General features: G+C 38.6%; 3 protein-coding genes across 3 annotated transcripts; 1 reads left to right on the forward strand and 2 right to left on the reverse strand.

Annotated features, from left to right (window-relative positions):
* Positions 1-21,458: 21,458 nt before the first annotated feature.
* On the forward strand, positions 21,459-22,016 carry LOC149830198 (uncharacterized). The gene has a single exon (XM_090015405.1). The coding sequence runs from the start codon at positions 21,459-21,461 to the stop codon at positions 22,014-22,016; it is 558 nt and encodes a 185-aa protein (XP_089871531.1).
* Positions 22,017-53,516: 31,500 nt separating this feature from the next.
* Positions 53,517-83,770, reverse strand: LOC149830199 (TOM1-like protein 9). Its single transcript, XM_090016379.1, has 10 exons — positions 83,479-83,770; positions 79,581-79,659; positions 78,432-78,530; positions 78,214-78,327; positions 77,741-77,901; positions 59,100-59,181; positions 58,835-58,920; positions 58,124-58,309; positions 54,136-54,842; positions 53,517-54,013 (listed from the first exon to the last, which is right to left on the reverse strand). Exons 1-10 carry the CDS (start codon positions 83,577-83,579, stop codon positions 53,679-53,681), a joined length of 1,950 nt encoding a protein of 649 aa, XP_089872505.1. The 5' UTR covers positions 83,580-83,770; the 3' UTR covers positions 53,517-53,678.
* Positions 83,771-89,361: 5,591 nt separating this feature from the next.
* Positions 89,362-106,337, reverse strand: LOC149830200 (D-amino-acid transaminase, chloroplastic-like). The gene is made up of 5 exons (XM_090015737.1): positions 105,913-106,337; positions 105,115-105,170; positions 103,202-103,380; positions 90,410-91,083; positions 89,362-89,764 (listed from the first exon to the last, which is right to left on the reverse strand). Exons 1-5 carry the CDS (start codon positions 106,094-106,096, stop codon positions 89,661-89,663), a joined length of 1,197 nt encoding a protein of 398 aa, XP_089871863.1. The 5' UTR covers positions 106,097-106,337; the 3' UTR covers positions 89,362-89,660.
* Between the last annotated feature and the right edge of the window lie 37,842 nt (positions 106,338-144,179).

Raw genomic sequence — 144,179 nt, forward strand, 5'->3', positions numbered from 1 at the left:
AGCCATCATTGATGAGTTCTGGATGCTAGCCATGACTGAAGAACTGAATCAATTCCAAAGAAATGATGTTTGGGATCTTGTACCTAGACCAAAGGATCATCCAATCATTGGGACAAGATGGATCTTCAGAAACAAGCTAGACGAAACAGGTAATGTTATAAGAAACAAGGCCAGACTAGTAGCTCAAGGATACAACCAGGAGGAAGATATTGACTTTGATGAAACATTTGCTCTTGTTGCTAGACTTGAATCTATTAGAATGCTCTTAGCATATGCAAGCTATATGGATTTCAAATTATTTCAAATGGATGTTAAAAGTGCTTTCTTAAATGGTTTTATAAATGAAGAAGTCTATGTAAAACAACCTCCAGGATTTGAAAATGAACAATACCCAGATCATGTTTTTAAACTCAAACGTGCTTTGTATGATTTAAAACAAGCACCTCGTGCTTGGTACGAAAGACTTAAAACCTTTTTATTCAAAACTGGTTTTTCTGTTGGCAAAGCAGATTCTACACTATTTGTCAAAGTAGTGAATAATCATACCCTAATTGTTCAAATTTATGTCGACGACATCATCTTTGGATCTTCTAATAGCACTCTCTGTGAAGATTTTTCTAAGTCCATGCAGAAGGAATTCGAAATGAGCATGATGGGAGAACTCACCTACTTTCTTGGACTGCATATTAAGCAAACCAAGGATGGAGTTTTCATCAATCAATCTAAGTATGCTCGTGAACTTCTGAAGAGGTTCAACATGAACTCAACTGCTTCAAAATCTACTCCTATGAGCACTACTACTGTGTTGGACAAAGATGAAGATGGTAAGTCTGTTGATACAAAGGTATACCGAGGTATGATAGGATCACTTCTTTATTTAACTGCTAGCCGTCCAGATATAATGTTTAGTGTTTGCTTGTGTGCTAGATTTCAGTCAAATCCAAAAGAATCACATCTTAAAGCTGTAAAAAGAATAATGAGATATTTAAAAGACACAGTTGATTTTGGATTATTCTATTCAAAATCCTCTACATTTGATCTAATCTCATACAGCGATGCTGACTTTGCTGGAAGTAAATCTGACAGAAAAAGCACAAGTGGAACATGTCACATGCTAGGGCACTCACTAGTATCATGGTTCAGTAAGAAACAAAACTGTGTATTCTTATCAACTACTGAAGCCGAATACATTGCTGCTAGCCTAGCCTGTACACAAGTCATCTGGATGAAACAAACTTTAAAAGATTTTTGTTTAAATTTTGAAAATACAACTATTTTCTGTGATAATACGAGTGCTATAAACCTATCTAAGAACCCTATTTTACACTCACGAACTAAGCACATTCAAATAAGACACCACTTCTTAAGAGAACAAGTCTTAAACAACATAATTAAACTAGAATTCATACCCACTAATCAACAGTTAGCAAACATATTCACTAAACCATTAAAACATGAAGACTTCACACGAATTAGAAGAGAACTAGGAATATGCAAACTAAGTGACTTATAAATTAATCACACTTATTATAATACTTCTTATAAGTTTTGTTTAAATCTTATTTTAAATTGCTTTCCTTCTTATCGATTTTAGTTAGTCAAACTAAGTTTCCATATTCACGTATTCTTATAAGACACATTCTTTATGTCTTTCAACTTGTCATCCTTCAAGTACACATCCATTATGACTCTTTGTCCTATCTTCTTTCTCTCATATCCATAAAAACTAATTATATTAAAAAGCTATCATAACAATGTTCACATCACTCAACTCCTTTATTATTTTTGTCCTTTTATGAAAAGTTTTCTTACGATAAAGTGTTTCACCTCTCTACTTAGTTTATGAGAACTCATACTTTTCATTAGTTAGAATCGAATGACTCTTTTTGGTCCTTTTTACCTTTTTCTAAAAGATCTAGTTGCTATATTCTCACGTAAATTGTTTTTACTATATCATTTGTTATATCATAGCCCGACAAACTATCTATTATCATCTCTCTCATATACAAATTGAGCTTCCATTCTTGTCAATTCGTGTTTAAAACTTAACCTTATTATCTAATAACTATAAACTTTCTCAAATCGAGTTTCTTTAAGAATATAAACAATAAATCATATCAATCATAACATTATGTCTTTCATCAATCATTTTTTTATTACTTCTTTCCATATATGTCATCTCATTTCTCTCTATGACAACTCACAATTGTTACTCTTCACTCATAAATATTTCTTTGCCTCCTCATTTCATCTCTCGAATACATTTTTTATATATATATTTTTGAATCCGACTCCTCCATGTCTATTCTTATTTTTAATCTATCATTTATCAATTCTTATATACTTTTGACTCTTTCTCCTTTTTTGTCTCATCATCTCTCTTACCACTAGTCAAAGTCAAATTGTGTCTACATATACTCATAAAAATTACAAATATGAAAACACATTAATCATGAAACTTTTTTTTAAGGCACTCTTTTCTTTAAAATGTCACATATTTCAAAGTACACATCACATGATCACCCTATGACCTTTCTTTCCATCCGTGACCTTGCCTCTCTCTTATTGTATATCTCTCTAAAATCGAGAACCTTTAAAGTTTTGTCTCCAAGCAAACCTTTATTTATTCTAACTCTACTTTATGTCATATCTAAATCAAGTAAATATTGTCCTTTATCATCTTTCTCTCCTCTCTAGATATCAACATCATCTTTTTATGTCTTTAACTCTTCATTCACGAATTTAAAATCCCTCCACATAGAGTAAAAAGTTGTTTGTTTTATTAGGCCATTATTTTCAAGATCAATCATTTTTTTGATTCAACATGACACCCCATACTCTATTAATGGTTTCTCTCACTAGTCGATAAACTCACCCATAGTAAAATCTATATATTTCAATACTATGTCCTCCTCAATCTAATATAATACACTATCCTCAAACATTGATTTGATTTGTCATTCACAAGTCTCTACTCACGGACTTCCTTATTTGACTAAAATCTAAAAATTACTCACTTCCAATGTCATTCATTTCATATCAACAATTATTTTCTTCTTTCTATTTAATCAAATTGGTTCATCTCGTACCATTCCATTCGAACTTTTCTATCCTTATACACACTTTCTCTCGGTTCAAGCTCCCTTCTCTACCAATACACACTTTTCTAGTGCTTTATTTTCAAGACACTCGATAATGGCTTCCTCCTCTACCAACGTGATCACCTCCGCCGATCTAAGGTATCCTGATTTGTTTCACAACTACAACTCACTCTGTTTTCGACCCATTCATGAAGGAAAATTGATCAACTTTGACGACTTCATGTTCTTCGACTTAGACACCTATCTCCATGAACTCAAACCTCTCATAGGATCTTCATCCCCAGTTGCCTATTATCCCGAACTAGTCCGACTGTTTTATACCAACTTCTCTACTGATCATGAACAAACCTCAATCACCAGCAAAGTCCGAGGACAGCTGATGATTTTCGATGCTTCCGACCTAGGTAGAATTCTAAACCTACCTTCCACCGGTACCGACCTTAACACCATAGTACCAATCGACCGATCGGTACTTCGAAAAATACTTCTCTGCACCAACTGCTACCAACTTCCGTGGCACATGAGGAATCTCCAACCTCATGCTCAGCTACTTGCCCAGATTCTTCTCCACAACATCTATCCCAAGCGTCCCCGCCAGGGATTAGTTCCTCGAAAAATCTCTCTTCTTATCTACGCAATCCTTTCTTCTCTTCCGATAAATTGGTCATCCATTCTTTTCGACCTTTTTATTCGTTATCAGAAATTCGAGCCTCTTCTTTTTGGGTGTTTCGTAACTCCCATTCTCAAATACTTCCAAGTACCACTTCACAACGAAGTCATCCTCCGCCCCTCTCAAGTCCTCGATGGTACCACCTTCAATCTAAGGTCCCTGCACATGCCCGACTCTGATGAAGCAGATCCAATATCCTCCTTCAATTACTTTTCTGCTATGATGGATATCGATCAAACTCAGGATCGAATCCTTCGTAATCAAGCCCTGTTGCAGCAGACTCGCAAGCGGAATCGTGCCAACCGACCACATTCACCTTCTCCACCTTCGAGATAAACTCATTTTTTTTATCTGTAATAACTTTTAAATTACTTTTATACTTTCGGTCTGTAATATTTTTTTTTACTCTGATCCCTCCTTTTTGTCCATGACAAAGGGGGAGAAAACCTGTCTCCATTATTGGAGAAATATTCTCTCCTTAAACATTATTTCACTTTTCATCATATTATTATTTCTATGCATAATGTCTTTTTGACAAGGGGAGCATATTTTGTCATCATCAAAAAGGGGGAGAATGTTGAGAAATTCGGTTTTGATGTCACATAATATGATACACTGTCTCATTTGATTTTATATATGATAATATGTTCTCTTGAAATAATGTTATATTATGACTGAATATGTGTTGCCATAAAACTAACGAGTATTTGATGCAAGGATATCTCACCCAATAAGGATGGAGACTTCCTGTTCAAGTACAACTATGGTGCAATCATACTCCTTGAAGAAAAAGCTTGATGGGCCATGCTTTCCTAAAGTTCAAATGAAGAAATCGTCTACCTCAAGATGAAGATTTTTTTCTTCTTTAGAGTCATATGTAACAGAACCTTCAGGAACTTGCATATTGCATATTACATACTCATTCATAAACACTATATCATAAAAGTATACGATAGTTTCAAAAAGCTCCTTTTTGAAAACCAATAAGTGTACCTTCTTACAACCTTTTATGAAAAAGATATTTTGTCATATAATAATTGTACCTTCTTACAACCTTTTATGAAAAAGACATTTTGTCATTGTACCTTACACTATATACAAGACAACATGAAAAAAGGAATGTAGGAAAAAGACAAAAACATAACATCGACTACATGGAGAAAACAAATAAAATATGTTTTTAAAAAGACTCTAGTTTCCCTCTTTAAAGAAATATTTTTTATAAGAAGAAGACAAAAACATAAAATCGACTACAGAAGAAAAACAAATAAAATATGTTTTTGAAAAGACTCTAGTTTCCCTCTTTAAAGAAATATTTTTTAAGAAGAAGACAAAAACATAAAATCGACTACATAAGAAAAACAAATAAAATATGTTTTTGAAAAGACTCTAGTTTCCCTCTTTAAAGAAATATTTTTTATAAGAAGAAGACAAAAAACATAAAATCAACTACATAAGAAAAACAAATAAAATATGTTTTTGAAAAGACTTTAGTTATCTTCTTTAATGAAATGTTTCTTAATACAAGAAGAAGACAAAAACATAAATCGGCTACACATAAGAAAAACAAATAAAATATGTTTTAAAAAGGACTCTAGTTACCTTTTTTCATAACCATAGAATGTCGACTTACTTGAAGTCATCATTCTCTCTAGCTACCTTTTTTTTTCATAACCATAGAATGTCGACTTACTTGAAGTCATCATTCTCTCTACAAAGCATTAAATGCCTTCTGTAACAAATCCTTGTTAATATCCTTCTCAAAGAATGTCGACCTTCTTTTGGTCCTTATTCTCTCTGGAGACTTTGAAAAACACAACATAAAGAAAACACTTGACATGACTATGTACAAATAAATATCTCAAAACACTCATAGTACTTACACTCATTTAAAGCAAAGAAGTACTAATGTACCTCAAATCATTAATTAAAATAAAGACAAAACTACAACCCAACGTTCAATGTACTATTGTAAGAAATAGACTTTTTACATAAAATATGTATTACCTAAAACAATACAACGACTAGTGTACCCTCTATTTTACTCTTATGGAAAAAGGCATTCTCGATCTTCTTTAAAAGATATTTTTGAAATGACATAACATTTCACATCTCAAAAAGTTACAATTCCAAAATGTAATGACTACTTTTTAAAAGCTATATAAACACACTCAAATAAACTATTCAAACATGAAATGGAATAGACGTGTGAGCTTACAAAGAGAAAAATTTCTATTCGTGATTTGAAAAGAGAGCCTTGAAAAAGAAAGAGAAAAAGAAAAAGAAAGAAAAGAGAAAAAGTCAAGTCTAGCTCTTTGACAAAGAGTATCCTCTGAGTGACAAACAGAACATTCTTAGAATCCTTCATTCGTGCATTCATATCATTCTGAAGGTTCTATAGGAAGTATTGTAACTCTGTTATTCACTGTATTCATTCTTTGTTTAAAGAAGTAGACCTCTGTGAAAGAGGGTGTTGTCCTTCTCTGTTGAGAGAAGAAGACCTCTTGGGAAGAGGGTGTGCCCCTTCTCTGTTGAGAGAAGAAGACCTCTTGGGAAGAGGGTGTTGTACTATTTATCTGGTAACTCGGATGTTATAGTGGAATCTCAAGTGGTTTGCTTGGGGACTGGATGTAGGTCTGGATATTGACCGAACCAGTATAACTTCTGTGTTTTATGTGTTGTGCCTTATTGCTTAATTATTTTATATTATCGATCATTATCATATTTCACTATTCACCCCCCCTCTAGTGGAATTTCAAGATACAGTTCCTACCCACACTCAAGATCCAAAATGCTTGGATATAAATAAGAGGAGACCCCTCTTTTTAGAAAAAATGTTCAGCCCACTCTCTTTCTTCTTTCTCTTGGTTTTAGCCTAGGTTAAGCCTAGTTAACTTAGACCAAACCCACTTAAGGTGAGCTTGAGTCTGTTTAACCTAGATCAAGTCCACTTGTGTCAACTACTTGACCTATCAAGATAACTTTTCTCTCATTTTTTTTTTTGGTCTTAGCCTAGGTCATCCCACTTGACCTAAATCGATCCCACTTGAGGTGAGCTTGGATACACTTGACCTATACTGAATTTACTTGAGTCAAGACCCATTGGCCTTGACAGCTTGACCTCATCTATCTTTTTCTTGACTAGGTCAAATCCACCTGACATAGTCTAGCCCACTTGAGGTAGATTCGAACCCAGTTTGACCAAAAATACGTCCAATCTATTTTTGGCCTATACCTTTTTGTTTTGTCATACCGATAAGTTCTACATGAGACACACTTCGTTGTAACCGTACCGGACGTAAGGACGTGCCAACAATGACCTAGGAGCGCCTCTAAGTTGCCCTGAACCACCTCTATTGAATTTTTGGTAGGTTTGCACGTCTTTCTCTCCCTTTCAAGTTATTTATCGAATTAACTATCGTGTACGGTGAATTTTTTCTTACCGTACTCTTGCAACTATCTCTCGATATTTACAGTAAATTATATGTCATAGCATCTTAATCTTTGGTTTACGCCCTCTAGGCCATCGCCAGCTTGCTTTGGTGTTCACGCACGTATACTTGCGACTACTTTTCTATTTACTATATATATATATTGCTTTATGCAATTTAGTTAGTCTGATGGATAGTTTTATTCACCGGGGCCTGCTTTATACACTTTATTTTTCTATTGCGTAATTATGTGTATAGGCTCCTACTTTATGCAATTTACTTAGCTTGATGTGTGGTTTTATTTACTGAGCCTTGCTTACGCATTTTACTTAGCCTGATGTATTGTTTCATTCATTGGGTCATGTTTTACGCACTTTACTTTGTCATTGCATTGTTATGTGCACATGCTCCTACTTTTAATAAATATAATTACACTATAATAAGCATACAAATGGTGATTGATCACTGTCACCCAAAGCAATTCAAAATGCCTTATCTCGTTCAAAATAATGTTTGGTGAAGAAACCTCTAATGAAAAGGTTTTGAATTTGCGCAAAATCGTATTTATGTAAATATATAAGTCACCAGTATATGGCCTAACTAAGACCTATGTTTTCAATAAATTTTGAAAAATATAAAGAACGCACAATAGTGCACATCTATCCAAAAATGAACATAACAATTTTTTTCGTTAATCATGAGAGATGTTGCCAAAATTTCTGATAAAATACTCTATAAGCTAAAAAGGAACATTACATTTTTCTGATTAAACAGGAGATATGCTGCCAAAATTTTTGGCAAAATACTCACTTAAACTTGTATGGATTACACGATAATGCACTCGTCGTTGGAACCCTGCCTGTATGGCTCGTTCTATTTTCTCCTTAAAGGGCATCATACTCGTAAGGGTTGTTGCTCTGAGTAGTTGTTGTGCCTTGTTAGGCATGTATTCGTTGTAGCAAATTAGGCCAATCAGTCGATCCAAAGTGATTCTTGATTATGCATGCCTTTGTAAAATATTGTATAAGAATAATACTCGTTAGCACCGTTGTGCCAGAGTTGGTTATTCACCCGTAAGGGGTGAAGCACTCGTGAAGGTCATAGAGTTCAACAGTAATGTTTGCATGCATATAAACAAAACATAAAGGTAGTCCTTGTACACACAGGAACCGACCCATGCTTTAAAAAACTCATTGGGGTTGGGTTCATATTTTTTTTGTGTAGAATGCATTGGATTGCCTATGTGTCTCTTGACATTCTAATAAGAAAGATTATGTTGTCAAACTCCTTTAGGACTTTATGCTCATCGAGGCAGACGATGATGGTACCACCGCGAGTGACATGCATTATCTTATGAACCAAAAAGTTTAGACAGTTATCCCTAAAATCTAGGAGTAAACTCCACTACTGCAGTAGAATGATGCATCTGAAACAGCCTAGCGGGGTTTATCCCAACATAAAAACTGTCGCTCTGCTATGAGAAGGGTCACTCAATATTTCAGGCATAGAAAAATACATAGCATAATAAACACTCAGAGGACTTCATTTGACGCCGAAGTTAAGTTCTTCTGCATACCAAGGGGTAAACTCATAATTATCGAAATAACGCATTAGCTATAGGTACACCGATGAATGAATGAATGTACGGTAGTGCTACTCATGTATCACTTTGTGTAAGGTATTGATCTTGGTACATTGTTGAACCGATCGACCAAAAGACTCAAATTTTATTTGCATGGCTAAGCTAGGCTTGAGGAGCTCCTGCTTCAATTCATGGGATACTGATACGCTAAGTCATGAAGACTTGAGCTACAATGTTTTTAACTGCAGCTCTCAAGTGACCTTTTGTGTCTTCAATATATTACTTATTAGAATTGAAATATTTTTTTACCAGCTTAGGAATGATTTTGACTCTGTTTTATGTGGAATAAAGGTATTGAACATACGATGCAATATCTTGAGCAAGGTGGCATCAATATTCAGGGTTTCTCTAGTATGTGTTGAATTTTTCATTTACAAACAAAGTTTTATCTAGTACTGCTTTACCAAATAGTACTTTTTGTAATAAATAACTTGTTTTGGTTTGCTTAAATAAAATATTTTGGTGGACAATAAGGGGTTGACCACATACTTCTGCATCTTCTTAAACTGATGACTAACTATTGTCTATTTTTGCTGCTTAAGTCTTTTTCAATTTTGCTGCAAAGAAGAAAAAATCCATAAAATTTGCATAAAGTTTTGTTTTGAAAATCTGGGGCATTACAGCTATGGTTCATGACTTAATATATATAATAACATACACATATTAGACCCGCAAAGCATCAACAAATAACAAAAAAGAGCAACAATCATGCATAAAGATTAATTAACGAAGTATGTGCATCCTCTAAAAAAATATATTTATTTATTTATTTTATTTTCCAACACACATCAGCTATGGCTAAGATTCGTGAATGAATATATGTATTCTCATACATATATTTAAAATCATGTACAACATACATGTGCATCATGGCACCATGCACATGTATAGATATACTATGCACCTTGCCCTCCCCCAAGTTGCAATTCCTACAATATACTTGGTTCAACCCTCCTAAACGCGTGGAAGAAGGAGAAGGAGAAGAAAGCAAGGAGAATAAAAAAAGCAAAAAAAAAGGGGAATAAGGGGCATATGAAGGGTTCTGTTTATAGACCCTCACCCACCAGCTCTTATGGAATTGATAACTCTCAAGGAAAATTTGATTTTTTTTTCTAATTTCCTTTGAGTCATTCCAAAACGTGAAAGCTAGAAAGAAAGGTAAGATTTTCACTTACCAATTTGTTGTGTGCTTTATTTTTTTTCTCTTTTTCTTCCCATTTAATTATATCCCCTTACCTAAATAGGAGCTCTCCAAAATGTTGGATGATAGTTGGTACAATCAGCCTAATTTACATATAGCAACTATCCCTACTAGATTCAGATCCCTAGTTACCTCTTCTTTACTTTAGGAAACCTTAGACAATTAAGATTTTTACCTATTATATATATATATATATATGTATGTATGTATGAAAGTATGGGATAAGGCAAGTTGGTGGGGACATCCCACCCTACTTGGGTCTTTCTTAATTTGAAATAGGATCCAAAACCGTATGAAGGTCTAAATGCCACAGTAGGGCCCACATAGAAGATGTCCCACCAAATGGGTCTAAATTGTCTAATTAAATCCAAATTGGTATCTAAATCTATAGTCTAAATCCAATGCACATTTAACCAATATTTCAAATGTACATTTATTTTAAATCCCATTAAGTCCCATATACAATTGTATATTTAATTTAAACTAAATTTAAACCAAATATAAAACATCGAATTTTATTTTTATTTCCTGAAAATTTCACAAGCGGTGCATCTATAATCTTGAACTTACGCACACGTTAAATTATTATTCAAATATTTGTTTAAATAAAATTAAATTCCCAATTGAGACAAATTTCATATTTATTAATTTTAATAAATGCCAAAATATTATAGGTATTACATCCTTCTCCCCTTAAAAGAATTTTGTTCTCAAAATTTTCTGAAATTCGATACTAACACTATTCAAACAATGGGGTTACTTTTCTCACATAGCAGCCTCAGGTTCTCAAGTATATTCTTCAAGACCATGATGTTGTCATCGCACGTCGACAAGATAAATGATCGTGATCCAGAACACTTGTTCCCTGCAATCTATGATCTCTACCAGCTTTTTCTCTATGGTCAGGTCTTCCCAAATGTTCACATCCTCATACTGAATAACATGTGTTGGGTCGTTAATATATTTTCTTAACATTGACACATGAAAAACATTATAGATTTATGCAAAATGAGGAGGTAACACTACTCGGTATGCTTCTTCGTTGATTCACTCCAATATCACAAAAGAACCAATGTATATGGGGCTCAATTTACCATTCTTTTCGAACTTGAACACACTTTTAGTTGGGGACACCTTCACAAAAATAAAGTCTTTCATATCGAAAGTGAGTTTTCAATGATGTTGATCTACGTAACTTTTTTGTCGGTTTTGTGCAGTGCGTAATCGATCTTGTATCATTTGCATCTGTTGAGTATAATGTTGCAGTACTATCGATGATTCCACTGTTCACTCACTAACCTCATCTCAGTATATCAGTGATTTGTAGGGTCGTCCATATAGGGCTTCAAAAGGAGTCATCCCAATGCTCACGTGGTAGTTGTTATAACAATATATTTTAGTTGTATAAAGTGATGCTAGGTTGATGGAAGGGCCATGTACCACAAAATTTTGACCCGCTTTGTTACCAAAGTTGTAACATCCCAAAAATTTTACCTCAAAAAATATGAGATTTTTTTTTCTTTAGTTAAAATCCGTATTCCTCTGAAAAAAATGCTCTAAGTCTGGCTCATGGAATCACATTCAGTATTGAGCATATACATCATAATACATATACTTGAAAATGAATGGTGTTTATTTGCCACTTAGCACAATCCGCATATACATGCCTAGTGTGTACCTACCTTGTATGCGTCTAATGGATGTGGATCTCCTCAGATACAATACTAGTAGATGCGGATCTGAAATATCCTTGATCCAATGTTAATTGCAAATTTGAAAATAAGAACATATCCATCTAAACAGATGCAGACCTCCGCATGTATAATACTAGTAGATTCAGACCTGAAACATTCTTGATCCAATGTTAACCTCAATTTAAAAAACTATCACATCCGCATCTAAAATAGATATAGACCTCTTTAGCTACAATACTTATTTGTGTGCATTCGAGCAGGACGTGCACCACATATTTGTGTGCATCTCAGTAGATCAGTTAAACATAGTGAGAATCAGCCACACCTTAAGGTTTTTTTTAGATAAGATGTGCACCACATATTTATGCACAATTGAGCAGGTTTGTTCAAAATAGTGTGATGCATATGCACCTTAAATATATGTTTTTGAAACAAGACGTGTGCCACATATATATGTGCATCTAAGCAGGTACATGCATCTACAAGTTTGTTCAAAACAATGCAAAACAAACAAACTGTTACCGACCCTTTTCTACACCAGGTCTGACTAGGAGAATCCATCCAGCTGGGACTACAAAGAGAGAGTCCTCCTTTTGTGCAGGACTCTTCAAAGAAACCCGACTAGCATAGAGTCCTATCTATGTTGGGACTCTGGTGGGACACCCCTTAGAATCCTATCTAGGGTGAAACTGTAATTGTACTTTTATGTTTTTGCACATTTATAATTCTATAAGTAGATGTATCATGATTAGTATATTTTTAATGAAGTTTATTCAAAGATTTCTCTAAGCTTTGTTCTTAGTTATTGTTATTTGAGAGAACATATTTCCTTCTCACACCCCTTACATGCCCGTTATCAACTTAAAGAGAACACATTTTCTCCCTCCCTTGCCATCGACTATTCATCCATCACATGCTTTCTTGTGTAGCTTATCAAGAGAAACAACTCTCTCTCCCCTAACGTTGCATGCTCTTCTCATTTTTTTACCTATTTGTGTTTAAGAAGCACCATCTTGTTGCTCTCTCAATACCCTTTTATAGAAACCATCCATCCCTAGGGGTGATGTTTCTAATAGTGGTATCATAGCACCGTTTTTTAGAACCACATTGATCAGCCAACTGAAAAGGCCTTCAACAACAAGGGTTCAAGCCATTCAGAGCTCTACACTATTGATCTAGTTGTAACCAACAGTGATTTGCATCGATCGAGGCGATATGCACCCTATGATCTCTCCTCTGATCATTTCAAGGAGATCATATCGACATCAGGTTCTTTGATTCATATACTTTCAAATTATTTTTTGAATTGTTAGGATTTGACCTCCGACTTTTGGAAGACATACCTAATTCTATCTGTTCTTAGGAAGGATTGGTACAGGCCTGCATCCCAAACAGATTTTCAAAAATCTCATTTTGATAGTTTGACAACTCAAAAAATTCCTAAAACATCACCATAGTTAGACTTACCTTTCTTAAATCAAACCCAAATTATAAATTAGAAAAATCATGTCTCGATCAGTAGATATCGTCATTTTACCAAAACCTGTCAGATCCAACATTTGGATCATGACTACTAAACATTTTTTAACATTAAAATTTTTTCTAGGTCTGTTCCTAGATCAATAAATCTTAAAAATTTTACCTTATGAACGTACTTCTGTTAGATTTCAAACCCAATTTACAGATCTCAAAAATTCATCTAGACTGCTGAGATTTGGTATGATCTTTGAATCATGACAGAATCCAGAAACTAACTAAACTTGTAACGTTCTAACCTAACCCATAAATAAATTAATTTTGACCTTAGAAAACCATAAAAAAAATCAAAAAAATATTTTTACATACTTGATACCCCATACCAGACAACCAAACTGAGGGCCCTCCTTTATCCCCCTGGAGTGGTTAAGCGAATTGTTATGGTGGTTGGGTTTGCTTCGTACCGCAATCAAGCAACCCTCTTGGGAGCTTCATATAAAAGTGAATGAATGTGCTTGAAAGGCCCATGAGTTACTGCAAGCATGAATCTACGATGAATTCAGAACCACAAAATTAGAGATTCTGCAGGACATACCACAACGTCGAAAATCTTGAAAGATGCTAAGTTGAAACTGAGGACATTGTAAGATAAGCTCAAGAAAGGGCTCAGACGCTGCCCCCAACCAGTGCCACTCAAGGAGGATGACCTTTTAATCGAGCCACCCTGGCCGCCGCCCCCTTTCCCTCCTCGTTCTTCCTCTTAGTTAACCTAGAAAGGAGCTGATCTGACCTCCAACATCGATCATCATGAACCTGCCCCACCATATGCCTGACAACATCGACAACTCCCCCGATGATGTCTATGGATGGATGACATACATCGCCTAGTTCAGAAATGACCCCCATTCTCATAACAACAAGGCACTAAGCCCACAGAGTTTTGGTCGCTCCTCATCGTCTACGTCTTTGACCCACGTGATTGCAAGGAGTCAACTTCCAGCTTTAACAAGACCAACCTTGTCGCCAGACTTTGCGGGAGATCCCTCTCCCTCTCAATAGAGAATAATAGAAGAAGAGAAGGATGGGACAACGCTCGACAATCCACCCACTTGTGATTGACCATCAAACCTTCATCAAGTCTTGCGACACTGATTGAGAGGTGATCCAGTCCAGTTTTGACATGATCCTAGACCTCGAATCAATTGTCACTAGTTTTGGACCTAGATCCACCTCCCCTTACTTAAAGTGGATTCAAAAGTCGTTATAGTTGGATCTTGCTACTCTGGATCATAAATTACAAGTGAGTCCATTTGGGGTTGTTATGAAACCGCCACTCTCTTTATTTGGATCATCAACAAACTGTATCTTTCCACTGCTTGCTTCTCTAGTTAATTGTTTGATTGATCCACAATCTTTGGAGATTGTGTTTCCTTCGTGACTCTTAGAAGTCAAGCAAAATTGAAAGAAACAAGAGTGAACCATAATTGAGGTTGAGTTGTGTACCGGGTTTAAAGGGAAGAAAAAAAGTCCAGCCACTATGCACATCTAGAGGTTGAGGATGAATGGTTATAGTAGTGCTCGGAGTTTCCACCTTGAGGGCAAGGCGTGTTTGAAACAGGGTGAATTGTTACAGACCTTTCTCTGCACCAAGTCTCACTAGGAGAATCCTCTCCAACTCAGGATCCACCCAGTTGTGACTGCACAAAGAGAGTCCCCTTTTTTTCAAGACTCCCTAGAGAAACCCAGCCAGCCTAGTGTCCTATTTAGGACAAGACTATGGTGGGATGCCTCCCTTAGAATCTTATCTAGGGTGAGACTATGCTTGTACTTTTACGTTCTTGCTTATTTGTAATTCTATAAGTAGAGTTTATTTTTAATAAAGTTTATTTAGAGATTTCTTTAAGCTTTATTCTTTGTTCTTGTTCTTTAAGGAAACATATTTCTCTCTCACTTCTCTTTCACACCTATCATCGACTCAAAGAGAACACTTTTTTTCCCTCCCTTATCATTGACCTCCATCCAACTCACGCTTTCTTGTGTAGCCGAATATGAGAGACGACTCGCTCTCCCTCAACACTGCATGATCCATTTTCTTTACCTATTTTTGTTTAAAAAGTGCCCTCTTTAGGCCTTTTTATAGAATTCATTCCTCCCTAAGGTCGGGTTCTAACACAAACCTAAAATTTGTTTTTTTCAGACCGAACATATTTATGTTTATTTGAACTGGTCCATCAAAATTATCGACACCTTAATTTTTTGTATTAAGTTTTTGTAGGATGTTTATGCACATGTCCACACATTAAGCAATATTTTCCATTTTCTTTAATTCACAACATGTAGCAAGTTTGAATTTTTTATTTTAACTTTTAATATTCTCGTAGGTGTTATTTAATCTTTAGGGCAGAGCAAATTTCTTGTGTTACATACAACATCCCTGCTCAGTTTTATCGGAAGCGCCATTCAAAAGTGTGCATCTAAGCAATAACCACCCAAACAATCACTATTTTGAGTGCTTTGTTTTATCTATTCAATTTTATTTTGAAAGTTTGAGGTTCGCAAATTTTCTATGTAGCATACATGTGTGGTTTCATAGTGTTTTGTTGCGCTACTTGTTTAACGTCCAAAAACCATGATTTGATCAGTGACATTCATTTTTTTAGCACTATACCATGTTCTACATATTTTTTTTTGATTTTTTTATTTAAAAACAAACTTACAAAACATTTACAAACAAGAACAACTTCAAAAAATAAACAAAAACATTTAAAAAAAAAATCTTTTTCAAATAAAAGGGTGGCTGGTACCAACTATAAAGACTAACCCGAATTGGAGTTGGGGGATGTGGTGGTGGATCTAGTCTTACCAAACTTATAACATTTGTCCGTTGGAGGGTAATGCGATGCAGTCTTTATCTACATCCATAGACTCCTCCTCCTCCCTGTTCTCCTCCTTATCCTTCTCGTTCTCCTCCTCCCGGCCACAGTGTGTTGGACACTGATTGTTGATGGTTTCTGAATATTGTGTAGGGAGAGGAGGATGTCAGTTTTCGGGGGTGTGCCCCCTTTGATCACTTGTTGGGGGTGACAGTTCTTCCCATTGGTGAACATTGGTCAATCTTTGAAACTCGACCAACAATTCACAACTGGAGAAATAGAGGGGGTTCAAGGTTGCAACATACCCTAGTGCCAATCTTCTTGTCAATGCAATTGGGGTTCGATGACATGTCCAAGTTGCTGAAAGTTGTCATCTTTCCAATATTGGGTCACATGATCGACCTAAATCCACAAAGGGCAGGAAAGCAGGGAAATAAAATTCTTTGCTTGGTCCTTGAAGAGGAAGGTGATTTTTTTCATCAAGAAGATGTTATCCTTCACTTTCTCCATATGGTAACATCCAACCCATAAGGGATGCTAAAAAAGGTAGACCTGTGGCCCATAAAACCTACTAGCGAGTGGCCAACTACACTTAGTTTGTCTCCCCTTCTAAGTAACCTCCATAACTATTTAGACAACAAAGCAATGTTTAATCTTCTCAAATTTTGTATCCTCAAACCCCTTATGTGGAAAGGTTGTGAGATTAATTTTTCGATTTACCCATGCCAAATATGCTTTTGAAATATAGTGTTGAGACACTTTTTGACCTTCTTAGGCATCTTGAAAATGAAGTGCATCACCGAAGGAGAGATATTAAAGTGAAAGTGACTAATCCTTCTTGCACCAGAGAGTAAACGGGAAGAGCATGACTGATTTTATTTACAAATTTTATCCTTCACCATACTTCAATGTAATTTTTCTAGAGACCCTCAAATGAAGTGGGATGCCCAAGTACTTCATTGGTAGTGTAACGCTCCCCCCATCGTGGGGGGGTTACAGAAGGAGAAGGGGGCGACGCCCCTTCCTCTCCCACGAACCAGATCGTGGGAGAGGAAGCAGGTTGCCCCCATTTAATACAGAAGGTGGGAGGGGCTAACCGACCAACCCCCATGGCTATAAAAGCCATGGGGGGGGGGGCTCCTCTCATCTCCCCATTCTGAACGAGCAAAGAGGGAGCGTGAAGGGAGAAGAACTCCCCTTGTCGCCGACCACCAGGTAAGTTTTCACTATCTCTCTCTCTCTTTTGATGTTCAAGAGCATTGGTCGTCAGCAATGGAGGTGACATCGACGAGTTTCAAAGATGCAGGAGCAGGGAGGACCCTCTTTGTCTGGCTCTATTAGGGGGAAAGCAGAGGGGGGTTTTCCTCTACTATTGTCGTCGTCAGTGACTAAATATGAGGAGGGACGGACCGCCTGCCGCGAGAGGGCAGAAGGTTCGACCACTGCCCTCGTCATTGCAGAATATATATATATATATATATATATATATATATATATATATATATATATATAAGAAAAGGGGTTTTCCCCTGCTACCACTATTGGGTCGGCAACCACTGACGATCAGTGAGCACCGGCGACGCTGCCCTGCTTGTAGGAAGCTGCAACAAGTCCGATGACGGTAGAAGTTGACTATTGCTCGTCGTGATGACAAGCTCGGTCTGCAGTTTTTGCAGGCCGAGTCGATCATCAAGCTAGACGTGAACCAGTCCGAGCTAGTCGATCAGACCAAGTAGGCTCAGTCTGGGTGTGTCCAGACCTAGCCAAACAAGAAGAAAAAAATGATGATGTGTGGATATGTGCGTTGTGACAGATCGTATCAGTCTATACAGACCGAGTCGGGTCCGAAGTAGTTAGCAGACCGAGTCGGGTTTGAAATGGTGGACCGTTTCGGCCTAGACCGAAGGTGGACCCAATATGGATCAGACCAACTAAGTCTAGACCGAGACAAATTGGATGTGTGTGCGATTGATTTATCGAGTGAGGTGAAAAAATTGAAGTAGTGAAGACTCGATTTTTTCATTACAAATTGGATTCGGGTTTGGATCTCAGTTTGGACCCAAAAACTCAAGTTGGATTCGATTAGACGACCTAATTTAGATCCGAACAAACCCTTTTGAAGCAGGTTTGAATCAAGAATACTGAATCCATGATCCAAATCATAGTTGAGTTGATGACCTAAGTGGTCAAATTCTATTATGGATGTGGATCTTAATATAACATGATGTAAAGATGACATAGAAGTCATTGAAAGAGCAAAAAAACTATTTTGCCCTTGATACGCCTACACAGCATACAAAGCATAGCTAAGTGCCCCAAAGTCAGATCCATGTGATTCTTGAATACATGGATTCTACTGCTTGGGTAGAATCTATTAGTAGGGGATGTGTGAACAAACTCTGAAAGAATGGAGTTAGAGTTTGACAATTAAGTCTAAGGCTGTTTTAGTAACTTTGATGATACGAAGTATTCGTTGTTTTTAAAGCAGGGGTTGCGTGAAGCTAAGAGTTGAAATTTAAGCGTTCTAGGTAAGTGAACATTTGCAAATTCCTCCTTAGTTGATTAAAACACATGCTAATTAGTTTAGGCATCTTTATATATGATTCTATGTGCTTCAAGTATGTCAGTTTTGTTTATTGTAAAGAGACATTGTTTTGCATGCTTAGGAATCTATAAAGTTCAAGTGTTATGCTTAAACCTGATCATGCATATTTTCTGAGTTATGAAATAAAAGTGGCATGACATGATTGCATGTATGAGATTGATGTGTTATGTGAAAATTTGAGGGTAGAGTTCCAGAGTTTCAGGGTAGGTATTACCTTGGGAAATGTCACGCTTATGCCTTGGGAGGGGCATTGTAAGGGTCGTGAATTAATCTGTGGTGGGTCATCATCCTTAACAGTTCAGACATGTAAACATGGGTTAAAAGTAATTAGTGGATATACACTGAGGATTGTATAACACACTAAATTCAAGATGTGAATATTGAGTAAAAGTTGTCTATAGGATGACCACCTGGTGTGTGATGGGAACTCTACTAGGAGGCATGGTCTAGGGTAATGTTGAGGTGTGTACCTCGTGAGTAACCTGAGAATATCTTAGACGTTTCTAGGTGACCCTTAGGGGTTAAAACATTGCCCACTAGACACATGTAGGACGTAGCATGAACCACAAAACCTTTGGGGCAGGTATAGCTCCTTAAGACACCTTGGGGGCAGATATAGCCACCCTGGCTCTTCGGCTAGCTACCGTTTGAGTCCCTTCGCTTCCGGCTTGCAACCGGAGAGTTGCTGCAGCACCTGTGTCCGTAGTCTGGGCCGGTTTGGACTACGTTGTTTGTGAGTGGTTCATAAGTCTGGCCAACATTGTAGACTCTGAGTTGTCTACATGGGTTGCTACGCCTGAAGAAGCTATGTCTGGAATAGCCGATTAGAGTAGAATAGGTGTTTGAAAATGATAATATAGATGCAGTAAAGCGGGTAAAACTCATAACTAACATGTGTGCATAAGTAGCAAACTAAACTAAGACTAGGAGCTTAGAGCTCAATACAGTTGCAACAGTCGTGTTTATTTGTAAATGAAATCTTACTGGGTTGTAAACTCACCCCTTCTTTTGGTTGCAACTTTAGGTTCAAGGACAACTGTCATCACTCACAGGACTTAGTACGACTCTGCCACATCAAAAGTATGGTTTTCCTTTACTTTTTATTCTGTTTTGTCTTTGGATGGTTATGATATTGTAAATGGATGTATGGACCTTCAAGTATTGAATAAAAGAAAAAAAAATTCTAGCATGATTTTGAGATTATTGAGTAATTTTCCTTTGGGAACTAACGTCCACGAACCCGGGCTCGAGAGGCCCCGGATCGGGTCATTACAAGTGGTATCAGAGCCAGGTTTCAATAAGAAAAATTGGATTTTAGAGGAAGAATTTTGTTAGAATTTGAATTAAGTTGAAGGTTCTAAAAGAATGATAATTACAACCATCCAAAGGAATATGTGGCAAAAGAATCATAGGAAGGTCCTGAACTTATGAGTGTCTCTTGTTAGCAGGAATGAATACTAACAACGATAGTGGCAACGAGAGCGACCGTAGAGGCGGTAGGAACTCTGGGAGGCAGAGGCATCCTGAAGTGATCCAAACGGATCAGATGGTTGCCGTTCTTTCGCTCTTCGTGACAGTCATGATGGACGTCACCAGGGCAATGAGGAGTATGACACCTCCCGTTCTTTCTCCAGCCCCAGTTTCAGTCATAATCAACAACTGGAGGTACAATGATCGAGAGGAAGAGGTAGCACCACCCCAACCATCCGTTGGAGAATCGCTCGGGTCACAAGGACGTCCTCCATATAGGCACGTCCGGAGAGGTTCACTGGCAAATCGAGGTGTTTGGGGAGCTGCAACATGTTGCTTGGGCTGCGGCAGGTCTCGTTTCAGCCAAAATAGGGCAGGACCAAGCAACGCTACCAGTAATGGGAGAAGTCAAGAGCAACCCGGTGCGTCCGTTCATGAGGGTGTTCAAGGGTCGATGGTGCAACAAGGTAGGGACACTAATGTCATAGAGAATAAACAAATAAGAGAATCAGTGCAACCTCTTTGAGGAATGACCTTAGTGAGGAGAGGCAGGGGACATATGAATAGGCACACATACTTACGTGCTCTTAGCAACATGGCAGTGCCAGCACCAGTTAGGGTTCCTTCAGACTCCGAGGAAGAAGAAGAACCTACTTACACCCCTCGTACCCCGACACCTTAGTGTTTGTATTTGTTTAAATCATGTAATAAAGGCCTATGGTTGCCTAGTGATAGTAGTAAGTAACAGGTTGTATTACGGAAGAACCCATGAAAAGTTGTAAAAATGTTGTTTTTATTAATAAATAGTAAGTTCTTATGTCAAATGTGCAAACCTGTGTGGAAGCAAACGTAAATTTTAGTAATCACCTTATTCATATTGCAGTATGAGGACTCGTCAGGGAACATCGTACCAGTCAAGAGGTTCTCAAGTAAGCAAGAGACAAGCAGACCCTTCTCAAGCAAGGCATGTGAGTGAGGGCTCTGCAAGGAGAAGTGTTGCAAGCCCCATTGGTCCTGTGTCTCCACACGCATCCGATAGTTTACCTCCAAGGAGCATGGGAGCAGAAGGTGGAGGTGCTTCACCAGTTTCACCTCGACACGAACGTGCTACAGTTGGTAGTGGTGTGCCTCCCGGCTATACCACAGAAAGAATTTTGTATGAGCTATTACAAAATTCACTGCATCAAAGTCAAAACCAAGTAGCGTCAGAAAGCAATTCTTGGGCTGAGAAGTTCAAGAATATGAGAGTGCCCACATTCGACGGAACTCCTAGAGGAGTAGCAACAGAGAAATAGATGATGCAAGCGGAGAAAGCACTGGATGCGATACAATGCCCAGAGGACCAGAAAGCATGGGTTGCGACATCAAACTTAATTGGGGATGCTGAGTACTGGTGGCGATCCATCAGAGATGTCCTGGGAAGCGGAAAGTTTGTTTCCTGGATTACCTTTAGGAACAAGTTTTACAAACAATTCTTTCCCAGGATCGAGAGGATGGAGAAAGAAGAAGAATTTAGAAATCTCAAACAGGGAAGTATGAGTGTAGACGCCTACACCGCAAAGTTCAATTCATTATCCAGATTTGCGAAGGCTTTAGTATCTACTGAGAAGCAAAAATGCAAGCTATATGAGCGCAGATTAAAACCTGAAATTCTGAGGATGGTGGGACCTCTGCAAATTCAGAGGTTCGACAGGTTGGTGGAGATGGCATCTCGGTACGAGTTTTGGGATGCTCGAACAACAAAATCAGAGATACAAGAGAAACCTAAGCAAGTACAACAAGGACAAACTAGTTCGTTGTCCCGAAGGTTCTTCAAGAAGAGGCAAGGCAACGACAGATCTTCGAAGTCATAAGAGGGAAGCAATGCAGAAAACAACAATAAGCAGCAGGGGAAGAAGCCTGAACAACCAGAAGCTAAGAAACCTCGATACCGAGGAGCGCCTTCCAAGGGCAACAACTGTAGGACTTGCGGCTTCAAGCATGAAGGTCGTTGCGATGAAAAGAATATTAAATGCTACAATTGCGGTCAAATGGGACACATTGCAAGGAAATGTCTCCAGCCAGTACAGGGAGAAGGAGCAAAACCCAAGGAGAAACCAGTTGCTCCAGGACGAGTTTATGCAACAACTCTGCAGGAAGCTTTGACTAGCCCTGATGTGGTGGAAGGTACACTCCGAATTTCTGGTGTTAGTGCACATGTTCTATTTGATTCAGGTGCTACACATAGTTTCATCACCCCTATTTTTGCTGCACTATTACATGTTTCACTGGTACCTCTAAAAATAAAGTATCAAGTAGAGACATTAGTAGGAAAGTCAGTGTATATAGATAAAGTCATCCAAGGATGTATGGTACAAGTCAAAGAACGTCTATTGTCGGTAGACCTTCTAATACTGGACTTTAAGGGAGTGGACATTATCTTGGGCATGGATTGGTTATCTAACCATCATGCAACGATTAATTGTCGAGGAAAAAGTGTTAGTTTTCAATACTCTGAAACCTCAACTATCACTTTTCAAGGCGTTAGAAAACTTGCAAAACCGACAATCATCTCATGCCTTCAAGCCAACCAATATCTACGGAAGGGCTGGATTGGATACTTGGATTATATGAAGACTGAGGATGACGATAAACTTTCAGTCACAGAGGTAGAGATTGTACGGTAATTCATGGATGTTTTTCCGGAAGAACTTCCAGGACTTTCACCGAATAGGAAAGTCGAATTCCAGATAGATCTAGCTCCAGGTACAACGCCCATTTCTATTTCTCCATATAGGATGGGACTTGCCGAACTCAAAGAACTCAAGGATCAACTACAGGAATTGTTGGATATCGGATTTATCCGACCATCGGTATCACCTTGGGGTGCACCAATCTTGTTCGTGAAAAAGAAAGATGGGTCATTGCGTATGTGTATCGACTACAAGAAATTAAATGCGGTGACAATAAAGAACAAGTATCCTCTGCCAAGGATAGATTATCTATTTGATCAACTTCAAGATGCAGCCTATTTTTCTAAGTTGGATCTACATTCTGGATATCATCAGCTAAAGATTCAGGAAGAAGATATTGCCAAGACAGCGTTTCGTTCAAGATATGGTCATTATGAATTCCTAGTCATGCCTTTTGAGCTGACGAATGCACCAGCTGCATTCATGGATTTAATGAACAGAGTATTCAAATCATTCTTGGATAAGTTCGTAGTGGTGTTCATGGATGACATCCTCATATATTCGGCTAGTAAAGAACAACACGCAGAACATTTGAGAATCGTTTTGCAAATACTTAAAGATCAGAAGCTATATGCTAAGTTCTCTAAGTGTGCGTTCTGGCTTAATCAAGTGTCATTTTTGGGACATATTATCAGTAAAGAGGGAGTGATGGTGGACCCATCAAAAGTTGAAGCGGTAACCAACTGGCCTACACCCAAGAATGCCACAGAAATTCGAAGTTTTCTTGGGTTAGTTGGTTACTACAGACGCTTTGTAGAAGGATTTTCTATATTGGCAACTCCCATGACTAAGCTGACAAAGAAAGAAATGAAGTTCGAGTGGAATGAGAAGTGCGAGAAAAGCTTTCAAGAAATCAAGAAGCGATTGACCACTGCATGAGTGTTAGTTTTGCCTTCTGGCACTGAAGGTTTTACCGTTTATAGCGATGCATCACATAAAGGATTGGGTTGCGTTCTGATGCAACATGGCAGAGTTATCGCATATGCCTCAAGACAACTAAAGATGCATGAGATAAATTATCCAACTCATGACATAGAATTGGCTGCAGTAGTATTCACACTCAAAATATGGCAACATTACTTATATGGAGAACAATTTGAGGTATTCACTGATCATCAAAGTTTAAAATATTTGTTCTCTCAAAAGGAACTGAATATGAGGCAACGACGATGGCTAAAATTATTAAAATATTATGATTTCGAGCTAAAGTATCACCCAGGGAAAGCTAATGTAGTAGCTGACGCACTTAGTTGAAAAGCAGAATCAGTCACGAGACTATCTATATCAAGTTTGCTGGTAAGCATTGTAGAACAAAAAGCAGAAGTGCAATGTCTGCCGGGTCGATTGATGTTTGTCCAGACGACCTTAGGGTCAAAAATTTGGGACAAAATCAGAGAAAAGCAACTCTTAGATCAAGAGCTAGAAGAAATCAGGTCAATAGCAATTAATAGTGAAGATCCAAAATTCCAAGTAGACGATCAAGGCATGCTGAAATTTTGAGAGCGGGTATGTATTCTTAAGGATGAGGAACTTAGGAAACAATTGCTTGCAGAGGCACATCATTCAAAGTATTTCATTCACCCTGAAAGTACAAAGATGTACAGGGATTTGAAGAATAATTTTTGGTGGAATGGAATGAAGAGAGATATTATTGAGTATGCTAGTAAGTGTCTAATATGTCAGCAAGTAAAGATTGAACATCAGAGGCTGGGTGTCCTATTGCAACCACTACCTATTCCTGTATGGAAGTGGCCAGATATAACAATGGATTTTGTTACAGGATTTCCTAAGACCAGAGAGGGAATGAATGCGATTTGGGTAATTGTTGATAGACTGACCAAGTCTGCACATTTTTTCGCGTGCAAGACAATGTATTCCTTTGAACAATTAGCTCATCTTTTCATAAAAGAGATAGTGAGATTGCACGGAGTGCCAGACTCCATTGTTTCTGATAGAGATTCGAAATTTACCTCCAAATTTTGGCAAAGCTTTCAAGAAGCAATGAGAACTCAGTTGAAAATGAGTACAACTTTCCCCCCTCCGACAGATGGGCAGTCAGAAAGAACCATTCAAACACTAGAAGATATGTTGAGAGCTTGTACACTAGAGTATCGCAACTCATGGCACGATATTCTGCCGCTAATTGAATTTGCCTATAATAACAACTTTCAAGCTAGTATTGGGATGACTCCTTATGAAGTCTTATATGAAAGATGTTGTAGAATGCCTCTATGCTGGGACCAAAGTTGGTGAAAGAAAAACCTTAGGACCCGAGTTGGTTCAACAAATGGAGGAGCAAATCAGATTCATCCGTGAAAGACTCCAAGCAACCCAAAGTCGTCAGAAAAGTTATGCATATAAAAGGCGACGAGAATTGGAGTTTGAGATAGGTGATCATGTCTTTTTGAGGATATCACCATTTAAAGGGGTAATGAGGTTCGGGAAGAAAGACAAATTAAGTCCTAGATTTATCGGGCCGTTTGAAATTTTGAAAAGGATAGGATATACAACCTATCAGTTGGCACTACCTCCATCACTCTCTAGAATACATAACGTATTTCATGTATCCATGTTAAGAAAGTACGTGTCAGATCCTTCACTTATACTGGATACACTGGAATCAGTGTTCGACATCCAAGAAGATTTAAGCATTCGGGAAGAACCAATTGAGGTAATTGAATTTAAGAAGCACAAGCTCAGAAACAAGGTTGTCCCAATGGTCCTAGTGAGATAGAAACATCACAGTAAAGATGAAGCTACATGGGAGAATGAGGCTGATATGCGCTTACAATTTTCCCATTTATTTTCGAGAAAGATTCGGGACAAATCTTTTTGTAAAGAGGGTGAAATTGTAACGCTCCCCCCATCGTGGGGGGGTTACAGAAGGAGAAGGGGGCGACGCCCCTTCCTCTCCCACGAACCAGATCGTGGGAGAGGAAGCAGGTTGCCCCCATTTAATACAGAAGGTGGGAGGGGGTAACTGACCAACCCCCATGGCTATAAAAGCCATGGGGGGGCCTCCTCTCATCTTCCCATTCTGAACGAGCAGAGAGGGAGCGTGAAGGGAGAAGAACTCCGCTTGTCACCGACCACCAAGTAAGTTTTCACTCTCTCTCTCTCTTTTGATGTTCAAGAGCAGTGGTCGTCGACAACGAAGGTGTCACCGACGAGTTTCAAAGATGCAGGAGCAGGAAGGACCCTCTCTGTCTAGCTCTATTAGGGGGAAAGCAGAGGGGGGTTTTCCTCTGCTATTGTTGCCGTCAGTGACTAAATATGAGGAGGGACGGACCGCCTGCCGCGATAGGGCAGGAGGTTCGACCACTGCCCTCGTTATTGCAGAAAAAAAAAAGTATATATATATATATATATATATATATATATATATAGAAGAAAAGGGGTTTTCCCCTGCTACCACTATTGGGTCGGCAACCACTGACGATCAGCGAGCACCAGCGATGCTGCCCTGCTTGTAGGAAGCTGCAACAAGTCCGATGATGGTAGAAGTTGACTATTGCCCGTCGTGATGACAAGCTCGGTCTGCAGTTTCTGCAGGCCGAGTCGGTCATCAGGCTATACGTGAACTAGTCCGATCTAGTCGATCAGACCAAGTAGGCTCAGTCTGGGCGTGTCCAGACCTAGCCAAACAAAAAGAAAAAAAATGATGATATGTGGATATGTGCGTTGTGACAGATCGTATCGATCTATACGGACCGAGTCGGGTCCGAAGTAGTTAGCAGACCGAGTCGGGTTTGAAATGGTGGACCGTTTCGGCCTAGACCGAAGGTGGACCCAATATGGATCAGACCAACTAAGTCTAGACCGAGACAAATTGGATGTGTGTGCGATTGATTTATCGAGTGAGGTGGAAAATTGAAGTAGTGAAGACTCGATTTTTTCATTACAAATTGGATTCGGGTTTGGATATCAGTTTGGACCCAAAAACTCAAGTTGGATTCGATTAGACGACCTAATTTAGATCCGAACAAACCCTTTTGAAGCAGGTTTGAATCAAGAATACCGAATCCATGATCCAAATCATAGTTGAGTTGATGACCTAAGTGGTCAAATTCTATTATGGATGTGGATCTTAATATAACATGATGTAAAGATGACATAGAAGTCATTGAAAGAGCAAAAAAACTATTTTGCCCTTGATACGCCTACACAGCATACAAAGCATAGCTAAGTGCCCCAAAGTCAGATCCATGTGATTCTTGAATACATGGATTCTACTGCTTGGGTAGAATCTATTAGTAGGGGATGTGTGAACAAACTCTGAAAGAATGGAGTTAGAGTTTGACAATTAAGTCTAAGGCTGTTTTAGTAACTTTGATGATACGAAGTATTCGTTGTTTTTAAAGCAGGGGTTGCGTGAAGCTAAGAGTTGAAATTTAAGCGTTCTAGGTAAGTGAACATTTGCAAATTCCTCCTTAGTTGATTAAAACACATGCTAATTAGTTTAGGCATCTTTATATATGATTCTATGTGCTTCAAGTATGTCAGTTTTGTTTATTGTAAAGAGACATTGTTTTGCATGCTTAGGAATCTATAAAGTTCAAGTGTGATGCTTAAACCTGATCATGCATATTTTCTGAGTTATGAAATAAAAGTGGCATGACATGATTGCATGTATGAGATTGATGTGTTATGTGAAAATTTGAGGGTAGAGTTCCAGAGTTTCAGGGTAGGTATTACCTTGGGAAATGTCACGCTTATGCCTTGGGAGGGGCATTGTAAGGGTCGTGAATTAATCTGTGGTGGGTCGTCATTCTTAACAGTTCAGACATGTAAACATGGGTTAAAAGTAATTAGTGGATATACATTGAGGATTGTATAACGCACTAAATTCAAGATGTGAATATTGAGTAAAAGTTGTCAATAGGATGACCACCTGGTGTGTGATGGGAACTCTACTAGGAGGCATGGTCTAGGGTAATGTTGAGGTGTGTACCTCGTGAGTAACCTGGAAATATCTTAGACGTTTCTAGGTGACCCTTAGGGGTTAAAACATTGTCCACTAGACACATGTAGGACGTAGCATGAACCACAAAACCTTGGGGGCAGGTATAGCCACCCTGGCTCTTCGGCTAGCTACCGTTTGAGTCCCTTCGCTCCCGGCTTGCAACCGACGAGTTGCTGCAGCATCTGTGTCCGTAGTCTGGGCTGGTTTGGGCTACGTTGTTTGTGAGTGGTTCATAAGTCTGGCCAACATTGTAGACTCTAAGTTGTCTACATGGGTTGCTACGCCTGAAGAAGCTATGTCTGGAATAGCCGATTAGAGTAGAAGAGGTGTTTGAAAATGATAATAGACCGTAAAGGGGGTAAAACTCATAACTAACATGTGTGCATATGTATCAAACTAAACTAAGACTAGGAGCTTAAAGCTCATTACAGTTGCAACAATCGTGTCTATTTGTAAATGGAATCTTACTGGGTTGTAGACTCACCCCCTTCTTTTGGTTGCAACTTTAGGTTCAGGGACAACTGCCATCACTCACAGGACTTAGTACGACTCTGCCATATCAGCCACATCAGAAGTATGGTTTTCTTTTACTTTTTATTCTGTTTTGTCTTTGGATGATTATGATATTGTAAATGGATGTATGGACCTTCAAGTATTGAATAAAAGAAAAAAAAAATTCTAACATGATTTTGAGATTATAGAGTAATTTTTCTCTGGGAACTAACGTCCACGAACCCGGGCTCGTGAGGCCCCGGATCGGGTCGTTACAGGTAGAGACCTTCTTCACAATTAAAGAATGTCCCGATTGATCTTTGAACAAGTTTGTCCAAAAATTTTATTACCATGGAATTCTGCTCAAAGAGTTTGGCAAACTAGAATGCATTCTCATTTCGAAGGAAGCAAATGCAACAAACATATCGCATTACAGGCCAATTTCTTTGCTTGGAAGCCCCTGTAAAATCCTTGCTAAAGCACTCGCAAAACATCTTAAAGATGGTAATTCCAAAATTGGTCTCACCTTTTTAGTTTGCGTTCATCAAAGGGTGATTGATGCTGCTGTTATCATTGCAAACGAGGTCATTCATTGGATATGCAACAGCAATAAGCCTGCTTTTCCTTAAGCGCGATATCAACCGGGCCTTTGACTTGGTAAACTGAGAGTTTTAATTCAACACCACGTCGGCATTGGGATGAATGGATTCCATGGATTTCGGCTTTAGTTTATGGCCATCTCTATGAATTGGAAGATGGGGAAGAACTTGCAGCAGAGGATTGCATCAAGGTTGTCTTCTATCGCTGTTACTCTTTGATATTGTTAGCGAGTGCTTTGCTGCCCAATTTAAGAAAGCAAATTTAGTTGGCTTCATTGAAGAAATTCAGCTTCCGGGTATCGATGGCAATCATGGCATTTCCCACATTCAATTTACTGACGATTTCCTAGTGTTTGTTTGGAGTAGCATCTTTTCAACGGATGAACACGGTAATAGCTCATGCTTATGATTTTGAGGCGGCATCGGGACTATCAATCAATGAAAACCCATGCGATAAGTTAAATCGTAAGCCTTTCAACGGCAAAGGTTTCTTTTGAATGATCATAAGCCTTTCAAAGCGCTTGTGGCCTGGTATCGGGTCACTATGCCTCAAGAAAGGGAAGGTTTGGGAAGTACAAAATTCAACATCCTAAATCGCTTCCTGTCATGTAACTGGTGGTGGAGGGTGATAGTCCCTGTAACAAGCTTCTCAAGGCAAAATATGAGCTTTTAGGAGTCCTTTGGAGATAGACACCTCGGCCTTCGTGGAAAAAGGGTTCAAGGTTTTGGAAAGACCTAGCTAAACTCTGGAATGACTTCAGGCAGTGGGCAGGTTTTAAGCTAGGTGATGGAAAGGAAACCCATTTTTGGTCCAATGACTGGACTGGTCGGTTGGCGATTCCCGTTGCTGTTCCAGGCATTACAGTAACCAGACTGTTTTGTGCATGCTGTCCTGATCAGGAGGGATGGGTATTGCAGATTCATTCTTTTTTTTAAGGAATATTGCAGATTGATTCTTCATCTAATGATTTAGTTTGTCAGGAAACAACAAAACTGCTTGCTTTACATTCTATCTGGGTATTATCCAGCCACCCAAATCAGTATGGAAGATCCCAAAAGACGACTCCACTGTTTTTCAATTAGCCAACTCTGAATCGATAGCGAATTGGCTACTGAAATCTGCATTGTGGCAGAGGTCTACATTCTTGGCTTGGATTTTACTTGCTGGTCATATAAATACCTTGAGCCAGCGCGGCTATGTCTCTGATCTGGGGGGTGGTTTCTCCGTGTAAATATCAAAAAAAAAAAGTTGCAGAGAGGTTGCCACTTAGCTGACCAATGTGTAATGTGATTGAGGGAAGTGGGGTCGGTGCATCACCTACTATGGTTCTGCGACTTTTTCCAACACCTGTTCTGTTCAACAAGCATGGCCAAAACATTTCGATAGTGGTAATTCAAACATCATGTTTTAGGCAAATTATCCTGGGCCCTCCAGGCCGGAAAACAGTCAAGAAGTGGCGACTTGTCTGGAAATGGTGGTTGATTGCTGCATGGTGATGGGTCCGGAATGAAAGAAACAAGCGAATGTTCAAGAATGAATCATCAAGTTTCAAGGCTATTAATACAACATGTAATCCAAGCAGATGTCTTTTTCACAGCTAAGCTTTACCGGCCGGATTCGGATGTATCATGGATTGGCTCAGCCAGAATTGGCTCGAGACTGGTCCATTAGTGTTTCAGTGGTGACATCTGGTTTCCGCTTGCTTTTGTTTTGATCTTTTTTTTGAAAGGCAAGATGGGGTTGGGCAGACCCCCACCAGTTACTATTCAATAGTACCACTGGGGTTTTGAACCTGCAACGTCTCATCACAGGGAGACGTGCACAGACAGCTCCTACCAACCACGCGGGGCCCCCGGTGGTGCTTTTGTTTTGATCTTACTAATAACAAATTTTCTCTCAAAACATAAAAAAAAACTTGGCACGTCTAATTCGATATTAATAACTATAAAAAAAAAGTTTCATGTCCACTTTTCAGTAAATAATTTTCCTTTGTACCACTCAAAATAAAAAGTTCCATCCGAAGGACTACGGCGTTTCAGCTATTGCAAGTAGACAAGGGGTTTACATCGTAATTTTAAACCTCTGTAAACCCCTAGCGTCCTGTACAAACTCTCTCTCTCTCTCTCTCTCTACATGGCAGCCATGGCTACCACCGCGCTCTTCAAGAGGGCAGCCTCTCGTTTAAACTCTTCGAGTCTCACCCTCCGCTCGAGAATCGCAAAACCCATCTCCGCAACTCCAACCACAATCTCCCGACCCTACTTTTTCTGCATTTCCAGGTTAAGAATTCGATTTCTCCATCACCATTTTTGTGGGTTTCCTTGGTTCTCACTATCGATGGTTCCTATGTGCTAGATTACCGGTGGAGCTAAGTTGCTCGGGATCGATGATGCCTCTGCACAACGCCATCGCCTCGGCGCGGTTGAGGTCGATACTGGCGCCGGAGTCGCAGAGTTGGGGACTGATCCCACAAGGTGAACTTGACTCCCAGTCAAGATCCCCCATTTTTTTCTTTCAATGAAATCTGGAGAAAGTTATCTTATTTATTTTGGTTTCATCTTAGGCGCTCCTATTTTTTATTTCTTGATATCAGTTTTATATAAAGAATGTTTATGAATTACTCTCTGTTGTGGACATTTTTCACTCTTTGGTCGCTGCCATTGTTGTGGTTAACAATGGCAACTGACATCTTGATTTTTTTTTACCAGAAATGGAGTTATTGAGAACTACGCCTACAGTTTTTGTCACTTGATTATATTTATTTGATATTGTTTTGCCTTTTTTCCAATTTATGCGAGAAATCAGTGATTCCTTAGTGATGGTAACTGGAGCTCCGTGTTATTGGAAATTTCCTTTTTCTAATACAATTACACATCGATGGTCATCTCCTTAAAAATATTCGTCGTCTTCCCAAAAAATATTTTGTGCCACGTATCCTTTTCATTGCACGTGTGCAACACAATAATAGCCAGTGTTTATATTGTAAATTATCCATTGAGAACAAAATCAAGATTATATGTTTAACACTTACTATTGCGATCCAGTTTAGATTGTTGGGCCTACATCATTGATGTAGTGTGGCACATATTATATAGAGCCTAAAGGTTGCATCCATTGGCATGGGTTGTGCCTTTTGGCATCTTGCCAAGAGATACTAATGCCAAGTGTTGCATCTTTTAGTAAAATGGTGCTGGAACTCAAGAGTTGCAACTTTTGGGTGTTGGTGTCTCTCCATGGTGGATAAGTGCCTTTTCACAATGAAGAGGTGTAACCTTTCACATCCTAGGGGTGTTTTTTTTTCTTTGATGGGAAGAGACACCTTGACAATTATAAATAGGAGGGTCCCCATACTCACTGGGCAATTCAATCACAAGTGTGAGAACCCATCTTTCAAGCACATAAAGCACCTAGTAGAGATTGGAAGATCTCTTCCTTTTGTTAGTGTGTTCTTGTTGGTGAAGTAAAAAGAAGAGACAAATCATAGTGTTATCATGGTTAGTAGAGGTATGTTTTAATTCCAACAGTTGTTATCAGAGCATTAGGTTCAAAAGAAAAAACAAAGTCTCTTCATAATAAAGTTTTGTTGGTTTTCATTGTTTTAATCCAACTTATGGGTTTATGCATGACGTTAGATTTGTTATGGAACGCCAAATCTAATTGACTAATGGCATGTTTATATTCGAGTCTTATGCATGTCATTGTTTGTTAATTGAATTATATTTAGATCAATTGACATTAACATTAACTCTTATTTTAAAGCCATTATGGAGTTGATTAGAATTTAGAAACTTGATTATCTTTGGAGTAACCACAACATCCTAGATTTTCAAGGTGCATTTTCTAATCAGTATGGAGTGATTAACATTGCTATCTAAATGTACAATGGAATAGCCACAACATCCTTGTACATTTGGGTAGTGTAATTAAATCACATAATGATATAAGAGTTAATAATTTAATATCAAATGACATTATAATTGCATCTTTATTAAGATGAAGTAAGATAATGAGTTATTTATCAAAAACATTCTAGTCGCCCACATGTATAGAATTTTCTTGATAAATGTTTAGAACTCATTAGGCTTATCAAATTGTATAGTAAGTCATTTGCATGTTATAATTCTGCAGCCACAACAACAATTATAATGATGCATTGAGTTACTAGCCAAAGTTGTTGGTATTTAGCTCTTTGCTTAGGTTATGGTTGCTTGTGTAGTATTAGTTTTCTTATGTGAGCTTTAATGTGTAATTTTGCAGATATCACTTCTTTTATGTCTACTCAATATAATATATTGAATTCTGTCCCTATGTTGAATGGAGGTAACTTCTATGAATGGAAGGAGAAGATACAATTGGCATTAGGTAGATGGACTTGGACTATGCATTTCGTGAGGATGAATGTCAGAAGCCTACAAATGAAAGTAGCCAAGACCAAAAGTCTCGGTATGAGCGATGGGAGAAATTGAATCATTTAAGTTTAATGCTCATGTAAACTAAATAGCCAAGAACATTAGCGGTTCCATCCCTGAGTGTAGATTGGATAGACTTTCTTAAGGCTGTTGAAAAATAGTTTGAAAGTTAGGATAAAGCACTTGCTAGTGCCCTAATGTCAAGGCTATCTTCTATCAACTATAATGGATTTACTGGAGTACGTGAGCACATAATGGAAATGAGTAACATTGCTGCTCAACTCAAGTCATTAAAATTAGAGATATCTGAGTCATTTCTTGTTCACTTCATTCTAAATTCCATGCCTTTATAATATGGGTCATTCAAGATTTCTTATAACACAAATAAAGAACAATGGACATTAAATGAACTTTTATTCATGTGTGTGCAAGAAGAAAATAGGCTAAATCCAAAGAAATTAGAGAGTGCCCATTTGGTCACTCAAAAAGGAAGTGAATATTCTAAGAGATGCTTCAAGCAGAAGAAGAACAAGACTTCTCAAATTATCAATAAAGGGAAATGTTTCTTTTATAAGAAACCTGGGCATATGAAGAAAGAATGCCTCAAAATGAAGAAATGGCTCGAGAAGAAAGTTAATCTCTATTCTCTTGTGTATTATGAATAAAATTTGATTGATGTGCCTAGCAACACCTGGTGCATTGATTTGGGTACTACAATCCATGTTGCCAATACAATGCAGGGATTTCTGAGCACGAGGAAACCAACGAAAAGTGAATAAAGCATCTTTGTGGGAAACAGGATGTCAAAGCACCTGGGACCTTCAAGCTTATTTTGGATACAAGCTCTATACTTGATTTAGAGAACACATTCTATGTATTTGGATATTATTTCATATTCAAAGGATTTTTTTTTTAAATATTTAAAGATTCAAAATTAATTGGTTCTGAAAATTTGGTAGATGGCTTGTATAAATTACATCTTAATTCAATATTTGCACAAACCATTTTTCTGGTACATAGTGATAAATGTATTGGCAAGAAACGTAAGAGAAATGGTGAAAGGTCATTAATGCGATGCGCATAAGATTACGTCATATCTCGATTACGTCATATCTCCATAAAGAGGCTTAAAAGTTAGTAAGTGAAGGATTTATTAATACTCTTGATTTTATTGGCTTTGTTTGTATAGACTGCATTAAGGGTAAGCAAACTAACGAACATAATAAGAGTGCTAGGAGAAGCACTGAACTTCTTGAGATCATACACACTGATATTTGTGGTCCTTTTAGTACTCTATGTTTAGAAGGTGAGAGATATTTCATCACCTTTATACATGACATCTTGCGATATATGTATCTTTATTTGTTGCATGAAAGATCCTAGGTATTGAATGCATTTAAAGATTATTAAGCAGCAATAGAGAGACATATAGGAAAGAAAATTAAGATTGTGAGTTCTAATAGAGGTGGTGAGTATCAAGGTTGTATGTATCGTATCATAACCCGTATTGTTCAGGCTCAAAATAAGATACGTATCGTATCGTAAAAATTCATAAATTTTGAAAAAAATAAAAATTATAAAAAAACTCATAAAAAAATCAGAAAAAATAGCAAAAATTCTAAAAAATCATAACACACAAAACAAGGATGAAATATACAAAATGCAACCATAAAATCGCATGTGAAGCATTTATGTCTCTATCAGCTACATAACACATCATCAATCATCAAATCTCACAAGAACAATAGTAATATCTTCAATTAAGAAGAACATGCCACAAGATTCATCAAAAATCCAAAAAACCAAGTTTATGAATACTTAACAGTTACAAATTACAATACATAACCAAGTTTTTAAGAAGTATACCCAGAGTTACCGGAAGCTTCTTAGATAGGTGGGAAGCTCGCTTCCCAGAAACTCGCTTCGGAAGCACGATACTCTTCGCTTCCGAAACTTGATGAGAATCTCGATTCCCCCACGCTTCTCCTAGGCTTTCCACACACTTCATTTATTCATCTTATATGTTCTCTTACTCAACTTTTCATGTTTTTTATGTGTTTTCTCTCATTCTTCTCACTCACTTCCATGTGCTTTCTCTAAATTGGTAATCATCATTTTTATATTTTGTTAAAAAATTAATTCTTGCACTAAAAAATCATGAAATTTAATATTAGTCACTTTTATTTTAGTTTTTATTTGTGTTTCATTATTATTCACATTCAATTATTATATTTCTTTTTTTCATTCCTCGCTTCCCGCTTCCTATACATTTTAAAATGCATCGCTTCTCGCTTCCGCTTCCCGTATCGTTTCCCGCTTCCGCTTCCTAGTTTGGCAACCTTGAGTATACCATCAATCATTATCTTCTTCATCTTTTTCTTCTTCTTCTTCTTCTTCTTCTTCTTCTTCTTCTCCTCCAACATTCAAATCATCTCCAATATACGTGGGGTCTTTGTCATCTACGTCCTGAGCTCCCTCCACATTTATCCATTGAATGCCCTCGTCATTCAGGAGGTCCAATACATCAAAGTTCTCTAAACTAATGGGATCAAACTGTTCTTTGTGCCTCCTTGATGACGGCTTTTGTATTTGCCTAAAAAGATAACATGAAAATTTAAAATTAGTTGAGTTTTGTATGTATAAAAAAATATTAAATAACACATGAATATGAAAAATGAACTTTATAATTTTAAAATTACCTTTGCCTCAGTCGTAGGTTGTAGCGAACGTACATGGGGTCATTGAGCCTTTTGTGCTCCAATATGTTTCTTCGCTTTGTATGAATATGCTCAAAGACGCTCCAATTTCTTTCGCATCCACTTGCACTGCATGTTTGACTTAGGATACGAATAGCAAAAGATCTTAGGTTTGGAGCATCACTTCCAAACCTAGTCCATCTCATGTTTGAAAAAACAAGGAAATGAGAAATCAATAAGACTAACTAATACAAATCATACAATCATACAAAATATCGTAACTAAATGACAATATGAAATTAAAATTAAAATAGACAAATAAATTACATGGGCGCATCGTGGTACGGTTTCGCAGTGCTGCGGGTCTCCCCATATCATACAATGCATTGTTATAAATTTTCATTTCCTTATGAATATGATCTTGAATGCCATAATCAGTGTTCAACCTTTCAATGCAATCCATGAGACTCTTGTTGACTTTCCTATCCATCTTAAATGTAGGGGAGTATATAAATGGAAAATTTAAATAATACGCTGCAACATTAAGAGGTTGATGAAGCTGCTCGGTCCACCTATGGGTAATAATGTTTTATATAGGCAAATATATATTTTTCTTTCCATTTAAATTATCTCTAATGACCTCTTTTGCCTTATCTATGGCATCATAGAGATTACCCATAGCTGGTCTGTCTTCGCTGTCAACCAATCAAATCACTTTCACCAAAGGTATATCTTTTTTGGGAATGGGGATATGCATTCCACTCATCTGAAGAAAACATATTTTCTATGTCACATGGGTGCGAGGGTGCAACACTTTAAAAAATTTTGGGTGCGGGGGTGCGGCAAAAAAAAAAAAAAAAAATATATATATATATATATATAGTCCAAAAGTTGGACATAAATGGCCCTGGGTGTGTTGACTGCACCCAGGGCTAGGTTGACCGCATCGGGTGCGACGCGGTGCGGCACCTAGTTGAAGAGTCCTTGTGACATAGCATATTTTTAAGTGCACTTCTATTCTTTACAAGACTCTGCACTGTAAAAATTCGTAGAAAATCTAGTAACTGCGTTACGAATCAACTCAACACCACTATCATACTTCCTCGTTAAGCTCAAAACCCATGCATGAGTATAAATAAATCTTGTAATTTTTTGTTAGCATTCAACTGTTTGCCGTATCTCATCCATGCTTGCCAATGTCCTTAAGCATGAGGTCTATGCAATGGGTAGCACACAGGGTCTAAGAGAATGACCCATAATTTTTTGTCCATTCTTTACCTGCTTTCCTATAATTCGTTGCATTATCAGTAATGAACTGTACAATGCTTTGAGGTTAAACCCAGAGTTACCGGAAGTGCCTAGGTGCATGGGGAAGCGCGCTTTCCCGAAGCGCGTTTCAGAAGCATGAAACGTTGCGCTTTCGAAACGTGCATGGAAGCGCGCTTCCCCCACGCTTCCCCCTTTTTTCATTTTTATTTTTATTTTTTTTCGCTTCCCCCTCGCTTCCAGTTCCCTTCCTAGGTCGCTTCCGAGACGGTTCATAATTTTCTTCTAAGTCATCCCACGCTTCCCGCTTCCTAAATTTTTGAAAGTGCCTCGCTTCCCGCTCTCGCTTCCCCGACTGGTAACTCTGGTTAAACCTCTTCCACAACCTGTTAAAAAACCATCAGCAATACATTTACTATCTTGGGCGTATCAAACAAATCAATTGGTTTTAAAAACATGATTCTTTTGGGGCAATAGACAAAGAAATTTATCAAAGTCCTTGACTTTCTGTCTATCCACCTATCTGCCATAATGCTACACCCAGTCTCTCTCCATGACTGCCTCACCTCATCACAATTAGCCCTCAATTCATTCACATTAGCATATAAAATATTTTCTCTCAAAGCATGATATGAAGGCATCTTGTATCCAGGCTCAATACTGGTTATGACATCTGCTATGGCCTGAATATGAAATGAATTTGCTGCATTGAAAGGAATTCAGGCATCATTAAACCATCTCCCAACCGCGACATATACGAATATCGGGTTGCACCCCAGGGGCACTCTAGGAGGGAAAAAACTCTTAAAAGAGCTTCTAGCTTTACCTCCTCTCGAAGAACACCCTTCTTCTCTTTCTCCTCGTCTTCTTTTTGTACCCGCAACACTACTACTAGCATCAACCACACATTTTTCCTTCGCTGTAGGACTTTCTACTTCTGATACTATGCTAGAGGTTGTAAGAGCAAAAGTAGTGAGCTCATCTTTGTCCTTCTAGAGCTGCGTATACCCCATTTCTGCCTCACTCATCTATTTTCTTGTCATTTTTTCTCTCAAACCAATAAGTAATTGCTAGCATTGTCATTTCACGGCATTCAACAAAGTCCTTGATGTACAGGCCACAACGTTTAGATGTGTTACAACTAAATGATGCTTCAAGCGAGAGATACCACCCGAAATAACAGTATGACAATAGTTGCACCCGATTTTCAACCGGTTTTCTCTCATTATTCGAGTGCCCTATTGTCACGCTGAATCATCTGGTGCCATCTTCCCCCAAAAAACTCAATAAGAAGCAAAGAATAGTTTTTTTTTTTACCTTAACTCACTTCTTTGAGTGGAAAAATGATGGAAATGCACTCTTGATGAAATCACAAAAACCCTCTTCTTTGCACACAGATCGGCCCCCAAATTGTTCTCATGAGTCATAGGGTGCATGGATATCTCTCTAATGGCCTCTATACAAATGAGGGAGTCGGGCCTCGAGAGGCCTTTAAAACCTCAAAAATTGCATTTCGAGCACTTTTTAAGTGCACCACACCTGTATCATACGATACATACAATACATACATGTATTGTATGATACAGATACAATACACATTCGTATCGTGATACGAGTGCGTATCATATCAGTTTTCTTCATAGTAACAATATGTATCGTACAATACAAACAACCTTGGTGAGTATTATGGTAGGTATACAAAAGTTGGACAAAGACCTGGTCCATTTGCTAGATTTCTTAAAGAACATGGCATTGATCATCAATATTCAATGCCTGGTGAGCCATATCAAAATATTATTGCAGAAAGATGAAATCGTATATTCATGGATATGGTTAGGAGTATGATTAGCAACTCCACTCTCCCGTTGTCTCTTTGGGGTGAGGCCTTATGCATCAAAAGGATTCAAGTGTTATTGTCCAAGTAGAACTTCAAATATTTTAGAAGCCAGGAATGCTAGATTTTTTGAGAAGAGTGAGGTTAGTGGGAGCATGCAATCTCAACACATAGTATTAACCCCACATATAATGAGGTTAAGTACAGAGGACCAAATAACAATTTATATATATATATATATTATCAATGAAATGCATGAAATTTTATCAATAAATATTTTTCATATAAGGAAAAACTAGTAGTGAAAGTTTAGAAATTTCACGGAGAGATTTTAAAAATCCCACATAACAAAGGTAAAGATATTTGCAAATCAACACCAATTTGCGAAAAATATGAAGAGATTTAAAATCCCATAAATATCAAGAAGTGATATTTTGCAAACCTTAACAATAGAAGGATGGAGAAATGAGAAAATATATTAGTTAAAAGAGGTTGGGGTAGGCCTAGGAAGACTTGGATGGAGATGATAGGAAAGGATATGAATGCTTTGAACCTCACCGTGGACATGGCATTGGATAGAAATGATTGGAGGAGAAGGATTCATGTGGAAGACCCAGAATGATTTTCTTTGTTGGTTCATATCGCCGACCCCAATTGTTTTGGGATGAAGGCGTAGTTGTTGTTGTTGATATTTTGCAAACCTTAACAATAGTTCGACCCATGGTTGCCAGTTGAGGAAGCGGGAAGCGATACTGGAAGCGGGAGCGGGAAGCGAGGAACTTTCAAAATTTTAGGAAGCGGGAAGGGGACCACTTAGGAGCGAATCGGGAATCGTCTTGGAAGCGACCTAGGAAGCGAGGGGTAAGCGAAAAAATAAAAAATAAAAAATAAAAATAAAAAATAAAAAATAAAAAATAAAAAATAAAAAATAAAAAATAAAAAATACAAAAAATTGAAAAAATGGAGGAAGCGAGGGGGAAGCGTGATGGGAAGCTGGGAAGCGCGCTTTCCATTTAAAAGTGGTGCTTCCCCATGCTTTTCGGAAGCGCGACGTTTCGCGCTTCGCCACTTACCTAGGCGCTTCCGGTAACTCTGGTTCGACCACCACACGTAATCACTTCACTAGATCTCTAAACCTCAAAATTCAAGTGTATCGGCTACTAGAACAATAGCACAATCACAATGCCACTTATGGGCTTAACAAACACACAAAAAGTGTGAATAACTAATGGATGCATATAACTCACTACATTAAAAAACATCTCGTCTAAATAAAATGACACTTAAATAAGAGACAAACCTCAATATTCAAGTGTATTAGATACTAGGACAAGAGCATAATACAAACACACAAAAAGTGTGAATAATAAATGGGTACACATAACTCACTACATCAATCTTTCGAAATACCATGATTTCAAAAATAGATAGCACACTCATAGAACTAGAAATCAAACAATTGTTAGTTAGAGCAGAACTCTAAGCCACAAATCTAAACTGACAAAAAATGAGGTGCACACAACTCACCTCAACAAACAACTCTGGTTCAATAACAAGGCCAAAGAAATGATGAATCATATAAAATTCTGTGATGAATACAACAAATGTCATAAGAAGGCAATAACTACTCACGAAAATCATTTTCCAAATAAGTGAGTTCATATATCAGAACCGATTTGAAAAAACAAAGTTTCAAATCAAATTCAATAAAGGTAGATGAAAACTTAGAATGAATATAGTGCAATCATATGCACAACAAGATGCCAATTGATGTAATCATATGCATGGTCAATACAAGCAAGCTATATAGAGAGATAGCTCAATCTAGATGACAAGTCTACCACGAGACAATAATGACATATAACATGAAAGAGAGTCAAAGCATATATAGAGATTCTCAAGGAACCATATAGGAAACCAAGAGCATATACAAGAACAACTAATCATGGATACTTACAGAGAGATAAAAAATTCATGTATATGCAATAATCTTAATAACTTAAAGCCACCAAAAGGTGGACAAACATTAACAAGGAACCCACTATTGGATTCACTCACAAAACCACAAAGGGAATACACATAAGAAGGCACAATACAAAAATAGTATTTCATTCAATATCACAAGTGTGCAAAAGGATCTTAACACTTAAAACTCATGTGAGGTATCACGATGCAAATTCATTCATATGACTAGGCAAAATGTCCACCAATGAGTCTTCAATTACGAACAAGCATGCCCATCAATATAAAAATGGACATGTACTGAAGTGAACTATGAAGGAAACACTTATAACACCGACAAAGGTTATACACTATGTCACACGGACTCGGCTAAGGAGGTGCCGCACCCGAGTCGACACGCCCCGACACGGGTGCAGACTCGGGTGCGGCTTCGGACTCGGCCCAGACTCGGTCAACGTCGAGTCAGACTCGGTCAACGAGTCGAGGCCGAGTCCATCCACATTTTGGACTTGGTCAACTTTGACCGAGTTCAAAAATGTCCATTTCGATTTTTAAATTACGTTTTGGATCCGGGTCGGGTCGGGTCCGGACTCGACCCAAATCCAAATTTCTTTTGCAACCGAACCCTAAAAGGGGTTTATCGACAGGGGGAGGGGCTTACCCTCTCAATTTTGCCTCTCCCCCTCAGCCCCTGTAGCTTTCTCCTACACCCACGCCGGCGATCCAGACTTCGGCGACGGTACGCACAAGCAGCCACCGTCTCCCCCTCCGTCAACACTCAACAGGTATGTCGATCGACCCTCCTGCACCCTCTGATCGCAGCCTCCCTCCTTACACCCTCTGCTCGCAGAAGAGGGGCTCGACCCCTCTCTGTGCCTCCTATTCACAAAGGAGGGGCTTGGCCCCTCCTCGTTTCGCTTATGTCAGGCAGCCCCCCCCCCCCCCCTTGCTCGCAGAAGAGGGGCTCGCCCCCCCTCCCTGCACCCTCCCCTCGCAGAAGGGGGGCTCGGCCCCTCCCTGTGCCTCCGATTCATAGAGGAGGGGCTCAGCCCCTCCTCGTTTCCCTTTTATCGCATGGGTAAGAAGTAGGAGTGGGGGAAAGAGGGGGCTCGGCTGACAGGCCGATCCTTGCCCCGCCGAACAACAGGGGAAACGAGGAGGGACCGAGCCTCTCCTCATTTTCCTTTTGTTCGGCAGGGGTAAGGAGTGGGGGAAGGAGGGGGGCACCGTCTCCCTCCTTCCCCCACTCCTTACCCCTGCCGAACAAAAGGAAAATGAGGAGAGGCTCGGCCCCTCCTCGTTTCCCCTGCTGCCTTTGGCTTTTTGGCAAGGGCGAAGCCCCTGGCACGGATGAGGTTCAGCATGGCTTGCCCTGCCCCTCCTTTTTGCGTTAGATAGGGGGTAGGCCCCCTATCTCGAACCTGGTTTGCAGAGGAGGGCCTGGTTTGAACCTGATTTGCACAAGGGGAACGAACCTGGAGCTCATATTACTATTATTTTGAAATGTTTATTAACTTTATTTTATTTACTTATTTTCTTTTCAGTTTTCACTTTTCAGATATAATGGCGAGTTTTAGCGGTAGTGTCAATACATTTGGTTCAAGTTCTAACCCTGAATTAGAAGTTTTTCAACCACTTTGGAGGCTTGTGACAAAAGGGGTAAAAGCTAGTAGTGGTGGTGGTGGGAATGTGCAGTTTCATTGTAATCTATGTAAGACTGTTTTCACAGGTTCTTATACGCGTGTGAAAGCACATCTTTTGCATATTCATGGTCAAGGAATTAGGGCATGTTCTGGGGTTGACAAAGACATGTTAAAGCAATTAAAAAAAGAACAAGAGGAAACTGAAAAGAAGAAAATTGCAGAGATGAGAAGCGATTCGATTAATTTGTCTTTTCCTACTGCTAGTGATATACAAGAAGAACTTTTAAAGAAAAGAAAGATGGAAAGAAATAAAACAATACAAGCGTCATTCAAAAACATGGCAAGAGCAAAAATTGATAAAAAGATTGGTCAATTCTTTTACTCAAGCTCAATTCCTTTTAATGTAGCTAGAAGTCCATACTGGAAAGATATGATTACATTTTTGGCTAATTGCAATTTGAGTGGTTATGTGCCTCCTAGTTCAGGAAAACTAAGAACAGTCATTCTTGCAGAGGAAAAAAAATAGAATTGAAGACTTGTTAGAGACCAAAAAATTTGCATGGAAACGACATGGAGTGTCGATTGTTTCTGATGGGTGGACTGATATACAAAGGCGACCACTGATAAACTTTATTGCTTACTCACTTAATGTGCCAATCTTTTTGAAGACTGTTGATGCATCTGGAGAGTATAAAGATGCTGAATATTTAAAGAGATTATTTGTCGAAGTGATAAAAGAAGTGGGTGAAGAAAGTGTGGTGCAAATTATTACTGACAATGCTCTAGTTTGCAGTCGTGCAAGAATGAATTTGGCAAGTGAAGATAGATATTCACATATTTTTTGGACTCCTTGTGTAGCACACAGTTTAAATTTGGCACTTAAGAGTATATGCAATCCATCAAAAGATGATGCACATACACATGAAACGTGCTTATGGATTGAGGAAATAGAGCATGATGTTTGAAATATTAAAAATTTTGTTGTAAACCATCATTATGCCTTTTCTATATTTAATAGGCATTCTGATCTCAAGTTACTGAAAGTTGCTGAAACTCGTTTTGCTTCTCTCATTGTTATGATAAAAAGAATTAAGCAACTCAAGAATGCATTGATGATGATGGTGGCTGATTAAGATTGGGATTTTTATCGTACTGAAGATGATGTCAAGGCTCAAGCTATCAAAAAATGTATCTGTGATGATTTTTGGTGGGATAAAATTATATATTTTGTTGAATTTACAGAGCCTATTTGGGAAATGTTGAGAAAAGTTGACAGAGATGTACCCATGCTTCATAGAATTTATGAAATGTGAGACAATATGATAGAAAAAGTTTAAAGTATCATTTTTAAACATGAGAAGAAAGATATTGCACTTGATGATTTAGAATTTTACAATCATGTACATTCAGTTTTAGTGAGATGGGATAAAAGCAATACACATTTGCATTGCATGGCACATTCTCAATCCAAAATACTACGCAAAAAAATGGTTGACAACAGATGTTGGTCGTGTTTCTCCAAATGAAGATCCTGAGATATCAAGAAATAGAATGATATATTTGGGAAGACTTTTTAATGATCCTCACATGTTTAAGGTTGTAAATAGTGAGTTTGACAAGTTTTCTACTGGGAGATTTGATTCTTTAACAGCACTTGTGGCAAGGGACGAGGAAGATCCCCTTAATTGGTGGGTAACATATGGATCAAAGACACTAAATCTGCAACGTTATCCCAACCTGCTACATCATCTTGTTGTGAAAGAAATTGGAGTACATATGCTCAAATTCACAACATTAAAAGAAACAAACTCACTAGTAAAAGAGCAGAGGATTTTGTTTATGTTCACTCAAATCTACGATTAATTTCTCGCCGCACCAAAGAAGAGTATATGTACTTTTTTTTCTTTGTATTCAAAGTTTGTATTTAAATATTTATATTCAAAGTTTTAAGTTAGATACTAATATAGTCATTTTTTGATGCAGTTGTGGACCATCCAAGAATTGAGATGTCAATCCAGAAGATTTTGACTTGGAGGGAGAACATAATTTACATACTCTCAACATGGACTACCTCGATCCTGTTCTTCCATCTAATTCAGACGATGAGGCAGATTTATGATAAGTTTTGTTGTTTATCACACTCACAAGCTTCTTTATGTGTTATATTTTGGTAAGTTTGTGTTGTTAAAAATTGTTTTTTATTTTTGCTTTAAAATTTACAATCTTTATGTGTTAATTTATTGTTATATATATAATTATATATATTTAAAATATATATATTTATAATATATATATATATATATAGCAGAGTCCCCGTGTCCAAATTTTTTGGAATTGCTCCGCACCCGTGTCGCACCCGCACCCGCACCCGCACCACCCATGTGACATAGGTTATACACAAAGATGACTTATAATTTTCAAATTAGTATTTTATTAATACCATGTATGCAAAAAGGTATAATACTTAAATCCCTTGCAAAAACATATAATATAATGTTCATTAAAGAGCCTGAGACTAAGAAATAACAAAATTACAAAGGTTACACAAAAAAAGGTCAACAAGAGAAACTCACAATAACAACTATTTTTAATCATTTTAAAATGCATTCATAAAAGTAAATAGTTTCCATAAAAAAGAAATCATGCTCAATACCTATGCACGAATAGACAATATCATTCATCAATGTGTATGTAAGACAATCACAAGTACATAATGAACATATATAAAAAATATAAATCATTTATTTAAATTTCAAAAATAACAAGGTGTCCATGATCACTAAGATCCTAACCACATAATATTTAATACTGAATAAAATATTTTGTGTTTCACATAAGAATACATTAAAAGAAAAAAAAATCAAACACAAGTTAAGCAAAGATTCATAAAATCACACTTGTGAATGACACACAAAACCATTTAAAAATAAATATTCTAAATAATTTTAAAGTATTTGACATTTTAAGAGTAAATATAAGATATATAACAATAAATACGAACATGATTTGACATTTATAATCATAAAGTGTTCGAATAAAGCATCTAAATGCCAATAACACATGCTCAAGAATACTAGATTATATACCTACACATTAAATAAGTAAGTTAAAAAATCTAAGATTCAAACTAGATCTCATAAAAGCATACACATATATCATTTCACAAGGTCAAACAAATTTTGTAAACCTTATAAAACATTTTAATAAAAATAAACCCAATAATAATTTGAAAAGCTTTTAAAGCTTTTATTTTTTAACAAAAAAATAACAAATAACTTTTCAAAAGACAAGAAACATGAGTGTTTTCTCATGCATAATACACGAGATAGATAACTCAAGTAGCATTAAAGATTTAAGATACATACTGAGTCAAGATTTTCCTTGAATCCAAGCCACACAACGATTACTAATCTTCACGAAGCACAAACTTGAACCAAATAATCCCAAGACCCAAAAAAGGCAAAAATACCAAGAAGGATTTCTTGGCTCTGATATCATGTAATGGACTACACAAAAATACAAAATCAAAGGCCTCTAAGGGCTTACATAAACACAAAGTGCACATGCACATACACAAGTCCAACTAAGGGGCAATACAAGAGCACTAAGGCACTACACAAGCACTAAGTGTATACAAGACATTAAGGAATTCAAAAGGAAGAACACGAGAATATAAAAATATCTATTTTATTGAGCATGAATGCTTAAGAGAAGCTTTATATAAAGTGGGGACGACCTTAATACCCTTGGTCTTTGGGATAAAGACACCACAAAAATAAAAATAAAGAAAAACAGAAAATATGTTCCTAGAGGACAGAACCTATTACAGTGATATATATATATATATATATATATATATATATATATATATATATATATATATATATGTCACAGGGACTCAGCCAACTGGGTGCTGCACCCGCGTCGCCATGACGCGATGCAGGTGCGGCACCCGGTGCGGCACCCGGTGCGGTCAACCTGACCCTGGGTGTGGTCAATGCACCCAGGGTCATTTATGTCCAACTTTTGGACTTTATATATATATATATATATATATATATATATATATATATATATATATATATATATATATATATATATATATATATATATATATATATATATTTGCTGCACCCCCGCACCCAAGTTTTTGAAAGTGCCGCACCCCCACACCCGCACCCATGTGACATAGTATATATATATAGTGTGTATGTATACATTATATATATATATTATATTATATACATACTTCTTAACATGTCCATGGTTGTTAAGTGCCTTTTCACAATGAAGAGGTGTAACCTTTCACATCCAAGGGGTGTTTCTCTTTGATGGGAATAGACACCTTGCCAGTTATAAATAGGAGGGTTCCCATATTCACTGGGCAATTTAATCACAAGTGTGAGAACTCGTATTTCAAGCACATAAAGAGCCTAGTAGAGATTGGAAGATCCCTTCCTTTTGTTAGTGTGTTCGTGTTGGTGAAGGAAAAAGAAGAGGCAAATCATAGTGTTATCATGGCTGTAGGTGTGTTTTAATTCCGATATAGATATCTTGTCATGCACTAATCTTAGCATTGTATATAATGTATAGTTAAATAAGTAAATATGTGTGTTTTTTTGTGATCGTTTGTAGTACTTGTATATGTATGTTTATATTTTGGCAATACCATTTTGGAGAGGAAATGGAAGAGCCACCTGACTAATCTGTGAAAAGTATATGCATGTTATGTCAGGGAAATCCTTCACATAAGGCTCTATTTGGAAACCATATTTGAGATGGTTATAGGAGGGGGAGATGGGGATTCATTGAATCCCCTATACACCATGCTGTATGGTAGCCCAGATTTTAGAGATTGGAGTGGAGATGAGAGTCTAAATCCTCAAAAGGATATAGTTGATAACTCCACTCTCATCACCCATTTTCCTCTCCACTCTAATCACCCCTCTTATGCCCGCTCCCACACTGGTTCCCCTAATGATGTCACTAATGGCCATATTATCAGGCATAAAATACTAAGAAGAGTTGAAACTTGAGGTGAAGATCTATAGCCTGTAAGGCTGTAATACTTCTTGTACACTGGTTTAACTTTTGTACAGTTGCACTTTCATGTGTTCCAAGTTTAAATTTTGAAGAAAATGATCTAAAATCTTAAAATGACCGTACTATACAACAAAAATGATGTGTGTCTCAAAAAACCCCACAATTTGCCTGATGACTAAAACTGCAAATGTTGGGTGTTAAAATGATCATTTTAACCTTTGTATATGCTTACCTCCTAAGGATATGTGAATTTCCTTTGTGACAGACTTTACTACTGATTTTCGATTAGAAAATTTAACGATTCTGGAGAAACACAAAAAAAAATTAGATAGAAATATCTTTCCAACGACATCTGAATTGCTGAAAAACAATGAATGGGCACTGAGATAAAGTCCCGACAGTGTTCCGAAAAAAAAAGATGATCAGACGTAGTTGCGCCAAGCCTGGTTATTCTATGCTATTTTGGCTATCTGCATCGAAAATCTGAAAAACAATAAAAATGACGGACAGATCGGCTTATTAGCTTTCCAATGCCTTGATCTGATGAACGATTTGGGAGAAACGTCATCTAGAAAATGGACTTTTCGGATGTATAACACCCTTTAACTAAAATGTAGATTCACACGATTTTTTTTGCGAACCTCACGAAGTCCGCATAAAATATAGGTGAGGATGAGGAAGTCCGCATAAAATATAAGTGAAAATTAACCAATATTTGTAAGGATAAGGAAGTCCATATATATTTTGTGTGGGGATGAGAAAGTCCGCATATATTTTGTGTGAAGATAAGGAAGTCCGCATATATTTTTTGCGAGGATGAGGATGAGGATGCCCGCATATGTTTTATGCAAGGATGAGGAAATCTGCATATATTTTTTGCGAGGATGAGAGTTTGCATATATTTTTTGCGAGGATAAAGAAGTTAGCATATATTTTATGCTAGGATGAGGAAGTCCGCATATATTTTGTGCGAGAATGAGGAAGTCTGCATGTAATTTATGCGAGCATGAGGAAGTTCACATATATTTTTTGTGAGGATGAGGAAGACATATTTTTTGTGAGGAAGAGGAAGTCCGCATAAAATATATACGGACTTCTTCGTCCTCGCCTATATTTTATGCGGACTTCTTCATCCTCGCAAATATTCAACATTTTTGTCTATATTTTATGAGGATTTATCTTCCAAAGGACGTTTTTCCCAAACCGCTCATCAGATCTTGGTGGCATTGGAAAGCTAACGTGTCGATCTATCTGTCATTTTTATTGTTTTTTTGGATTTTTGGTGCAGGTAGACGAAAAATAGCATAGAATAATCGGGCTTGACGCAACTGCGCATGTTCATCATCTTTTTTCTAAACACTGTCGGGACTTTATCTCAATGCTCGTTCATCGTTTCCTAGCGGTTCAGATGTCGTTGGAAAGATATTTCTGTCTAATTTTTTTGTTTATTCTGTGTTTCTCTGTAATCCTTAAATTTCTGGGTTGAAAATCAGTAGTAAAGTTTGTCAGAGAGGAAATTCACATATCCTCGGGAGGTCGACACATGCGAAGGTTAAAATGGTTATTTTAACACTTGACATTTGTGGTTTTGGTCATCGGGCAAATTTTGACAAATTGTGGGTTTTTTTGGGGAACATGTCATTTTTGTCATACATTATAGTCATTTTCCGATCTAAAATTCCCTTTTCATTGTTGACTTGATCATTGAGGTTGGAGATTCCAAAGGCCACACAATTTGCAATAGAGCATACTTTATTGAATGCCACTACGTGAAGCATGGGATAGTGGGCAGCAGAGGGTAGTAGGGTACTTATCCCTCCTAAACAGTGTATCCATCCCTGATACTTAACCGCCTCATTGAGGTTGGAGCTGCCAAGAGCCATACAATTTGCAGAGGCATGATTTTTCAATGCCACTGTGTGAAGCTATAGCGAAATGAATACTGAATGCTGATATCCCACCTAGACCTCTAACCACTGAAGGATCCATCTAATCTCCATCATCGCTAAGTCAAAACATCACCAAATTTAAAGACTAGACATTTTCAGCCCTGGTCGAGGGCTTCAACTCTATATGTTACATACAAAATGCATTGATCATAGTCAATTCAATCAAATGAGCAATAGTGCATGTTTTGACAGCCAATAAAGTTGCAATGGGCTTTGTGAAAGAAAGTCGGTCTACTCAAAATATAGTTGAAGATCCACTAAGTCCCGCATAAAACAATGCTAACAACAAAATTATGTTTATTTGTTAGTTGCAGTTAGGAAACTTGGTAACACACTGCGCTGCCATTTGGAGTTGAAAGGAGATTGGTTCAATTTGATATTCTGTGTGGCAGTATTTTCTCTGTAATGACTCTTAAACAGCTCACTATGATAAAAGTGGAATAGATCGTTCAACCTTGTTCTCTGGATCTTGGTTGTGGGGAAGACACATATCTGGAGTAATCATAATTTGAAATAGAGTATGAGAATGAGTGGAACAAAAACGAGTGTCACCCTTATTGCACAGCAATTAGTGGATGCTTCACTGATATCAGAATGGTATCTGTGAGCCTGAACTGACATGCATGAATCCGAGTTGGTCATCTGAACCTTGTATCAGTATAAAATTTTCTGTGTTTGGTTCCATGGAGATCTTAAGCCAGGGGATATTGAGTTGTGCCTATATGGAGTTATAAACTGTTGGCAAACTGTGCAAAAAGGGCTAGGGAACAGTTTTGTTATATTGGGCCATGGGCATCAAGTACTACTATTACCTGTTTGAGCACCATCTTGAATGATGACTACTGTTTGCTTACACATGATTTTATACTTTTTCACTTGCATTCTCAAGCTTTGAACACATTTGCATCTCTATTTTTGAGGACATTTAATCCTGTTTGCATTGCTTGGCTTCTAGTTTTTTCCATCTTATATTGTCTTAGCAATTGTGCCACCACAAGATTTTGAAAGCTCTTCATCGTTTTCATGTTTGCAGGCCTTGCAATGCCTTTATGACCACCAATGGGCAGCTAGTCGGCTCTTTTAGGAGAAACGCACTATTTTTTGACTGGAAGCCGTCAGTTGTTCCTGAAAGCCTTGAAATGGAAACTTTTGAGAAATTTTGGATGCTTCTTTGGCTTTGTTTTCTTTTCCAGCTCATATTTCTGATTGTGTATTAAAAAAACCCCAAAATTGATGCTCTCTCTCTCACACACACGTATAACTTCCATTCCAGAGCAGAGAAGGTACACTATAAAGACGTATGAAATTGTCTCATGAACTTGATACCAATGACCTGCAAAGCACATTGATCTGGACCCTGTTCGCTCTGGGAGACAAGGTCGAATCTAGCTTTCCACTCTCCCAATTCACTGAAGAAAGTGAACTGATTTTGTTTGAGGATAGTTTACTGATTTGCAAGATAAACAGGGGAAATCTCCTGCCGTGCGCCATCATCTAGCTCTTGCTAAAAAAGCCAAGTTCTGGACAGATCTTCAACCTTGAATTTGAAAGCTAGCATCATCGCTTAAATTGCAGCGAGCTTATCTTAATTTGCTTACAAAAAATTAGCATGGGGTAGCATGAGAGAGAGCATAAGGATATATGAACAAAATAAGCAGTTTGCATACATAACATTTACAGGGATCTAATGGCTTCATAGACATTTTAAGAGATTTGAGGGCCGCACAGACTGTACATGCTCTCACTCGCCTATGACTTCAGAAAATGGAATCCTTGATATTTCTTACAAGCTCTTGCCTGAAAGATGATGTACAAAAGATTGAAGCATCACCACAGAGGTGGTATCCCATGTGGTAAGCGGGGTCCTGTGCCAAGCTGAAGGCCCAGAATCGAATACTTCTGTCACGTGGGGCGGCTGTTCTGGTAGTGGTCTGCCTAACCCCAGATTGCCTTTCAAAAAAAAAAAAAAGATTCAAGCGTCATTATTTAGCATGGACTGATCCAAAGCTTGAAGTTCCTCAACTATGGCAGTCAAGGACTATATAGGCGGCCAGAATTTCATTTAGAAAAATATCTCTACCGATGTAAGCGCAATGTGCCCTTAAAAAAAAAGCGTGAACCAAAGCCCCATCCTTAGCAAACATGGACTATTTAAGCACTCAATGTGCAGTCAGGTAAAAAAACTCACTAAATCTGACGTTTGGAAGTGATACAATCTCATAGGAAAAGATTTTTTTGCATATAAAAAGTTATATGAAAACTTCTCTATATGAAAAAATTTCTCTTTTGTCACATGAGAAAACCAAGTTGGAAAAATATGATAATATTGTGTATCCACTAGTTAAAACTCAAATTGCTTGTTGAGACGTATCCATAAACAAGTGGTTGGTAACAACCCCTTCTCCATCGTACTAATCAGATAGACAAATTATCATCCGATCATAGAAATCAGCTACATGTTCAGAAAGTTCAGTCCATCCATCGTGAATGGCAGGGAAGATTCAATAATGCCTTTCATTATTGATCCAGTTGAAGCAGATCCAGAAGAGTGGTATACAATGGCAATCTCCATAGACGGAATGTGTAATTGCAGAACCTAAGGTGAGCAGCAGCAAACCGTTGAAGCAACTCTTGGAAAGAAGGGCCAAGGAAACCCAATCTTTATGCAAGTTTCCCACCACAGCTACATATTGGTGAAAATGGACTGTTATTGAGAGAGAGAGAGTGAGAGAGAGAGAGGGAAGTGGCAGGTGACGAAATGAGATGCTTCGACGGTGAGGGGTTGCCATAATGCAAAAAAGAAATGACAAATCCCCTATGTGGAGGAACTTTTCCTATCAAAATTCTGAGTTCTTAGAAAAACTTTCCTTTCAGAAATTTTCTCTCGTTTGGAACAGACGAAAAAGTTTCAATTTTTTCTTTCCTATTTTTAACATTTACTACTATTTTCCTGCTTCCAAACATGGTACCTCCATTTTCCTTCCAAATCCGAAACTGATTAGTCAGAATTCAATAAATCCTACATCTAAACCAAATCCGACGTGTTTATATACATCTCATAAGTACATGGCTTTCTAGTTTCTACAGAGGCTCACATAAACTGTTGAAGCATGTATACTGTAGTCTATACCTGGAGTGGTCATGGGCCAGACTCAGGTCAGGTCCTCAAGAGGTCAACATGATTGGGAGAATGAGCATGGTCCGTTCAGGCCAAGCCCACCAAAGCTTTGGCCTGTTGTAATGTAACGTAACATCCATTCAGCTAAAATTAAGGCACAATTGCATATTGTAGCGCATTCCAGGCCAGTAGCAGGAAAGACCCCCAGTTTATAGGCCTGCAATATGACCAAACCATGGAATATCACCCACAAAACGTACAAAATTCAGTTACTACTAAATCAACTCTTTGGTAAGATCTGTAAAAGTCTACCAAATTACAGATCGATACTATCTAAAAAGTTTGTTTGGTGTTGAATTTAGGAATTTCTGCACAGAACTGAGAATTGTCAACTTATACCTTGTTTCCTTTAAGATCCACTTTGACAGTACTGAACTACTTCCGTAAGCAGCAATCTAAGGACCAAAGTTTAACCAAGATTGGTAGCGTAGCACTGGTGATTCGGTGAGGGGACTGCAAGAGAAGCTCAACACAGCCAAGTAGCTTACCAACAAGTCTCAACTTTGATCGCAAGGGGAGATACATGACTGTATCACAGCAACGCATGTTTTTGAACCTAACATGCCCAAACGCCAACTTCAACAAATGAAGAAAAACCAACACCAACTCTTATTTTACAGAGAATCATTATCACAGTAACATAGATGGAAAAAGAATGTACATGATTATAATAAGCAAGTCAACATAAGAATGAGAGCCAAAATAAAGCATTAGAGCTATAAATGAGAAGCTATATCATTCAAAACCATTACGAGGTTCCTACTGCACTAACAGTAGAAGGCTTGGACTTTGTTTTTGCCATGTCTACAAGATCTCCAAAAAGTTTGTCCTCAGGCTTAGATGGCATCTTGGGCTGCAAATAAGCTTCAGATGTCTGGTAAGGACTCGTATATCTGTTATCTTGGAGGGAAAGGCCATGTGTCCTTTGAGATATGTCTTCTGTTGTTGCAAAGGAGTAGGCAGCCCTTCTCTGGTCGAGAAACTGCACCTCTGGCTGCTGGGCATAAGCAAAGCCCAGAGGCTGAGGAGTCTGCATGGGCTGGATTTCCCAGGGTGCCGGTGGAAGTCTCTGTGGGGTTGCCCCTGCAAAATAGGAACCAAAATAATTCAAAATTTGTAGTCAAACATCATCCGCTTTGTAGCAGAACTAAAAGTTGAAAAGAGATGAAATTGCCGGGAAGCAGTCAAATCGAAAGACGTCATACCATAAACGAGATTCTGCTGTTGTTGATTCAAGTTTGCAACCTGACCGCCCCAGGCAGGATGGATTTGATTTGTGTGCATGCCCTGCAAGTAAGCTGCCTGTTCATATTGAGGTGGTCCCATGCTTGGGATGCTTCCATTGGGATATAGTATAGGCTGTATCTGCAACTGCTGTTGTTGAGGTGCTCCCATGGCCGGAACAACTCCATTTGCATATAGTGCAGGCTGCAACTGTTGGGGTACTCCTGAGGCCGGGATGCCTCTGCTTGAGTACAGCACATGCTGCATCTGCTGCTGAGGCTCTCCAATGTTTGGAATGCTTCCATTTGAATATAATATGGGCTGTATTTGCTGCTGCTGTTGTGGTGTTGGTTGTGGCAGACTCTGAATAAGGGAGGTTGCCTGTGATGTTGGTAGAGTTATCTGAGAATTGAGAGAATCGGCAGGTGAATTTTGAGAAAATGGGTCTGAAAGAACTATCAAGTTCTGATCCTGCAGATGCGGTTGTGGCTGAGACCCACTGACAGCTGGTTCACCAACAGGAACTAGAGCTAGCAGATTATTGCTGGTTGGTGACTGGTATTCGTCACCGCTAAGAAGGTCCAGCTTAGGATCGATTCTAGTGGTAGGAGCTGTGACAGTTGCTGGTGGTGCAGGTAGCAATAGTTGCTGCAAAGGAGGCTGATTTGCAGTACTGCTCGATGCAGACCTACATAGAATGAAATCACTTTTAAAACTCCAGCATGCCACATTTAATGAAAATACATTAAATCATTAATGATAAAAAAATCATTTCAAAATGGTATGCAACTTTTGGCAAAATAAAAGATATACTTCATCTTTGAAATTTTTCAGAAAGCACCAAAGTTTTTGTTTATGTACATAAAAAACAATCTTCTTAAAATTAGCTGCATTTACTACTAACTTATCTTAGGTTAGTATAAATATATTACCATTTTACGCTCTAAAAAAATTAAAGTATACTCCTGGTCTTGTATGCCAACCTAGGTTTGTGACGCTTATGAATTAGGTGGGGTTTTGATTTCATAACTTCCTCCTTCAATTTTGAATTTGTTATCTTTTACTTGTGCTTATTATGTATCGACATCTAGATCACCATCATCCTCATGCCACAACAAATTGTTCAACTTATAGAAAAGAGAGCTCAATGTTTGGAGAAAGGGAGAGAGGGAGAAAAATAATCAATAAATTTTTAAAGGTCAAATTTGAGATGCCAAAACTTCCATGAGTTATTTGATCAACCATAACAAATTTTAGGTGTGTTTTCAAAATATTCAAAACATCAGATGTATTTTTAAATTTTGATAAAACTTGGGTGCCCGTTTGAAAATTAATCTGAAAGAAGTTCGCTATTATCTCACAGAAGTCTCCAGTTCATCTCCCCAAAGCATGTCGGATAAGTACTTCCAAAATAGGACAAACACTGTTTACTTGCGACAAAATTTGCTAGCTTGCTAGATTCATTTCCTATATTTAGGCCATGAGATTGTTTCAGTCGCTATATTCATCAACTCAACCATGCATCTGTTGATGAGATCTAGCATGATTTCACCAGTAAATTATCCTTTATAACCCAAAAACTACTGGTTTGAGTGGGCCATAAGGGCAGGAAGTGACTTTCCAATAGATATATCCTAAATCACTCCAAGCTGACAGGGTGAGCTGGTATATGTTCCAGTTACATCTTGATATGAGTTACATATGAACTATGTCACATGGGTGCGGGTGCGGGGGTGCGGCACTTTCAAAAACCTTGGGTGCGGGGGGTGAGGCAAAAATATATATATAGAAGGGGGGTCATAGGGGGGCAGTGCGCCCCCCCCCCCCCCCCCCCCTAAGACTTTTTTTTTTAATTCCACAGCCCATTTCATAGGGCAATTTAAAAAAAAATCCAAAAATGGACCAAAATGACCCTGGGTGCGTTGACCGCACCGGGTGCACCCGCGTCGCGTCGACGTGGGTGCGGCACCTGTCCGGCCGAATCCCTGTGACATAGCATATGAACCATTATAAGGCTATCAATTAACGCTACTGGATTTTCTTGTGACCTACTCCTGAACTTCACAGATTCCTGAAAACAGAAAGTTGGTGTCAACTATTATTATGGCAGGCTGGTAAATGAGCTGAGTTTGGGCTTTGGCTCATTATGGGTAAACCCCTGCTCGGGCTCAGGTTAGCAGAGACCGAGCTTGTCACAAGCCAAGTTCTACCAGCCGATCATGAACTGGCTCATTTTCCAAAAAAGGTTTTAAGTATTTTTTTGTTTATATATATATATATATATATATATATATATATATATATATATATATATATATATATATATGGGATCCTACACAAACTGAGCGAGCCAAACAGCGAGCTGCTCATCTCGTTTCCTAGTCCTAATTATGCATCAATAGATCGTTAGACTTCACTCGGAGTCTGAATCAGACAAGTAGGGCCATATATGATCCAAAAGCCATGTTACCTTGACACTTCTAGAGGGCCATGTCAATGTCTGACACTTGGACACCGCCACCAACACTCCAGCTACATCATGGACACTTCACTTTTCACATATAAGTGTTCAAGAAAAAAAATGGACACTTGATTTCGCATGTCCAACACTTTTGAGTGTCTTAGACACAAAGTGCCCGAAATCGAACACTTTGTGTCAACGTTGTTTAAACCCTATTTTCTCTCCCTATATTTTATTGCAGCCTAACTACATGAAAATGAGTCAACATGCCTCTTTACTATACAAAAAAGCTCTCTCTCTCTCTCTCTGAGTCAAGCTAGTTGGTAAAAAACTCGCTAACTTTTTTTTCATAATTTTGATGAATTGCATGGTGCAACATAGAGAAGAAAGAACCGAGGATGTCTCTTTTTTTCTTTCGAAATAGTTCGTTTATTATTTACTTAATTACTTTATATATATATATATATATAGCTGTGTCCACGTATCTAATTTTTCAAAACACACCGTGTTTGACACTGCACCCATGTCTGAAACCTGTGTTAGTGTCCAAGTAACATAATCCAAAAGCATCTACGGTATCAAATAATCCAAGTTAGTTAACTTTAGCTGATGCAATACTCCTGAACCTTGTTGAGCCTCAAAAATAGCAGGACATGTTGAGCGATTCCTATGATTTTGGTGATCTCTTTTCATGCAATCTGGATCAGACAGCAACAGGATAGGTTAGATCCAAATCCAAGTACATGACTGGATTGAATAACTGAGATATGTTTACACAAATCGAGTTATCAACTCAGACTTGACAGAAAATTTGATTGTTGTGACTTTTGAGTTGAATCTGGCTGGTTTGACTTGCAAGGCAGGTCACAAACTTCACCCTCTGCCAATTGCACCTTGTTCATCTCATTAATCACCCTAAACTTCCACATTTTTATCTATGTAGTTAAAATCTTGCCTAGGCTATGTAGGCGCAAGCCTACCACCAAAGAACACCTATATGCATAGGTGAGTAACTAGGTGGGGGCACACCAAGGTTAATTTTTTATGTTTGTTTTTTCATAATGTTTAAACATTATAATCATGTTTTGGCTATATATATTGAAACATTTAAGCTTTTCAGTATTTTTTATTTTTACGTTTTTTATATTTTTATTTTAAATAATTATATTGTTTTGTCAAATTTTAGACACAACCAAACAAATATTTGTTTAAATGGATTTGAATTTTAGAAATGTACTCATATTTTAATTGTTTAGCTTTATTCATTAATTATGTGTTTGTCTTAGTTTTAGTTGTTTAAATTTCTTTTTATTTTCGTCCCAACTAGGCCGACTAGTCCCACCTAGGATTTTGAATAAGATTGTTATAATGACTAAAGAATTGCATCTCCACTACATATAAGACACTCCATCTAAATTATTGCAGAGGTCAACAGAGTTAAAAGTAAAAAACATTCTCATAAGAGAAAAACTGAAAAAGCCCAGGAGATTCAAGGATTATCATATTACCCCTGACCCACATTTGTTGAACTAGTTTGAGTAGCATCTGAACCACCACCAACACCTAAAAGGGCTGGAGGAGGTTTTTTCTTCTCTGGATGAACTGCAATACCTGAAGCAATTGCATCATGCTTAGAGAGCAGCCTTTCCAAATCATCATTCAGTGATAAGCCTTGACAAAGCAATTCCTCATCCCTGTAAATGGAAACAACATCAGCAAGAGTGTAGCGCACACAATGGAATCTATCTGAAAGAGGGAGAAAGTGTTGTCATTGTGCACAAAAACCCACATCCACAAAAAAAAATAGTTTTGAAAAGAATGTCTACAATTATCAAGAAATTGCAGTTCCACAATCATGTTTATACTTGATTTTATCAGTTACAAAATCTTTTTTTTAGGCTAGGCCAAGGGAAACCACCCTCCCTCCTCCCCCGTTGCACCCCAACCCCCCAAAAAAAAGAAAAAAAAGAAAGAAAAATCCCCAAATGCTCATTGACAGGCCTCCGGTTGGTAAAACCCTTGAGGCCCCCCTAAGTACACTAGGCTTCGACCTTGCAGGAAGGGACACCCCCTGTGAGTTTCGAATCATGGTCATCCCATGTAAGGTGACAAACTAAGGTTGTCCCTAGCCAAGAAGGCGGAGCCCTTGTGGGCTTTATCAGAAGTCACAATTGTCATGCCTATCAATAAAAAATTAAAGAAAAGGTTAAAATTCTTACGAAGTAGTATTGACAAGCTGAACAACTTTCTGTTTATAAGAACGGCACTGTTCAACAAGGTCTATAATTACCTCTTGTTTGAGTCCCTGCAAGCGAAAATAAAATTTCAACAAGTTAACAAGTGGATTTTCATAATTCATTAAATGTTTTGACATATGATTACTGCACATCTTTCCAGTGTCAACTGTTAAATACTATTCAGTTCAGAAAACAATCTTGTCTGAAGCATCTAAGAAATATACCGCCACACATTCTACCATATTACCTCCTTGTTTCCTGGCTCCAAAGCATTTAGCATCTCGGCAAGAACATCCATGATACCGCGGGCATTCTGGATTTCAGTCAGGCTACCAAAAGAAAGAAAGAAAGATGACGAAAGGAGGAAAAGAAAGAACTCATAAGGTTCAATCACACAAAGAACAACCCACTTGTCAACTGATTCGCTATCAATCTAGATGACGATGAAGCAAGATGTGCTGCGTGCATGTTGATACATGATGAAATGGAACTAGCTTGACATCATCAATTCAAATTTATATAAAAAATAAATGTAAAGTATCTCCACCAAAATATATTTGTTGCAATATTATCATGTTACTACAAGGAAATTAAAGTTTAAGAAAATTTCACTTTTCAGTTAAATAAAAATCTCTTCTACAAATGAAGAATTTTCTTGAGAAAGACCACACGGTTTTCATTCTATACCAAAAAGGGCTTGCTGATATTATCATAAGATTGATACCTGTGCATAAGTGTGTGCATGTGGTTGTTAGCAGCTTAACACCCAGGGTATTTAGTGGACACTAAATAGATATCCATAATTTTTTTTTGTTCACACACACACACACACACACACACACACACAGATATATATATATATATATATATATATATATATATATATTGGTATGTAAGTACAAGTTTGGGCAGTATATTTTCTTCACCAGATTGAATTTTGAGATTTACTTTGTTATTTTTACAGCTACAGTGGCTATTATTTAAAATACACAGGTATAGTGGTTCATAAAAAGTATCTTCAGACTTCCCATTTCCCTGTTCTTTGCTCTCTCTCTCTTATATGTGTGTGCATGGCACAGCTGGTGGCAATTAAACAGTACTAGATATTTAATGGACAGTCCATATGGCCGGGCATAGATAAATCATGTTCACACTATTCTTTTATGACAAATAAATAAATAAAGACACACAAATATGTATATATAGGGTTAATTTAACATTAAACTAGTTGTGTTCAACATTAGATGAATTCAATAATATTAAAATGACTAAAATACCCTTTAAAAGTAACATTTTTGAAAGTGTATGGTTATTTTTTGAGGCCAAAAAGGTAAATTTGATGGATCAATAAAGTTACTTTTCAATTACCTTCAAGTTCAAAAGACTTGTAATGCCCAAAAAGTAGCCATGCATTTTCAAAAGTACCATTCTTTTGAATTTATCTAATGTAAAACACAACTAGTTTAATGTTAGAATAATCCATATATATATATATATAGGTATGTAAGTACAAGTTTGGGAAGTATATTTTCTTCCCCAGATTGAATTTTGAGATTTAGCCTATGTCACATGGGTGCGGGGATGCGGCACTTTAAAAAAACATGGGTGCGGGGGTGCGGCAAAACAAAAAATCGGACCCGGATCCGACCCGAATCCAAGCCCGTGCATATTTAAAGCACGCAGGGAGAAACCTTCCCCCACGCGGAAGCTAATCAGGTCACGCGGAACATGAGCGTTTTTGCTCATGCACACATCGTGGCCGTCTGTTTGCATTTTGGATGAATGCCACGTGGTTTGTTGACTTTTTAGCCCTTTAAAATGCAAATCGGATGGCCAAGAGCAAAAACGCTTATGTTCAGCGTGACCTGATCTGCTTTCCCCTCCCCACTCTCTCTCCTCGCTCGCCTTCTCCTCCCGCCGCAGGCTCCCTCTCTCCCGTTCGTTTTTTGGCCACCTGATGCCGACAAACCCCACGTCCGGCGAGCCACCCGACACCGGTCCTCCTCCTTCCTGCTTCTTTCTTCTTCTTTCTTCTTCCTTCTTTCTTCTTTCTTCTTTCTTCTTTCTTCTTTCTTCTTTCTTCTTCCTTCTTCCTTCTTCCTCCTTCCTCCTTCCTTCTTTCTTCTTTCTTCTTTCTTCTTTCTTCTTCTTCTTCTTCTTCTTCTTCTTCTTCCTTCTTCCTTCTTCCGTCTTCCGTCTTCCGTCTTCCGTCTTCCGTCTTCCGTCTTCCGTCCTCCTCCTCCTCCTCCTCTTCTTGCTTCTTTTGCTGCTTCTTGCTTCTTCCTTCTTCTTCTTCTTCTTCTTCTTCTTCTTCTTCTTCTTTCTTCTTTCTTCTCCTCCTTCTTCTTCTTCTTTTTCTTCTTCAAGCGAGCCTCCCTCTAATTTTCTTTTTTTTTACATAAATGACCCTGGGTGCGTTGACCGCACCAGGTGCAGCACCTGGTTAGCCGAATCCCTGTGACATAGGATTTAGCTTGTTATTTTTACAGCTACAGTGGCTATTATTTACAATACAATGGTATAATGGTTCATAACTTCATAACAGTGTTGTTAAAAGTGTGCCTCGAGGTGAGGCACTGCCTTTGGTGCCTTGAAGTGTGTGCCTCATAGGCTATGAGGCACACACCTCATGGCGAGGCGCGACTCAGGCTGAGGTGTGTGCCCCATTGATGTTGGGTCAAATGGGGGTCAAAGCCCCCATATGACCTAAATTAGGAGAGGCCCCGATTAGGGCACTCCTCTCTCTCTCTCTCTCTGCCGAAAGGAGGAGGAGGTATTCTTCTCTCTCTCTCTCTCTGTTATTCTTCTTCCCATGTTCTTCTTGAACAATCATTCATGTTAATCAGAAAATTACTTTGTTCTTGTTAATTAATTAATTATATTGATTTAGTAATTCATTGATTTGTAGCTTATTTGTGCTTTCTAAGAGCGGCATGCTATTTGTATTATGTTTACATAGCTTAATATATATTTAATTTAAAACATAATGAGTCAATGACCCATCCATATGGATGGGCCTAGATTATGTTAATTTTTTATGCTAAATAAGATAAACAAACACAGAAAAAATGTATGTATTTCAAACACATTTTGTTGAGAACACTACACATGGTGCTGGCCAACTCCATGCTAAGTTTTTTTTTAATGGCCAATGAGAAAGGAGAGAGTAATTTATGAAGAAATTTTAGGGGGAGAGAGAGAGAGATCAAGGTTGTTCGTATCGTATCGTTACCCGTATTGGTCGGGCCCAAATTAAGACCATATTGTATCGTATCGTAAAATATCATAAATTTTAATAAAAAAAAATCCAAAAATAAAATAAAAATCAGAAAAATAGCAAAAATTCTAAAAAAATCATATCACATGAAACAATGATGAATTACACAAAATACAACAATAAAATCACATATGAAGCATTTATGTCTCTATGAGTTGCATAAGACATCATCACAAAATCAACTTTCTCACAAGAACAATGCAAAATATTAAATATCTTGCAATTAAAAATATGCCACAAGACTCATACTTTGATATTACATAAACAAAAATATTATGGCAAAAGTTGTACTCGATTTTCAATCGGTTTTCACTCATTACTTGAGTGCCCCATTGTCATGTTGAATCATCTTATGCCATCTTTGTTGGAGGCGTGTGGAGCCTGATTTCTACCTTGATATAAATCTTTAATTTTCATGGATGCGGTAAGTTGGCGGGGGTTTGTAAAGGGGCAGTGCCCCCCCCCCCCCCCCGACAATTTTTTTTTGGAGAATAGCTTTGTAATTTTATTCATAATAAAGATTTTTTACCTTAACCCATTTTCTTGAGTGAAAAATGGTGGAAATGCACTTTTTACCTTAACCCACTTCTTTGGGTAAAAAAATGGTGAAAATGCGCTTCTAATGGCCTCTAGACAAATGGAGAAGTCGACCATCAAAAGGTATTTAAAACCCAAAATTGAAAAAGTAACTTTTGGCCTTTTTAAAGTGTGCCGGAGGTGTATCATATGATATAGCACGATACACCCGACACAGGTATGATACACACTCGTATTGTAATATGATTGTATTGTATTGCAAAACCCAAAAGTAACGATAAGTATTGTATTGTATCATATCGTACGATACAACACTAAGAGAGAGTTGTATATATGGTAATTCAAGAGTTTTGAAAAAATACAAGATCCATGTGCGACCCTTTTTGGAAAAATATATAAGGGCAAACAAAATTTTAATGGCATTATCAGAAAACATGGAAAATATGTCAATTTAGAAAAAGTAATCAAGCATCTCATTTTTGACACCTACTACCCTTTTGCTTTTATAATATTCAGGATATATAAAGATTCGTCATTTATCCAAATCCAAAATCTTAATTGGATATTAGATTATGCAAAACAACCATCGATTGCAAATAGTACACATAAAGATGTTCCAATAAGGATGACCAACTGCAAGCTTATGATACAAATCGGGTTGACCCTGATCTGAACTCGAGTCAATAAGGCAATTGGGCTTGGCGGTGTCCACTCATGGGGCCCATCCTAAGGGGCGTCCTCCCTTATTTTTGGACTGGCTAGAGGGGTGCAAAGCCCTCTTGAAGTGTATGCTAAGAATGGTGAGGAAAGGTGCTAAGAATACGTAAGAGGCTTGGCTATTTTTGGAGGCCAGGACTCCAGAAATAACCTAGCTTTACCAAACTTGGTATGCTTTTAATATTTTTCTGTAAACTTGTGCCAAGACCTTACGAGGGCTTCCAATGCCTATATAAGGCCTTGTATTTCGCTTGTTGATGATAGGAATGAAATAAGATTTCTCTTTCTCTCTAATTTTCGCCCCCCCCCCCCTCTCTCTCTCTTTCTAACTCTTTCTCACGTCTTTCTCTCTCTCAAAGGCCCTCCCCGCCTCTCCTCTCTCTCTCTCTAGGTCATTGAACCCTTGTCTGCTTGGTCTTTGGGTGCTACCCAAGGTCTAGCCAAGTGTTTGCACCCCAAGCTCGTGGAACCGGTGTGATTAGACCGCCCCAAGCCTTCCTTGGTGTGGTGGACCCCATCTAATGTGTTCATCCCTTTTGGAAGGACCCTCACTTGGTCCCCGTGATCCGTGTAAGGTTGAAACCCCTGTCCCTAATCACCTAAACTGAGTGTGAACCCATTGTAATCAAGTTTAGTCTATCTAATCCCTGCATTCCCTGTAAAACTCGTCAGACTTACCGTAAGGAGTCTGGTCGTGATTTTTAGACCCAAGGCACTTCAATGTGTCCTTGGTCAACCTATGTCACAGGGACTCGGCCAATTGGGTGCCGCACCCGCGTCGACGCGACATAGGTGCGCGTGCGATCAACCTAACCCACCGCACCCAGGGTTATTTATGTCCAACTTTTGGACTATATATATATATATATATATATATATATATATATATATATATATATATATATTTGCCGCACCCCCGCACCCAAGTTTTTTGAAAGTGCCGCACCCGCACCCACGTGACATATTGGTCAACAAATTTCAAAGTCAACTGAGTCCCCAATGCCCAAAACCGAATTTTACAAACCGAGCTGCCTGACCCAAACCCATCATGCCCCTGTCCTGACCTAAATTCAAATTTGGTTCGAACTAGGGATGGCAGTGGACCGGGGGAAAGCGGGGCCCTGCCCCGCCTCGCCCCGTTTGGACCGGGGATGAAGGGTATGAAACAGGGATGGAGGCAGGGACGAAGGTTAAAATCCATCCCCGTCCGGGGGTGGAGGCAGGGATGGACGTGCACTTTTCCCCGCCCCGCCCCGTCCCCGCCACGATCCCCGCCTCATCCCCGCCCCGACCACTTTTCCCCGCAATATCCCCACCCCGCCCCTCCTCATCCCCGTTTGAACCGGGGATGGAGGACATGAAACAGGGATGAAGGCGGGGGTGGAGGATAAAATCCATCCCCGCCGCGGAGGCGAGGCAGGGGTGGAGGATAAAATTTTGAGGCGGGGCGGGGGTGGAGACCTTGTCCCCCGCCCCGCCCCACTGCCATCCCTAGTTCGAACATACTTTAGGGTGTCTTGGAACCATCCCACAAAATTTGAGATTTTTTTGTTGCACCAATTAGGAGAATCAAATTTTCTCCAATACTTTGTCTAAAATCAGCTACCTTGTCTACCCAAGTTGACCATATTAGCCTATTTGAGTCTTACCCTTTTTCGTGTACGAACCATTTGAACCCCTAAGCCCAAGCATACATCAACTTGGTATCAGAGCGAACCCCATGTCACCTAAGAAAAACCAGGACCAGCCACCAAAGATGAATCCTAAGTTCATCAACAGATTTGCCGAAGAGATAAACACCAAGTTTGGTGGTATTGAAAACCGCATGTCCGGTCTCAAGGCCAACCTCCAACACATCACGAACATGCTGCAGCAACTCCAAGCCGCACATCAGCAATTCATATCCTCAAACTGTAGAGGAGGATCCCATGAGTGAAATGAAATGAGGATTTGTGAATCACGAACTTAGATTCACAAAGAAAGTGTCTAGAAAGACACTAAATCATAATCCTTAAAAAGGGTATAATAGGAAACAAATAGGAAATAAAATAATTTTTATTGATATGAAAACACTTAAATGCTTAAGAAGCAGTTGGGAATGTTAGATTTATATCTGTATTGGATATGGATCCGATTTCAGGATCCATATCCGAACAGATCCAAACGAATGTGGCATACTTGTAATTTCTGTGTTGTTTTATTATAAATACATACAGCAAAGAGGGTATCGGTATCACGTACCCTATTTTCCCATTCAGCATCCTTTTTCTCTTTCTCTCTCCCTCTTCTCTCTTCTCTTCTCCCTAATTTGTATTTTCAGGTTGAAGGCAGATCTCCAAGGCTTGAAGGTGCAGATTCTAACATGGTATCAGAGCATCCGTGATCGATCTTTTCCCTGTATTCACGCCTGTCACGATAGAGCAAGTCCTCTTCACGATCGAACGAGTATTCTGCAGGATCAAGCGAGTCTTCACGCCTGTTGCGATCGAGCGAGCATTCTTCAGCCTCTCAGCCACGATTGATCACGATTAAACCTCGCTCCACCGAGCCACGACTGATCACGATCAGATAGTCTTCACGCCTGTCAATCAGACCTCGCTGGTTCGCTGGTTTTTCTTCTTTGCAGCTGCCAATCAGATCTCATTTCACCGAGCAACATCACGATCAAACCTCGTTCCACCGAGCATCTGTGGACACGCAGTCAAGTATTTTTACCTGTCAATGACTGCTGAGCATTGATTATCTCACTCCAGTTGAGCATTAGCAGTCGAGCATCCTTGCCTGTCCACGTCTGCTGAGTATTGAACTTCTCATTTTTTTTTTAGCCGAGTATTATTTTTTTTTAAGGGCAATATTATATCAGCATCATAATGTCTACCCTCTCTTCGAGTTTTCTTTCCCAACTCATTTCCCAAAAGTTAACCCATTCCAACTATTTGACGTGGAAACGTCAGATAGTCCCTTTCATTAAGAGCCATTGTCTGTATGGTCACATTGATGGCTCCACCCTAGTCCCGCCTGAATTCATCTTGGGTGAAACAAAGGAGGCTACCAGTTCAGGGACCGCTACAGATAATATCCCTAACCCAGCATATGCTGTATGGATGGCACATGACCAGGCTTTAGTGGCTTATATTACTTCTACTCTCTCTGAAGAAGTACTTGCAGGCATTGATGATGATATCTCGGCTTTCCAACTATGGAATACACTTGCAAAGACATACTCTCAAGTTTCAGAAGCTAGATATCTTCAATTGAAGCGTCAATTTCAAAGTATCAATAGAGGCTCTAGATCTGTACTTGAGTATCTTTATGAAATTAAAAATGTAAGCGATCAACTTGCTGTTATAGGTCATCCTATTTCAGACAAGGATAAAGTCCAGCAGGCCCTTAGTGGTCTAGGGTCAGAGTTTGATATATTTTGCACTGCCCTAGAGGTTCTCCCTGTCTTACCCTCTTTTGAAGACTTAAAGGCAAAACTGATTCAGCATGAGGCTAGTAGAGTTCACAGGCATGATGCTTCTATTCCTACTTCGGCTAGTATTTTAGTCACCTCTACACATGGTACGTCAGGGCAGCGTGCACACATCTTGGGTCATACATCTGGACAAGGAAAGGGTATTCTCCCTACTCCTCAGGGCAGCACTCATGTTAACTTGCCGAAGCGCATCCCTACATGTTTTTATTGCAACAAGAGAGGACATGTTAAATCTGAATGTTGGCACAATCCTCAGAACAAATCTAAGGGAGGTCGACGTGATCACAGGCCAAACCCCTCTGCCATTCCTAGATCGTCTTCCTCCTCCTTCACACCTGATGCTCAACAACTCCTAATGACGGCGATTTCTAATCTGAATCTCAAGCAAAACAATGATGGTGTCTGGTATGTGGACTCCGGTGCTGCCGCTCATGTGACTGATGATGCAGGTAAACTATCTAGTGTTTCTCCATACTTAGCAAGAGGTTCTGTAGTTACAGGTGACGGCACCCATCACAAAATCACTCACATTGGAAATGCACATGTGTCTTTGCCAAATACTTCTCTTCCTTTACAAAATGTTTTAGTTGTTCCTAATGTTAAGAAAAACATCATTTCAGTATCTAAACTCATTGATGACTCTTCCACATCAGTTGAATTCACTCCTTCCTCTGTTTTTGTCAAGGACCCTCTCACCAAGACGATATTCGCTGAAGGAATTCGTGAAGGCAACATGTACGTCCTCAAGGAAGCTCCTCCAGTGTCCAAGTCCAGTCCGCTTGTTTCTCCTTCAGTTGATCCGAATGAAGTCAATTTGACTCAAGTTGATATGCCGACCATTTGGCATAATCGATTAGGCCATTGTAGTCATTCTTTTATTGCCAGTCTTGTTAATAATGGATTGTTACACAAATCCAGTTTGAAATCTGTTAGTGAGTCAGGCATGTGCTCAAGTTGTCAACTCTGTAAGAGTCATGCTCTTCCTTTTAATTCCATAAATAAAAGAGCTTCTAAATTGTTTGAAACGATATACTCCGATGTTTGGGGACCAGCTCCTGTCTCATCTCCTTCTGGCAGTAGATACTATGTCATTTTCGTTGATTCCTTTTCTCGCTATACATGGATACATTTCATAAAACACAAATCTGAAGTGTTTCATCTATTTACCCAATTTCATGCCCTCATCCAAAATAAATTTTCATCCAACATAGTGCATTTTCAATGTGATGGTGGTGGTGAATATTTATCATCTGAATTTACCGAATACTTGCTGAATCATGGCATCACTAGACAGATATCCTGTCCACACACACCACAGCAAAATGGCATTGCAGAACGCAAGCACCGACACATTGTAGAGATTGCCTTAAGCATGCTTCATGACACTGATCTCTCTATGACTCTATGGACTGAGGCATTTCACACAGCTGTTTATGTTATAAATCGACTGCCTCTAGCTCTTCTCGCTGGGAAATCTCCTTTCTTTCTTTTGAATAATGAGCATCCTAAATATGATGAGCTTCGGGTTTTTGGATGCATTTGCTATGTTCATGTTGATTCCAGCATCCGGAACAAATTTCAGACACGAGCTATAATGTGTCAGTTTGTGGGTTATGCGGATCATTATCGAGGCTATAGATGCTATAATCCCCTTACAGGTCGTATACATGTTTCAAGACATGTCGTTTTTGATGAACTCAGATTGCAATTTCATACTTCATCCAAGGCCGTTCATGATTCAGCATCTAGACTATATGATCCATGGCTGTGTTCGAATATCTTAAGTGGTGGAATTCAACCGACTATTTTTCCAGTTCCTTCTGACAGTACTCACATTGAAGCAGATATGTCTGATGCCCAGATGGATAGTACTCATAATGAAGCAGACATGTCTGATGCTCAGATGGATGATCCTCCTTTAGACAGGTTCTCTGGCTTGGTTTATTCTCGTCGCACTCCTGCCCCTACCATTGACTCTGCCATTGTTCCTTCTCATTCACGAAGGTCCACTCGAGCAAGACATCCCGTGGATAGATGGATAAGCTATGACTCTTTCACTTTGGATTTTCAACTTTTTATGACCAGTTTGCATAAACAGACTGAACCAAAGTGTTATTCTCAGGCCTCTCACAATTCCCGTTGGATTGAAGCCATGAATGAAGAAATGGAAGCCTTGAATGAATGTCAAACATGGGAAGTCGTTCCTCGACCAAAGGATAAGAATATTGTTGGATCCAAATGGGTTTATAAAATCAAATATAAACCAGATGGAAGTATTGATAGGTATAAAGCTCGTCTTGTAGCCAGAGGTTTCACTCAACAACATGGGGAAGATTATGATGAGACTTTCAGCCCTGTGGTTAAGATGAGTACAATCCGGGTTATTCTCTCTCTTGCAGTTACTTTTGGATGGTCATTACATCAACTTGATGTCAAAAATGCTTTTCTTCATGGTTTTCTCAAAGAGGATGTTTACATGGAACAGCCACCAGGATATGCTACTAGTGATCCTAATTTATGGGTGTGCAAGTTGCACAAGTCATTATATGGGTTAAAACAGGCTTCTCGTTCATGGTTTGAAAGGTTCTCTCTTCACATTCAAGAAGCTGGTTTTCAGAAGAGCGCCCTTGACCATTCTCTTTTTATCTATCACAAAGGAGGGATCACTACTTGGTTATTGATATATGTGGACGACATTATTCTCACGGGTAATACTTCTTCTCATATTGTCCAGATCAAAGAAGTGTTAGAACAACATTTCAAAATGAAAGACCTTGGGGACCTCAGATATTTTTTGGGGGTTGAATTAGACAGGACTAAGGATTCCCTTACCCTCTCTCAGCACAAATATGCCCTTGATATTCTTACATCCTCTGGTATGACTGATTGTAAGCCCACTAACACACCCAGTGTTTTGCATACAAAGTTGAACGTTTCAGATGGCAGTCCTTCATATCCTGTTCCTACTTTTTATCGCAGTATTGTTGGGAAACTTCAATATTTAACATTCACTCGTCCCGACATTGTATATGCCGTCAATCAGGTTTCCCAGTTTATGAATGCTCCCACAGATGCTCATATGGAAGCTGTCAAGCGTATCTTACGTTACCTCAAGGGGACCATTGGCGATGGACTTACTTATAAACGCGTCTCTCCTACTGTGGATGGCCATATTATCTCTACATACACTGATGCTGATTGGGGAAGCGATCTTGATGAACGCCGCTCTGTTTCTGGCTATTGTGTTTTTCTTAATTCTAATCTTGTGTGTTGGAGTAGTCGCAGACAACGCGCCATTGCCAAATCCAGCACAGAAGCTGAATATAGGGCCATGGCTGCTGGCACAGCCGATGCTACTTGGCTTCGTCATCTTCTTGGGGAATTGTCTCTTCCTATTGCTCAGTCTAACATGCTTGTTGACAACCAAAGTGCCATCAAAATCTCATTCAATCCCATCCTTCACAGTCGTACCAAACACATTGAGATTGATCAACATTTCATCCGTCAGAAAATAGAAGATGAGGAAATCTCCCCTGCGTATATACATACTTCTGAACAAGTTGCTGATCTTTTCACCAAAGGACTTACTGGATCACAGTTTTGGTATTTGAAGAACAAGTTGGGCATGATGAAATATCATGCACAACTTGAGGGGGGATGTTAGATTTATATCTGTATTGGATATGGATCCGATTTCAGGATCCATATCCGAACAGATCCAAACGAATGTGGCATACTTGTAATTTCTGTGTTGTTTTATTATAAATACATACAGCAAAGAGGGTATCGGTATCACGTACCCTATTTTCCCATTCAGCATCCTTTTTCTCTTTCTCTCTCCCTCTTCTCTCTTCTCTTCTCCCTAATTTGTATTTTCAGGTTGAAGGCAGATCTCCAAGGCTTGAAGGTGCAGATTCTAACAGGGAATGCATTACAAGAGGGGCTGCAACCCTATATATACACTGCAGGGAGAGGGGACTCAATAGAGTCGTTGGACAACAGCTCTAAATAGAGCCGTTAGACTGTGTGAGACTTGACTAGCAAAGTCAGTCTAGTTCAAACTGAACTAGACGACTAAAAGAAAAACATAAATTTACAAAAAAAGAAAAGAAAAAATATTTTATTTATATATATATATATAAAATAATAATATAATATATATATATTTACAATTTTACATTTTAACAATGAGGAGCATGTCAATTTTGAAGATGATGCACAAAAGTCTATTCTTGAACCACATCCGAGAGAATGGGAAACGGGCCCAAGAATGCAAATTCTTGGAATCTCCCTTCCGCGACCAGTGAAAATTTCATTTCCCACATTCGCGGGAAAAAACACACAAGACTGGTCGTATAAGGCCAAACAATTTTTTGTAAGCCAAACTGTAGCCCCGAAAAACAATTATGATGTGCCATAACTCACCTCGATGGTGAAGCTTTAAGGTGGTATTGATGGTGTGAGCAACGTCATGAGACACCTACTTGGTTCGAGTTTGAAAGAGAACTCCTAAGGAGGTTTGGAGTCTTTGGACCCTCGCCCTATGTGAACCATGATATAAAAATGAAAAACATAATGTGGTTCGTCAAAGACTATCAAGCAAAGTTTGAGGACTTATGTACCATCTGCAGGAATTGGTCTGAAACAGCTTTGATAGGCGCATTCGTGAGAGGACTTAGGGGATGACATATGGTGAGCTCATGACTCTAAACCCCCTGATCGTAGAGGAATGTTTTGTAAAGGCTAGGGTGGTGGAAGAAAGGTTAAGAAGGTCTTCCTTTATAAAAAGGCCTAGTTGACCCCTTGATGGGTTGGGAAACCGCAAACCGAGCGAAGAGGAAGCCAAAACTAAATTTGGTTCCAAGGTAAATACTGAATTCATTAGCAAGACCCAAATGGCATATAGGCACAACAACAGTCTGTGTTATAGTTGTGATGAAAAATGGGCTCTCAGGCACAAATGCAAATCACTAAGGATGTACGTAGTGTGTGAAAGCGAGGGTGAGAGCGAATAAGAGTAAGAGTGTGTCAGCGTTGAAACGGATGAGGAAGACAAACAAAGACATGGAATCTCTTACCATGCCCTTGTTGGTGTCTATGTCCCGAACTTCATGAGGGTGAAAGGGCATTTGCATAAACAACAAGTGGAAGTGCTCATCGACAATGGGTCGACTAAGAACTTTGTTTGTGAAGACCTTGTGCAAGCTTTAGGGTGTCATGGTAAGGAGCAACCCCTTTTGATGTTATGGTTGGGGATGACAACCATCTCAAATGCGCTAGCGTGTGCCTCCGATGTGGAGTTGGAACTTCAAAGATCCAAATTCAAATTGGATCTTGCCCATGAAAGGCACTGATGTGGTGCTAGGAATAAATTGACTTTGTAACTTTGGAAAGGTTAAATGGATTTTTTTTTAAATGGAGATGTATTTTGACAAGGTCGGAAAAACAATGTTTAAAGGCCCATAGGCTTATGAGAGGAGATGAAGTAGGCTCTGATGAGGCTCTCAAAATTTATAGAGCTACTCAAGAGACCTTAATTTGCATGATCCATGCAAAGGATCGAACGGGTGACGAAGAAGTAGAGGAGGTTCTCCCTGAAATGAAGATTCTTGTCAAGTTCGAGGATGTGTTTGTTGAACCAACCTCCCAACCTCCCAAAAGATCCCAAGACTACCACATCACCCTTATTCCGGGAGATGGACCATTTAGTGTCAGGTCATACCGATATGCACATTTCCAAAAGGACGATATCAAAAGACTTATCCGGGAGATGCTTGATAGCAAGGTGATCCGGCCAAGTTTGAGCCCCTATTCTTCGTTGGTGCTCTTAGTGCGAAAGAAGGACCATACATGGCATTTTTGGGTTTGACTATAGGGCCTTAAATGATGTGACCATGAATGACAAACATCTGATTCGACGGATTATTAGATGAATTGCACGGGGCGTGAGTTCACCAAGATCGATCTTCGAGCCGAATATCACCAAATCCGAATGGCTGATAAAGATATCCCAAAGATGGCATTTAGGACTCACGATGGTCAGTTTGAGTTCCTAGTAATGCCCTTTGGATTAACAAATGCTTCAACTACATTCCAAAGAGTGATGAACAATGTGTTCTAGCCAGTGCTCCGCAAGTTTGTCCTCGTATTTTTTGACGACATCTTGATTTATAGCCAAATGTGGGAGGATCGCTTGGAGCTGTGAGGGTGGTTCTACACACTCTAAGGGAGCACAAATTTGTAGCCAAAAGGTCCAAATGCAGCTTTGGACACCCTAGAGTGTCCTACCCTTGTCATTTATAGACGAACAAGGAGTAAGCATGGATCCTGAGAAGATCGAGGCGATGCTCTTTTGGCCTAAGCCCACATCAATCAAGGCCTTGAGAGGATTCCTTGGACACATTGAGTATTATCGAAGGTTCGTCAATAACTATGGAATTATTGTTGCCCCCTTAACGACAATGTTGAAAAAGAATGTCTTTGCTTGGTCGGAAGGGGTCCGAACTCGCTTTTGAGAAGCTAAAGTGGGCCATGTTCACCCGTGCTTGCTTTACCGAAGTTTTCCAAGGAGTTTGTTGTGAAGACTGATGTGTGTGACATCGGAATTGGTGTTGTCTTAATGCAAGAAGGCCATTCATTGGCTTTCATAAGTAAAAACCTCACCAACTGTGCCAAGGCCTTATCGACGTACGAGAAAGAAATGTTCACAATCATATTGGTGCTTGAGAAATGGAGATCCTACTTAAGAGGAACTTTGTGGTCCATACCGACCATAAGAGCCTTAAATATCTCATTGAGCAACATGTTTCGACCCTACTTCAGCAAAAATGGGTCACCAAAATGGTAAGGTACGATTTTGAACTCCAATACAAGAAGGATCCAGAAAATCGTATCGCTGATGCCTTATCGCGAATGGAGGAAGCAAAAGTGAACGTTATTTTTGTTGAAGCTTGTGATGAAAAAGCACCAACCGAGAAGTTCAACTACAACCTTCAGAAGGATCATATCGAATTCTTGCCTAGTGGACTAGGCAAAACTCAAGGGGGAGGGGATGATATAGATCAGGTTGACCCTAATCCGAAATCTAGTCAATAAGGCAGTAGGGCTTGGTGAGGACATCCTAAGGATGTCCTCCCATATTTCTAAACTGGCTAGAGGGGCATGAAGCCCTCTTGAAGTATATGCTAAGAATGGTAAGGAAGGTGCTAAGAATAGGGAAGAGGCTTGGCTATTTCTGGAGGTCAGAACTCTAGCAATAGCCTAGTCAACTTGGAGTCCAAGAAGAATTTACCAAACTTGGAGTCTCTCTCTCTCTCTCTCTCTCTCAAGGGCTCTCCTTGCCCCTCCTCTCTCTCTCTTTGGTCACATGACCTTCATAAGTCGTTGAAGCATTGCATGCTTGGTCTTTGGGTGTGGTCCAAGGTCCAGCCAAGTGTGTGCGCTCCGAGCTCATGGAACCTGGATGATTAGACCGACCCAAGCCTTCCCTGGTGTGGTGGACCCCATCCAGTGTATTCACCCCTTTTGAAAGGACCCTCTCTTGGTCCTCGTGATCCGTGTAAGTCCAAAACTCCTATCCCTAATCACCCAAACTGAGTGTGATCCCGTTGTAACCAAGTTCAGCCTATCTAAGCCCTGCATTCCTTGTAATACCCGTCAGACTTAGAGAAATTCCCTAGACCTAACCGTAGAGAGTCTGGTCCTGATTTTTGGATCCAAGGTACTTCAGTGTGTCCTTGGTCAACCCTCCAAATTTCAAAGCCAACTGAGTCCCCAACTCCAAGAACCGAATTTTATAAACCGAATTGCCTAACCCAAGCCCAACATGTTTGTCCTAACCTGAATTTTTCTACAACTTAAAAAACCCGTATCTCCATGTTCCTATGTCCTCTGACCTCAAATTTGGTTCAAACCTACTTTAGAACCATCCCCAAAAATTTGGGATTTTTCTGTTGCACCAATTAAGATAACCGATTTTTCTCTCAGACTTTGTCTGAACCCAGCTACCCTTTCTACTAGAGTTGATCATACTAGCCTATTTGAGTCTAGGGATGCACAACGAACCGAGCCGATTCGAGCTCGGCTGGATAAAACTCAGCTCGGGCTAGACTCATCCCGTAAATGAGCCGAGCTTGAACTAAGCTTCGAGGCTCAACCGAGCAAACGAGCCGAGCTTGATCGGCCTACCGAGCTTGATAAAGCTCGGTAAGTTCAGCTCGTATTTAAATTTTATATAATAAAAAATATAAAATATATATTAATTATACAATATATATTAAATATGGTCCCCCTCCCCCACGCAACCGCCTCAAGCCCCCCTTCTCGACCTCATTGCCCCTTCTCTCCCATCTCTCTATCTTGAGCCCACCGCCCCTTCTCTCCCATCTCTCTCTCTTGAGCCCCCCCCCTCCCCTTCTCTCTCTGGAAAACAAGAGGGAATGGTGATGGATCATGGAGGTCTTTCTCTTTCTCTCAGACAGAGTCTCCCTTTCCATTGCTGCCTCAAAGCCTGCGACCTCCCGCTCCGTCGATACCGTCCACAAATTCCTCGATGGCCAAAAGAACCGACCTGTTGTCCAACGCGGCAAGCCATTCATCAAGGTGATCATCCTCTCATGGTGGGCAAAATGAGCCGAACCAACAAATGGATAAGCTCGGTCTCCGCCCCTCTGTGAGATCCCTCAACGCCTTCCTCCTCTCTCTCTCTCTCTTTGTCCTTTGCGCATTGACCGAGACCGGGCTGGGCTCAGCTCCGCTCGATACTCGGCACGAGCCGAGCCTGAACACCAGTGGTTCATGCTCGGGCCGAGCTCGAGCTAAGCCTGGACACCACTTTACTTGGGCAAGTTGAGCTTGAACATGCCAAGCTCAGCTCGTGTGCATCCCTATTTGAGTCTTACCTTTTTTCGTGTCTAAACCAATTGAACCCCTAGGCCCAAGCACACATCAACTAGCCTTTTTCTTTTTTCCCCAATAAGAAGTAAAAATTCATTAGCTCTTCAACACCAAGCCTTACAGTGAAGGCAACAAACTTTAGAGCAATCAAACCTACAAAACATATACAATAAAAATAAAAGAAATACACCAATACAAGCATTTTTATGCCAAAAAGTGTTTTTATAACCAAATAAGAATTATTGCTCCTTTGCTTCTTCCAAACCAATTCATTAGTAATGCAATTCTATGTAGTCAAAAGCGCTAACTAGTCCGCCTAGTTGGCCTAGGCGCAAGTAAAATGCCTCGACTTTGCAATTCCTAGGTGGGTACCTTAACAGGTACTAATTTTGACGACTAGTCATCGACTAGGGTGCCTAATTAGCGAGCAAGCTGCCCTTGTTTAGACAGAAGGTCAGTCTAGTCTTTTTTTTATTATAATTTTTTTAAACATATGAAGGAATGGGGATTAACTTTAAATGATTATTTTATGTATATATATATATATATATATGTGTGTGTGTGTGTGTGTGTGTGTGTGTGTGTGTGTACGCGTGCATGTGTGTACATGTGTTAATTTGTTTCTGATGAATTTTTCTGTTAAAGGTTGAAAGTGATATATATGTGTGATTTTTTTGTATATATATATACACTGATTATGTTATGAATAAAATGTGTGTTACAATCAATTTTCCTGTGAAAGGGTGAAACCATATTTTGTTGATTATACTGAATATGTATAATGAACAATTGAATATATATATATATATATATATATATATATATATATATATATATATATATATATATTTTGTGTATAATTGTATACTTGTCTGATGAAAACATCCTATTACCAAAAGATTTAAACAGATTTTTATGTATATTTTGTGTATTTTTTTTAATCGGGGTACCGACTAGCCTGTCTAGTCCCACCTAGTCCCCGACTAGGCACCGCCTAGTGCTTTTGACTACATAGAATGCATTACACTATCAAATAACTTGGTATAGCTTCCAACCATGAAAGTGATAGCCTCAGGCCTCCATTCTTCACTTCTTCCAAGCTGTTGCAATACCAATGGAACAGGCTCACTCTTTTTATCATAAAAGGAAGTAAAAAGAAAGAATTATCATCTAAAATGTTTTCCCTTTTTTTGTAGCAAGCTTGGGGATGGTGGAGATCAAACCAAAGAATCTCTGCTTATGATAGTGACACTTCCTATAGATACTTTCTCCTTTTCCTGAAGCTATGTTTCGGAAAAGAAATTATAAGAAAAACACAAAATAAAGCGCAATTTTCCTTGAAAAAGAGAAGAAAAAAGAAACATGTTAAAAATAAGAATAAGCCAACATAAACTGAGCAAAATGGCAGTATAATCCATTAAAACTAAAAAAAATCACAAAAACATCATGTTGTCATACTACAAAATTCTTAAGGATTGGAAAAGAAATTATCAGTAATGCTTTCAGAGTGATAATAGATTTTTGAGTTTTCTTCATTGAGAAAACGTCATACTGTATAGATCTCATTCAGATACTGCTATTCCCAAACAATAAAGTTTTTTTTGTTTTGTTTTTTTTAGGCCAGGATCAAGGTTTAGGTTGAGCAATGGTCATGAAGAAAACCCCCATAATGATATGTTCCATACTAGCAACATCAAGTCAATAACATATTAACAAAGAAAGGCACTAATTTTTATCTTGTATTTTCTATAAACAAAAAGCCAGATAATTTGGGCTCAAATTCTCTTTGATTCATATAGGCTGTCATTTGGATTATATTTCCAAATAATATAAATAACCAGCTTCTGAGTATTGACTTTATAACAGAAAGCCGCAAAAGGAAACCAAGCATTCAGGTGGAGACATGGAAAAACATATAAAGAATGTGCAAGCCACTTTAATTAAATGGAATTATGAATAGAAAACGTATCCAGTCCCAATATACCTCAAACTTGGAAAGTCTGAACCCATTGATGAGGAAAGGGCTTCTCGCTGGTAATCTGGGCTGGTCAAGGATTGAGGATAATTTGATAGAGGCCGTGTCTGAGGAGGAGTGAATATGGGAGCAGCTCTCTCAGATATCTGGGGAAACACAGCACCCACTCTCTGGTACAGAGACAATTTGCAAACTGTGAATGGATCAAAATGAATATGATATTCTACACAGTACACGCAAATGATGCCATCACATTCATAAATTTATCATAGATTAATCGATGATCAAATGATTTCCCAAAACAATGCAGCAGCCAGATCAAACTTAGGTGATGCAAACCTGTAGTAGCAGCAGCTATCAAATATCATACAGAGTGAAATACAACTAACAATTAAGCTGATTAACATTACTTCCAGGCATGGTCAATCACCTTCTTAGCGAATCTATAAAGTTCTGCACCACAAAAGATAATGATGTCTTACCAACAACTCTTGGTACGCAGCATAGTACTGTGGGTATCTTGCCCTTGGCCCACCAAAAGCTTCTTGCCAGGTGTCAATAAGAGTCAATATCTTTTCCCTGACATGCACATCAGGCTGAAAATAAACACAAGGAGCTTAGAAGCAAGAAATGGATGGGCAGGAGAGAGAGAGAGAGAGAGAGAGAGAGAGAGAGAGAGATGTTCAAAAAGCAACATTACCTTCTTTTTAACAATTTTCACCATTTCATGGAGGACACCCTTATCTGTAACATGCATGTGGACAATGTCACCACAATTCTTTATCAATGTCTCAAGAAGCTGCAATAAGTAAGGCAGTAATAAGTCAACTGTAGAAAAAGTAGGAATATAACTTGTCAGTAGGTAGGTGCTCAAGTCGTGAACTTTCCCAACCAGAGAAAAAAGCCATCTAAAAAGACCTGTTTCTGTCTTTTATTGTTTTTTCAGAAAGAATCCCTTGTTTATTGGAGTAACCAACAAAGCAACACATGCAAATGTTCAAGACCAAAACTTCAAGAGAAAATTACCTATGCACTATATAACAATGAGCACTGGTAGAATTTTCTAAACAGGGATAGAGAGATGAGAGGAACTAGAACTTAAGAATCAATTGTTTTAACAAAAGAACAGAGGCAATCATGAGAACAGCTGAAGGAAAAGAATACAGCCTGCTACTCATCCTTTGGGAAACTTTCAGTACCTCCATTCGTAAGATGGTTCTTTGTCAAGACCCCTAACCATGGGCAACCACCTATGCTTGGTTGGTCATGAACCATAGACACAAACTACCAGTGATATATAAGAAAGAGGTCATATTTAGTTGGATGTTACTCATTCATGTCTTCAAATTGAAGGTTTGGTTCATGGCAGAGGATTGGTTCCAGTCTTAAGGAAGCTATTCACTTTAGCATGGCCTGAACAAGAGGACATTCTGTCTTAAATGTAACACATAGGGAGCAAATATTGAAATAAGGGATGTAGTCAGACAACAAAGAACAGTACTTAGTGCAGAAGCATTGGTATCTTCCATCGTCTCATGGAAATCTTAATCAATGGGATTGACTTTCCACAGCCATGCATAAAGAAAGAAAAGAGCAAAGGATAATCAAAACATAATAATTTGTAGAGTTCTATTTCAAGTATCACCCATGTACACCTGACTTCTACCTCCAACACATACTGTCAACAAGCAAGGAACTTCATCAGAATTATTGGTACACATCACAACTAAGTTACAGTATCAGGCCATCTTTAACTGCGAGTCTGCGAGTCTAGAAAGCAGGTAACTAAGTACCAGAATAGACTTATTGATCAGAGTGAAAACTGAAGACAAGCTTAAGATCTACTTACCGTGAGAGCAAGAAGCTGGATTTTAGGGTTTTTATTTCCAAGGCGCCTCTTAGCTCCTTTCACAACATCCTTTGCCTGCCTGTTCTTACAAGTAAATTATATCAGGATATTAAATAACTTCAGCAGGCAGAAGAGTATTTATCTTTTTTTGCAGGCATTTCTACTTTAGCAACATTAGACAACTAGCAACAAAGAAAGACGTCATTTTAACTTTTTTAAACCCAAAAGCAAATTTTTTGAAGTAACTTCAAAACTTGACCATAAAATATATGACAAAAATAGAATTAACTGCAAGAAACATGGATAAGTTAGCAAGGGAAGATAATGTGAGAAGAAACTTCCAAATTTGACCATGAAATATATGACAAGAATAGAATTAACCACAAGAAGACATGGATAAGTTAGCAAAGGGATGACAAAGGTGAGAGGAATAAATGATTGCCTGGGCAAACTAACATGTCTGGAAACATCTAATACTAAGATGCACAATTATATAAATAGTTCAGCCTCTGGGGCTCCCCATATTACAAACTTATTATCTATGTCACATGGATACTTCATTTTGGTCCCGTGTCGCATCCCCTATATATACCAGTCATATTGGAAATTTCATAAAACAGTCGCAACCCCATACCCACAGCCATATCCATGTGACATAGGTTATTATGTTTCCAGAAAAAAGCCAGAAAAGACACAAGTATACTAACATACAGAAACACTATAAAGCAGTTAAAGAAAAGATGAATGGAAAAGTTTCCCTACCGACAAACGAACTGCAGAGATCAAACCAACAGTTAGTTTTGATCTCCTCATACAAGAAGCAAAAATGGCATAATTGAAGGAATGGAAAGACACATATGTTCAATCGAAGCTATCCTATTAACCAAACAGTTTTTTCCAGTAAAAAACTATCAAGGCAACCTCAAATTCATCTTGACACAAATAATCAACAATCAAGAAATCAACCTAGAATTATGTAGAGAAAATCCCAAACCAAAAGCTTATTTAACCTTATCACTCTTTGTAGTTTGATAGTTACTTTTGGCTTACCACTTGTCATGAAACATTTTGTTAGCTTACTTATGATTTTCCATTATATATCATCATTTATTAACATTAAGACTTACTCAAAAAACACAATGAATAATTTTTTTGTCTACAATTTTTTACAAGTTCCTATTTTCTATAACCTGGCCCTCTATTATTTTATTATTTTGGCAATAATTTTCAATAAGATACCTACCTTGACAATCACGGCAGGATATAGGACATTGGAAAGTTACTGGTGAAATTAGATTTGATAGATGCAAGACCAAGGTCAAACCAGAAAGTGTCACAATCTAGACCTACTACTTGTTCATGGACATGCACCTGTTAGAACTATGTTAAGACAACCACTGATGACAGTGAAACCAAAAAGAGGTGATAGGATTTAGACACATGACTCATGTACACAAATCAGAAGAAAAGAAATTAATGGTCAAGATAAAGGCGCTTGACGTGATATAGATTACTAATGTTACCATCCTATTTTAGGCATGGCTGCTTTATTTTGGTAAATTTATAATACATAGTGACCCTAGGGATGTAAACGGTTCGGATTAGGATTGGATGTGACCAATACCATATTCGACTAATCGGATGTTGACTAAATGGATTCGAATTCGGATTTGGACTCGGACGGTGAAAAGCTCATACCAAATCCGTGTTTTACATGTAATTGGAATCGGATATCCATCCAATTCGGGTATTTTTCGGATTTGGTAGCAAAAAAATCTAAACCATATATGGATCCAGTTATAATAGGATATGGTTTTGGCTTACCAAATGCAACTAAATGGGATTGAATTCGGACGGATATTGGCTAAAATCCAATTCATTGAAATCCCTCAGTACAACAACTACGCCTTCATCCCAAAACAATTGGGGTCGGCGATATGAACCAAAAAAGAAAATCATTCTGGGTCTTCCACATGAATCCTTGTCCTCCAATCATTTCTATCCAATGCCATGTCCTCGGTGAGGTTCAAAGCATTCATATCCTTTCCTATCATCTCCATCCAAGTCTTCTTAGGCCTACCCCGACCTCTTTTAACTAATATATTTTCCCATTTCTCCATCCTTCTTACTGGAGCATCATTGGGCCTTCGATGAATATGTCCAAACCACCGTAAACGATTCTCTCTCATCTTATTTTCAATGGATGCAGTGCCTACCTTCCTACGTATCTCCTCGTTTCGAATCTTATCTTTTATTGTATTTCCACACATCCATCTAAGCATACGCATCTCAGCTACACTCATTTTTTGAATATGATGTCTCTTGGCAGCCCAACATTCCGTACCATATAGTAAAGTGGGCCTAATTGTCGTCCTATAAAACTTTCCCTTCAACCGCAATGGCGTTCTACGATCATACAACACTCCAGTTGCACTATTCCATTTCATCCACCCAACCTTTATCTTATGATTTACATCTCCATCAATTTCTCCATACCTTTGAATGATAGATCCCAAATATTTGAAACAGTCATCCACCAGTATTTCATGCTCACCAAGCTTCACTACACTCCCATCACTACTTCGTTGCTTACTAAACCGACATTCCATATATTCTGTCTTACTCTTACTCAACTTAAAACCTCTTGCTTCCAATGTTTGTCTCCATAATTCTAACTTAGCATTAACCCCAGCTCTAGACTCATCATTTATCATATTGGTTCATATTCATAGAGTGTGACTAAGTTTTTATGCTGGTTGTCACTGGCCTACCGCAACCCTCCTCCTTTATCCGGACTTGGGACCGGCAGTGTATTGACATCTCTCAGTGACCTGAATAAAACATGCCTCCTTGAAAGATGAAACTGAAATCCAGGTGGTCTCACTTCTAACACATACAAAAATCATAGTGCCTGCCTCCCACAGCCCTAGTTCTGTATTTGGTGGTTTCCTAAGCTTCTCAGAAATAGAAATATCTTTTGAGCAAAGTTTTTGATTAAGATTTTTGAAGTTGACAGTGTAGAACTTGAAATCAGCCCAAATATTGTTCTTGCATCCCAAAGTGTACCAGGATAGACATCCGGTACTCTGGGGAGTAAAAGGATACAGAGAAAAATATGCACAAATATGAAACTATGTAAGTCGCGTTATAGGAAGCTTTTTGTCAGTCCACAGACAATACTTCAATACACAAACGCAAAATTGAAAAAGGTAGAATGCTCAACATTCTAAACTTTCTGTGTAATCACAATATTTCTCTTCACCCAAACATCATTCCATAAAACCTTACAGTGCCTAAAGATGTTAATGATCATCCAAGAGTTTATTCTACAGACGGCACAAAAGCATTATTATATGGCATAATGCTTATTATAGGTGTCGAAAACTATATTTCCATCCAACCATCGATTTCCAGGAATCAACTGTCTGATATCTAGACCTTCTCTTCCCATTCCTTACAAATAATCAGGTCAAGGCATACACTTATCATACCAAGACGCTAAACAGCACGAAACTACGACTAACTACTGTGTGAAAAAGCATAGAAAACAATTTCCCACCGCGAAACAATCAGAATAACTAAAATATTCAGTTTATAGGTCTATTTCGACAAAAGCTTTTCAACCACGTATAAAACGATAAATTTCCAACAAATAGAAAAAATCGCCGGAATCGTTCAGCACGAATACACACAACTAAACCATCAATTACGCAATAAAAAACGCCGAATTCAACTGCATCGAGACACCAAGTAATCAAACTTCATATCAAAATTCAACCCAACCACGATAAAACTCGACACGAAACAACAAAAAACGATAGCAAAATTCATCAAATAAGATTAGATGGAATCGAAACTGAAATAACCGAAGAAAGAGAAAAAAGGGCAGGAAAGGTACGCGGGGTCGTGATTGATGATATCGCAGATCTCGATGTTCATGGTCCAATCAGGGCCGATGAGCATGTCGCTCGTCGCCCTCTCCACAAGCGAATTCACCATGTCGCCCCCCACCCCCGATCGAATTTCCCCGCCCGGAATGAAGGGAACGGCGACGGGACCACCCTAGACCGGCAAACTTTTCCGGTGAAGGAAAACCGATGGCCCAACGATTCTAGGGTGAAAGATAAAACCCTAGAGGAGTGACTCACCGGAGAGAGAGAGAGAGAGAGTTCTCTTGGTGATAATAAAAAGGGAAGAGGGTGGTGGTGGCTGACTATGATTTTCTTCTTTATTATTTGGAACTTCGCTGCATCGGAAACGTCTCTCTCTCTCTCTCTCTCTCTCTCTCTCTCTTCTTTCGCGTGTAGCAACGCCGATCAACTAATTTTAGCGACGATGAGCCGCCTATAAAAAGCGACGGCCTGTCACACGCACGCGTGTACACGTGTCCACTCTTTCTCTCTCTCTTTTCTTTTTACCTAATTTCTGGATATACTGGAATAAGTTAGGATATATTACGCTATCGAGGAAACAGAAACAAAGTTATGATTTTATCTGAGTTTTATTGAATAAGTTGTTTTTTTTTCATAAAGGAAGCTAAGATAGGAAGCTGACCCATTTTCCCTCGATCTATTGTCATTCTTTAGAAGGATTAGGCAGAGAGCGTGGCGGGGCGGGGCAGGGCATAAGTTCATCCCTGCCTTTCATGTCCTCCATCCTCGATACAAATGGGGGTGAGGTGGGGTGGGGCCCGATTTTTGGTTAGGTTGGAGCAAACCTGACCCATTTAGGTAAGGATCAGTTAGGTTAGGGTCTTATGGGTTGGATGTCCAACAGAAACCGATCCATTAGCATCCTACTTATACCAACAGACATTGAATTGACATTTCTTTACTTTTCATTTATTATTATTATTATTATTATTATTATTATTTCAAGAATGCTAGGATTTTAACCAGTGAGTCAGTGGTTGGACTGCTTTTATCCAAGCTGACTTTGATTTCAGACCTGGTTGGCGTTTGAAATGTCAAGAAACCACAGAAAGACTTATGGGTTTAGGTCTCTCTCTCTCTTCTTTGTTTTTAAATGTACAACTGAATCAACGCTTTCCCATTCGAAACCGCGTGGAAATGAAAGCTTTGGACAGAGAGTCAAAGGACAAATCCTCAATTCTAGGGATGGCAGTGGGGCGGGGCGAGGGACAAGGTTTCCACCCCCGCCCCGCTTCAAAATTTTATCCTCCACCCCCGCCCCGCCTCCGCGGCGGGGATGAATTTTATCCTCCACCCCTGCCTCCATCCCCGTTTCATACCCTTCATCCCCGGTCCAAACGGGGATGAGGCGGGGCGGGGCAGGGATATTGCGGGGAAAAGTGGTTGGGGCGGGGTTGGGGCGGGGATTAGGCGGGGATCGTGGCGGGGATGGGGCAGGGCGGGGAAAAGTGCACGTCCACCCCCGCCCCACCTCCGCGGCGGGGATGGATTTTATCCTCCACCCCCGCCTCCATCCCCGTTTCATACCCTTCATCCCCGGTCCAAACGGGGCGGGGCCCCGCTTTCCCCCGGTCCACTGCCATCCCTACTCAATTCCCATATACTATGTCTCAAGGTCTCGGAAGGACAAGGATGGACTCACTGTCTCTGTGGCATAGGATGTAGGGATATCAACGGCCTGGGTCTGGGTTGGATATCTGTCGGACCCAAATCCATTTACAACAGGATCTGATTGTTAATCGGACTCTGATTAAGTTGTAGGACTTTCACATCAGAGTGTTTATCAGGATCAGACCTAAAGTCCAACAAGATCCAACCCGAATATATGTATAAGTCAGATCTATTAGGGGCATAGGGCAGCTAGAATTTGAGGAGAGAACTACGGCGTGAACTAGGCATTTCTAACATTTCGTTATTGTTGGATTCGACCGTGCAGATGTGTTCAGCAAAGTGCATTTGCTAGGAATCAATTATTGGATTGTGTAATTTAGAGGAGGTTTATGAATTTTAAGTGCTTGAATATTTATGAAAATTTTGAGCCGTTGATTTTCAAGCCTTAAAAATCCTGCTTATGCATCATAATCGGATGATTCAGGAGAAAGCATGTAAACCGCATCCTTACAATCAGATTTAAGAAAAGAATAAAAAAACATGAAAATCTCGAATCACATGGTAGTTCTATTTTCAGTTCTCATATTCTATTGGCCCTTAGGGCATACACTCCAATTAGACTTCAGTTCGGTATAAACTCTACAAATCCAAGTCCCAATCCTATGATCTTAGATCCGAAAAGATTTGACCTGAGTCCAGCCCTTTTACATCCCTAATTGGATGCATAACTGATGAAATACTGGGGAAAGGAATGCATAGCAACATGACATGCTGGATAAAACCAGATTAGCAAGTCTTCAATTGTTATCTAATGTTTCATGTATCCAAATCCAACTTACAAGGACCATTAGCTAGGTCCATATATGGTTGGATTTGGATCCATTCAACCCCAATTGGGAGTGAACCAGGTCCCATAATGTACCCAATTCCTACTCTCACCTAGGGATGCATAATGAATCGAGCCGGCTCGGGCTTGGTTCATCCCATAAATGAGCCGAGCTTGAACTGAGCTCTAAAACTCGGTTGATAAAGCTCGGTAGGCTGGACAAGGCTCGGCTCATATATAAAATTGCCCCCGCCTTGAGCCCTCCTTTGGTACTGCCCCGCCTTGAGCCCCCCACTTCGCCTCGATGCCATCGGTGCAGTGAGGCTCGCCGAAGGAGGGAGAACTGTCAGGAAAGTGGCCGGAGTGAGGAAGACCATCGAAGAAACCAGATCCTCATGAGGCATAAGACCAACTCAGCCCTCTACCAAAATAGCTCTCGCTCTCCTCCAGTTCCTCTTTCACCTTCTCTCTCTTTCCTTTTTTTCATATTTTGTAACACCTGCCTCAAAGTGTTACTGTCTGGTCTGATGTTTATTCAGACCTGGGTCAAACCTAAGCTTGATGGACTTGGATCTGAATTATTGCTGGTGTAGACCCAGCTCTCTCTCTCTCTCTCTCTCTCTCTCTCTCTCTCTCTCTCTCTCTATATATATATATATATATATATATATATATATATATATATATATATATATATATATATATATATATATATATATATAGTCTGCCTGACATCATTCCCGTTCAAAAGATATGAATCAGTAATGAAAACACCAATTTATCTCCAACTAATCCACTTTTTATATTATATATGAATGCTACAAACTAGTCTAGTATTCTAGAAACAAATAAAACAAGTTGACTATTAAAAATAGTTCAAATTATAGGCACATCTAAGTAAATAATTTTATTTGTTTGTTTACTTATCGTTATACACCAAATAAACAAGAAAACGAACCACTTTCTAATGGATTTTTTGCATACATGGTCATCCACAGATAACTCCAAGATCAGCGCCAAGACGGGTAAGGTGCACACTGATATCCAAAGTATAGGCCCAAACCAATGTTTTGTACGTTCAGGTTCTACAAGGGCGTGTTTGAATCGCAGGAGCCGCCGCTTGAGAGGGGACTGATCAGTCTCTGCCTGGGTGCCGCCCCATGTATGACATGCCGGAACTAACTGATCCGACAGGGAGCCGTTGGTTCCCGCCTCTTTGTTTTTAACAGGGCAGAAGGGACCAGTGAGTCGCACCCCCAGGTCCTAGAAAAGCGCCACCTGGTGTGTCCAGTGAGTAACACCCCCCAAGACTATACTTGAAACGCTGGAAAAATCCCGCCCACGAACAGATTTGTCTGTGAGTATATTTGAAACACAGGACAAATCCCCCGGGACCGCTTTGCCCCCCACGGTGTTTGAAACACACAGGTAGGGGCAGTTTTATCTCGAAATTCGAGACACAAAAGCCACAACCCTAGAGGCCCGACTCTTACCTTCTGGACAAATTGCATAAGGTGGGTTTTGTTCATTGACAAAAACAACCCAAGCTGGCTAGCACAAGGGCTTAGTCAATAAATTATTGAGATTCAATTAGGGATGTCAACAGGTCGGATGCAGTCCCCAACATCCAACCTAAATCTGATTAGATGGATACGGTAGCCAAATTTGGATCTGAATTTGGCATTGAGTTTTGCATCCGAGTTAAAATCCAAATTCAATTGTATGCAAATATCGGATTTCAAGATAGTCAGATCCAGATTCAGAAATATCAGATTTCAAGCTAGTTGGATCCAGATTCAGTTTTGTATGATATCGTTGAACTCCAAATCCAATTATGTCAGATCCGATTATGGCTAAATCAAAATTGTTTAGATCCTTAGATTGAAAGTAGGGATGGCAGTGAACTGGGGCAAAGGCGGGAGATAAGGTCTCTGCATGAGTTTTGATTTTAACCTCCATCCCTGGTCCAAACAGTGCGAGATGGAGTAGAGCTTGTTCCTCCTCGGTCCACTGCCATCCCTAAAAGTATTTTAATTATTTCACTAATGGGGACCGGGGATCAAGGTGGGGCAGGGCGGGATTAGAAAAAGCGTAAGTCGATTCCCGCACGGGTTTTGACTTTAACCTCCATCCCCAGTCCAAAGGAGGCGATGCATAGACCCATTTTTCCCTAGTCCACGGTCATCCCTAATTGGATGGTTAGCAATAAAAAATAGTTTTAGGTAGTTTTTGATATTGTGAACTAGATAGAATCAATGCACATTGATTACACACCTAACTGATTATATATATATATATAGTTGATTTCTTAGAAGGAATGGAAACATGGAACTTGCGTGTCCAACTTTTCAAAATAAAAAGCATCCGAGTAGTTTCTCTAAAGTCAAGGGCAATTTCCTTTTATCTTAGGGAGACCTCTTTCTTTGACCAGCAGGGCACTTGAGAGGGAAAAAAAAAAAGAAGAAAAGACAAAACATGAGCAATGTATTTTCATGCAAATTGGTTCTTCTCACCCCTTTCCTCACCCTCATCTTCGTACCCCTCCTTGGGATTTCATTGATGCTTGATCAAATCAGACTCCATAGATGTGATCTACATCATTCATTTAGAGAAGATCCACATTTAAATCATGAAAATCCAACTTGTTGGCAGAATTTTTTTGGTGGTTCAAAAAGCAAAAGTTGTCAAAACACAAATTTGTGATTTAAAAAATCAGCTTTTTTTGTCAAAATAATATGATCCAAAGGATGATTCTTATTAAATTGACCATGTTGAATCCATCTACTACGTCGGATTTGATCAAAACAACTTGCATCATAAGATTTAAGAAGCGTATGAAGATGGGGCATGAAACCGAACTGATTTTAATGGCTATATTCACAGCTAATGTAAATTACCAAGAGGACATGATTGCACCTCCGGTAGCTTATACGACTTTGTTTGGGAGCTGATATTGGAGCGGAGATGAGAGAGGGGTGATGGGAGTGCAGATGAAAATGGGTGATGCCAGTGGAGTTGTCAACTGCATCCACAAATAGGGAGATGGGAGGCCATCTTGACTACGGATCAATTACTGTCAGTGTATATAACTCATCGTTTGTTATATCCAATCCTCACCACATATCTCGTTTTGAAACCTTGAGATATGTGAGAGAAGGATCCATGCATACCTCTGTCAAGTGAGATGGGCGGTTGTGATGGAACAACATCATATACAATAGGATGGTATCCGGCAACTCTCCACTTCCATCTCCCATACCCAGTCTTCCAAACAGCAGCGGATTTATGGGATTCAGTGAATCTCCTTTCCCATCTCCTTCTGAATCCAGCTCCCAAACAGAGACTAAGAAGAGCAAGTATAACCTTCCAGGGGCATGAGCAAACAACCTATGCTACAACTTTGGGACATGAATTTTTCTCTACAACACAAATCTCAAGACAGTCCAACCTTCCCACGGTGAGTGCCTGGCCCATGTTGGGTAACACCAATTCGTTTGGTAAACAAAAACAAACATGCTTACTTCATGATACAGTGCTGCTCCAAAAGGCCACCTCTAATTAAGGTTTTTCACGTACCAGTATCCTCACCTCCAAAGCTTATTGATGGTAGGTTCTAACATCATAGGAAACATGAAAGCATTTCATAGATTCAACTGCGTACTTGAAATGGAACACAAGAAACACCAGCATACAATTTTGTAAGAAGTGAAGCTACTCAACTAAATAAGGAACTGGTATGCGAATCGAAGCAGGAGAGTTTTTCATATCATCCAGCAGAAGATCAAGGAGTGCAGAGGCTACAGGCCCTTCTTTCCCTGCAGACAAAAAACAAAGGATTTCAGCCACAGTTTTTGAAAGTCACGAAATACGTATGTTACTACCCAGAGAAAGCATCCACATAGGCACATAAGATTCAGGCAACATGACACTTCCTAATACGGTAGTATAGTCAAACATAAATGTGCAGTCTAATAATCAATCACAAGATACAGATATTTCCATGGAAAAACCAATAAAATCATCCCCACATAAAATGAAAACCCAGAGAAGACAAGTCCGAAACAAATGGGGAAATTGCTAACAGCAGTTAATCGCCTAGATATACTGCAAACTCGATGAGCACAGATCATGAGCACGATCTGCAATGGGGCAACCTGGACAAAATCCCAAGTCAGAGCAAAACCCAGATTTAGGTGACCTGACAAAGCTGATAGAGGACACCTGAAGCAACTCAAACCATTGGCCGAGTTGGTGATTTCAAATGCACCTCCCAGTATGTGGTCATGTTAAAACATCTTTTGACTATACAAATGACAGAAAAATCAGATTCACAGGTAAGGCCAAGCCCTTCCCCATTTCTTAACATTCACAAAAGGCTTTGGTAATAGAAAACTCAAAAAGAAAATTAAACAACATAATTAATAAATAAATGAATTTGGAGAAAAGCAACACAAGATTACCATTGCCTATGACCTGTTCATCCCACTGTATCACAGACTGTACAAGGATCCCGCTGCCAATGAGCATCATTTCTGAGGCAGCCTTTCCCTCTTGCACTGTAACATTTGCCAATTTAACTCCACTGAGTTTTCCTTCTTTCACCAGCCTCTCTGCAAGAACTAAAATTCTTTTTGCTGTGCACCCGGCAAGAATTTTATCAAATCGTGGCATCAGAAGCTCTTTGCCTTCTGTAACAAATGCAACATTCATACTTGGACCTTCTGCAACAAAGCCTTCATCATCTAACCAAATTGCAGCATATGCTCCTTGATCTTCTGCTTCCATCTTTGATAGAACATTAGGCAGGTAATTTACAGTTTTAATGGTTGCAAATTGTGGAGATTTTATGGGTATGGTTGATGTTACAACTTTAACACCTTCATGATTGGGCAAAGACCGATCTTGGATCACGATGGCATAGAGAGCAGGATTTTCACAGCCAGATGGAGACAAAAGAAAATCACCAGATCCTGAAGAAAGCCAGTATCTTAGTGACCCATTCCTACATTGAGAAGCGCCCACAGTTTGTATGAATATGATTCTCATGGTCGGTAAATCAAAGGGCAGTCTAATTCTTGCCATTGTTGCAGACTTCAAGAAGCGTTCAAGGTGTGGATCTAACTCATGGATAAACCTAGCAATCAGGATTAAAGGAAAGAACATTAGCCATGAAGAAAATGGTTTTCCATTGCAATGGACTTGCCAGGGGAGCAGCAAGCAAAAACATTTCACTACAACTAGGCCAACAGGAAACAAGTGAGTAGAACAGATGGGAGAGATGAATCAAGATAGATGGTACATTGAAGTTATAGGCATGCTGGCACCATAATTCAAAACACGGTCTTCAAACCACGTAAGTCTCAAAAGCTCTTGGGGATATCCCAAAATAAAAGGACATGGATAATTTGATTGCAGGACCATTTTTCTTAAGACATACGCGCACAGAATTTGGCCACCATAGGTGCAAACACTATTCACTCAATCTCAATCATTAGACGGGTTCAACATGGTTTGTTTAGTAGAAAACAAGCTTTAGATGGAGTCATTTTGACTAAAACATCAACTTTTTACTTGTGAAATTTCAGTGAATTGCGTTCGTTGATTTTTGAAGCTCTTGAAAAACCTGTTTAAAGTTTAAACATTGCAACCACATGATCCCAAATATTTTTCTTGCTAGACAAGCTATGCAGATTATATCTTAAAGGCTTGATCTGCAAAACACTCAAAACATTTAAAATCAGTGGGATCTATTAGATGGTATTGCACTAATGATCTGACCAAATATTATATATATATGGTGTTTCTATGGTGGTACTGTACCATCATACATACTTGATTTACATAGATTTAAGCTCCAGAAGCAAAATCTAACCGTTGGGTCATATTTAACATATTATATTTATTAATTTCATGTGTTAAAGTTGACTCAAATATGATGTTTTATACCATTTTTAAACTGCCCTTGTTTTCATGAATTGTGAGCCATTGATTTTCACCATCTCAAAAATGATGTAGAACACATGACTTGGAACTTTCTAGAGAATCAAGATAATTCCAAGATGGGGTCAAAGTCAAAGTCTTAGAGTCATGGTTTAAGTAGGAAAAGTACAAAGAGTCTTTTAAGGTATGACAGTAAGATTTTACTTTATAGAGAAGTCTTGGATAAAAGTGGATGTCTCATAGACCTTAAAGATTATAGACTTTCAAGGAGTTCTTGGGTCTATAAATAGGGGGAGACATCTTTTGCTTTGTATTCAATTTTTTTTATAAGTGAGTTTCTTTTGGATATTTGCCCCTTTCTCTTCCTCATGGATTCAAGGATCTCTTTGAGCTATATGCTCTTTTCCTTGTCCAAGTGGACTTAAGGAAACCTTTGTGGATTCAAGAGATTATAGCTTTCCCTTTGGGAATTCATAGATGGTCTTGTGAATTCAAGATCAACTCTTTTAAGAAGACGGTGTTTTTTATTCACTTTTCCAACTATGTTAGTTGGTATTAGATCCTCATTCTTTCTTGGTTTAATGGCCAACGACGGGTCTGAAAACTGCAACTTTAGGGATGGTACTCCTAAAGATCAACCTGTAACTATGACATAGTTTAGAAATCTTGTAGAACAATTGGTAGTAGCAGTGCAACAATTGCAACCTCAGGGACATGGGTACAATAGACCATTGATCAATGAAGGTGTTGATGATACACACAGGCATGTGCCTCCATCCTATTTAAGCGATGAAGATATTGAAAATTTGATCATTAGAGAAGCAAGGAAGGTTCCTAATAAAGATCGACATAAGAGAGACTAAAAGATAAAAGTAAACCTTCCTACTTTTAATGGCTAACTGCATATTGAGGACTTCTTAGATTGGATTTTAGAAGTAAAAATATTTTTTGACTATATGGATATTCGAGAAGACAAGAAGGTTAAACTTGTTGCTTACAAGCTTAAGGGAGGAGCTTTAGCTCGGTGGGAGTACTTACAATTAACCAGGACTCGCTAAGGCAAATCACTCATTAGGTCTTGGCAAAGATGAAACAATTATTGAGTGCCAGATTTGTAACATCCCCAAAATCTCTTTGTAGTTTTTTAGGATTTTTTTTTAAAGCCTTGTAATCATTCCTTTATCAGAGTTTTAAATATTAATTAAGCGAAAATTGGTATTTTGAAATAACAAGTCAACGGACCTTGGGCGCATTACTTGCGAACCTCTCCTTTACACAACGGATTCGTAACTCCGTACATTCATTGAAACCAAATAGATTCAAAACGAGGTTTTAAAATTTATACGAAAAGTGAAATTTCAAAGAAACCATTTTTACCAAATTACAAAAGATGTCCTCAGGAGCGAAACGTCAGAGAAAGAGTCTCATCTTGATATCATCACGCCATTGTGTCATTGCTTGTCGTATCGACCTAATCATCACCTATACCCATGAAATGAGGTCAGATCGATAAAAATCTGGTAGGTGCATAGATAACAAGATTAAGAACAAAACTAACACATGCGTAGTTCCATTCGTAATATGCAGTTCAGAATGAGCATGCTAATAGAATTCAGAACCAAACTAACATATATATTGTTTCTTTCGCAGTGTGCAAGTCAAAATAAGTAAAATAAACATGACAACTTTGCTTCAATATTAACTGTCCTGAAAGTATGCATAAGAGAAACGTAGAAACAACTGATACTACTCGGGGGCTTGTTATGCTATGTATTTTGATACCCCAGACAGCTAGCTGAGTCTGCTTCTAAGGGGACGACCAATGACCAAGAGAGAATTCCCCAGATGCCACTCGTTTAAGGGATGCATCCAACTTCTACAGAAGTCCACGGGGTCTACCACCTAGAATAATTTTTGGTAGCCCCATCCCCTAACTCTGATAACTGGGGACATCGAGTCATTTGCTCGAGAGGTGATTGTTAACAACCTTTCCATCAGAGTTTTTATACCATTCCATCCTCTCCCTTGACCGAACCAAAGAGGCGAATGGTACGTCAAGTTCTATTTTAATTGACGACCCATTCTACATGCTCTGCTCCTTCAAACCAGTTCGAGCATCTTGTCTGTGAAGGCGAAACATCACTATGTAAGTGATTTACAACATTGTGCATTTCCACGCTACGAGGTTACCGTAAACCTCTCATCCAATAATCGGAGTACTAACATGCCGCGCATGTCTGATAGTACCGCCACGATGAAAGGGGTACTGATTTCTCAGAAAGAAACCCCAACATTATTTAAAATTTTCAAAGTCCGACTATCTTCAGTTATGTGATTTTCATGTTATCATTATGCGATTGCACGCTACGAGGTCATCATAAACCTCTCATCCGATCATCGTAGTATTAACACACCGCATATGTCAGATAGTACCGCTACGATGAAAGAGGTAACGGTTTCTCAAAAAGAAACCTCAACTTCCCGTGCTCTTGGCTGAGGAGATTCGAGTCATTTTCAGATATCAAACAAAAGATTGTACGTACCTCTTAGGGCTACGCAGGTTTGAGAAAAAGACTAGGATGAGAATGAGCAATCGTCAGGTATTCGTTTTTGCTTTTTAAAACCACGCATATCCAAATACTAGAATCTCGCAAGAATTCCCTTTTTCTTTAAAGCTTTGGCAAACATGCGTGAATCCACATCTTTAAAAAGAACAAGCGTAATATAGGGTTAGGCAGAGTATGCAAACCGCGTACCCTATGAATATGTACATACAATACATATATCACATAACGCAGACCTGTGCATATTAGAGTGCAACGACAATGTATAAAGCGTGACTCGATATGCAAAACCACACATCGAGCGAAATAAATGAGTAAGCAGTGCATGAGGTATAAAATCGTGCCTCAGCCAAATAAATGCGTAAGCAGTGCATGAGGTACGAAACTGTACCTTGGCTAAGTAAATGCGTAAGCAGTGCATGAGGTACGAAATCGTACCTTGACCAAATAAATGTGTAAGCAGTGTACGAGGTATGAAACCGTACCTCGACCAAGTAAATGAGTAAGCAATGCATGAGGTACAAAATTGTACCTCAGCTAAGTAAATGTGTAAGCAATGCACGAGGTACAAAACCGTACCTCGGCCAAATAAAATACGTACGTAATAGCGCAGCGGCGAAGTAAATAATATAAAGCAAGGCTCAATGTGCGAAACCACATATTGAGTTAAATAAATGCGTAAGCAGTAGCCTGTGCCCATGATAACGCGGCGACAAAGTAAATGACATAAAGAAAATGATAAGGATCGCAAAACTGCGTTCTTGAGTTAAAGACATATATATGTGTGTGTGAGTGTGTGTTAAAAATGTTCTGCCATTGTCCTCGTATGCAACTTTCCTCTACCTCGGAGATGGTCGAACTTGTTGATGATTCCGAGGATAGGTCTTTAAAGGCTTATGCCTTGCTGCACGTGCCGTGTTCGTTGAGCCAATGGGGTGCGCTAAAAGGTATTTTGTTGTACTATTAAAGAAATGATGAAACATTTTTAATTTAATGAGTAAGCAACGTTTGCGTCCTAGGGGTCGAACTTAGTTCGAGCCGGGCTTGGTACCAGAGCCAGGTAGTAAAGCTCGACTGAGCCAGACTCAACTTGCTAACTGGGTCGGCTCGATATGAAAATGGACACTGAGCTGAGTTCGGTTCTAGCCAAGCTTAGCTCGGTGGGCTATGCGACCAACGAGAGGGGGTGGGCTTGGCGGTCAGGCCGAACTTGGCTTGGTCCCCATGCTGCGACAGAAAGGGGTGACAGGCCCGACTTGACAGAGGTGAGGGCTGGGCTCAACGGTTAGGCTGAGCTTGGCCTGGTCCCCATGCTGAGACAGAAAGGAGTGATAGGCCCGACTCGGCAGAGGTAGGGGCTGGGCTCGGCAGTTAGGCTGAGCTTGGCCTGCGCACCTCCAGCTTGCCGAAAAAAATGCATAGACGAGGGAGAAGAGGGCTCAGCCTAGTAGTTGAGCCAGGCTGACCCCTAACTTGGATGGGATCGAGCCTAGGCTCGATCCCCCAGTTTGAGAGAATCGAGCTGGGCTCGGTTCAATCCAAGCCCAGCTCGGTATCGTGACTTACGGAATAGCTGAAGCTGTCACTAAATCGAGAGGATCGGCGCAGGGGGCAAGGGCGGCCCATGGCCGGTGGGTCTGCCAAAAATCAGGGAGGAAGAAGGAGACGGAAGGAGGAGGCAGGGAGAGTCGCCCCTGCCTATTGACCAAAAAGAGGAGGAGGCAGGGGGCGTCACCCTTGTCTGCTGACTAAAAAGAGGGAGGCAGGGGGTGTCGCCCTTGCCTGTCGACTAAAAAGAGGAGGGAGGAGACGGTAGGAGAGGCGGCGCCCCTCCTTGCCGTCGTTCACCAGCAACAGAGAGACGGTAGGAGGGGCGACACCCTCCTGCCAGCGTAACCAAAGAGAGAGGGAGAGAGAGTGAGAGAAAAGGAGAGAAAAACAGGGAGAAGAGAGAGATGCGTATCTAGGAGGTTGGCTACTTTGGCGAACCACCGGCGAGCGAGTGCAGGAGTCGAGGAGGGAGAGAGTGCAGGGAGAGAGAACGCATGGGGATCGGGCAAAGAGAGGTGGTTTCGGCTGAGAGGGTGTCGGGAGGGGAGAGAGAGTTGTCGGTGAGGGTCCGGCCCTTTGCCGGCGTGAGGAAATTGGGAGTCGGGTTGCACAGGGGAGGAGTCGGGGGACTCGGGCATTTCTTAAAAAGAACCCCCCCTTATGGGGTTTTAAATAGAACATGGGAGGGGGAGTGGACCCGGATCCAACCTGGATCCAAGACTTTTTTTTTAAACCTGAGCCTTATAAGATTTCTACCACTTGATTATGATCAAGTCATATTCCAACAATACCAGAATTGCAAGCAAATATATCATACAATAAGAGAGTACACTAAAGAATTTTATCAGCTCTCTTCTCATCATGATTTGTTTGAAATCTAGTCACAACAAGTGGAAAGGTTTACCATGGGTCTCCATTGGGATATCCAAACTAAGATCTTGATGCAGTTGGCAACCAAGATTGAATCACAAATTGACCAACCTCCTACAAGGCATAGTATAGGCAATTGTACCTCAACTTTCGAGTCCACATCCCTTGCTATGAAAGACAAGGGAAAAACACCGATGGAGGACAAATCTCGATCTTCTGTCAACCCAAACCAAGATATGGATAGTGGCAAGGGTCAATGCAAATCAACTAAAGAAAATCCTTATGCACCCCCTCAACCTATTAAGTGCTATTGGTGTGGGAAAGTTGGACATAGGTCCATGTCAAAATATATATACTCTCACACACACACACATATATATATATATGAAATACCCGATAGGGGTATTTTAGTCAATTCACATAGTTGTTTTAGAAACAACTATTTTCATTAAAAAAGATACTTTTCTTTACTTAATTTTTTTTTTCTTTTTGAAATTGCTTTTTTATCAAAGGATTGAGGTCCCACATGTAGTCGTTGGACCCCCAACGGTCATAAATATGACTGTTGGGGGCTCCAACGACCATATGTGGGAGCCCCCAATGGCGCCCACTTCTCCTTTTTTTGTATAAATAGGGGGTTCCCCTCTCTTGTATTTTATGGCTTTTTAAGCCCTCTTTCAATAAAGATTCTTATATTTTTTATGTGTTGCCTCTTTGAAGGCTTTTTGTGTTGTCCCTTAGTGAACTATTTTTATATTCCCCATTGTGGATTTGTGTTTGTCCATTATTGGACCATGTGAATGCATCAAGCATTCTTATTATACATATCCGCATACTTTCTTACAGTCCAATCAATGTCTCCAAAAAAAGGATTATAAATATTATCGAGAAAGAAATTGATGAACTTATAGAAGGGGCAAGAAAGTGATTCTAAAGAAGAAGATGATGAAGATGTGACTTATGCAGATGTAGAGGCTTATTTAGTCATAAGGAGATTGATGTACGCTCCAAAACAAGAAGAAGATACTCAACACCATACTATTTCCAAAACTTGGTGCACAATTAATCAAAGAGTATGTGACATGATTATTGATAGTGGCAGCAGTGAGAAAATAGTATCAAAACCTATGGTGGACAACAAATTGAAGCTCAAAATTGAACCACATCCAACTCCTTATAAAATTTGATGGATCAAGAAAGTGGGTGACGTAAAGGTAATTGAACAATGTCGAATTCCTTTTTCAATTGGAAAGCAATATAAGAATAAAGTAATATGTGATATAGTAGATATGAATGCCTATCACATGCTACATGACCGGCCTTGAAAATTTGATTTAGATGTCACTCATAGAGGAAAAGATAATGTGTATACTTTTTTTTCAAGGATGAAAAGAAGATTACACTAGCACTTATGAAAGAAGCAATTCCACCCAAAACTTCTAAAGTGGAGAGAAAGTTCTTTCTTAAAGTGAGTGACTTTTAAAAAGAGATTAAAGAATCTAGAGAATTATATGCCTTGATAGTAATATGACTAGAAGTTGAACCTACAAGCATCCATGCTAAATCGGCACCTTTGATGAAAGAATTTGAAGAGATCACTCCAGAAGATCTACCAGATCTGTTACCTCCTTTAAGGGACATTCAACATTATATCAATATCATCCTAGATGCAAGCTTACCAAACCTTTCACATTATCACATGAGTCCCCAAGAGAATGAAATTTTGTAAGGTAAAGTAGAAGAATTGCTCAAGAATAGCCATATTAGAGAAAGCATGAGTCCATTTTCTGTGTCTGCTCTTTTGACTCCTAGGAAGGATAAAAGTTGGCATATGTACGTTGACAGCTAGGCCATAAATACGATAATTGTGAAATACTGATTTCCTATACCTCGATTAGATGATATGTTGGATATGTTGGAGGGATCAAGGGTATTTTCAAAGATTGATTTAAGTAGGTATCACCAAATTCAGATTAGACCTGGAGATGGATGAAAAATTGCATTTAAAACCAAGAATGAGTCATATGAGTGGTTAGTGCTGGCTTTTGGGTTAACTAATGCCCCTAGTACCTTCACGAGGTTGATGAACCAAGTACTTAAACCTTTTATTGGCCGCTTCATAGTTTATTTTGATGACATACTCATCTACAATAGATTTGAGGATGAACATGTTGGGCATTTAAGAGAAGGGTTGACTTACTAAGAGAGAATAAGTTATACATCAATTTGAAGAAGTGCAATTTTATGACCAATAACCTGATATTTTTGGGTTATGTAGTGAGTGTTGAAGGCATCAAAGTTGATGAATAAAAAGTTAAAGCAATTAGGAAATGGCTTATACCTAAGTTCGTTCATGATGTTTGAAGTCTCCAAGGATTAGCTACATTTTACCCAAGATTCATAAGAAATTTCAATTTGATTGTGGTTCTAATAACTGGTTGCATGAAGAAAGGAAAGCTTCAGTGGAGTGAAGAAGCATAAAAGAGTTTTGCTTTGATTAAAGAGAAATTATCCACTGCACTAGTCGTAGTTTTGTCAAATTTTGAAAAGTTGCTTGAGGTAAAGAGATAGTTGAACAAATAAGCAGAGTTTGCCTATAACAATATGGTGAACAGATCGACAGGCAAGTCACTATTTCAAATTGTTTAAAGAAGGGTTCCTAAGTATACTTTAGATCTTATAAAGTTGCTGAAACTTCCTGGAACGAGTAGTAGCAAAGAATATGGCAAATAGAATTTAATCAATGCATACGGATGTGAAGAGACTAGTGTTGTTAAAACCACACTTCAAGGCGAGGGCCCTTTTGCCTTGAGGCGCACATAAAAAGCACAAATTGTATGAGACACACACCTCATTTTTGTTTGGAAAAAAAGGGGAGGCCCGACTGATTAGGGCCTCCACCCTCTCGTTTCCCATCTCTCACTCTCATCTCTCACCATCTCTCTCTCGTCTCTCGTCCTCCTCCCTCTTTGTCTCTCTTTGCCAAAAGGAAGAAGAAGAAGAAGAAGGTCTCGCCTTCCCTCTCTTGTCTCCCTCTTCTTCTTCTTCTCTTTTTTCCCATTTTCCTTTCTCTCTCCTATTTTACAATATTGTCTCTTCTTCTCTTTTCCCCCATTTTTCTTCCCCTTTCCCTTTCTTTTTTTTCCTGTTATTTTTTATCCTCTTCCTCTGAGCTCTTGCCTGCCACTCTCTTTGTTTTTCTTCTTCTTCTTCTTCTTTTCCTTCCTATTTTTTTTCCATTTTCAGTTTCTGTTTTTCAGTTATATACATATATATTTTGTGTTTGGACATGTGCATATTACATATATATTATATAATTCATGTATAATCTGTTTCTAAGTTATATAATTAGTTTGGACATGTGCATATTATATATATATTATATAATTCATGTATAATCTGTTTCTAAGTTATATAATTAGTTTCTCAATTATATAATAAGTTTCTCAGTTATATAATCAGTTTTTCAATTATATATATGTTATATATTTAATTAATTATATAAATTTGTGTGTATTTATGTAAAAAACAGATATACATACACGTTAAGAACTTAAGACGTTATATTTTGATGTCAAGCCTGTTATGCTGTGTAGTTTTTTTCACAGCTATATATATATGTGTGTGTTTTCTTATCTTTTTTCACACAACATGTATTGGCTCTTGCTTTGCTATTTCAACATGGAATTCTTATGTAATATATGTTGATTCTTATTGAGTATGAATCTGAATTTCAGCAGCTATTGGCTCTTAATTTTTTATTAAATGTTCATATTTTATTTCTTAGATACTTACATAGATCAAGTTGTTGCATTAATGTTATTTTTACATGTTAATCTCATATTTTTTGGTATTTATTTGAGATTTTCTATTTCTTATTAGTTGTTGCTTCATTAATAAAGCATTTCTTTTATTTATTCTTATTTTTAGATATTTTTTAAAGTTTTTAAAGTTTTTTTAAGTTTAAATTTTTTTTGAGGCTTACGCCTTGCAACTCGCCTCAGTTTTTGGTGGAGCGCTACGCCACGCCTCAACGCTTTTTACAACATTGGAAGAGACAATTGGAAGAAATAAATGCTAGGTACAAGGAAGATGCAAATAAACATAGACGCTTGAAGGTATTCAAAGAAGAATACATGATAATGGTTCATCTTTGAAAAGAGCATTTTCCTATACGAACATACAACAAGCTCAAGAATAGGAAGTATGGGCCTTATCATATGAACAAGAAGATTAATAATAATGCACATGTCATTAATATTCCAAAAGGCATGAACATTTCTCCAACTTTTAATGTAGCCGACTTATATGCATACCATCCTCCAGAAGAGCCGGTCTACCCAAACATCAACTTGAGGGTGAGTTTACTACAAGTGGAGTGGACTGATGTAGAACACATGGCTTGAAACTTTCTAGAGAATCAAGACAAGTCCAAGATGGGGTCAAAGTCTAAGTCTTAGAGTTATTGTTTATGTAGGAAAGTGCAAAGAGTCTTTTAAGGTAGGAGAGTCTCAATAGGATTTTACTTTCTAGAGAAGTCTTGGATAAGGGTGGATGTCTTAGAGTCTTTAAAGAGTTTGGACTTTCAAGTAAGGGTTCTTGGGTCTATAAATAAGGAGGGACGTCCTTTGCTTAGTATTCAGTTTTTTTCAATAAAGTGAGCTTTCTTTTGGGTATTTACCCCTTTCTCTTCCTTGTGGATTCAAGGATCTCTTTGAGATATATGCTTTTATTCTTGTCCAAGTGGACTTAAGGAAACCCATGTGGATTCAATGCATCATAGCTTTTCCTTTGGGAATTCGGAGAAGATATTGTGAATTCAAGATCATCTCTTCTAAGAAGGCGGTATTCCTCTTTATTCACACTTTTGACTGTTAAAAAATAAAACCTTATGACATATTAAACATGCTAAAACCTTCTAATATAGTAAATAAATCATGCAAAAACACATGTACGATTAGATTTACCATTTGGTGGCTAGATCTATGCAAAAATAAAAGTGTACCATTGTAAGGTATCATGGTACAAAACCACTAACATATATATATATATATATATATATATATATATATATATATATATATATATATATATATATATATATATATATATAGAGAGAGAGAGAGAGAGAGAGAGAGAGAGAGAGAGAGAGGTGTGAAATTGATATGTGCTAAATGGGTTTTTCTGCCCTTTTAGTGTTTTTTTGTAGTTCTGATCAGAGTTACCGGAAGCGCCTAGGCATATGGGGAAGCGCGCTTTCCCGATATGCACTTCGGAAGCGCGAAACGTCGCGCTTCCGAAATGCATGGGGAAGCGTCCCCCTTTTTTGGGAAGTGCGCTTCCCTTTTATGGGAAACACACTTCCCATTTATGGGAAGCGCGCTTCCCCCTCGCTTCCCCCATTTTTTTCATTTTTTTCATTTTTTTTGCTTCCCCCTCACTTCCGGTTCGCTTCCTAGGTCGCTTCCGAGACGGTTCATAATTTTCTTCTAAGTGCTTCCATGCTTCCCCGCTTCCTAAATTTTTGAAAGTGCCTCACTTCCCGCTCTCGCTTCCCGTATCGCTTCCCGCTTCTGCTTCCTCGACTGGTAACTCTGGTTCTGATCCCATAAATGTGTTGGGCATGGTCGATTTACGAGGAATCCACACTTGGATCATGTGTTTTCGATGAAAAAAATGATATTTGGAGTCTAAAAAATTTACAAAGATTTTGGACCGTTGATTTTCGAACCTTATAAAAACCCACCCATGTGTCGGAATCGGACACTTCAAGAGTTGATCCCTATAAAATTAAGTACATAGATCACATTTGTATGGTCAGAATTTAAAAATAAAATGAAAAAACCCTGAAAAGCTCATTCAGCACGCATCATTTAGCACCTATCATTTCACACCTACTCATTACTCTCTCTCTCTCTCTCTCTCTCTCTCTATATATATATATATATATATATAAAGTGCAAAAAAAGAATCGGAATATGAATACCAGTCTAAGTAAGAACAACTTTAATTTTACAAACTTTTCGAGGTAGAAACCAAAGTAACTAGTTTATATGAGCGCAAGAAAACCATTCTATCCAAAATCTTATGCAAGAATCACTAGCAACTTGCAAAATGGCAGTTTGAATGATCACTGAAGTGTTCTTGAAAGGGGAACACAACAAATGCAATCAACATACATGCAGTCTAGCAGACTATACAACATGATGGCGATGGAGGATATCAAACACTAGGAATTCAAAGCCTAATGTTGATTATACAGGAGCTTTGCAGTATCAAATAAACATTATTTGATCAAAATTTTGAGTACCTAAAATAATTTCTCACCCATCAATTATAGCTGCTGTATCAAAAACACCATGGCCTCTATGGACCATGTGATCATCCATTGGAATTACCATGACAGCCGGATCAGTAGTTATACCCCCAAAAACGCTGGAGTACATGGCCAAAAACTGCTGTTTTGAGTGTCTGTTCCGTTGGTTTGCTTTCAATCTATCAATGACCTTGGAACCAGGAAAGGCCAATAGATTAACAAAATCATTTATATCCAAGAACCACAGAAAAATTCATCTCCACAATAAATTTAAGATTGCAATTTCCATATGCTAACATGCATCAAATAACCAAAAGAAATAATGTGCCAAAAGTTCTGCATTCATAAAGATATTCGGAATACACAACGTAAACAAGGACGCATCTTGGTTGTATAACTTTAACTTGGAAATATTTAGGCATTACACACATCAAGCACAAAAGGTTAGAAACTTGTCATTTTGAAAAGTTTGGAAAGAGAACATTCTTAATTGATGGGTCATTTAACACATTCCTTTTTGATATAAAAATTATAATGCATTTCTAACTAATGGAAATCTCAAATATTTTTCCATGCTAATGGGTTTTTTGGTCATATTCCCAGTCCATGGTTGTTCTGGTTAAAACCTAAAAAAGTTGCAGAGAACTTCGTGTAGTCTATACTGCCTGTTTGAATAGTAGGTTATTTTGACATAACATGATTCTTCTTGTGACATAAAAGTAACATGCAATTACTTCATAAGAAGCATAAAATAATTACTGACCATGCACTCCATCATTGATCACGAAATTATATCATGATATCCAATATAAACACATATACATTCCTCTCTTTTTATCCAGTTCTACTCACTATGCCTTACATGATTCCCACAATTTTCTATCACTTCTTATTGTCTGTGTTATATGATCAGAAAAACTCACCAGCTACCTAAGTCTAATCCGACACAAAGTTCATTAACAAGGGTGACTTGTGAACATCACCAAGTTGACGGGATGTCACAAGTTCGAAACCCATGGGGAGTGTTCCTTGCTGCAAGGTTGAAGTTGGATGTACTCCTTGGTGGGCAGCGGGGAGCTCAATGGTTTTACCAATCAGAGTCCTGCCAATGTGCAGCAGGAGTGTGTGTGTTGGGTGAGATCTCCAAGATGCTTAGTTTGAGGCAATCTGGCATACAAAGACTAGGATTTCCTACTTGTATATACAAGATCAGGATTCCTAGGTAGACACTATAAAAGTGGACAAAACAAGTTAATTGGATGAGGTTCTGGATGTGATTTGGACCATGAACATATTTTTGGTGCTTACAGACCATATATAAATCCAACATGAGAACCAATTAAGATCCCATTCATTCATATGGAAAATTTTTGAGAAAGCAATGGTTTGCCCAAATTAGGAAAGATATGGTTTTTATCCATCAGAATCTAGGACCACTAAAGCCAAGCTCTAACTGGGCCTAGAACCAACGCAGGATAAACACAATCAGTTTGTGAACCAAATCCAACAGGATATCCATATTCTGACCATTTATAAAGATTCATTCTTCTTGTTAAATTTCAACCAATTTCATGCTTAAGTCATAGAAAGGTTTTCCTGAATCACTATCACTAGGACCTGCACCATCACTATCACCGACAGAAGCCTATATTGATATAAAATTGCAGATATAATTACTGCATGGTGAAAAATAATAGAGAGACAGTAGAGCCAACTAGAAGGATCAAACACTTGAACAGAGATATCATGTGTTCTATAAGCTTAGAGAGAAAATCACAAAAAGGATGAATTGATCAAGCAGAATGAAAAAATATCATGAACCATTTATGCTACTTCGAAGCAACTGTTAATAAAAAATAAAAAAGGGAAAGGAAAGTAAACAAAAAAATTTGTGGATGCAGAAGAGGATGCAAACGAACAATACCTCTGAGCATGAAAGAAGAGGAACACTGTATGCAGGAGAATTGATACTTGACTGAACTGCGAAAAATACAACCAACACTTTGGAGGTTAAATAATTAGATGTTTTTTCCATGAATAATATCTGCATTACTGATCCATGACTATAGACAAAAAAACATCAAAATGCAAGCAAAAAATCAAATCAATTTTAATTTCAACGTGGATAATGATGGCCAGATGGTTCTTGATTTCAAGTTCATAAAAGTACAAAAATTAAACAGAAAAACCATTTTGATATCTAGGAAAAACTTGAACACTCTGCGACCCCATAAGTGGAGAACTGCTATCTCTACTCTCCGCCCTTAAAATGGGTAGATTCCCAACACAGCATTCTAGGGTAATTAAGAAGTTGGCAATAGTGCTCCACAATAATATACTCCAACTTATCCCAATGCTCTGGATAAGTAGATGTGCTACTGCGTCAGGACGCGTTTGTGAGCACCCACCTATGCATGAAAGTGGGATAAGATGTGAGAGTCTGCATTCTGCTCTGCAACACAATATCCAGACATATCTCACTTCCCTGGATAATTCGGCACATGAAAACCCTCCCTGAAGCAGCCACTTATCCAGAAAACCAGGATAAGCGGAGAACCCGCTGTGTACACAACCCAAATCCCTCAATCAAGCGTCATTTCAGGATAATTGGGTGCACTCAAACATTCCCTCGTTCGCGAAAATCCCAGACAATTAGCACAAAGAAGAACAACCAACCAAATAGGAAAAATAGAGCGCAATCAATTGGGTTGAAATGTTGAACCTGGGATAGCTTCCGTAGGGGCAGAATCCCCAATTTCGCATCGAATCCCGCCGTGAATCACACCGCCCGTCAATCGAAGATCGCGAAAAGAACGGGCTGGAAAGCAATTTCTCCCACTTGTTTGAATCTGTTGGCACGATCGCTTTTCAACGACCGGAGAGCAGACGGCTTCCAGGGCATCCATGGCTCGCACAAGCACAGAAACGGGGGAAACGAGAAGCAGAGGAACGCTAAACGGATCAAAGAAACAGAATGTGTATCACTGTTTATACGAACACTACACAAGACTCGTCACAGATTGAATGAAATATCGGATTCCTCAAATGCAAACTGAGAAATATACAAAACGAGGATCTGTCTTTTACCAAATGGAGTTGAGACGTGATGAAAGAAAACACTACAAAACCAGGCGACGAGAAGCCCTAGTTTCGTCTTATTCGTTCTCCTTATTTTGATTCGCCCACAGCTTCCACGGAGCTGACGTTGGTGAGGAGCGTTACCGACAATAAACTGTATTTTGAAAAGTGTTTTTTGAACAATTTCAAACACATCACTTTTGGGGTATTTTACAAATGCGCACTAAACTTCTGGGAAATTACGTTTAACTGCTTGAGGTTGGTTGATCTTCATCGTCATCACACCGGCGCTGGGGCTAATTCTGGCTGGTTAAATACGGTCAGATTATGGATACTGGATGGACATATTGAATGACCATTTTACTCTTTAATAACCATCTAGGTCTGGGTGGGGGTGTCGACGAAGACGAATATGATCTTGGCATTGCTACATCCTACATGGGTCTCGATCAATTAGAGATAGGGGTGTCAATGGGTCAGGTTTGACCCTCGACCCTTACCAAGCCCTATAGAGGCTGGGTTTGGTGATAAATAAGGTCTGATCAGAATCTTTGAGTCTGATTAATATATGGAGTCTAGTATGGTTTGTGAAATTTTATTCTAGACTTGGGCCCGACCTGAGTTTTGACTAAGATATGTAAATTTTCAATGTACAAAAGACAAAATATTATTTTATCAGGTATGATCTAGGTATGATTTTTCTTATGATGAGTTTGATTGGACTGGAGTTTGGACCAATATCATTATATGAAGTAGGAGCAAAGCAAAAGACCCGAGTCCATAAAGATCCATTTAGATCTAATTTCATTAGAGTTTTTTATTTGAATTTCTTATATAAGATTCGATCTTTTTATGTAAAAGATCTATCTCGGATCAAAAGTAGACCTAGGGTTTATCGTGTTTCCCTATAAATACTTAGTATAGGGTTCCCGTAGAGAAGAGGGACAAAGAGTTGAAAATTGATATAAGAATCCTTGTTACTTTCTTGTTATGTTTTCAGTTATTTTGTTAATTTTCAATTATTTTTTGCTTTTTTGAGTAATTTCTTTCGGTATTTCCTATTTTTTTGTTTTCATGCATAGGAGTAGGATATCATAGTTTTTTCATAAATCGAGCCCTCTCGGTTTACATAAGTTCTCAGTTATTTCATTAATTTCCAGTTATTTTTTGCTTTCTTAGTAATTTCTTTGAGTATTTTCTATTTCCTCGATTGTTGTACATAGGAATAGGGTAACATAGTTTTTTTGTAAATTGAACCCTCTCGATTTACACCAACTGGTATCAGAGCAAGTTTTTTTTCCTCGATTCTATTTGATGGACAATCTTGTTGATTTTAAGAGGCATCAGACGTTCAACTTGAGGAGCGATGTTGGATACATGTCAAAAACATGGCGTTTACATGTGAGGTATGATTACTCTACGCATGAGGTAGTTCATAGCTCCCCAATTGATTTCTCAAACCGATGACATTCACCGTTATCCAACCAAACAAAGGTCCCAAGTCATACATCCACTTTATCATCTCTCTACCCATCATCACTGACACCATCTTCTTCCTTACCCCATTGCCCACTACAGCTCGACACAACCACTACCATCACCATATCCCTTTTCTCCCACTCCTCTGACAACTAGAGAAGTGTCTCTGATGAGCCTTGACCCAAATACCAAACATAAACCAAATAGACCCTACTTGTACCTATATTCATACCTCTTTACCACTACCTGACTCAAAATAAGCTTGGAACATAGCTTATTTATCAATGTTCAATGTTTGTGTAAGAGTACATAGAAGTACTTCATAAAAAGGTACTATGGACTCATAATTGTGAGACCCTTGACCAGCAAATAATTGAGTTTATTGTTGGACTTCGTGGTTGCCTTTTTTTGAAACTATATAAAATCTTCTTCACAACCTTAGAACAAACTTTTAAGGTGCATTGGATCTCAAAATAGAACTAAAAACCAACCCAAATCCCCTTTCAGAGCCCATCACAAGCCTAGATCTAATTAAAGAAGATTTGGATCCAAAATCATGTGATGAGTCTAAATTGATTTTGGATCTTTCTAAACCCATATTAGACTCTTATAGCCCCATATCCAAAAACCTTATCATAAAACCAAACCCAAGTCCATTTGACCTAGTCCCAAAAGAACTAATTCATTCATCACCTCCTATCCAGACCCAAAATTTACTCATACCTACATCACCTAAACTAAGTCTACCCTAGAACCTTAACCTACTTAGGGTCACTACAAGAAAAATGTGGATTAGCGGCGGACGCTTTCCGTCGCTCATTCATCGCTAACATGTTTAGCGACGGATTAGTGACGAAAAGTGTCAGTCGCATAATTCTGGTTGCTAAAATATGATAGAATTTATTTGTCGCCAATCCGTCACTAAATAAGGACTGATTTGGTTTTGCAAAGAAATGTATTCTGTCACTAATCTGTCGCTAAAATTTAATGACGAATACATATCTGTCGCTAATATCCGTCGCCAAATTAGTGAGAGATTCACGATGGATTAAATTCTGTCGCAAAAATATCGACTGATTTAAATTGGCGACGGATAATATCCGTCGCTAATCCATCGCAAATGTTAAAAAAATAAATTTTTTTGAAATATGAATATCGAGAAAAAATTCTTGTTATACAATTTATATAACCTGTGTATAAAAAACAAAGTACACATAAAAAATACATATACAAAGCAGGTGAAACAAATTTAACACAAGTTATAAGTCAAACAAATTTAACACAAGTTAAACAAATTTAACAACCCAGTACAGTCCTTGCCAAGTTTTAATTAGTTATAAGTACGTGAAACAAATTAAACACATGAATCTAATCCTCATGAAGATTCGGAGCATCATCCTCTTCATTGTCTTGATCTGTCTCTCCATCTATGCCTCCATCAGCTCCTCTACGCTGATCATCTCTAGCATCCCACAAGAGAACCAAAATGTTAGTATTGATAAACAAAATATAATGAAATAAATTATATGCAATGCACCTAATCTAATGCAATCAAAGTAAATGGCTGACTGACACATAGACTAGCAATAAAGTGAAGGACAATAACAAAATTCAGATATGTATTCTAAGACTGACAAAAAAAAAATCATAGTGATTTAATCACGCATATATGTGTTCTAAGGTTGTCAAAAAAATGTCATAGTGATTCACGCATGCATATAATGTTTATAAGGTTGTCAAATAAATGTGTTATGTATCATGATCATGCATATATGTGTTATAAGGCAGTCAAAAAACTTTCATAGTGATGAAATCATGCTTACATGTGTTCTAAGGTTGTCAAAAAACTTTCATAGTGATTCAATCATGCATATATGTGTTCTAAGCAGTAAATTTTTTTTATAGTGATTCAATCATGCATATATGTGTTCTAAGACAGTAAAACAATTTCATAGTGATGAAATCATGATTATATGTGTTCTAAGGTTGTCAAAAAACTTTCATAGTAATTCAATCATGCATATATGTGTTCTAAGGTTGTCAAAAAACTTTCATATTGATTCAATCATGCATATATGTGTTATAAGGCAGTAAAAAAATTTCATATATGCTAATATCATGCTCATATGTGTTCTAAGGTTGTCAAAAAACTTTTATAGTAATTCAATCATACTCATATGTGATCTAAGGCAGTAAAAAAACTTTCATAGTTATTCAATCATGCATATATGTGTTTTAAGGTTGTCAAAAAACTTTCATAGTGATTCAATCATATATATATGTGTTCTAAGGCAGTAAAAAATTTTATAGTGATTCAATCATGCATATATGTGTTCTAAGGCAGTAAAACAATTTCATAGTGATAAAATCATGCTTATATGTGTTCTAAGGTTGTCAAAAAACTTTCATAGTGATTTAATCATGCATATATGTATTATAAGGCAGTCAAAAAACTTTCATAGTGATGAAATCATGCTTATATGTGTTTTAAGATTATCAAAAAACTTTCATAGTGATGAAATCATGCTTATATGTGTTTTAAGATTGTCAAAAAACTTTTATAGTGATTCAATCATGCATATATGTATTCAATCATGCATATACTAGCTTGAAATCTAACAACATGAAACAAATTACATGAATCTTTATACCTGACGGGCACTGGAGCTCATGTTGAATGCATGCGAAGTTCTTCTGTCCCAAAAAAAGTTGCACAACTCATTATAGACAAGGTTGGGAATGGCTTCATGTAAAAAGTCATGCATTTTGTCCTCAAGACGCTGATAGACACCATCCCAAAACATAGAGGGTCAATCGGACGGTGGGAGTTGATGCTCGCGGGAGAACTCTGAGAGCCCTGAATGCAGGAGGCAACAACTAGTGTGGTGTTCATGTTACTCTCAAACCCGAACACATGACCCTTTTTGGGTTCACCGGTTGCAGTCACCCATGCTGCAGGATCAAAAGATGGATGCTGAGTGGAGTCATCACCATATCGCTTTACCATCTGCTGCTTGTATGACTCCTAGAAAGTAATGATTACAATATGAATTAATAATTAAGAATTACAATGTTTATGATAATGTAATTCACAGTAACTTATATACTACAATATTTATTAATACAATAAATACATACCGATGTCATTTTCTTCTTCTCTGATACAAACTCTCTCGTGCTCTTACGTTTATGTGTTTCAACAAACACATCTTTGTAAGGTACAGTGCCTTCTTTTTCTGCTTCTTGTAAGGTTAAAGGATAAAAAAATCAATTAAAAAGTATGCAGAAATACTTATAAATTTGACAATATATATTAATGAGTTACCATTTTATTCTGGTGGCTCCCAAAAGTCCTACATCCACTTGTGTGTAGATGGGCATTGGGCATCTTTTCTCGATTTTGTGCAGCCTTTGCTGAGCAGATTTGAAATTCATTGCTTGCCCACTTGTCGCACATTCCATCCCAATAATCTCTCCTGATAGTAGAAGGGTCACAGCCCTTCCACTGCAGTGGATCATCTATCCCACCAGTTGCTTTTATTGCTGCAGTCTTCATATTGTGCAACATGTCAGCAAATCGATTGGCAGCCACCTTCTGCCACACTACCATCGCGTCCTTCTCCTTATTCGCAGTTGCGAAGCGATGCGAAGCCTACAAAGACTTTAAAAAAGTTAACACACATGACTATAACAAAAAATTAAATATGAAACACATTAGTTATGATAAACGATTGCATATCATGAATGATGACAATAATCAGTCCAACACCTCCTTTGAGTACTCTTTTTATTGAGCGACCGGTCCTGAAAGATGCTGAAGTAGTGACTTCCTAATTTCTCATATTACTTCTTATGACTCGAACCTCGTGCTGCACATAAATTGATACACATTAATAATCGACTGTCGATATACACTATTTATAAGATAAGTATTGGACAAGTGACAATGAGTGACAATGAAATACTTATGGTCGACTATCGATATACACTATTTGAATAAGTCATTGTGTGTCAGACTGAGAAGACCCTACATCCGGCGTTGTCTCATGATGTGTATGAGTATCTGGTGTAGGTGGATCATGTGTAGACGAAACATTACCTACAGAACAATGAGCTAGAAATTCACAAAATGTACATTTAAACTAATCAAATATGTAATTATTTAAATGATATACCTATCAAAACAATACGTGAAGACGAAGGCTGAGACTGACTATCACTGAGCTGAGATCCTATAAAGACGATTAACAAGTAACAATTTTTATATCAACATATAAGCAAAAACATAATAAATGCCTATATTTAAATATAACACAAAGACATCTACCTAATGATGTCCCACAGTCTCCACTTGGTCCTTGACCACTGGGTGCTCGACCACTGTTACCTCCACAAACTATATTCTAACAAATAAAAATATTATTTGGATTAGTTACATGATATGCAATTCCATGGATACATAATCAAATCGAAAACAACTTCATGCAAGCATGGATACGATCACATCAAACATGATAATACATTCAAGTCATTCATATCACATCAATGTCAAACATGTATCAGCAACAAACACACTCAAATATCCTGCTAACTACTACCATGACTAGAATGGTTTCCGAACTACAAAAATAAGAGCATATGAGAAAGTAATGTGGTATATATTACAAGATGTATTTCACTAGCTCGAGTATGCTTCCTTATCACTTGTTTGACTTTCATATTCTTCTTCTGCTTCCTTCTCCTCTTTGTCTTCTTCTTTATTGGGCGCCCATCCACTTGGTATATTATTTGGATCACATTCTTTCATATGTGTGTCATCGGACAATAAAGATGTGACATGCAGATTATGTGTGACATCATGACCATAAGAGAAGTCATACATATCATCTGGCTGATAGTAATCACCCTCTTCAACAATCGTGTCTTTCTGTAACTGATCATACTCGGGGTATAGTTTAAACTTCACCTTGCAAACTGCCCACCATTCATTTCTATCTAACTTCCTTGTATTCAGATATGAAGTATAGTAAACTTGTTGAGCTTGCAATGCTAATATGAATGATTCATATGTTACAAACCTTGATTTATGATTCACCTCCACAATGCCTAAGGCTTTGTCGACTCTTGTTGCTGTGGGATCAAACCAATGACACTTGAATAAAGTTACCATGTTATTTAAGCCTAAGTAAGTCAACTCCATTATTTCTTCAATAACACTGTAGTAGTTAAGTTCATTTTCACCATAACTGTTACCCTTGACATACATGCCACTATTCATCATTGACTTGTTTACACTATAGTCTTCTGTATGGAATCAATAACCATTTATGATGTATCCATTGTAATATTGCACAACTTTGGTCGGACCATTTTATAAATCACATATTCCTTGATCATTAACATAATCATGACAGACCTACAAGCATAAATAATGACTATAAATACGACCAATTAAGTAACATATTGTTGTTTATATGGAAAGAATGCATGCCATCGTCCTTACCAACTCTTTCAACTATGCCACAAACTTATTTTCACATTCTTTTTGTAAGTCTGAATCAGTGAGATGAGAAAGTTCTCTTCGCAACTCCAGATAAAATCGTCTGCACTTAACAAATAATTATATTACCGAACCATGTATGTAGAGAACTTAGTGTTGATGTAGAGGTCTGCACTTAACATATTATGGATACTTACTCGATGTAGGGGTCGATCTCTGAGCAATTAAAAAGGATATAGATTTGTGTTGCGTCTTGCTCTCGATCTTCCAAGAGTCTTAACCGGCAACTGCCAAAGGCATTCTCAAGTGGTTTAAATATCGATAGTTTGTCAGCGATAATAACTTGTTCTCCATCATCATTACGAGGTGGGCAAGTATAATGTGTTGAAATGTGACACTCAAAGTATATAGATGAGAAATTTGAAATCTCTTCTAAAGTGTACGCCTCACAAATTGAACCCTCCACTCTTGCTTTATTTCAAACCTTTTTTTTAAGGTCAAACATGCATCTGTCAACAATATACATCTCGTAATACAATAAATTTCTAATAGCATTAGAGAGAAAAATATAAATAAAAATATACCTTTCAAATGGGTATATCCACTGATATTGCACAGGACCACCAACCCTAAGTTCATATAGCAAGTGTATGATCATATGTTCCATAACATCGAAAAATGCTAGCAAAAATATCTTCTCTAGCTGACAAATAGTAGTGACGACAAAATCCTCTAGATTCTTTACCTCAGTTACTACAACTTTCGATGCACACAATGTTCTAAAAAATTGATTCAACTTGGATAATACCCCCCATATAGATTTATCTAACATATCATGAAATGCTAGAGGAATCAACCATTGCATGATAACATGACAATCATGGCTCTTCAACCCATATAATTTTCCCTCGTCTATCTTCACAGCCTGAACAATGTTAGAGATGTATCCATCTAAAAATCTCAATTGTCTCAACCACTGGCACACCTGCTTTGCTTGATCTGGTCCAAGCACGTACCTTACCTTTGGTTTCAGTAGTTTGCCATTATACTCTTTGAGTTCCAATTCTATTTTTTTACATATTACTTTTAATTCCATACGGGCCTTCGGATTATCCTTCATTTTTCCTGACATTCATTATCGTATTAAACACATTATCAAACATATTTTTCTCTATATGCATCACATCCAAATTATGTTGTATCAATAAGGTCGACCAATATGGTAGTTCTTAAAATATAGATTTCCTTGCCCAATTATGATCTTTCTCAAATCCAAGGAAGGGCCTCACACTACAGGCATTTGTCAGTCCATATGGAAAGTATCATAATCGTCTTAAAACCTCTATGTCAGACAACCGTGTAGGTGAACCTTCTATTTTAGTTGTGTCTGCTTTGAACGCATTTCTTTGTCGTCGGAACGGATGGTCGCTAGGTATAAATCAACGGTGACAATCAAACTAACATGGCTTCCTTCTATGCATCAATCTAAAAGATTTTGTATTCTCCATGCAATACAAACATGCCAACCTCCCATGTGTGCTCCAACTAGATAACATACCATATGTAGGGAAGTCACTAATTGTCCATAGAACAATAGCCTTCATATTGAAGTTTTGTTTTTTATGGGCATCGTACGTGAGAACATCGTCATCCCACAATATTTTTAGTTCATCAATCAATGGCCTTAAATATACATCAAGATTTTGACCCGGAGACATCGGGCCAGAGATCAATAGAGACAAGAAAAGATTTTGACGCTTTATACACAAGTTTGAAGGAAGGTTGTATGGGGTGATAAATACTGGCCAACACGAGTATGGGGTTGGTCGACCCCCAAATGGATTAAATCCATTTGTACATAAACTGAGCCTAATATTTCTCGCTTCCATTGCGAAGGTCTGATAAGTACGATCAAAGTGCTTTCAAGCTTCCGCGTCAATAGGATGCATGATCTTATCTTCATCATGTCGAACTTTATTTGCATCCCATCTCATGTGTGTAACTATCTTCGAAGACATATACAATCGTTGTAATCTAGGGGTGAGAGGGAAGTAGCAGAACAACTTGTATGACACTTCTTTTGACCTCGTGCTACCATTGCCCCTTGTCTTTGACTTGAACCAAGGATGCCCACATGATGAATATGATTTGCTATTTTCCTGATCTTTGAAATACAACATGCAGTGATTTGGATAAGCATCTATCTTTTGATACCTCATACTTAAAGCGTTGACCATAACCTTCACACGATAGAAAATTTGTGGTAATTTCTCATCTTTGGGCAACATACTCTTCACAATAGAGCACAAACAATCAAAACATGATTAACTCAAATTATACTCAGACTTCAAATTCATTAGTTGAAGAACTGCAAACAAGATAATGTGACTCTAGCAACCATTCCAAAGTGGCTCATCAGCTTCTCTAAGTAAATCATAAAATCTACTAGCTGCATCGTTTGCTGCTTCTTCCTCTACCCCAGTTGGTATATCACTAGGACCCAATGCAGAACCCAGCTCTGGTCCTGCGGTATCAAATATCAAATCCATGTATGGATTATCGTGCACCACATCCACCTGTGCGTCAAAATTATTTTAAAATTCTTCACCATGAAGCATCCAATTCTGATTATCACTCACAAAACCCTTCCTGTATAGGTGATGTCTAACGCCATGAGATTCTGCAAATCAATTGTTCTTACACATCGTGCAGGGCACCTGATCCGACCTGTGGGATCCACTGTATTGACACTTGCCATTGCAAATTCAATAAAACTGTCAACACCATCCATATATTCAAGCAATACCTCATTGTCAAATATCCTACGGTACATTCATTCACGGTTTGCAGTCATTTTGTCCTATGATGTTATAGATATTATCTTAACCAGTTAAATGAGAATCATAAGAATGCTATGATGAAGAAAATATCAAATTTATCATGCATTCGTGGTAGATGTAATGATTTGATATATGTCACACACACACACACATATACACACACACACACACACACACACACATATATATATATATATATATATATATATAATGTCATTCAATCACAAGAACAATGATGCATGCATTAATAACTTAATATTTTATGTGCAAAACCATTCATTTGAATCATGTTTGAAGCATTGATAACTTATCATTCATTTTCACGTGCAAACTCATTCATAACATGATACATTCATTTGAAGCATGTTTTCATGATATAATTTCACATGGAAGGCATAATCAAATTAAAAATAACTACATGCAAGCATTGATACAATTACATCAAACATTGCAATACAATCAAATCAATCATATCAAAACAATATCAAACATGTACCTGCAGTAAACATATTCCAATATTCCGCTAACTACTACCATGACTAGCATGGAATCCGAACTCAAAAAATAAGAGCATTTCTATTTTTATACATTAAAATCATGTTCAACATGATCTCTTAACTCCATCAAAGCAGTTATAGATATCCACAACTAAGCGAGTGTGTGAAAACAAAATTATTGCATCCAAGAAATTAAATAACTTGTGATGCGCTTGCATCACTTACTCACCACAGGTATTTACTCGATTTGCATGCTATTGCCTTTGCATTTTATTTTTAGCCGTATGCGATGCTTAGCACTAAGCATCACATAATTTGCTCATCTACGCACCTGCAAAGCATAATTATATACGACCAAGAAAAGGGGGGGAGGGGGGGGGGGGGACCACAGGTGCCGAACCAAGACGAAAAAAAGGGGTGGGGGCGCAAGAGCTAAAGGCCCCTGCGACTCTTGAAAAGGAGGAGGCAAGGATCGATGGCCTTTGCTGGACCAAGACGAAAGGGGGGGGGGGGGTGCTTAGGGGCTGACGACCCTCGTCGAACCAAGACAAAAAAAAAGTGGTGGGGGGCACAGAAGCCAAAGGCCCCTGCGACTCTTGAAAAGGAGGAGGCAGAGGCTGATGGCACATGCTGGACCAAGACGAAAAAAAAAGAATAAGGAGACAATGCATGGGGAGAGAGGGATCATCTGAGGGAGAGGGTGCACATTCAGTGATGAGAGGGAGCGCAAACGGGGGGCTCCGACGAGGAGAGGGAGCACAGACAGGGGGCTTCGACGAGGAGAGGGAGCACGAACGGGGTGCTCCGGTGACTGAGGAGGCTCAAGAGGGAGAGAAACCAAGAGGGTGAGGGTTGGGGGGTGGGGGGTGAGGTGACTGGACAGGATTGGTTGCTCGACGAGGAGGCACTGGTGGACCTGTCGAAAAAGGGGTGGCGGTGGTTGGACAAGAGGATCGGCGAAGATGGGTGGCAGAGGGTTCAATTTGGGGGAAATGTGAGAGAGAGAGGAGAGAGAATGTCACGGCTTAGATGGGCTTATATCAAAAAATAGCGACAGAAACATTCTGTCTCAAACTCCATCGCTAAGTAGCAACTTCTTTAGCAACGAAAAACTTATGTCGCTAATCTGTCGCTACTTTGCGATGAAGTTTGACACGAAACTTTTCTGTCGCTAATCTGTCACTAATTAGCGATGGAGTATGAGACAGAATGTTTTCATCGCTAAATCTGCAACAAATTTCAATTTTAGCGACGACTACTTTTCTCTCGCTAAACTGTTGCAACTTTGCGACAGAAATAATCCGTCACAACTTTGCGACAGAAATAATCTATCGGCAATTTTTGTCATTAATTAACATTTTTCTTGTAGTGGGTGCAACATCAACAACATGTGAAACATGAGATAATGGAACTAGAGATATAAATTGTTCGTTCATGAACTACTTTAGATTGGATCAAACTAACTTTAGATCCATTCAATTCATTTGATCTAGATCTTCAAAAAGTGGCAGTCGAGAACTATGGATGGTTTGGAAAGAATGTTAAAGGTTTTCATATACATATTACAGTAGGTCCTACTTGGTCTACTCAGTTTGTAGTGCGGTATAAGGATCTAATTTTGAATTATGAGTCCATAACCCATAAGTTGAAACATGATTGGAAAAAGCGTAAGTAGGATTAAGATTTGAGGATAAGACTTTTTCAATCTGGAAAGAAAGATGCAGGAGCAAAGCAGAAGATTCGAGTCCATAAAGATCCATTTGAATCTAATTTCATTACAGTTTTGTTTATTTGATTTTTTTTTATAGAGGATTGCATCTTTTTTATATAATGGATCTATCTCATATGCAAAGTAGACCTACGGTTTATTGTGTTTAAATACTCAGTAAAGGGTTTTTGTAGAGAAGAGAGAGAGAGAGAGTTGAAAATTGATATGAGAATCTTTGTTACTTTCTTGTTAAGTTCTTAGTTATTTCATTAATTTCTTGTTATTTCTTGCTTTTTTCAGCAATTTCTTTTAATATTTTCTATTTTTTTGGTTTTCGTGCATAGAATTAGAGTGACATAGTTTTCTTGTAAATTGAGTCATCTTGATTTACATCATCATCTCAAGTCGAGTCTGAGTCTGATTTCACCTAGGTTGAAACCAAACCTGACCCGTTGACACCCTAACGAGAGAGAGTCTAAGCTCTCAGTCAGTGCCTTTTTATTTGCCATTTTCTCTCTTAATCATTGGCAACATAGTAACAATGTTTGACAATAAAAATTAAAAATAAAGGCTTTGATATTTCATAGTGTAAGGCCAAAATGGTAAATTTGATGCAGCGAATGAGCATTTTCATCACTTATCATCAGCGATGTTGTCACTTGAAATTAAATTTCTTGATAACTTCTCAAAGGTTAGGCATGTCTTTGCAAATATATGAAAAATTAAAAGTCCATTTGTAGCTTGAAAAAATAAAGCTTTCATTTTGAAATTTTAAAAAGACAGAGTGAAAAATATTCAAAGGAGTACAACAAAAATCTTGCAATCTCTTATCATATCATAAATGTTTCTGACCATTTAATATTAACTGCACATGATACAAAGAGTATCAAAGAATCCAACGAAACAATAAAAAACATCAACTCACAGTCTCACACACTAATCACTTGAGTCAATGTTGTTAATATCGGTGTGAATTGGCCTGAATCAGCTCATTTGTATTGTATCAGTCAGAAATTTATAGAAAACTTGGTTGATTCAGCTTTTTTTTTTTGAATTTATAACATGAAAAAACTGCACCGGCCACTAAGACCCGGTCAGGTCATGCTGGCTCAGCCTGCCATACCTACTGTCATTGTGCCAGTAGCGTAAAACTCTGAGGCTCGGACCCCTGCCCAGGATAGCTGATTCAGCTTATTTTTAAATATTTTAAAAACAATGTAGTTTTTTTAATATTTTTGTAACACTCATCATTTGCCGGTTAAAAGTTGTCTGATTGGGTTCCAAATTGGCCAACTCCCTGAATAATTTTGAAAATAGAATTAGGGTTGTCAACAATCCTGACAACATTGCATCGAGGGATATTATTAATAAGGGGGGCTTACTATCCCGGACTGAGTCTGTGGGTTTGCGAAAAATTCTATACTCGTGACACTTATTGTAAGGCCCACAATATTTCTGAGATAATGCGAAATATGATGTGTTTCAGTAGAAGAAATTTCTTGTATGATTACAAGGACTTTTATTTATATATATATATATATATATATATATATATATATATATATATATATATATATATATATATATATATATATATATCGATGAGCGAGGTCCGAAATCGCGTAAGTAAGATGTACGAAGAGACATGAGTATAATTTATGATGAATTAATTTTCAAGAATTCTAAATTAAATTCATAATATATATTAATCCCCGAATTTGGGGCCCAAATGAGGGAAAAACCTTGTCATTTCATGTGAATTACCAAAAAACGTATATCGATAGAATACGAGTCATAATGAGAGCAATTTTCACAAGAGGTGAACATTTAAAAAGGTGCTTTGAGAAGTTAAGTGTAATTGGAAATTTAAATAAGAATATGTCTTAAAATTTGGTTGAAATCAAGTACGTAAATAGAATTTTAATTATCGTTCATTATCTAGGTTTGGCCATAGGTCCGACCAAGGAGTTGACCCAAGCCTTTGGTCGACCACTTTTAGTGGAGTTGAACGGTCCTAGCCACGAAGACCAGCTGGTCAAATTGACCAGCTGGGGCGGTGGAAAAATCGTAAGAGGTAGAGCATGATCCAAAAGGGAGGGCCACGATTGGCCCTACCCATATGCGTGACCTCATGATGATGCATGGGCACCATTATGAGGGTGGGACGCCCCTCCAAAGCATTTGCATGGGGTTGTGTCCCATGGAATTTTCGAAAATCCCTAACCCATATTTCAAAGAGAGAGCAATTATGAATGAGGAAGGATGAGCCTCATTGGGTGCATGGGGCGGCAGTCGCATGGCACCCTTGTAATATTTTTGAAACTTTTTGAATCATAGAGAATGAATGGTGGAGTTGAGCGGCTATGGGGGGGGGTGAATCACCCCAGCCCTCCATCTTCTCCAAACCCTTCCCAACCGTCCATCACACTTACCTTCATATTTAACCCACCAAAAAAGAGAGAGAAGCCCAAAAGGGCGATTTTTTTTCTCTCTCATTCTCTCCTTCTCCACCCAAACCGTGTGGGTGCTTGGGAGTGTAGCACCCCCCCACCCCCTCTTTCGTGGAGATCCAAAGTGTTCTCCTCCATTCGGGAAATAAAGGTGAAGATATCAACCTCATATTTGCATTTTTCTTTCGTGGAGGTTGGCTTATGATGTGAACATGAACCCAAGAGTGCCGGATGCATCCAAGGCATGCACGACTCTTGGGGGATTAGAATGCATGGAAGTGTGTTTCTTTTTGTTCTTTATGAATATTTCTTCTTTAGCTTTGTTTCTTTGTATGTTTCATTTTTGTATCATGTTAGTTTTTACATAAAAAAAAAAGAGTATTGTTCCCTCCCATGCGTTTTTTTTTTTCATGTTTTCAGTTTGGTTCTAGCCCTTGCATGCGTGGGCTGAATCTTTCCTTTCCTTTTTTTTGTGTTTCTTTTAGAGTGTGCATGTCGGTGGCTGGGGCTTCTCTTGAACCCCCTCTTGGTAGCTGCAATGTGGGGCTGGGTTCGGTTGTAGCCTAGTCCAACCGTAGCTTCTCCCTTAGCCACTTATTTTTCTCACTGCATCACAAAGTTTCTGCATTTTTTTTGCCGTATTTTCTGTAGTTGTGGGGTTTGGTTGGTCTGTATCCTACTGAAACAGACCTAACCAGGTGTACCCTAGTTCGAGCCGGGCTCGGCCAGGTGCACCCAGTCACCTTGGACCGTCCTCTTGGCTCGCGGCAGGCCACCGGGTACCGGAGGCACCCGGGCGACCCTGCCGCCCTGAGTGTTTGGTTCAGGCCTTTGTCCCACGACAGAGCCTGGTCTGAACCTAGGGGTTTAGACCAGGGCCATACCTTGCCCGTGGTCTGGTCCAGAGGACCAGACCCGAGGCTCATTTCCCTTTGTATTTTGCATTGGCGCAATAGTAGCCACCGGGTGCTAGTCGCACCCGAGTAGCATGTGGGCCTGGGTTCCTTGCCGCGGGCCTACTGCTACTTGGTAGCCCCCGGTTTGAACCTTTGGGTTCAGACTAGGGGTGGTTTTAGTCTGAGGTCTGGTCCAGAGGATCAGACCCCACGTTTTCCCATTGGCCCTTGTTAGGGTGCGACCATAGGTGCCGGGTTCTAGTGCAGTTGGGTGGCCATATTGGGCCCTTTGCTTAGCTCCCTGAACCGGACTGCACCATGAGTGCAACACCTGGTTTGAACCCGTAGGTTCAGACCAGGGTCTGGTTAGCCCAGGATCATCTGGTCTGGTAGGCTAGACCCAGTGACCACGATTTTGATAGAATGACTGGACTCGGTTCAGTCCGGTGCATTCTCAGCAACCTGTCCCCTTGGCAGCCGCTTGGTCTGAGCCACTATGGTTCAGATCCGAGACCTGGGAATGCCCCCTGGACCTGATTTTGGTATGGTCTAGATTAGGGTGGGCTCCTCTAGCTGTTCAGTCACCTGGCACGTGTATCCTTTTTTATTGCCGCAAGCTATATATATATATATATATATATATATATATATATATATATATATATATATATATATATATATATATTATGGATAATAAGAGTATTTCAGAAAGAGTTTGGATATTTCGTATTTTGGCGGTGGTTGATGCATTCTGTATACAATGTCCATTAGCCCTTAGTTTGGACACTTGGCACATACTGTGCATTGTCCAGACTCATGGCCTCACGGGTCACAACCAGTGTTTTGAGACTTGTCGCCACTTTGTACCCCATGCTTGACACCTGCGGGTAGCCGAATGGGTGGTGGACCCAGAGCAAACCCCGTGGCTCTCCGCTGCTCCATCTCGGTGTAAACACCCCAAATTTTTCAAAAAAATCCAAAAATTCCCTTTTTGTACCTAACTCACATCTTCTGAATAATCGAGTCAACTTTTGATAAAAAATCCATTCATTTCTCAGATTCACTGAAATCCAGATTCAATTTCTATTTCTGACCCAATTTCTGATCCAAATCGGATATCCGGATCTAATTCTGATCCTGGATCTCTTATTGTTAAAAAAAAAAATCAATTCTTTGAATTTTATCAGGTGTTTTATCTGGATCCAATCTCAATTTGAGATCCAAAAATCCATATTTTCTCAAAATCTTGGATCCAAATCCATTTTGGGGGTCATTTTCTGAAATAAATCATGTATTTTATAAAAAAGCCCTATTTCAGAAAAACACACAATTTCAAAATGAATATTTTATAAAAATCCTTTTAAAACCTCGTCTGGATCCCATCTTTTAAAAATCCTCAGAATTTTCCTCGTATTTTAGGATTTTTTTTCTCAAAAATATAAAAGACTTCAAAAAATTATTAGTTTAAACCTTTTCTTGAAAAGCCTTGTAAATGAAAATTTTCTTTTTGAAATTCTTGAAACTTAAAGAACCCCCTTTTTGAAAAACCTTTTTCTGAAACCATCTTTTCAAAAATTCCTAAAAAACAAAGGACCTCTCTCAAAATTTTCTAATGGCTTTCCATTATAAAGGAAAGTCCCAGGGGTCCTTCCTCCTGACCGCTTCTTCACCTCACCACGTCCTTCTTCTTCCTGGCTGCTTTCTCTCTTTTGATGGAATTAGGGTAAAACTATAGCAATACAAAAGAAAGATCGCTTTTCACCACCTCACCTTCCTTCTTCTTCCCGATCACTTTTCACCCTTGCACCTTCCTTCCTCTTTCACGATCCGTTTTCACCATCGCATTGCTTCCCTCTTCTCTGATCTGCGATTCACCCCTCCATGTGCTCCCTTTTCTTCTCCATCTTCTTCTCATCCCCCCTTGATCGATTGAAGGAGCCCCTAACCCCAGCGATGGTAGTCGAAGTTACAGGAAGTTGACTACAGGATCACCACGGTTGCAGGGGGGTATCAGAAGATCAATTGCATTCTTCTACAACCGGATCTTCCATCGATTCATGTAAGACAGATTCGAGATAATTTCAAGAAAATTTCACAAGATCCTGGGGTTAGATGTTGTTTTGGCGTTGCTCTTGATTGTCATTTTGTTCTGGAGATAATGTTGAATCAATAATGCTTCTCCTTTGAAGGAGGTAAAAGTTAGCAATTCTTTGCAAAGTCTGATTTTGCTGGTAAAGCATTCTGGAATTAATGGAGAAGTACCATATTCTTGCTTTTGAACAAAGACAATCAGAATAATCTGCTGGAGATAACTTTAGAATTTGGATGCGATGATATCATCATGATCCTTTATTGGATTAATTCTAGAGGCCATCAAAATGTTGTCAGGTATTTTCTCATTTGGTAATTCTTTTAAGTTACATTACCACTTTATTATACTGCTCACTGCTATGGTTTTATTTTGTGCATTAACCAGTGGTGGTCATGATAAATATTTGTTAAAATCACTTGTGCATCTTATGTCTTGCACATCCGTAACATTTATCAACACACACAACCACCACTTCATCTTCCTTTGTCAAGCATACACCCATTGTGCACCTAATACTCACAACATCACAATCATTCTTCACTCCCTAGCTAGCCATCTCACCATCCTGCTGTTACAGAGTCATTTGCAGCAACCTGTGCATGCCTTGTCCCTCCATAGCAACACAAATATCTTTCTCAACGCATACTCCCTGTGTGCTACAAATAGCTTTGCACTTTTCACCATAGTTACTTCCAGCATATCATCCCATTCACAGGTGCACAACAACATCATTTACCCAACTCCACCTCCCATCCATTGCACTGCTACAGAGCAACACTCCACCTTGCTGCAAATTAATCACCTGTACACAGTCCTTCCTCCATTTCTCATTCATTGCAAATACACATTCACCCTATTATCCCACCAGCACACACACACACACACACACATCTCATTCACTTGCTGCTGTCACCAGTTGCAATAGTACCTCCACAACACCATTAAAAACCACCCTTGCTGTCAGCCCCTCCCCAATACTTACACACTCTTCACAGCGTAACTAATATCTTCACCTGTTGTCATTCACAGCATCATATCCCACGCATTTTCCCTGCATCTCCTAATGTATATCTTCAGCAAATTCTCTGTTTTCCTTTACTTGCATATCCAAGCATCTTCTGTATAACATACATGTACATTTCAGTTGTTGCATAAAATCATCGATTTTAAGCACTTGCATTTCATTGTTATGTTTTAATTTCTCGTATATATTTGCTTTTGATTAGTTTATACTTGAGTAAATGATGATTTAGTTCAATAACAATTACATAAGTGTTATGTTTTACTAAATATTTTCATTTCACCGTCTATTTCCTTGTTAGTTTGGATCGTTAAAGTTAACATATACATTTTCTCATCCAATGTGATATATTAAGTTTCCATCTAGCATCAAGTAGATATATGAGTATTTCATCACCTCGCATCTCAAATACAATGTGATGTTTCCTTTCCACATGTAACTTTTACCTTGTATTAATTTGAAATTTTGCAGGAATTAGGTAGAAAATGTTACTTTCCTTCTTAGTTTAGAAATTTTAGTAATTTCAATTTAATTCAAATTGTAATATCTAGATGATAATGAGAATTGTATATTTCTAGCTTAGATTAGAATGTATGAGCATGTAGATAACATAAAATTACTTGCTTCATCTTATTTTCTCCTTTATTTCTCCTAATCTACCCTGGTGAAACACAAATGACACGTGCACCATTCTAATGAGAGGTAATTAATCCTAAGCAAATGACTCACATTGATGGCCATAGTCAAAATGTGGACAAATGCTTAGGATTTTTATCTTTTATGGAATAACATTGGATCCACACTGGATCTCTTTTAAAAAATCATCATATTTTTCTAAATATTTTCTTCCTTTATCAGAGTTTAACTTGAAATTAACTCAAAATATATATCAATGGCCACAGTCAGGATATATTGAGAGTCGATTTCATTTTAAACTCTATAAAGGCACCAAAATGTGTTTTATTTTTCACCTGAATTTAAATATAGATTATTATATAATATATTTTATGACCATAGTCAAGAACGTATTATATCTTCAATCTTATTTTAATTCACTTAAAGAATAAAATATGCTTTTCAATATCCAATTTTCAAAATTCTTTTAATTTATTCATCATTTAGGATAGAATTACATCATTTTTCAAAGTATTTCAAGTTTTTCTTCAAAATCCAAGTGATTTTGGGATGATTCTTCAAATATCTTCTTCAATTCTCAAATCAATCTTCAATTCTTATTTATAAATTCAAATTTATCTTTCTATTCTCAATTCTAACTCATTTCAAAATTCAAACTTCAATTTCAAAGTCCAATTTGACTTTGAAATTTCGAATTTACTATATTCAAAATTCAATTTCCAATTCAAATCCAATTTCAAAGTTCAATTTAACTTTGAAAATTCAAATTCATTTCCATATTCAGGCTTCGATTTTAAATTCAATTCAATATCCCAGATCGTATTTCAAAGTTCAATTTAAACTTTGGAATTTCCAGATTCATCTTTTGATTTCAAATTTCAAGTTTAAAATCAAGTTTATTCTTTATTTTTCAAAATCTCCAAAGTTTTATCTAAAGATTGAGTCTTGATTCTCAATTTAATTCATTTATCCAAAATCAAGGTTTTGAGATTGATTCTGAATCTCAAAGTTTGATTTTCCCTAAATTTAAGCCCACTTTCAAATTCAATTTGGATTTGCAAAATCCATATTCATCTTCAAAGTCCCATTTGGATTTTCGAAATCCAATTCCATCTTGGACTCTAGATTTAGAACCCAATTCCACCTTGGATTCAGATTTTCAAAACCAATTCCATCTTGGATTCCAGATTTCGGATCTAATTCCATATCAGATTCCAGATTTTAAAACCCAATTCCATCTTGGATTCCAGATTTCAAAATCCAATTACATCTAGGATTCCAGATTTTAAATCCAATTCCATCTTGGATTCAGATTTTCAAATCCAATCCCATTTTCCAATTTGATTTTCAATTCCAAACTCTGATTATTCCAAGACTTAGGACTTCAAAGTCTCTTCTTCTAGATCCATTTTTCAAGTTCTAAGTTAGATTCAAAATCTAACTTTTTCAAACCAATTTAAACCCTTTGAATCATTTTCTTCACAACATTCTCAAATTTATTTCAAAATCATTTGGAAAAACTCAAAATTTCTGAATTATTCTTCTCAAAAGCACACATATCTGCATTTGCATTACACAAGCATGATTCTTTGTGCATTTTAGACTTAGAATAAATTCTTAGACATTATTTAGGCAAAGAAAAAAGCATAAGTTTGATCCTTGGTTCAATTACCCCTGGTAAAGGTGTCAGGAACGATCGAACCTCGTACCGACGAGCGAATCTTGTCTCTCTATTTTCTTATAAATTTTCAAAAATAGAGGTGAGTAATTTCAAAATATTTTCAAAATTAAGGTCAAGTGAGACCTTTGCAAAAGAGTTCCTCTCTCTTTCTTTCCTTTTCTCTTTTCTCTTCTTTTCTATCTTTTATTCCCCTTCAAAAAAGGGAAATAGAGGCTAGAAAGGAAAAAGAGAAGGAAAAGAGGAAACAAAGAGGAAAATTTTTGCAATGATCACACTTGGCAGTATTAGTGTAAATTGTTGGGTGAGCAGTACGCTGCCCACACGTATATAGAATCTTTCTTCGTCTTAGGTTTTCGACAGTTTCATCAGAAAACTATCGTTTTGGCATCGTTGGTTTTCTCAAGCGCGGCGATCCACTGTGGAAAGGCCAATATAATTTTCATAAGTATGGGATTAGTTAAATTTCAATCTCAACATGTGAGTGCATCAAAATCACAGATCTTTCTTATGAAAATGGTCCTGTTAAGCAAAATTTGTCAATGTATGACATTTGAAGATCATTCGCTTGGAAAATTGTAATTTGGTTCACACTCAAGTATGCGATACTTGTCATAACTGGATGTTCATGTAATCCTGTTTATGTTCTGCTATTAGATTTGCACATCTATTAAGAATGTGAATTGGTACACTTACTCGCACATTGTCACTTGTTGAAATGTGTTTTTCATAATTATGCATACGTATCTTGCCTCTGTATCATTACTTGTCTGAATGACTTGAGAAAGTGTGGCATTTAGTTTTGCTCAAGCACATATCCCATCTTGACACATGTACTATTTAGTACATACCCCGAGAGGTACACTTTGGTCTCGTGCTTGAGGCATAGATGAGTGCACGAAGTGCACAATGCACATGTGATATAAAGAAAGACAAAAACTCGAACACCATAGGGTATGAGCAATACACATGTTGTGATTTTTTTTGACTCAGTTGGAGTCTTTGAGCGATGGCCTCTTATTTGTGAGTGAACTCACATATGTTTATACCCTAGAAATGAAAAAGATAAAATGGTGTTATGATTGCCTTCACAGGCGATGTGCTCTTTGTTGGCCGTGTGAGGCTGAGCATGTGAATGGGCAGGCTAAGTCCTCGTTTGTGTACCCTGCGGGAACCACGAGGCATAAACACCTCGAAAGGAGGTATGTTGTCAAACTGAGCCTAAGAAAGATAAACCGCCGCGCTCCATTCACAAAACGGTTCACCTTAGAGAGGGTGGATGGTAAAGCCCTGAGTGACTAGTCGCTAGTACGACACATGTTTTTATAGGAGCTGAAGCATCCTTTGACCTCCAGTCACTCAGAGTTAGGGACGTCGAGGTGATCTTTTAAGGTACCTCACTACTGCAGTAGTATGGATTGCAATCCTTTGCCCATGTGTGGTTTTCTCTTAGTTGCGGCTGCCCGCATGAGGTTGACTCGGCCTGTAGCATCCCCGGTTATCACACTCAATTTTAAATAACTGACTCTGGGTGCATGTCTCACAGAATGTGAGGTTCCTTCGTGTACTCAAAGGAGTAATCAGAAGAACATAAATACTAACCCATCACAACTAACTTACTTTGGTAGTTTCCTTTACTTGCTACTTTGTTAACGTTCTCGTACTGCTTTACTTGTTGCTACTTATTTCCTTGTGCTGTTACTACTGTTTGTTGCACTTGTTACTTCCTTATTACTTAGACTTATAGCACGTGCACTTACCTGACACATGCACATATATCTGATGCTTCACATGTTCCCATGCTACACGCTTTTTCCTTAAAGAATGAATATATGATGTTGTTGATTCTTCACCACCTCGCAAGAGTACTGATTCTATTTTATGGAGATACATGTGATGAATAGGTACAACTGTGATGTGACGACGCACAATCTAGAGGCTTGGGGACCCACACTTAACTGCAAATTCTGGCACTTTTTTTTGGGGTTTTGGCGTTGAGAGGATTTTTCCCTCTTGTTTGAGAGACTATGAGGATAGTTATATATTGTTCCATTTTGTAAAATTGGAACACTTAAGTTTTGTACGTTTTAGACTTTTTGATATGTATGTATCACTTGCTGTGACCCGCTCAGACTTGCAGCCTTTTTACCTTTTCTTTTGGTCTTTTCGCTATTTGACATAAAATCATCTTTCAAAAAAAAATTCTCAAAAAAAATCAAGGGAATTTTCCAAGGTCGGGGTTTGGGGCACCACAGAGATTGGTATCAGAGCAGTATTAAGTATGGTCCAAGACTTTAGCGTGCATCTTCCGTCGCACTGTAAGTATGTTTAAATTTAAATTTATGCTATTTAAATGATCTTTACTTCTTAATTAAAACGGTATGCTTAATTGGATATGTATGGGTTTGATGTCGACAAACCCAAGTTACGAGAAGATTCTTGAAGCTCTTCAAAACTTGGTTTGAGGTGAAGAATCCTTGGGCCGAGTTGTTCAACACCTTGCTCGAGGTGTTCACATGATGGCTAATCAGGCACCTTCGTGTGCCAGGTGTCTTATGGATAACGCGGGACAGATCTATCCCCATGAGTTGTGTGATTGCCCATATTATGGTCTTAGAGGGCATATCGAGGCAGAATGCTAGACGAAGCTTTGCGATGAACTCTGAAAGAGTAATGTGAGTGATATTGAAGATATGTCATCGGTCACTGGACCAGAAGTGGTAGAAGTGGATAGCCAGAAAGGAGATAGGCAAGGTTCGCCAAACTCTCCTCAATATTCACAAGAATCCTACCCATATGTTGTTTCCTCAGAGTTTATGTCAGATCTTTCTATTCCTCCAGTGCCAATGGAAGTTTAAGAGATATCTGATACACCCATGAGTACTCCAGATTCTCCTCCTTGTGTCAGACCACGACGTTATAAAAGTTGGAAGGATTATCGAGACCTTTACACCAATAGGCGGTGATAATGATGTTTTGTTGTTTTGGTGGAAACACTGAGTCAATGTTCCATTTTTGGATTTGCTTATGTGATTGGATGTGATTTGTAACCCTGTCTTTGACGAAGGATATTTTTGGCATGTAATGCATGAAAACATTTGCTTAGGAAATGAAAACTTGCTTTTGAGAAGTTGTCTTGTTGCTTATACGATGTTTGCTTGTTTAAGATGGCGTGGCGTGCTCATTGTGATGATATGTTAGAGTTGCTCAACAACCTCACGGAGGTCATTGGTCGGCAAGCGGAAACCATGCGAAACATGGGTGATCATATTCAGCAGACTGCCCAAGGACAAGAAACACCTGTTCAAGCTCCTGTTATAGTTGTCTCCTATAAACAGTTCATGAGTATGAACCCTCCATCTTTTGATGGAAGATTGACTCCAGAGGTGACAAAAGACTGGATACGAGAGATTGAGCGAATCTTTCGTGTACTATAAGTGAACGATGACCAAAAAGTTGATTTCGAGACGTACTGTCTTTGAAAAGATGTAGAGAGGTGGTGGGCTACCACCTAAGAGATCAAGTTCAAGAACCATCCTGTTACATGGGAACAGTTTGTAGGGACCTTTTTCGCAGCATATTTCCTAACACATGAGAAGAGCAAGAAAATGCAAGAGTTCCTTGATCTACAACAAGGAAACTCTACTTTGGTGGAGTACATTACCCGTTTTCGCAGTCTCGAGCGATATTGTCCTAACTTATATGCCACAGAGAAGGACCGAACATTGAAGTTCACTCGAGGATTGAAGCTCATTCTTCGCACGAAGGTATACACTCATGCTCCGATGATAGTGGATGAGGCATTAGAGACAACTTCACTTTTGGAACAAGATTGGTCAGAGTCTCAGAGGGCGTAATCTTACCGAGGTCAGCAGCAACAAGGCCAAAAGAGTTAGCCTAAAAAGAGACAATTCCAGAAGAATTCGGGTGGAAGGAAGTTCCATCCATCGACGAAGAAGAACCAATTCTACAACAACAACCAACAACAACAACACTAGTATCGACGACCCCAACACCAACAACAGCATCAGCATCCTCAGCAGCAACAAAGACAGATTGCAGCAGCACCGGGATGTCCAAAGTGCCATGTCGATCATCCGGGTCGACCATGTCATCGTGACACCAGAGGATGTCTCTATTGTGGCAAGATGGACCATTACATAAAGGACTACCAGAAGAAGCAGTTGGATGATCTAAAAAGAACTGCTCTAGGAACATCACATCCAATGCACCAGAGACAACCTCAATAGCAACATCAGCCGCAACAGTCGCATCAGCCGAGGCAGAGTAACCAGAAGATGATTGCAGGATGAGCTTACGCAGCAAGAGTTGAACAAGTGATCAAGGGAGAATTGGTCCAAGGTACTATTCAAGTTGTTGGTCATGCAACTTTTACGTTATTTGATTATGGCGCTTTCCATTATTTCATATCTGTCAGATTTGCTAGGACTTTGCCTTTGATCGTAGAATTTTTGAATTACCCATTAGAATTTTGCACTTCGATTGGTGATAAGTCGTTATGTAATTCATATATTTTGAGTATCGAGGTGTTAGTGGCAGAGCAAAATTTGCCAGTTGACGTAATCCTGCTAGACATGACTGAGTTCGACGTCATTCTAGGCGTGGATTGGTTGTTTGAGTATCATGCTCAAGTTCTCTGTAGAGAAGGCAAGGTAGTCCTATTTTAGCCTAATCATCCTATTTTGGAAATCAAGCTTTCTCGATCGTGGCAAGATAGCCGTTCGATTTTTTCTTTCAAAGCCCAGAAGTATTTGCAGAATGGGGGTACTGCGTTTCTGGTCAGTATCACCTCAGTTGAGCTTGAGTTAGTTCTGATCGAGGACTTGGATGTAGTTTGAAAGTTTCCTAATGTGTTTTCAGAGGAACTGCCTGGATTGCCCCCAAAACGCGAGATTGAGTTTTGCATCGAGTTGTTGCCTGAAACTATCCCTATTTCCAAGGCATCATACCATGTGGCTCCAGCAGAACTCGAAGAACTAAAGTGTCAGTTGGAAGAACTTTTGGAGCAAGGTTTTATCCGACCTAGTGCATCTTCCTGGGGTGCACCAGTGTTGTTTGTGAAGAAGAAAGATGGATCTTTGACGTTGTGCATTGACTACAGGATGCTCAACCAAGCGACGATTAAGAATAAATACCCGTTACCAAGGATCGAAGACCTTTTTTGATCAATTATAGAGAGCGAGGATTTTCTCGAAGATAGACCTCAGATCAGGTTATCATCAGCTTTGTATTAGAGAGGAAGATATTGCGAAGACAGTTTTTTGAATGAGATATGGTTTGTACGAGTTCGTGGTGATGCCTTTCGGCCTCACAAATGCACCAGTTGCATTCATGGATTTGATGAATCAAAATTTTCATCCTTTCGTGGATACTTTTGTGATTGTGTTTATTGATGACATCTTAATCTACTCAGAGAACCCTAAGCAACATCAAGAACATTTGCGTATCATTCTGAAAATACTTCGTGATCACATATTGTTTGTCAAGTTCTCCAAGTGCGAGTTTTGGCTTAAGCAAGTTATGTTTCTGGGTCATGTGATATCCAAGGATAGAGTGTCAGTTGATCCAGCGAAGGTTGAAGCAGTGTTAGGCTGGAAGCAGCCTCAAAATGTTTCAGAGATTCGTAGTTTTCTCAAGTTAGCAGGATACTACCCGCGATTTATCCAAGACTTTTCAAGAATTGCGCTATCGTTAAAGAAGCTTTTACGTAAAGGCATTAAGTTCGAGTGGAATGATGATTGTGACGAGAGTTTTCAGATCTTAAAGTCCAAGGTAACTACCTCACCGGTGTTAGTGTTACCTCTGGGTAGATATGGTTTTGTGGTGTACACAGATGCCTCTGGAACATGTTTGAGTTGTGTGCTAATGCAGCACGACAGGGTGATAGCTTATGCTTCAAGGCAGTTGAAGATTCATGAGAGGAATTACCTGACTCGTGACCTGAAATTAGCATCAGTGGTGTTTGCCTTGAAATCTTGGTGACACTATTTGTATGAGGAATCATTCGAGGTCTTTTCAGACTACAAGAGTCTCAAGTATTTGTTATCTCAAAAGGAGTTAAACATGAGACAATGACGATGGCTCAAGTTCATCAAGGATTATGACTTCACGTTGTCTTACCACCCTGGTAAGGTGAATGTTGTGGTAGATGCGCTTAGTCATAAATCGAGCAGTGTTCTGACTAGTCTCGTGTGGAGCCAGAAGCTGATTGAAGATTTCGTGGCTTGGAAGCCTTTTCGATTGGAAGCGAATCGATCAGATTGTCTGGTCTGACCATTCGATCAAAGTTTTTTCCTAGAATTGTTGAGGCTCAGAAGCTTGATGCCCAGTATGGTAAGCTTCTAGCCCTAACAGATCAGGAAGATACATTCTTTAGTGCGACAGATGATGGTAGCATTCGTATGAAAGACTGACTTTGGGTTCCAAAAAACCCTAAGCTAAAGAAGAAGATTCTCGATGAAGCTCATATGTCCAGGTATACAATTCATCTTGGCGGGACAAAGATGTTCAAGGAGTTATAACAGAAATATTGGTGGAATGCTATGAAGCGTGAAGTAGAAGTGCACGTGTCGAGGTGCTTGACTTGTCAGCAAATCAAGATTGAGCACCAGCGTCCTGATGGTTCCATGCAGAGGATTGAGATTCCTTAGTGAAAATGAGAAGATGTTACTATGGACTTCATGGTAGGTTTACCGCGAACCAGACATAAGCACAATGCGATTTGGGTAGTGGTGGACAGACTCACCAAGTCTGCTTATTTCTTACCTATCAGAATCAGTCAGTCTCTTGAAAGCTTAGTCGATTTGTATGTCAAAGAGATTGTGCAATTGCATGGTGTACCAATGTCGATTATTTTCGATCGTGATCCCAGGTTCACATCGCGACTATGGGGTCAATTGCAGTCTGCTTTGGGTACGAGATTGAAGTTCAGTACAACTTTTCACCCTCAGACTGATGGTCAATCAGAAAGGATGATTCAAACATTAGAGGATATGTTGCGAGCTTGTATGCCCAACTGGAAGGGCGAATGGGATTCACACCTATGTTTGGTCGAATTTGCATATAATAACAGTTATCATGCCAGTATCGGAATGACTCCGTACGAAACGTTGTACGGAAGACCTTGCCGATCACCGTCGTATTGGAACAATATCAGTGATAGATCCAGAGAATTGCCGTTTGTTCTTCAGCACTACACTCAGCAAGTGAAGAAGATTCGAGAGCGTTTGAAAGCAACGCAAGATAGGCAGAAGAGCTATGCCGATAAGAGACGACGAGAGCTATCGTTCGAAGTTGGTGACATGGTCTTTGTGAGAGTCTCACCGACCAAAAGCGTGTTCTGTTTCGGTAAGAAGGGAAAGTTGACTCCCAGATATGTTGGACCGTTTGAGATTTTGGAAAGAGTTGGCAAAGTGGCATATCAGGTTGAGCTACCACAGCAGTATGCCTATATTCATAATATTTTCCATGTGTCGATGCTAAGGAAATACATTTCTGACCCATCACACATAATTCGTTATGAAGACGTGGAAGTTCAGAAAGATCTAACGATGGCAGAGCGACCTATTGAGATCGTTGATCGACGAGATCAAGTGTTGCGTATGAAGACTGTACCGTTAGTTAAAGTACGCTGGCAACACCATGGTATTGAAGAGTGCACATGAAAACCAGAAGTGAGCATGAGAGAGAAATACCCTGATCTTTTTGTAGCCTAATGTTGGTGATTTCGTGGACAAAATCCTTTTAAGGAGGGAAGGATGTAAGGCCCACAATATTTCTGAGATAATGCGAAATATGATGTGTTTCAGTAGATAAAATTTCTTATATGATTACGAGGTCTTTTCATAATATATATATATATATATATATATCAATGAGCGAGGTCCGAAATCGCGTAAGTAAGATGTACGAAGAGACATGAGTACAATTTATGATGAATTAATTTCCAAGAATCCTAAATTAAATTCATAATATATATAATTAGTTAATCCCCGAATTTGGGGCCCAAACGAGGAAAAAACCTTATTATTTTATGTGAATTACATGAAAATGTATATTGATAGAATATGAGTCATAATGAGAGCAATTTTTGCTAGAGATGAAAATTTAAAAATGTTCTTTGAGAATTTAAGTGTAATTGAAAATTTAAAGAAGAATATGTCTTAAAATTTGGTTAAAATCAAGTACATAAATAGAATTTTAATTATCGTTCATTATCTAGGTTTGACCGTAGGTCTGAGCAAGGGGTTGACCCAAGTCTTTGGTCGACCACTTTTAGTGGAGTTGGACGGTCCTAGCCACGAAGACCAGCTGAGGCGGTGGCAAATTCGTAAGAGGTGGAGCATGATTCAAAAGGGAGGGTCACGATTGGCCCTACCCATATGCGTGACCTCATGATGATGCATGGGGCATTATTATGAGGGTGGGGCACCCCTCCAAAGCATTTGCATGGGGCTATGCCCCATGAGATTTTCAAAAATCCTTAACCCATATTCTAAAGAGAGAGCAATTATGAATGAGGAAGGATGAGCCTCATTGGGTGCATGGAGCGGCAGCCCCATGGCACCCTTGTAATATTTTTGAAACTTTTTGAATCATAGGGAATGAATGGTGGAGTTGAGCGGCTATAGGGGGGGGGAATCACCCCAACCCTCTATCTTCTCCAAACCCTTCCCAACCATCCATCACACTTACCTCCATATTTAACACACTGAAAAAGAGAGAGAACCCCAAAAGAGCAATCTCTCTCTTTCCTTCTCCACCCAAACCGTGTGGGTGCTTGGGAGTGTAGCACACACCCTCTCTTCGTGGAGATCCAAAGTGTTCTCCTCCATCCTCCATCCGGGAAACAAAGGTGAAGATATCAACCTCATATTTGCATTTTTCTTTCTTGGAGGTTGGCTTATGGTGTGAACATGAACCCAAGAGTGCCAGATGCATCCAAAGCATGCACGACTCTTGGGGGATTAGAATGCATGGAAGTGTGTTTCTTTTTGTTCTTTATGAATATTTCTTCTTTAGCTTTGTTTCTTTGTATGTTTCATTTTTGTATCATGTTAGTTTTTACTTCAAAAAAAAAGAGAGTATTGTTCCCTCCCATGCGTTTTTCCTTTTCATGTTTTCGGTTTGGTCCTAGCCCTTGCATGCATGGGTTGAACCTTTCCTTTCCTTTTTTTTTGTGTTTCTTTTGGAGTGTGCATGTTGGTGGCTGGGGCTTCTCTTGAACCCCCCTTGGTGGCTGCAATGTGGAGTTGGGTTCGGTTGTAGCCCAGTCCAACCGTAGCTTCTCCCTTAGCCACTTTTTTTTCTTGCAGCATCACAAAGTTTCTACAAATTTTTTGCTGTATTTTCTGTAGTTATGGGGTTTGGTTGGTCTGTACCCTACTGGGACAGACCTAACCAGGTGTACCCTGGTCCGAGCCGGGCTCAGCCAGGTGCACCCAGTCACCTTGGACCCTCCTCTTGGCTCACGGAAAGCCACCGGGTACCGGAGGCACCCGGACGACCCTGCCGCCCTGAGTGTTTGGTTCAGACCTCTGTCCCACGACAGAGCCTGGTCTGAACCCAGGGGTTCAGACTAGAGCCATATCTTGCCTGTGGTCTGGTCAAGAGGACCAGATCCGAGGCCCATTTCCCTTCGTATTTTGCCTTGGCGCAATAGTAGCCGCTATGTGGTAGTCGTACCCGGGTAGCATGTGGGTCTGGGCTCCTTGCCACGAGCCTGCTGCTACTTGGCAACCTCCGGTCTGAACCTCTAGGTTCAAACCAGGGGTGGTTCGAGTCCGAGGTCTGGTCTAGAGGACCAAACCCCACGTTTTCCCCTTGGCCCTTGTTAGGGTGCCGCCATAGGCGCCGGGTGCTAGTGCACTTGGGTGGCCATGTTGGGCTCTTTGCTTAGCGCCCCGAACCGAACTGCACCATGGGTGCAACACCTGGTTTGAACCATACGTTCAGAACAGGGTCTGGTTAGCCCAGGATGGTTTGGTTTGGTAGGCCAGATCCAGTGGCCATGGTTTTGATGGAATGACTGGACCCGGTTCAGTCTGGTGCATTCCCAGCAACCTGTCCCCTTGGCAGCCGCTTGGTCCAAGCCACTATGGTTCAGATTCGAGACGTGGGAATGCCCTCTGGACCTGATTTTGGTATGGTCTAGGTCAGGGTGGGCTCCCCTAGCCGTTCAGTCACCTGGCCCGTGTATCCTTTTTCCATTGTTGCAAGCTATATATATATTTATGGATAATAAGAGTATTTCAGAAAGAGTTTGGATATTTTGTGTTTTGGCAGTGGTTAGTGTGTTCCGTATACGTTGTCCAGCAGCCCTCAGTTTGGACACTTGGCACGTACTGTGCATTGTCCAGACCCACGGCCCATGGCCTCACGGGTCACAATCGGTGTTTTGGGACTTGTCGCCACTTTGTACCCCGTGCTTGACACCTGTGGGTAGCCGAATGGGTGGTGGACCCGGAGCAAACCCCGTGGCTCTCCGCTGCCCCGTCTTGGCAGTATTAGTGTGAGTTGTTGGGTGAGAAGTACGCTGCCCACACGTATATAGAATCTTTCTTCATCTTAAGTTTTTGACAGTTTCATCAGAAAACCATAGTTTTGGCATCATTGGTTTCTGCAAGCACGACGATCCATCGTGGAAATACCAATGTAATTCCCATAAGTATGGGATTAGTTAATTTTCAATCTCAACACGTGAGTGCATCAAAATCACAGATCTTTCTTATGAAAAATGGTCCTGTTAAGCAAAATTTGTCAATGTATGACATTTGAAGATTATTCACTTGGGAAATTATAATTTGGTTCATACTAAAGTATGCGATACTTGTCATAGCTTGATGTTTATGTAATCTTATTTACGTTCTGCTATTAGATTTGCATATCTCTTAAGAATGTGAATTGGTACACTTACTCGCACATTGTCACTTGTTGAAATGTGTTTTTCATAATTAGGCATATGTATCTTGCCTTTGTATCATTACTTGTGTGAATGACTTGAGAAAGTATGGCATTTAGTTTTGCACCTGCACATAGCATATCTTGACACGTTTACTATTTAGTACGTACCCCAAGAGGTACACTTTGGTCTCGTACTTGAGGCATAGATGAGTGCACGAAGTGTACATTGCACATGTGATATAAAGAATGACAAAAACTCGAACACTATAGGGTATGAGCAATACACGCGTTGTGATTTTTTTTTTACTCAGCTGGAGTCTTTGGGCGATGGCTCCTTGTTCATGAGTGAACTCACGTATGTCTATACCCTAGAAATGAAAAAGATAAAATGGTGTTATGATTGTTTTCACAGGCGATGTACTCTTTGTTGGCTGTGTGAGACTGAGCACGTGAATGAGCAGGCTAAGTCCTCATTTGTATACCCCGCGGGGACCACGGGGCATAAACACCTCAGAAGGAGGTATGTTGTCAAACTGAGCCTAAGAAAGATAAACCGCCATGCCTCATTCACAAAATGGTTCACCTTAGAGAGGGTGGATGGTACAACCTTGAGTGATTAGTTGCTACTACGACACATGTTTTTATAGGAGCTGAAGCATCATTTGACCTCCAGTCACTCAGAGTTAGGGAGGTCGAGGTGACCTTTTAAGGTACCTCACTACTGCAGTAGTATGGATTGCAATCCTTTGCCCATGTGTATTTTTCTCTCAGCTACGGCTGCCTGCATGAGGTTAACTCAGTCTGTAGCATCTCTGGTTACTACACTCAATTTTAAATAACAGACACCGGGTGCATGTCTCACCGAATACGAGGTTTCTTCGCGTACCCGAAGGAGTAATCAGAAGAACATAAATACTAACTCATCACGGCTAACTTACTTTGGTAGTTTCCTTTACTTGCTACTTTGTTAACGTTCTCGTACTGCTTCGTACTGCTTTACTTGTTGCTACTTGGTTTCTTGTGCTGTTACTACTATCTGTTGCACTTGTTACTTCCTTGTTACTTAGACTTGTATCACGTGCACTTACCTGACACATGCACATATATCTGATGCTTCACATGTTTCCATGCTACATGCTTTTTTCTTGAGGAATGGATATATGATGTTGTTGATTCTTCACCACCTCACAAGAGTACTGGCCCTGTTTTATGGGGATGCAGATGATGAATAGGTATATCTGCGATGCGACGATGCACAATCTGGAGACTTAGGGGCCCACACTTAGCTGCAGATTCTGGCTCTTTTTTTTTTGGGGGGGGGGGGGGGGTGGGGGGTTGGTGTTGAGAGGATTTTCCCCTCTTGTTTGAGAGACTGTGGGGATAGTTATATATTGTCCCATTTTGTAAAATTGAAACACTTAAGTTTTGTACGTTTTAGACTTTTTGATATGTATGTATCACTTGCTGTTACCCGCTCAGACTTGCGGCCTTTTTACCCTTTTCTTTTGGTCTTTCCGTTGTTTGACATAAAACCATCTTTCAAAAAAAAATCTCAAAAAAAAATCAAGGGATTGTTTCAAGGTCGGGGTTTGGGGCGCCACACTTACCCTTCCATATTTTTGTTTATTCCAACCCAACCCATTTTGGCGGGACTATTGGTCTTGAACCTTTGAGACAAATGACTCCAACCAACTTTTATCTCGAAACTCCATAATTTATGAATCAGAATTTTCAGATCTGATCCCATTTTATGATGTGTTGTTTATGATTTCATGCTTTCTATGACGTTTGTTTATGACATACATGGTTAATAAATTATCAAACGGGGATGACTTGCTTCGTTTGACTTTGGGACTGGTTTGAGTTAATGTTGTCAGTATTGATATCAACCCTGAATCGTTGAGTTGTCGATTCAGCTTTATGGGCCGATACCGATACTCGACTAAATAGTTCGATATCAACCAAAAAATAATAAAAATCTATTACGTGTCAATTATAACCTGACACATGTTAAAACCATTAAAATAATAGTAAAAAATATTATTGGGTATTTTTAATGTTAATTTATTAAAAATTAGTTGAATCGACCATGCAAAGTATCAAAATTCTATCAATATCGTGTGTATCGGCCTATACCAGTAACATTGGTTGGACTTGTGGACCTCACACATTGGGTGATCAAGAAAGACCCAGATGGTTTTGTTGAGTCTTTTGTAGGTGAGGATGGGCAATGGGCAGGATAGTTTGGTGGAAGAAGCCAACTTGACTCATCATGAGCCAGGTTTAGACCAGGATTTTAGGCTTTAATCTGTTAGCTACTAAACCCAGCCCATTTTATAATGGGCTGGGCTGAAGTTGTCTCATGGGTTATTGGGCCAACCTGAAGGGGCCGAGTTATGCAATTAGTTGTTGTTTTTTTTTATATTGTAAGCTATGTTGCATAGTTGGTAAAACTATATGAAATGACTGAAGAAACTATGTTGTGTTGCAAGGAGGAATAAGATTTTAGAGTGTTTACATTTGTTGTGGGTGTCTTGAATTCTGAAATTGCCGCCATCCGAAAATATTTTGGTGACCATACAATGAGATTTTCAATGGGTTTGTGGTCTAGTTTTATAAATTTTTTTGTACGGGCTAGGGTTTTATATCCTTTGTGATATATATAACCACCTTCTTTTTGCGAGTAAGGTATGAGAGTTTGAGGAGAATTGAGCATTAGGGTTTTGAGAGCTTTGTATCTTGTTTCTATATTTCTTCGTTTTGCTAGTGGATTTCTTGCTCCTTCGCCCATTGACATAGGCATGAGTGTTGAACCATGTAAATCACATGCCTTCTCTTGTTCTTGTGGATTGCTTCATTTTCATTATGGTTTACATAATATTATTTTGGATAATTGGTATTGACTTAGTAATTTAAATGTTTTGCCATGAACAAAATATTGTACGTTTGGTAGCCAATGTTATTATCAAAGTTTGTTGTGAGCCTTTGACTTGAATATTGTGCATATTCTTTAATGTGGAAGTATGGATTTCATGCTTTTTTCATTTAATTAAGCAGATCCTATGTCGAAACTGGCTATTATTTACATAGTGGGATTTAGACTCTTTTTGAGCTTTCTACATTTGAGTTTGAATCTGAATCTGACTCCAATTAGAGCACATACAAATAGTAAATCGACCCAAATCCGATTCTAATCTCTCCTCATCCGAGCTACCAAAATCTGCCCCCCAAACCGAGCCTAAAAAATGAGTATAACATTCCAGAAAGGAACTGTAGTAGTAACTAAGAGGCTCAAGACAGGCATGTGCATGCAACCTTTGCTACAAAATTCATTGCCACATTTTTGGGCGAGACATGATTTTTCCTCTCCAACACTATTAAATATATAACCACAATCCAAGTTGGGAACAACCTTCCCATGGGCTATGTATGGTCCATGTTGAGTACCACCAATCCAATTGGTGGAAGAGACAAACATGCTACATTTTAAAAAATCTGCCAATAAAAGTCTTTTTAGTGCCAATAAAGACTTTTACTTATGTTAATATAACACAAGTAGTTGCACCAATACCAGTGCTACCAATAATGTATTCATTAGTGTTAATGCATAATGCCAGTAAAAGCCCCTTTTGGGGGGCTAAAATAGTGCCAAAAAAAGAATTCTCTTTTTGGCATTATTTTAGCACAAAAACACATTTTCTAGTGTTAAAATAGCACCATAAAATACCTTTTTCTAACACTATTTTAGCATTAGAAAAAACACTTTTTGGCGCTATTTTAGTGCCAGTGATACCTTTTTTTCTAATTTAATTTTTTTCTCATGTAACTTTCTTATACATTCATTTAATAATGAATCTGCCTAGACATTCATTCATTCAATAATAAACCTGCTTAAATATTCATTCATTCTAAAATGAACATGCTTATACATATATTCATTCTAAAATGAACATACTTATACATACATTCATTCATGCATTTATTCATTTAAAAATGAACCAGTTCATATATTCATTCATTTCATTTATTATAAAATAAATTTGCTCATACATACATTCATTTTTTGTATTCAATATGAACAATTTCTTACATTTATTCATTCATTCATTCATTTATTACCAAATAAACATGCTTATAAATATATTTATTATAAAATAAACCTACTCATACATACATTCATTCATTTTTCAAAAATGAATATGCTCGTACATATAATCAATCATTCATTAAAAAATAAATGTACTCATACATATATTCATTCATTCATTGAAAATAAACCGGTTCATACATTCATTTTTTTTATTCATTAGAAATGAATATGTTTATTCATTTTATTCATTCATAAGTAAACCTGCTCATACATACATTTATATTTTGCATTCAATATAAACAAATGTTTACAATGATTCATTACCAAATAAACATGCTTATACATACATTCATTAAAAAATAAACTTACTCATACATATATTAATTCATTTAACTTGGAGTAGTTCATACATTCATTTATTTTAAATTACACTTCTCATTCATTCCATTCATTCTAAATCATATTTCTCATTCATTTCATTCATTCAATAATAAACCTTTATAACTCGAACATTCACATTTGAAGCACTATAAAAAATACATTTAAAGAATACATATACACACAACTATAGATTTCTTCCTTCAACCCTCTATAACTCCAACATCCAGAATTTCAACATTCATATTTAAAGCCCTGCAAGAAACATAATATTTAAAGCATACATACACACAACTATATATTTCTTCCTTCAATCCTCCATAACTCTAACCTCTGTAACTCTAATATTCATATTTGAACATCCATAACTTCAACATTCATATTTGAAACCCTGTAATAAAATACAACATTTAAGACATATATATACAATAACTATATGTATTTCTTCCTTCAACCCTCCATAACTCCAACATTCACAATTGAACTTCTATAATTCTAACATTTACATTTGAAGCCCTACAAGAAACACAACATTTAAAACATATACACACACAAGTATATATAAATTTTCCTTTAACCCTCTATAACTCCAATTTTCATAACTTCAACATTCACATTTGAACTTAAAAACTTATAATATTAAAGAAAATTTATGAATTCACATGAGAACGTCAACTAACAAAAAAAGAAATAAGTTTTGTTTCAAATGTATACAAACAATTTTATAGTTCATGAAATAATAAAATGATGACATCTTATAACTTGAAGTTTTATAGTTTAAAATAATTCATCAATTGTAACCACTCATGAGAAGAGATACATGCTGCTAGGCGCTCATCGAGAATACTATACTGCTTGAAGATCTTCCTATGCTTGCACCTAAAATTTCTCTAGGCTTTTGTGTATTCCTTCAACACCCATGCTTTCATTATCTTAGGAATGTCAAACTTTTCCTGCAATAACAATATTTGTATCTTACCTATAGTTGAATGAATAAATGCTAAAATAAAAATTATATATATAACATGTATACCAGCAGTAAAGTTCAAGCATTCTCTTTATAAGAATTTGATATTGTATGTCAGAAAAAAATATAAAGGTGTGCGGTCAAGAACTCGTGCAATTTTTTTATGAAGATACATATTAATGCCAATCTTATGCTTTTGTCCCTACATTGATGCTTCTGATGATACATGTTTCAGAAGCATCTGTTAAAAAATTAACAATAAGTTAACAACATTTATGACAAAATAAGCATTCATTCAATAATATATTATAAAAATATGGATATCACAACAAAGCACAAACATATTACCAAATAAATAAAATCTACCATTATCATGTAGACATTCTTCTATGGGTGTGTCAATTAGGCTTTCAATGTTTGTTCCAAGGATACCTATCCCAACCCAATTTATATCAATATTGCCATTTAAACTTTAGACAACTTCAATAGCATGTAGTTCACTAGCCCAATATAGTTTTAGCTTATCTGCAGTAGTATGATCTTTCATATAAAAGACTTATTCTACTTGAGATGCAAACTCATAGGGTTCATCCTCCATGCAACACAAGTTTATGTTGACAAGTGTGAAACCAAATTTATCTTTTTTTATTCTCTATGCACGAGGATTGATGACATCAAATCATTCACACTTGAATAGAACAAATCACATATCTCCATGATATTCAACTTCAATGATGTCAGTAATGTATCCATAAT

This window comes from Nuphar pumila, chromosome 8 (assembly GCF_984573655.1).
Source record: "Nuphar pumila chromosome 8, dmNupPumi1.hap1.1, whole genome shotgun sequence".
Taxonomy (NCBI): Eukaryota; Viridiplantae; Streptophyta; class Magnoliopsida; order Nymphaeales; family Nymphaeaceae; genus Nuphar; species Nuphar pumila.

Coding starts and splice junctions, on each gene's coding strand:
- LOC149830198 (XM_090015405.1), top strand. CDS start 21,459: ATGATGCAAGCGGAGAAAGCACTGGATGCGATACAATGCCCAGAGGAC.
- LOC149830199 (XM_090016379.1), bottom strand. CDS start 83,579: ATGGTGAATTCGCTTGTGGAGAGGGCGACGAGCGACATGCTCATCGGC. Junction 54,843..58,123: donor TCAACAAATGTGGGTCAGGG/GTAATATGATAA, acceptor CATTCTATGTAG/GTCTGCATCGAGCAGTACTG. Junction 54,014..54,135: donor ACAGCAGAATCTCGTTTATG/GTATGACGTCTT, acceptor CCTATTTTGCAG/GGGCAACCCCACAGAGACTT.
- LOC149830200 (XM_090015737.1), bottom strand. CDS start 106,096: ATGGATGCCCTGGAAGCCGTCTGCTCTCCGGTCGTTGAAAAGCGATCG. Junction 105,171..105,912: donor CCCTACGGAAGCTATCCCAG/GTTCAACATTTC, acceptor TATTTTTCGCAG/TTCAGTCAAGTATCAATTCT. Junction 89,765..90,409: donor TGAACAGGTCATAGGCAATG/GTAATCTTGTGT, acceptor TTTTGTCTGCAG/GGAAAGAAGGGCCTGTAGCC.